Source organism: Brachypodium distachyon, chromosome 3, assembly GCF_000005505.3.
Source record: "Brachypodium distachyon strain Bd21 chromosome 3, Brachypodium_distachyon_v3.0, whole genome shotgun sequence".
Taxonomy (NCBI): Eukaryota; Viridiplantae; Streptophyta; class Magnoliopsida; order Poales; family Poaceae; genus Brachypodium; species Brachypodium distachyon.
The window spans coordinates 56593653-56730490 of NC_016133.3; the positions used below are offsets into that span (position 1 = coordinate 56593653).

Here is a 136838-nt window from a genome sequence, read left to right on the forward strand (position 1 = left end):
GGTTGGTAAAATAGTCAGTCGCCACATCCTTCTTCTCCTCTTCCTTTTCTGCCCATCCCCCGCCTTGGCGCTGCAGCTTCCCAATGTTATTGATCTTGCGCCTTTCCTTCACCTTTGCATGGAAATATGAAGTGTTTCGGTCCCCCAATTTCAGCCAGTCGTGTGTGAGCGTTGCCTCCAAAAAGTATCGAGCTCATCATCAAGTTTCTCCACTTTGAATCTCAGAGCCTCTTCCCGGATCACAGCTGAGGTGTTCAAGCTGCCCCTTCTACACTTTTCAAGCTCCTTCTTTGCTTTTTTCATTCGTTTTTCAAGATCACCCAAAACATCCCTATCCCACACCTTCAAGTCCCTAGCCACCTTGCTTAGGGCAGTCAAAACAGGGGGCCCATCTGTCCTAGCTTCCTCCCAAGCTTTCTCTACAATCCCTCTGCAATCATTTTCAGCTAGCCACCTAGCTTCAAACTTAAAGCTTCCGGGCACACCTCTCCATCTATCTCTCTTCAGTTCCTCTTTCGTGTTAATTATCACTGGCCTATGATCATAGTGACGAGGATCACCATTCACAACTTTAGCAGTAGGGAACCGAGAAGACCACGTGTTGTTAGCCACAGCACGGTCCAGACGTTGCCGAATGTAATTCTCCTTTGTTTTGCTATTGTTACGGCATGTGAATCTGTCTCCCTCGAAACCCAAGTCGTGCAGCCCACATAACTCAAGAGCTTCTTTAAAGTTGTCCATCTTCTGTTGATTCTTCTGTCTTCCTCCCTCCTTCTCATGGGCAAACAAAATTTCATTAAAATCACCCGCACACAGCCAAGGCCGGTCGAGTTGTGCATTCAGCTCACACAAAAGTCTCCACGTCACATGCTTCTTGTCAGAGTTCGATTCGCCGTAGACACCGGTGAACCTCCATTTGAAACAGTCTAATTCCGAGATCTCGACATCAACGTGGTACCTAGAGAAATTGTGAAGTACCACGTCAAAGCCACTCCTCCAAAACAGAACCACACCTCTCCCTCCTGTCTCATCACAATCCCGGGCCACCATGTTTGGCAGCCCGAGCATCCAACGAAATCTCTCCAGCTTACTCTTCGTTAGTCTCGTCTCACACAGGAAAATCAGGTTAGGATTCTCAGACTTCTGGAGCTCCAGAAGCCCACGAACTGCCGGGCGGTTGCCTAACCCCCGATAGTTCCAGGAGACAAGCTTCATTGGTTTGTACAGGGCTGTGAATGCAGCCCCGTTTCAAGGTTGGTGATGGTTGTTATTGGTGTACTCTCCCCTTCCTGCTGAGTGACTCTAGCTTTTTTTTGTCTCGATCTCATCCACGTCCACATCCATCCTTTCTAGCTCCCTTTTTCCTCCTAGAACAGGGACAAAATCGCCCCTTGCTCCTCCACCTGTCGCTAGCTTCCTTCGAGTTCTCTTCCCCTCTGTCTTTAGTTGTCTCTTTATGTTTGACCTTTCTGCATTGTTCAATTCCTGTAGCCCTTCCACCTTCTTTTTCTTCTTATCTTCATATCCTACCAATTCGGCTCCTCTTGGTATTGTCACTCCATTCCTTGAATCGACCTGCATTTCGTTGGTGTTCTTCGGGCTTCGTGACAGCAGTTTTAGGGGGCTTGTAACTTCTTTCTCATCCCTTGTTTTCTCCTTCACCTCTTTTGCATCATCCTCGACCTGTTTTCTCCATGAGCCCGACCGACTTCCTGACAGGGATCCACCACTCTAGAAACTGGATTTTCTCCCCTCACCCGACCGCTACCTCGCCTGCTCTCCTCCCTTCTTCTTCAGTGCTTCCACCCTCAGCCAACGACCCCAACCGTGAGTTTCACCCGCCTTCAGCCTGGTGCTGCACTCACGTACACCATGGCCCAGGATGCCGCAGGTGTAGCAAAAATCCGGTAAGCGTTCATATTCAATTTTCAAAACAAGTCTTTCTTCCTCTTCTTTGTGCTCTTCGTCTCCAAGCTCCCTCCCGCAATATCGTCCAGCCGGGCATCCTCCACCTCCTTCTCTTCCATTTCCACCTCCAAGGTAACTCCTTTCATCAACGGCTCAGACCTCGTAATTTTAACTTTAGTTCTTAAGAAACCTCCTATTGATGATCCTGAATCATCTCTCCCCACCTCCTGAACCTCTCCAATCAAACCTCCAATCGCCTCCCCCGCCTCCTTATTCATCATCTCCGGTGGCACATTAAATATCCTCACCCAAATCGGAAAGATTTCAAAATCATACTCACCCACTGTCTTCGACGGGACGAAATCCTCCAATACCAGCAGATCATTGTTGAAATTCCATGGCCCTCCTTCTAGCACTTTCCTTTTACCTCCAGCCTGGGAGAAGGAGAATAGGAAAATATTGTCCCCGAGGCTCTTACAGCTTACTCCCTTGCCCGGGCACCAAATACATCCCACCGTTTGCATCAGTGCTTCTGCCAATGTCGGCCTCTCCGAGAACAGCTTCCCCACCACCTTCAGCTCCTCATCCGCCTTCACCAAGCTCCGTCCCACTCCAATCTTGACACTCCTCTTCTCCGCCTCTGACAACTTTAAAGACCTTAGCATCTCCTCCACTCCTTCCGCCGCCATGCCTCCGACCAATGCCGAACTCAAGGGGAAGTGTATTACGACCGCATGCCCCGAGCAGCACACGGAAGGCTGGAGAAGTGGTAACCTAGAAATGGAATCCGGATTTGTGCAGGGCCTCCTCGCGACCACAGGGCCGCAGGGGAGACGAAGGAGAAAGAACACCCGCTGGGAGAGCAGAGGGAGAGGACCTTGGGACGCTACAGCAAGAGGGACCTGGGCGCAGCGCACACACAGCTTAGAATAGTAAATCAGCGGTGAGCAAAGGGGATCTGAGAATCGCCTACGCGTCGCCCGGTCGCTTGTGTACGGACCGTCACCCTAGGGACGGACAGAATGGAGGTCTCAGGTTCGAGTGCCAAGGCCAACATGTTTTTATTCCTGCTGTTGTGATCTACGGTGATTTAAATTAAAAAAAAACTTGCTAATTGGGCCGGACCGGGCCAGCCCGGGTGGCCTGAGGATGAGGCTCGGGCGCGGCACAGGCCGGGCCGGCCCGGCCCGATTAACTCTGTGCCGGGCCAGGCACAACCGGGCCAAGCCGATTTTGGGCTATCCCGTCAGAATTGGGCCATCCCGATTTTGTACTACGCTCGATATCGAGAGCCAGAATACCACGAGCAAATACTTTGACCAGCCAAACAACCTGAATTGTGGTATTCGGGTCTTACACGGTGTCAATGTCCAATATCAGGCCTCAATGCATACATCCAAACATGCTATTAAGGATTTTGGCATAATAAATATCAAAGTACATGTATGCATTTTATATGCATCAACGGGCGACGAGGAGGAGAGGTGGCGAGCGAGATGCAGGAGAGGTCGAGCGGGATGGCGCACGGCCGTCGGCACGCCCGCTCTAGAGCACGGCGGCCGGCTTCGACGCCTCGTGCGCTGACTGCAGCTGGGAGAGCTCATCGCCGTGCCGCATCGACAGCGCCACCCGGACACATGGAGAGGTCCAATGAAAAAGATGTATGTGCCTTGAGGGGATCAAGGAAAAAAGAAAAAGGTAAGGGGTCCAATGAAAAAATATGTGGCTAACGGGTCGGGTCTAGGCTGACATGGTAGGACCTACTTGTAAGAAAAACTGTAAAAATCGCGTAAGTGTTCATTCCTGGTGAGGTGAGACAATAAAATGCAGAACCTGTGATTTTGCAGATAAATTAGCAAAAATTGTGGCTCCGTGAGAAGGAATCCTCAATAACTATTGTGTGAAATTTACTCTTTTACTAATGCAGATGAAACCTTGTACATTGGCGAATACTTTTTTTAGGGAAGTACAGTGGCGAATATTTCTAATACTATGAGTTAATTGTGAGTTTCTTCTTCTTGCTTTCTACTCGCTTTTCGGCACCGGTGCTCGAGTGGACAATTCTGAAACTTCTTAAAATACTGGAAATCTAGTGCTTTTGCAAAATAAACCTGAAAGTGAGCCCAGGCTTGCGCGAGTCCGAAAATGTCAACAACATAAGAAAATCACATTTCTAGTTTCGAAAAATTATGAAAAAAAGGTCAACAAGTATATATGGATGTCTACTATGTACATGCATATTTGCATTGAGAAATATATTCATTTGTGGGCTAGATGAAAAAAATGTGGATACTCATAGAAGGTATATTTTTAAAAAAAAATTGTGTAGCTCACATGTTAATAAATTTCTTCATGAAAATTTACGCCTATGTTTAATAAATTTGTGGACTTTTTTAAGAGCAACTGCCACACGATCTGTTGCCCTCCTCTATGCCGCTGACGAGTAGAGCAGGATTAGGGGAAAGTTTATTCTTATATGCATGGCGTCTCCATATCCATTGTAACGTTGTCGCTGAGAAACTAAACTCCAATTCTAAACAACCTAACCACCGCACCTAGTTGTGAGAATGACAAGCGAAGGAAGAGGGGGGCCGTGGCCTACTGGCTTGCGAAAAGCGAGGGTACATGATGTCTTGGGAGACAGAGGAGACCGCAAGTTATTCGGCATTTTATTTTTTCCTCAGCAAGTCGGCCACCTGCCATTCTAATCCTCACGCTGGCACGCTGCCGAGGTTGCAGCGACACTGTCATATTCATACCGCTACATCAATTATTAATTTATGAAGTCACAACTTTTGAAATTTAGATAAATATTCCTTTTGTCTCGTATTAAATGCCGTAACTACTCCGTATATCTAGATACCACATTTAGTGTGTACATACATGTGTATCTATAATATTCTTTTCCCTTTGCATTCTTCCTTATGGGCCTTTTCTTGTTTCCATTTAATGAGCCTAGAAATTTGCAACTGCTATTAATTACACTAGTAATTAAGGATAGCTAATTAGTAAGATTAGATTTTGGGGGCCTTCATTTTGGGAGGCTCTGAACAGGTGCTCACCTTGCACCGGCGATTGTACGGACTTAGTGTTGTTCTACCTCTCATGCTTGTTGTTGTGATTACCGATTGAAAATGTGACCAGTGTGTTGTACATTTCTTGCATGGATCGGTCGGTCCACAGCTGTGATTTTTGTTCCTCATGTTGAGAAGGTTATTTCACATTAAATCTAGTAATATAAAAGGACAACACTGTGCTACTTTAGATCAAAGAAAACAGAGCAGCATAACTGAAGCAGCACAAAGGCCACGGTGTGATGCAGGAGCTGAAGTAGCAGCTTGAAAAGAGATTATTTTCTTCTAAGAAATGCGGAGACCATCGCACGATGCAATCGACAATTGTTAACGGCGCGGCGAATGCGATAAAAAAAAATACGAGTACCATGCAAAACGGACGGTGCGTCACTTTTGGAAACGATGAGCAGCGGTTGCCTTACTGACAAGCGGAACAGATTTCATCATCATACGAGCATATAATTTTCACCCACAAAACATTAGTAATTCTGGGAAAGCGTGATCCTGTCATGTAGCATGTTGGTTTAGGTGTCAATACATAAGCATACTACAATAGCATTTTCAACGAACCACTGACAGGCTTGAACCTAAACACTGGACACTATATACAAACTGGTACTGGCAGTACTATTTTACATTCCTGACATTGCAATATCCTGGTACTGGCTTGTTCAACAAGAGAAAACCCACATCCTGGCATATATACAGATACTCTGCCGGCAACATGATTGAATTTGTGAACAAGAGCAGGATCCAGCATTTACAAGTCAAAACAGCAACCAATGCATGAAAGTCCACTGATTACTCGATTTCTCAGTTTCATTTGTATGTATTGAGCACTAGGTATAAGGAAAGTTTCCAGCCCTATAGACACGGGTCCATTCGACCTCACAAAAAAAGCATCGCAATCATGTGGGGCATTGCCGGCCACTGGATTTCGCAGTCTAAAATGGATGCAGTGCTTGGAGGGATGACAGAGCGCCCAGGTCCAGGTATTTGCTAGTTCTTCCTACGCTTGTCCCTGGGAGAGACCATGACCGTTGAGTCCGTCTCATCCTGCAGATCGCGCATCGACTGAGATCTCATGTGGGCAGGGAACAGCTTCGGTGGACGAGGTGCGGGCGGGGAGGCAAAGACGCCCGTGGCGTTGCCAGGCCTTCTGTGTGGGCGACGGGGAGGCAGCTTCTGAGCTTCATCATCACTGCCACTGTTGCTCCCAGAGCTGCTTGTGGCGGCCGGAGACAGTGTCATCCTCCTGCAAGTCGAGGGGCTGTCCACGACGTCATCTTCAGGGAATACTTCTTTGTTCTGTGCTTTGCCCCACTTGAAACTGAATGGAAGAAGACCTTTGCGCTTCCTAGGAGATGGAGTGTCTGCCTTTGGAAGGCCCTTTAGTGGAGGAGATGGGGTGCCTGGCTTTGGAAGGCCCTTTAGTGGAGGAGATGCAATCATAGCATCTGGAGGCTTTGGGAAAGATCCGGACTTGCCATTGTAGAACTTGGATACTTGTTTCCTGCCATAGAAAAGATCGAAATTGATCAGCAAAAGGGAAGGTCTGTAATATAATAAAGCATAATTTCTCCTGACTAAACTATATCTGCTCATAAGTACAAGACTTGAAACACAACAAATAAACAATCTCCCAGGGAACAAAAAGACAAAGTTAAGTTGCCAGATAATGATATAGTTTGATAATTAATTTGCTACAAAAAGCTAGCAAACAAAAGCATGTGAAAGAAGATCATGGTATCAGTTTAGTCATTTTTCATGTGCTAATCACATGTTAGCTGCATCGGAGTGTGTCCCGAGTCACATGACCTAATCTTTGATTGATCATATGGCAGTAATGCATCAATGCACCATCTTATGTTGCTGTGGGTGGTAAGAGCTAACAACTAGCATTAAGCCACTAACAAGTGTGCTAAATTCTTAGTACTGTAGAGAATTCAAATAAAAAAACATAATACTGAACCATAGGTAACATGCTAGAAATAGTCCTATTTCTTGTTCTCACATACTTTTGAGAGAACGTCCAACCAGAATTTGCACGTCATTTTATTAAGGGAAGCAGTTTGATAAGATAGATGATTGTATTCAGGTTATTTCATACAGAAACAAAGAAACTAATCATAACTCAGATGATTTAATTAAAACTAAATGAATTCCTGCTCAAGTAATATATTGATACACAAATTTCAAGACTGCTCTTTGTTAGCATCAACCAGTACTGCGGGTTTAAAAGGGAGCACAATTATATTGAACTTTCACCTTTCAATCTATTTTAATTATCACAATAGAAATGGATGGTCCGTCATTCAGAAACGCTGAATGCATTTGCAATTTACAGCAGCGGTTGCCTTACCGACTTACATAACAAATTTCATTACCGAAAATAGCATCTAATTGTCAGCGACTAAACATTAGTAATTCTGGGAAAGTATGTTTATGTGATACATAAACATACTACAGCAGTTTTTCAACAAACTACTAACGGGCTTGAACCTAAACACTAAGCAGGGCACAGAAACCATGTCACTATTTACATCTGGTATTGGTAACATGATTTTACATTCCATATTCTACTACCCTGATATGCTGTAGCGAAACAAACACAAGGGATGGCATGAATTTGAGATTCAATCTGTCTGCGGACTGTGGACAAACAAAAATGATTGTGCCGATCTAAGATTAGGAAGACATTAAGGACTTATTGCGATGAAACCAAGTGCCAGCATTCCTCGGTGTGAGGATGAAGTCACAGCTGCAGTAGGTAACTTGTCACTATTGAAGCCTATAGAAACTCCTTGGAGAAAACCTGACCAAAACTTCCAGTTCCAGGCCCTTTGTAACATTCAGAGTTATGGGCATCAAAGAGCATTTGAAAATTGGAATGGGCTAGACAAAACATACATGAAAGTATAATCGATTCCTAAACCAAGTATCACCGGAACATACACACAAATATCCGAACCAATTAGCACCAGAACATGAGTCTCCTCAGAAATCTTTCAAGCCCACTGTCCAAATTTCACAAGTCAATGAAGAAGCATTTTTCACAAAATAGTTCAATAAAAGCATTAATGCTTGCGACATTATAAAGTTCAAGGACAAAAGAGCACGGTACGGTGCCGTTGGCGTAATGAACACTACCTACAGTATCATAACCTAATATCCCCAACCGCATTGGACGTAAGGTCGTATGAGGCACCATCAAGAATCACCTAGAACCTTAAATGGCCTCAAACTATCACCTGTTCGCTCAAGAGTGAAGACCCACCCAAGAAATCCCCCAATTCCCTGACAGAAGGACCGACCCGGAGATCAGGAACTGAACTACCTTGCTCAAATTACTTCAAGATTACCCGAGGAGACACGAACTTCCACGGAGAACAAAGAATCTAACGCACATTCCTCAACTAAAACCGATCAAGAAACAATCTTCGCCGCAGCGTCAGTCCAAACGACACAAGTAACCTCCAACATTTCCCCACATGAACAGGGCCGCAGGGATCAAGAACAGCCGCTTCGACCACACATTACCCCGAATCGCCCAAGGGGAGCGCCCAAAAAATTACAGGACTGATCAAGAACCAAGATCCGCGCTTCGTGTCGAACTTGGGGGCGTGAAGGCGCTCACCTGTAGGGCAGGGCCTCCTGGAGCGCGTCCATGGTGTCGAATGGCCCCTTGTACGAGCTCTGCACCTCGCCGTCGCCGCCCTCGACCTCCTCCCCGTCCCACTCCCACTGCGCCGCCGCCGCCGGGCTGTCACTGTCCCGCGCCCCCAGCGACGACGAGCCGCCGCGCCCCGCCGACGACGGCGGCGAGGCCACGTAGGCGCCGCAGCGGCCGACACGGCCGAACCGGGCCCCGCCGCCGCCACCGCCTAGCCCGGGTCCGCTCTTCAGTGCGATCGACATGGCCCCCCTCCTCTCTCGCCTCACATGCAAAGGAAGCCCCCTCTTGTTTTCTCTCGCTTTCGCTCGCACGCGCACGCTGCTCGCACGCCGGAAGGAAAGAGTACTAGACTGCCCGATGATGATGAGCAGAGGCTTTTTTATATGTGTTCTTGTCAGGCAAAAGAGGGGCTTTTTCCCTTTTCCCTGCTTATTATTTTCTTATTCTTTTCGTGGGCTTGCAGATCCTCCACGCAGAAAAATAATGCACTAACACCAAATGGCCCCAAATTTTCATAAGTGTCCCCTAATTTCTCTCTCTCTCTCAAAGTTTCACACTCTATCGACACATTTACAAAATCATACGTAGCATAACATAAAAATAAATGCATATATGTAGCTGCAAAAGTTGGGCTAACCTGCACATTGGACATTGCAACGCCAAATAGAAATATGGGATGATATTTTGAAAAAGGGTAACGCCGCTTCCATTTATAGATAAAGAATGCAGTTTAAAGCTACGACGATAGTTTATCCCAAATGTTGATGTTCGGAGCTCTAAATACATGATTTTGATACACAACTAGTGACATCAGTACCCCCTGACCCCGTCATCATCAACATGTGCATTTGTTTCTGGATATCATCCACCGGATTCACCTATTGGCGGCATTGGTGTCACCTAAAAATCTTCACGGGGCAACAAGAAATCATGATGAGGTGTGTTTGGCAAAAAGGGGCAAGTGCAAAAATATATGAGCCACTTCTGTGTGTTCTCTAATATATGACAAATCTAAGGGTATTAAGTTTAAATCAAAGTTATCACAACATTCAGTTACACATAACACTCATTCCAAATTAAAATTTCAATCGGGTTCTCTGCGCAAACATCCTACCCACATAAGCACGACAGCTAACTAACTGTGACTGAACCGTGCAAGAAATTCATCTTTTGAGTGGTGTGTGAGAATAGCAAAAAGTTACTAGAAACAAATTGATACCCGAAACCACAAGGGGAAAAAAGCAACCTAATAAAAAAGGAAGATTGGGTTAGTCCAGGACAACTGGACATGGAGCCTTTTCCCCAATGCAGTTAGGATATATTTTTGGCAGAAAGGGAAACATGTGTGTGTTGCTTCACATTTATTAGCAGCACCCGTCACGCAAAGGAGACAGTGATGCAATACTGTCTTTTTTCTCTCTTTGTATACGTGTATACGCTAGATTTAGCTTGCTCCCTCTTGTACGTAGGCCGTATATTGATTTGGTAAGATACACTTTTTGATCAGTCTGAGGTGTCCGATAACACTTTTTGATCAATCCGAGGTGTCCGAAACTAAAAACCTCTGGATTAATTGTATGTATATACATACCTAGATAGGGTGTACTAGTACCGGGAAATGTGTAATCGTAGGTGCGGGTCGGCTTGATTTGGGAAATTAAGCTCGCACACTTGCGTGGTCCGCTGCATTGACACGGGTCCGGTCTGGCTCGACCGGAAAGCAGAGGATCCGGAGAAACCCAACCAAAGGCACCTAGCTAACAAGCAGCCGAGACCCACCCCGACATCTAGCCTAGCCGGAACCTTGATTAATCTCCCCTCGCAGCATGCCTTATTGCTATCACTCAATCGTGTCACCTGTGGGCTGTGCATGATGTGCATATATGCATACATGTTTTATTGTCGAAAATGGGGAATGCTTTTATTTCTCCATCGATCTATGCACAGTGATTCAAACCTAATAGGTAAAAAGAAACATCAAGTCTCCTCGCGAAAATATCGTTTGATCTAGAAAAGAAGAGGAGGAACATAGAAGATATGAAGGAAAGATGAGCGAGTGACTAACCGGAGTGTCTTAATTTGCCGCTTTGGTGGTGTCCACCGGTGACCCCCAACGGCGACGAACAATCATACCTAGTGCCAAGGCGACATATACAAGGAGTCCGTGAGGCGTCAAAGCAAGGAAACAACGGCGGGGGAGAAAGAGGCGGCAAATAAGAGAGGAGAGGGACATGAGGAAAGGTGTTGAGATGGAGGATAAGCAGACATTGAGAGGGAAGATTGAGGAAGAAGAGCAGAGGATCGCTCTATAAGCCTAAGGCGCAACCTAAATATATAGACGCACATCGTGTGAGTCATCACGCTCTTGGTCATTTGCCGAGCTTACGTGCACGTTTCCCCACCTTTCGGTTATTATTCACGATTAAAGCAAACTTTAACTTCTTCTTTTTTTCCGTCTTTGGTCGTAGCAAGGGCCTTGGATTTTCTTTTTCGTATAGGGGTATCGATGCACGATGGTTAAAGTGTAAAGGTGTATACGACGACCTTATAAGAGAAGGTTCTCGTATAGCTCTTCTCGTATACTTGACATGGTTGATACAATAATGTTTTTTGAATATGTTCAATCGACTTGATGGACTACGGCCTTTTCTTAAGAGAGGCGTTGAGGGGGTTGTCAGCCGCATGCTCAGACCGAACATTTCTTTTCGGGTCTCTTGGAGATAGATCTTTTGGGGCCCTCTTGGACTCGTAATGGGTCTTTCCAAGCAACGAGGTAAGTATATCCTCCAAACTCAATTCAATCCCTCGACCTCGAGTCTGGATCAAAAGGGTTTTTTATGGAGCTGGAGACTAGGGTTCCCTCAAAACTCCAGCCCTCTAGCTCTCCTCGTTTTATATTCCAAGCGAAAATGAATTGTTACATATATACCCATTGAGAGGTGTTATATAGGCCAGAGGCAAAAGAGATCATGGGCATCCTTGATGGGGAGAGAGAAATTGAGCGGAACTGTAAAATTTCGACCCATATATCTCATGCTGGACCAAATGGATGTGGAAAATGTATATCACGTCAGCCAATATATAAAACGTGGCTCAAAATCTGGAAATTATTTGGACACCGTATTGTATTGTGACGCGGCGGAAGAAATGCACTCACCTTTTGTTTTGGCAAATCGCAACAGCTATGAAAAATGATCTTTCCATTCGTGATATAACAAAACCGGCCAGCATACAGCACGTCCAGCACGAGGCGACCACGTGCAACGGTGCAAGCTAGAGACGCACATGCATGATATGCAGACGGGCAGCTCAGGTAGTACCACTCCGCATATGCCGTACGAAACATGATACGATACGCGCACCCCTCCCACCCCGATACCATCCCGGCCGTACGTCACGTTTAATCTTGACGATATAGCTAGATTTAAGTCATACTCCGTAGCAGATTACAATTAATCCCGTACGTATGTAGTACACCCTAATTAACCTGACCAGAAAAACAAAATCAAACCTGAGAAGAAGAAAAAAGAGAGAAAGGAACAATTAAACTTAACAACCAGATTCACCAACGCCCGTCCGTCGCAAGCCCAACCGATCGATCACTGGCTAGCAACGAGATCATTGCCGCGCACAGCGAGCGCCGCGAGCGGTCCAATCGAAAGCGAGTTAATATAAGTGCAAGGCTCCGTGCACGACGACGCATTCCGCTTATCCACAAACTCATCGTTCCCATCCGGCCCGCCCATGATGGCGCCCGTGAGCTCGTTCGGGTTAGGCCGGTCGGGCGCGAACCAGTCCCCGAAGCTCATCCCGCAGTTCACCACGGTCCCGGGCTTCAGAACCGGCGTGGACGCGCCTCTGTGGTGCGGCTGCGTGGGCGGGTTCACCCCGAAGCCCACGACATACGACCTTCCCCTGGGATTCGCCCCCAGAAGATAGTCAATCTGCTGCTTGGCGAACTCCTTGAGCCGGGCCGGCGGGATCGGCTGGCTGCCGCACATGACCTGCTGCCCGGACCGGAGGAGGATGTCGCTGTAGACGACGAAGAGGAAGGCCGTTCCGGTGACGTACTGGGTGTTGGCGCCGTCCCGGAGGTGGATCATGCCGCCCGGGGTGATGAAGACCTGGTGGAACGGGGTGTCCGGGAGCACGGCGCAGACAAAGTTGTCGGCTTGGGTTTTGAAGCTCTGGAGCCCGCCGTTGGCTGTCATGTTGAGGTCCGCGAGGAGGACTTGCGCGCCTGGGTATTTTAGGTCCCAGCTGAACTCGGCCACGCTGGAAGAGATGGCCTCGTGGCTGATGAAGTCCGCGTATGCTTGCCGCTTCGTCGCCATGTATAGCCACGTCGCCGCCCACAGCAGCTCGTCCTGCGTGCGCGCGTGCGTGTCCACGTGTCAGTACAGTCAGCATGCATGCGTGCACCGTCAGCAATTAGTATATGCATGTGGATTGTGGAGACGTACGTTGTAGCCGGAGTAGGAGCAGTAGAAGGGGCACTCGCCGTCGTAGGTCTTCATGTGGCTCCGCCCGAACTGGTACAGCTGCAATCAACAATGCCAAATTTTGTTTTTATTTTTTATTTAGAACAAGAGTTCAAAAATCTTATATATTCAGGAACGGAGGTAGTACGTACGAGCTTGGCCTTGTTGAGGAGGCGGCGGGAGTAGCCCTTGTCGGTGTCGCGGAAGACGAGGGAGGAGGCGGCGAGTGCGGCGGCGGTCTCGGCGGCGATCTCGGTGCCGGGGGTCTTGTCGTCGATCTCGTAGAGGGTGCGCGGGGTGTTCATGTTCTCGGGGCGGACCCAGCACTGGTGGTCGAGGTTGGGGTCGCCCACCTGGACGTACATGTGGTTCTTCTTGGCGGCGCACTTGAGGAAGTAGTCGGTGCCCCACCGGATGGCCGCGTGCACGTTGTTCAGCTCCCCCGCCGCCTGCAGCTCCGGCTTGAACGCCAGCGCCGTCCACGCCAGCGTCGTCACCGTGAACGCCAGCGGCAGCCCGTACTTCACGTTGTCACCGGCGTCGTAGTACCCGCCCGTCAGGTCCACCTGCCCGCATACATATGGTTTGCATAATTTGATTTGTGCTCTGGCCGTAACCACAAGAGGAAATGAAGCGTTATTTACTAGTGGATCAAATTAATTGGCCTTTCGTTTCATGTTTTAAACAGCAATTACTACTGCCCCAATTAATCAGATCTTATACCATAATGCACGCGTGAATCATGCATCTGATCGGCCCCTTTCATAACGTTCTTTCTAGCCAATGGACACTGAACGTTTTACATGCATGCATACACGAAGGGGACATGACACAACTAAACGAAGAAGGGACGAAGAATTGAAACAAGGAATGCTGGAATCAAAAGGGAGATAGGCCGGCCGGGAGACGTACATGGGCGAGCTTGCCGTCCTCCATGCCGGAGTCGCCGCGCCATTTGATTCGGTTGTTGGGCGGCAGCTTGCCGGAGCGCTGCGCCTCCAGGAACATGATGGACTTGCTCAGCGCGTCCTTGTAGTTGAACGACACGGCGGCGCCGGCGGCGGCCTGGACGGCGCCGGAGACCACCACCAGCAGCGCCGCCAGGATCGCCAGCGCCACGGTGCGGACGCCGCCGCTCGCCGGAGCGCGCTTGTTCTTCATGCTGCGGCTAAGCGCGCGTGGGAGAACGTCGAGGTGGGTTCGGGAGGAGGGTGGCCGAGGAGGGAAGGAGAGGGAGAGGGAAAGAAGCTAAAAGGGGGGGATCGGATGCGCTTGCGTTTAGGAGGCGGCAAAAAGGAAGGTTGCAAAGTGTTTGGCCCAGAATGGCTTCGGTTTCAGGCCGGTCAGGGAGAGGTCCTCCTCTGGTCGTTTCGTTTCTCCTGCCTGTCCCTGCATGTCCTGGATGGCGAAAGCAACAGAGTTTTGCTAACTTTTCCGTTTCCCAGGCACCTAAAATCGCATAGTTCTAGCCTATCTAGACGGAGATATGGTTTTTCTAGTAGTAACGTCATTGGGTTTTTAACTACTCAGCATGTAAAAACGCATCAGAAATTTGACGGAATGCAGCTTGGACCAGAAAGGAATTACCTCCAGCAGTGAACCAATTGATGGCTTATGTTTAAAAAACAATGGATGCTTGTACTTACACCTACAAGTTAATTGCACTCATGTTGAAGCACTAATGTTTTACTCTGTTGGTCGAATAGCATTAGAGGATCTGAAAAACAAATCCGTTCTACGAAGAGGTTTGAAACGTCTCTCTTTGATATGTCAGCGCAGGATGCTGCTCATAAATGGTATAAATGGCCGGTTGATCCACAGATAGACCTGAAAAAAAAAGGAAGTAGCCTGAAATGCTTCGCCAAAATTAGGTTTTCTTTTTGTGCACGGATTGCAAAATTAGGCTGGAGAAACTCACCATTTTTTTTCCGTCACTAGCATTGTACTATTCAGCATCTACTGTACAAAAAACTGCAAAGAGTGTCATTGATAAAAACTTGACCTTATCAAACGAAAATCCAGTGAACATCGCAGGTCGAAAATAGGTTCTCCAGAAGCTAATTAGCTGTTCTCATCATAGCCTTGTATAATGAAAATGGGAAGATCAATTTAAAAGCATTGCCAGCATCAATCTAAACGCTTTGATTTAGATGCGGGAGCGACACACATTCACTGTTAACACTTCTAACCGAATCATTGTACATGATACAATCGCCAGGTAATAGAGCTGAAGGCCAATCCATATGAAAAGCATGGAGGAATTTGCTCAGGAGAAAGATACCAAGCCTCCGTGTAAGTCGCAAATTTTGCCTGTTTAGTTTACAAGTTACAGATCTATTACTATACATACAACTGATCCTCTCCTGGTTCCTGTCCCTATATGCTCTTCCCCCTTTGTATAGAAAAATGAAATAATTCCGACGGCAGCCATATAATTATGCTTTATCCTAGCATCTCCTGATGAGTCCACCCACATTCTGAGCAATGTCTTGTTTGGTCTCCACTGAAACCGGCGGGTCACCAATATACATATCGAAGAAAGCCCCTGTTTGAGAAGACAGGGTTTAACAAACAAGGATAGCCCAGACTAACTGCAGAAGAATCCTAGCTTTAACTAAATGATCTATAGTTTTGCAGCAGAATATTTTCTGCAAATTGGAGCAAATAAGCACACTTACTGCAAAGATCTCTGCTCTGGACAGCACCAATTTGTTTGCCATCAACTGCACACAGATGTTCATTATCAATGTACATCGTAGTGGGAAAAACTCAAATTATACTGACAGGAACATTATATACTTATTATGTATAGTACTAACTTTCAGTTATAAGCTGGCCATCAGAGGTTTGACGGAAGTCGATCTTCGTACCCTGCAGTTACATTGGCTATAACATCTCGCGCATAAATGTTTTAAATGTACCAGGTGCACCTAGCTTACCACAGGTATTCGGATGTCTTCGCTGAAGTAAGAGCCAAATGTCTTCAAGCAATGATAATCAGTATGAGGATTCATCTGATCAAAAGGTAAACAGAAAGCTCTGTTAAACCTATGGTGATAGCAAAGAATATTAAATTAGTTGCTAAATTGAGACAAGCACCTTTTGCAGCCGGAAGCAAAGAGACTTCTCAAATGCACTGAAAAAGATGTTAATACAGATAAGATAAGTAACAAACTTCAATCTTGTTCTTGCATAGATCATATCTTCTGAACCATAGATAGAAATAGAAAAATCCTTACTCTCTCACTGCGCCAATGCTAAGGCCATTGTAGCTAACAACTAGCCTGACTGTCATGTGAATATTTTCCCTGCATAACAGGGCAAGCATAATGCAAATTTTATTAGCAACAGAGGCAAATGCATTGCAGATGGGATTTTTTTTAATGTTACTGGTGTTAGGTGTAAAATCAGGCAATAAGAAAAATCCTACGCCTACGCATCATCAAAAGTCAAAATCCCAAATGGCATCAACTGACAGCAGGTAAATAGAAAACCTAAAATATGATGTGAAAGAATAGCTAGTTTGGAACAGTTTCAGAAAGACTCTATAGACAAGTACACCTATTCTCTGGATGATTTCTGCAGTTTCTGTCAGATTACTCAAGGAGTACCTCAGCTTATACAAGTATCACTTGTATACAGGCTAGTTAAGTTCCAGAATTTGGGAAATCTTCATACGAGGGATTTGGTGAGCACATGTAAATGATCCATAGAGCATTCGTACCTCAGAAGATCTTCATAGAAATCAGGGTGATCCTTCAGCTCAGCAACCGGAACAGAAGCATACTTCGGACCCAGCTTATTGCAAATAGAATCTGGCTGTATATCTATGAGAACAGAACATCAGTTAGGCGGTAACTCTTGTCTGTTATCAGCTCATAAGTAATAGCAGCCCACATGAAAAATTCAGTTTACTCACATAGACCAAAGGCATAGAGATTAAGATTTTTGACCCTCATTATCTTCATGCTTCTAAAACCCATCCCTACAAGCACCTGAGAATTAATTGTTTGTTAGCTTGTGAAAGGGAATGCTTAAGGACTAAGCAATGTTACAGATTTGGTATACTGTGACATTTTGACATTGTCAACAGAACAAGATACAGACATAAGTGTCCAAATAACTGCCACAATAAGTGTTACCTGATGGAAACATTTGTTCTGGAATAAGGAGAAATGGTACACAATTATGAATTATCTTCAAAAAAGAGTTGGAAAAAGGACCTCTGCAGTTGGATTGGAATTGTCCTCAAGAAGAGTAGGGAACTTGATTCCAGTTTTTGGTTCTGTTGCATCTTCTGCCAATATTGTTCTTGGCACAGCAACACAAGCACAACCTGGGCGCCTTTCGTCCAAATAAAGCTGATCTACTTGTTCTCTGATTTGGCCACCATCTTTTCCCAAAGTCATTGAATCTATGAGCATCTTTGGCGATCTTGTCAATGCACAGAATGAACAATTAATAAAGCACAGACTGAATGAAACCAAACGGACAGGAACAAACCAAACAGAAAAAAGGAAGCGGTAGCAATCCATGAACCTTACATGTTTTCAAATGGTGGTATTACAGTAGCAGCAGCTAACATAAGAATGTTACAGGCATGGCGTTCCTCCGCCTCATTCCACAGTCGCCCAACCGTTGCATTTGCAAGCCTGGCTAAAAGCATCTGTATAGCATGCTCTTCTCTTCCTTGAGAACCAAACTGCAATCCAGCCAAATGCTGCATGCAAGAGGTCACTTGTTTTATCTGTGACCGACAGGCTCTTGAACCAGAGCCAGCAATAGCAGACAACCTATGGAAAATCTTGGGATTTGATGCTCTAGAAAGACAGAAATAGAGAGCTCCAGCAACTTTGTGGAAGCAGCTGAATGCTTCCTGAACTGCACCACTTCCTGTAGAACATAGATGTCTTGGATGCTGAAAGGAACTCTCAACTAATGTTCCCACTTGTGATATCAACCCTAACCCCATATCATGGGATATTGGAGAATCTATCTGGAACTTGGGCAGGTATCCTCCATTATGATCAAGCTTGGAGAAAATTGACCAATCAGGTTTCATAGTGAAACCACGTGTTAAAATGTTACTCCAGGAGTCTTCAAACCAAGCCGGGGAGTTTATCAACAGGAAATTTCCATCTGATCTGTTAATTGGAACAAGGAATTGAATCAGAACACACTGGCATTAAAAGTGAATTCAGTGCTAACTTGCAGACCGCAGTTTCCGCACCAGCATCTGCGACTGGGACTGAATACTTATGTAGTACTGCACGACATGCGACTCTTGCCAAATTAATTTACGTTTGTTACTATGCAAACAACAATACATCAAATTGAAGATTTGAACCCTTCAAGACATTCACAATGGTTCACTTAATAATTAACACGATAAATAATCACCCCAAAACAGTAATTGGAGACTGATGGATGCTGCTGTTTACGCCGGACATTGACAGAATAACCGCCCAAAAACTCATCGCCAGCGAAACTACGGAAAGCAGCTAGCAGCTACACAGAAAACAGTTGTAGCTAGATCGAAAATTCACCCCCACCTCAGCTAAGCACTTCGAATCCCACCTCCCCACAGAAAAAATTCACAAGCCCAACGCCCAAACGGCCCGGATCACGACCAAACATTACTCTGAACCACGCCGTTTCCGCCAGATTCACGCGCAGCACACCCAACCCATCACCGGCCGCCGCCAGTCCTAACGCCACCCAACCTCACCTCGAAACACCAGCCAGCCGAACTTCCCCCAGAAAACCCAAGGCATTGACCATTCGCCCCACCACCAACACCACAGCGGCAGCAGCAGCAACAACAACATCAAAGAGAAGGGAAGCAGACCTCGATGGATCACGGGACCTCAGTGGCTCGAAACCGAGCGGTGGCGGATCGGAGAGGAAGAGGCGGCCGCGGGAGCACGCAAGGGGAAGGGGGGCTGCGCGCCTTCCTTCCTTCCTTCCCCGGCTTGTGTTCCCTCGGCCCCGGATTCGGGGCGTGCCGCCAACCCAACCCTTGCCCAAGGGAAGGGAATGGAATGGGGGAGGTGGTGGGAAACCGGAAGCAAGAGGCTTCGTATTAGTGGCTACCTTCCCAACAACTCGGCGGCGGCTGGCTGGCTAGCTTTGCCGGCCCTCCTCCGCCCGCCCGTGCGAGGCGATCGGCACGTGCGCCGCTGCTTTGGAGTCGAGCCGGGGTCGTTTCAGGGTCAGACTCCGGTTGATTTTACGGGCTCTATAAAAAGGTGGCCGAACCGAAGAACCCTTTTGTCGTGTCAGGTAGGCAGGCAGCCCTCCTCTTGCTGTTTACTCCTACACCTGAACTCCTTTTCAGAACAGAACCTAACTTTGCCTTCACGAACACATGTGCAGATGCCAATCTTGAAATCGAGCTGATGAATGAAGACCCAAATGAGATTAGTACTCCAGTTAGCAAAACCATCAGCTTTCTAGGACGTATCGAAAGACATACAAAAGCTTGGTGATTTAAGTGCAAAAATTGTAGTGGTAATTTTGAAAACCGGGCCGGGGATCACGGTCCGTACATGCGGCTGCCTCGGCCGGAGACCGTCGAATAGATGGAAGGATGGATTCCGGGAATCGTCGAGATGCGCTCCGCGGCGCGCGCGGAAACAACGAGCTCTTGCACTTTGCACGCACGGCCACGGCACGGAACGGCCGGCCGGCAGCCAAAGGCTCACATTTCGTCCCTGTGTATTTCCCTTTACGGCCAACACAACACACTGCAAGGAGTAGCTGGTGCAGGTCGCGGTAGACGCTCACATGCTCTAACTATTTATTTAGTTTTGGTTGAAAGCAAAATGTAGTCATAGTCTCGTATATAGTCATGCATGCAATTTTCTTCTTTTTAGCGTGTAGCGTCCCTGGTGTGGCAGCTAGCTAGAATGCCCCTACGAACGACGAAATAAGCTTAGATTCGGCCTTCGACTAGCAACCAAACCACGGACAGCCGGTGCCACACAACCGTGTCCGGTTTAATTGTCCGGTGCATCTTATTGGACCCAAATTAGTAACTAGTACTACTCCAATAGTTACTGATTGAGTGATTGGCATGGATGGGCATGGCACGACAGCTCGTGTTGGTTCGTTGCTGCGCTCATATGCATGGATTGCTTTGCTTCGCCTGCTTGCCGTCCTTCTCAGCGCCCTACCACATGCCTAGCTACTACGGAGTACCAACTTTTGAAGGCCATCCATGAACCATGATCCATCCACTGTACTGATGATCAGGAGACAAAGGAAAAGCGGACGCAAATGACATTACGTTTCACCTTTCTTCGCCGGGGCCGAGAGGCGTGCTGCGTGAATCAACGGTTATCAACACAAATAGGCCCTGTAATCGTGAAATTAGAGCACTAATTGGCAGATAATAATTTCCATAACTAATGAGACGAGGCAGAGTTTCATAGGGTTCGTTCGACGTGCGCTGCGTGATTCAGGAGAGATCGCTGTAGAGGGTCCTCCCACTCCTGCTAGGCGACATGATGATATGAATAGTGCTGCTTTGTCATGCCTTGTTCATTGAACCTGGCCTGAAATCTCAAACAGCGGGAAGGTGAACCGAGCGTGCTCGCAAACAGCAAAAACATGTCATTATCCTCTATGAATTCCGCAAGTCGTTTGTTGGTACTGTAGCACTATCTGGTATGCATTGCCTTCACTATCGCGCAGGTATAAATGGTTGAGCAGCAAGAACAATAAATCTTCTGTAAACAACACTTCTAAATTCTGAATATAGTAAGGCTTTTAGCATTGATCGAGGTGGATTATGAAACGAAAGCAGCTGTTCGCAAATCACAAGTATATACTCACAAAATACCCATGCCAAAAGATATTCTTGTAACTCGACTTATCTTAAGGAATCAAGTTCCCTATCTGATGGACTCTGTTGTCCAAACATATTGAAAGCATCATCAGCTCATGTTATCAAGTCCTCACCAAAGCAGACACTTAGAAAATTTCAATCACGGATCCAGAAAAATTCAACGAATGATCTAGATGATTCTTTTTGCATAGATGCATCGATTCATATTTCATCTTGCAATTTGTCAGAAAATAATGCGCAACTCTTTACATGCTAACATGCCAAAATCTAAGCTAAATCTCACATACTCCATTAACCAAACCTTTCAGATTTATACATCAAACTAAGAATTCACAAGAGGTGCCGCTCACATTTTCCATTTTCCTCACTGATGTCGGGTAATGTGCTGAACTACTGACTGTCTGAGTTAGGGAATTCTAAGATTTCACATGAGATGACCCTTAGCAGTTGAAGATTCATTAAGCCAGCTAAAGCACGCCACTAGCTGAATATATTCCCAGAACAGGGTAATCAGGCACGTTGCTCCTTGTGCAATTGGCCCCGAAATTTTGCAATGTTCTTCCGCAGTTCGATGTTTGACATTCGCTCCGCCTCCAGTGCCCGTTCAAGCTGTTGAGCACACCCAAAACATAATGATGTGGAAGAATATGAGAATGCTACAAGTCAAATAATAGCACTTAAATTATCCAGAGTACCTTTGCTGCTCGAGCACTCCATTCTCCAAGAATAGCTCTGAGTCTATCATTTTCTTCAACATACTGCATTCATCATGTTCACAATCAAGCAAGAATATTTTGCGAGCAGATATGAGAAAAACTAACATGATCATCATGCTGGGAAGATTGCTATTCGGTAAAACTTACCTGATTGTTGCTCACACGAATACGTTGGATCTCTGAGTCCTTTTCATCGATCAGACCACGAGCAAGGTGAAGCTCTGAATGCACTTGATTCATCTGAACATTTAAGTAGTATGGAAGATTTACAACAACTTTGAGCTCTCAAGTTGTGGTGTTAAAGATGAACAACTCAAGTAAATCGCTCTCATATAAAGAATTCCACCTTTCTTATAATAATATTTCAAATATCTACAGGAGAATTATCAGAAATTGTCAATAAGCAAATGCTTTTGTGCCAGCAACTAGTTCGCTTAGTAGATTATTCTTCCAATATACTAGTTAATGTAAGGGTTCTGTATAAGTAGGCCTGAGAAAGATGACTTGACCTTGTGCACCTGCCTTGCAAGTTCATAAAAAAAGTGGTATATCTTTAGATATCACACAGATTATTACCTCGGCTGAGAGTGCTCGAAGTTCTTGGTCACGGGATGCCAAAAGATGGGCAAGATCAACCTGCAAATTTGAAAGGAATGGATTGATGGCAATCCACTACTTTATTTAACAGTGAAGGAGTTCCTTTTTCTGATTTTGAACCTATGGAGCTGCCAGTAAAACTAATGCAGCATAACTAATAAGTGTTGCACAAACCTGAGGAGTGTTCCCAACATCAGTTCTCTGGTATTTGCTTAAGCATTCTTGCAAGCGCAACACCTTCAAAGAAAACAAATCATTGTCAACAACCGAACTTATAAAAGGGCAACTAACATAATCCATGATTAATTTGACCACAAGGGTAGCTATCCAATCCTTCAGTACCAATTACTGATCTAACCAAGCAAGTCAGTAAAATTAAATACAACAGATTTAGCTCATTTCTCTTTACATGAAATCTCAAGACCTAAATACAACTTAAATTTTACTAATGCACATATACTGTGTGCGCTACAGGATACCTTCTCAAGACTATTACAAAGGATATATGTATGCAAAAGAGAAGTAGATTAATTGGGATGGGTCTTGACTATTGAACATCACAATTGCATTCATCTTCCACGTACCTCCTCACTCAGGTAATGTATATTCTCCCGTTGGTATTGAAGTAATGCCATCTGCTGATCAGAAAGACGTCCATCATAATATCTGGTGGAGAAAAATGCATCAGCATATTGAGTGCTACTGGCAGTATGATGTTGACGTTAAGTGATCTATACAACATATGATCGCACATGTAACTCTTTGGAGTCAAGTAACATGCTGCTACACATGAGTTCAATACACATGTTTTATTTATTTTTCTGATAGACATGAGTTGAATAATCCTGTTTGGCACTATCAGAAAATCGAACACCTAAGCCTGGAGCAGTGCAAACTGAGCGGAGAAGAAATATGACATATGGGGAGAGACAAGAGTAACCTACGGAGTATCAAATATTAAAATACAGGTACATATCAATTAACACAAAAAGTTCAGCTTATTTGCAGTGCCCCATTACTTTGGTACCTTCGATCTTCCAAAGTATTAGATGGTTGAAGCGCAGAATATAATGACCGCAAGATATCAGGCTGCCCATTCAAAGAGTTGTATTTGTGGATATACCCTGTAAATAGAACCAAGTGGACATTGCATCTTACAAGATACTCTAATGGGGCCAAACATGCATTTCTAAGAGAAAAGAACACAGGGCACATGTATCTCATTGAGCATAAGAGCTATAAAACATGAGAAACATGTGGAATACCATTCGCAGGGTATTGCTTGATCTATATAATTCTGAAGAAATAAACCTAATTGTGGATGCAAAACAAATTTGAAAAATTCTGCCACCGTAAACTATTTACAGAACAGATTACAAATTTACAAGTGCGCAAAAAATACCATGATCCCAACAATCTAAAAGGTAACATAAAAAGTAGCAACAGGTTAACTCACATATGTATAAGCCCATAAACAATCCAGCACATATTGCTTCAACCACAATAGCAATCCTGCATTATTGCAACTGAAATTGTGAGATGAGCACAAGACCAAGACACAGGGAGGGACTTTCATTAGCTTGTTATGAGGTTGTTCAGTTCATGTCTACAATCCAGCTTACTGATAGCAGGGTGAGGGTAGGAAAATACTAGTCTGAACATGATCCTGTTTTTTGAAACTGATTTATCACACCAAGAATTTGTGATTATTTTTTTGTAAAATAAATAAATTCTGATTCAAGCTATGCCATGATTACCAGCTATGCTAACCAAACATGCATACAGAAGTTCTAGCCTTGTTAGCATAGTTGGAAATTATAGGAAGCATGCAAAGTTGCAACCTGAAGTAACTGTAGGTCAATATGGTATAACATGAAAACCATTATCCAGCTAGACAATGGGCTCCCCAAGAATGTTTCACTTATGTTTTCTTGGATTAGATTTGCATACCATTGCTATAAATTTAGAAACAGGCTCCCCAAGCCATAAGCATGTTTGAATTTGACTGTTTACTTAGGTTTGTCACATTATTGATGGGTATAAACAGCTGAACTTATGCCAACAGAACAGCGCACTATACAATATGGGTTTACACACAACAAGTGACAAACATAATTAAATAATCAAACTTCACGCTGAAACAATGAAAAACTATGCTATACATGCCCATGTGTGGCCTTCATGCCATTTTCCTTTTCAACACACCAATATTATTATTTTTGTGATACAATGTATAAACCAGTTCAAAAGGCATTTCTCATTCAAGAATCAGGATTCAGATCTCCCAAATTTACTGACGCTAAATACAATGCCAAAGGTTTACCTTAGCAACAGTGAAACTGATAGTATCTGTACGAGAGGCTGCCAGACTATGATCAAGAGCATTAAACCAGTGCCTGCCAAAGCAATACACAATAACAGTGAATCATTTCGACTGAAATATTACCATCCATGATCAAACTGGAAATAAGTGATAGCATCACTATCCTAGAACTTTAATTACTTATCTTAACACCTTTTAAAATCAGAACTAACCAAGATAAAACTTAGAACCAAGCCCTATATAAACTCTCAAGATATGGAACCAAGAAAGTGAAATGTGTTCGCATTAAAGGAGCAGCAGTGCAATAAGAAATTATAAAGATTGCAAAACAATGATAAATGCTGGTATTAGAGCATCGTACAAGTCTGTTTGGTACTGCTCACCATATGCAATAGTGGCAAATGGGAGTCGAGCAATGCGCTTCAGTTTCTGGCTAAAATCGTAATAGCCCTGCATGTCAAAAGCATAAACACACCATTTAATATGCAAACAAAACTAAGAGAGACAGCCGGTTAAAGTGAAACGAAAGGAAGTTGTTGATCAATGGTAGGCAGCTTGAGTACTCAGTTTGGAAGTGCATTTATGTTAGAGAGAGTGACATACACTGATTCATTATATGGAGTACAATCAAAGAAAATATTTTACTCTAATCACGTGGCAATAGCAGAGAAGGTAACAGAATGATAATGGGACATAAAAACTGATTGTATTGAAATCCAAACATAACCGAGATCCCTATCGCTGAGAAGAACACAAATGACTTGTCACTCAAGAGTATATACTAATGAAAATTACAAAGGGTTGATTAAATTGATTACTGCGAATGACATATATGAAACAGAATAAATCAAACTATTTTTTGATTTGTCATACCTGCAACCTCACTTTCCTGACTTGGTGAACCCAATATTGCTCAAAAATGCCTGCATTAAATTTCAAGTGAACAGTAAATAAATAGCTCGCATAGAGAGAGGAATTTTTTTTAGTAAAGGAACAGAGTAGCCAAAAAATGCATGTATAGAAACAAGGAGCCAGCTTATCTGATAAAAAACCTGTAAGAAGCAGAAGGATAACATTGGAGCTGCACAGCAACGGAGGGACCATGTCTGGTACAAGAAGAAATATCCATGGAGCCGACACAGTAACAGCAGCATAACCTGCCTAGAGGAAGAGAAAACATAGCTATCATAAACTGGACAAAGTGAAATGGCGTCTTGCTGATTAATGACATTCCCATAGGATAAAGGAGGTGTAGTGGTAGAAAACACACAATGCTTTAGTTTTTTGTATAATACATAAAGGGCATACACTTATATCCAAGGTAATCCATGTTTATGTTAAGAAAGTTGATCTTACCAACACGATACAGTACAAAGTACCACTAACTATGCTTCTAGGCTCTCGATGACCAGATAGGGGGGCTTCATGTAGTAAATCAATAAACCTACATAAAAGAAGAAACAGATATCCTGAGGAAATATTAGATTGCCAAAAACTAAACAGTTATAGAACTGCAGAAGGGTCATGTAAATCATCAGTCAGCCCAACTTTTTTTTGAGTAATTCAGTCAGCCCAACTGACTGTCTCTGTTTCTGCATCACCCTTTATCTGATTGCTCACTTTCGTGGAGTTCATACCAAATTAAGATAACTGAGACTAAACCTACAATGCAGCTTAAGCTTATGCGAGCACCACAGCCGAACTACTCGACACTCGATCGAGTCACTAACTCCGAGGGGAGAAATACAACAAACTGAAATGTAACATGTGGGCGGAAATGCAGACTCATAAAACTAACAACAGTACCTTCCTTGCACGTTACTATAAACATTAAAAACTGCAACCGAAATCCATGACTACAGAGGTCGCAGGATACAAATACAAGGCAAAAAAAAATTGTTAGCCACGAAGCCCTCAGACCCTCACACAAACGAACAACGGTGAGCTCCTCCTTTCTCCGCTCAACACACCAAAACCTACGATTCCGTGGACCACATCACGAAAATTTGACACGAGACGGGTCACAAATTCCGCTGCAGCCTGCCATTGCGGCGGACTTCAGATCAGAGAACAACGCGAGCAGAAGCGAAACGTCTATTAGGGGTGCCTACTGGACGTAGGGATTAGGGTAGAGGACTCACAGCGCGTCCTCCTCGGAGGCGGGGACGGCGAAGGAGGACGCCGCGCCGCCCCGCTCGTGCGACATGGCCGCTTGCCGATGCAGGGGGAGTCGCCTCCCTCCGCGAGTCCGCGAGTGCCTCCCTCCGGCCTTCGGATCGGAAGGCTATCCCGCTGTTAATCTTAGGTTGTAGCTCTCGTGTGATGGAAACGCGCCGGGGAATCGGATGCGAGCTCTCTCCTCTCGGGGTTTGATCCGTGTGCGGGGCGGGGGTAACGTCAGCCTCCCGCGGAGGAAGAAGGTGCGAGTTGTGAGTACTCCGTACTTACTAGTACTGGGCACTGCGTGAGGCTGCAGGTGGGTCCACCCTGCAATTCTAAAATAATTTACCAAACCTACAAGTTTTTTACACAGTTTCGTAAAGGTTGATTACCCTTTGAATTCATCACTTACATGCACATGGCATAATGCCCTGTATTTCTAAAACTGGTTTCACCTTTATCTCTGTTTTGTAATATACTCCGTAGTTACTTACAGGAAGAAGGGATGGTCAAAATTTCACTAAATTATAACTAATGGTATAGCTGTTAGTAGTTGTACATGCAAAAAAATTTGGGGCTCAAACTAAAGTTTCAGATGATCTCCCTAAAATCTTCTGTTCTCTTTCGTTATAATAACAGGGTCAAAGCTTTCACCATGGAAGGAAAAAAAACAATCAATTCCACCTATCTTCACAATAAAGCTGAAGGTTCAATCCGGGTCAAGACTCTTCAGCAGCCTCAAACAACAGCAGCGGCAGCAGGAAATGATTGCGGATGCAAATCAATGACACCGTGGCACCGCAAGCATAGCGAGGGATGATCGAGGAATGATCCGACATCCTTGGTATAATTCCAACAGCGCTCACATTTTGCACCATCAGCACGAGTCACGCCGATCCATATCTCTCCAGTGCGTGTGTCCCTGAACGTTCCAGTATAGGATACACCTGATGTAGCCTCTTCATTCAGGGATGGGAGAATCTCCACCTGCAGGAAGAAAAAGAAAGGAGTTGAACGATACTGCATACAGAAAGAGGGCCTCTGATTTTTTTTAGAGGACGGCAGTTTCTACCTGAGATGTGATAAATAGGCGATGAAGAGCATCTGCATCATTGGTGGCAGAAGACAGCTCCTTTAGTCTGGATACGGTATCAGCATTTCCAGCGTGGAGATAAACCTTAGCATCTAAACTAGAGCCTATGAGCTTTCCTGTTCTAGCGCTCTCCAAAATTTTGTTCACCTCTGATCTCAACTGGTTAACAATCAAATGCAATTCTCTCAGTAAGAAATCAGTCGTGAAGATATGAACTCAGTGCATTGCCAAAATATGTCAACAGAATCAACATGAAATCAAGAAAGGACTGAAATGTCTTCCCTAGCAATTTATTAATTTAGCAAAAATGTTCATATTGCACATAAGAAGTGGTTTCTTATTTTAAAAGGTGGGTTTGCCTTTAGGAAGAAATTTTGTGAATTGATAACCTACAACCCATATACCATAGCAAAGCGCGACTTTTTTTGGCAATGCCTTAATGTAAGACGGGAATGTTGTGTACCTCCAGGACAATACTCAGAAAATCAACATCATCCTTTTGAACTGAGAGCCATTCTTCGTTCTTATTTGGCCATTTTAGATCAAAAGCAAACTTTGCAACAGATCCATCTTCCAAAGTGTGTTCAAAGGGTAGGTTCTGCCAGACATCCTCAGCCAAGTGTGGCATGATCGGGGCAATGGCCCTAACTAAGTAGAGTAGATGTGCTGCAAGGACTGTCTGGCAGCTTTTCCTTGTGTAGCTAACTCGACCACTGAAAAGATGACAAACTGTATTACATCATAGAAACTGTGAAGTTGCATTTACAAAGGACACTTCTAGCGAAATAAATTCAGATGGAAAATGAACATTAGATCCACGCCGTACCCAACATAAAGTCGATCTTTTGCAACATCAAAATAGAAATTGGACAAACCAACAATAGCAAATCTCTGGAGGGTCTGAAATAGAAAGAAACAGAAATCAGAGCAAAGAAAGGTAAATTCTGCAAAATTGGTGCGACTAAAGAAATGTTACCCACCTGGTATATTTTATAGAATTGGTAATTATCATAACTATCCTTCATAGAAGCCACAACATTTTCCAGTTGGAAAAGAGCATACTGGTCAATTTTCGGTAGATCACTGTAAGGCACTGAATTCTCCGGCTATAGAGAGGAATCACACAAAAAACATTAGATTAGAAAAGGTTTGCACTGAAATGAATGTTCTAACAGTAATAAAACGAGAAAAGAAAAAAAGATAGATAATTAAGAAATACAAATGTTACGTGTAGCAAAGGTATTCGACTATTGTGCCATTAGGGAAGCAAGCGGCAACCCCCGAACTCCACGTACAAGCATACTTAAAAGTAAAACTACTGCAGTTTCCCACTTGAACTTTGTATAGGGTTGACCTATGATATAATTTATATGAGAATTTCTCAGGTTGCCTGCTTGCATCCCTACATGCCACCCTTATTATTATCTACACAGGAATCTACTGAAACAATTCTCAACTTCAAGCATTATATTCACTTGGTAGTTCAGATTTTGCACTGAGGAAGAAAGAAAAGGTGTATGGGTTTAAATTACTAAATAAGGATAATTAAAATGAGTAAGAAATCTGTTGCTAGCTGGGGCATCTCTTATATAAGAAAATGAGATGAAACATATATTTGACCACCTGAACTTACTTTCCAGTCATGGAGATTTGATAACAGAAAACGCATAGTGCCTCGTAGTTTTCTGTACATGTCAGACATCTGGCGTAAGATTTGCGGACCAATCAACACATCTCCTGTGTAATCAACACTAGAAACCCATAGACGGAGCACATCTGCTCCATAACCAGGTTCTTCCTGCACAAGAACCGAGAAATATTTCACTCCTCAAAACTAGGAAGTAATACAAGTTTTTCTACGAACTTACCTTAGAATTTTTCCCACCAACAATCACTCTCTCGGGATCCACTACATTACCAATAGATTTGCTCATTTTGAGACCCTTTTCATCCAATACGAAACCATGGGTTATAACACTTGAATATGGAGCCTTTCCTGTTTTTTCCCCATAGAGAAATGGAGAATACAGAACCAATCATGATAGTCCGTGGAATTTCAGATGCCAAAAGTATTGAGAGAAAAGCACAAGTGTTTTCAGATAAAGGAGAGCTCATAAGAAAATAAAACAATCCAACATCATTGCATATTGATAACTTTCCATGCATATGAATTGTCAGAACGTAAACACAAAAACCCAAAGGTATCGTTATTGATGAATCATCATGTGGACTTTATGTAAATTGTGATTACCCTGGAACACATGATTGGGTAAAAGAGAAACAAGTATTTGGAGCACATGGAGTAAGTTTATATACTTTGTCAGCAAAATGTAAAAGAGCAACAGAAAGTCTCTACTGATATTACACCCGAAAGAACTGTAATGCATGTTATCCATAATTACCTGTAGTAGCAATGCTGGTTAACAAGGAACTCTGAAACCATCCACGATGTTGGTCTGAACCTTCAAGGTATACATCTGCTGGAAAATTAAGGCCATCTCTTTTTGCTGAAACAGCAGCCCATGAGGAGCCTGAATCAAGAGAAGATGCAGATGTCAAAAGTCGAAGTCACCAGAAGATGGGAAAATAAAAATATGTTCCTAACAAAGCTCAATCTTTGTTTGGATCATTATTACTATATGTGTGCTTTGAGGGGCCGGGAAAAAGATCACATGGACAACCACATACAAAGTATGATATCGACGCAAGAATGTAACACATGACTTCGGTGGTTTGTCTCAAGTTGAAGGTTCAGCAATCAAAGTGATGAACGGATGCCAAGATTCGTAGTGCATGCACACAGAGAGATATATATATCTATGCAGAACATTGATGTTATGAATTGTCACAACCATCACACATTGAGCTTCTGACAAAAAATATTATTAGCAGAACAATGAAGACTGAATCCTACCAGAGTCGAACCAAACATCCATTGTATCAGTTCCCTTGCGGTACTCAGATGCTTTGTCACGATATTTATCTGGAAGAAGTTCCTCAGTTGTCATATACCACCAGGCATCACTGCCTTTCTTTGACACTATAGCTGCATAACAGCAAACACAAATTTATTGGCAGACATTCATTTGACTCTAAATCCAAGTAGAAGTAAGCAGTAAATCATATTTTTTCCATAAGGAACTTGTTTTGAACTAAACACAAAAACTTTACCAAGAAATACTTCTCTCCCAAACAGGCCCTAAATGGGAAGAAATCGAGGTGGGATTAAATGAGAAAGACTGACGAGCATAAGGCCATTTTACAACAATTGAGAGAGTACAAGTACAAATGGTTCAAACCTTCATGTCATAAAAGATAACATATCCCTCCGTCCTACAAAGGATGTCGCAACTTTGACCAAATTTGAATGCATCTGTACACTAAGTCATGTCTAGATACATCCAAATTTTGACAAACTTGAGACATCTTTTGTTGGACAGAGGGAGTACTAAATTTTATACATCCGCTTGAAAATTTCTAAACTGGAATAGTGATGGTTACAGCAATTGTATTTAGATGAAACGACTGTATAGTGAATACATACGAGAGCATTATCTAAATAAAACTTGAGGAACACCTTCAATCAAGACATTTAGATCAGTAACTGCTTGGGCGTGATATTGTTTCAAACACAGTGGAAACCTAACAAGGAAATGCAAGAAATCATAGACATCGACGTACCCTTGATATGCTCAATTGTTTCTTCAGTTATAAGAGGTTCTTGTGTGTCTACGTGATAAAAAACAGGAATGGGAACCCCCCATGTCCTCTGCCGTGAAATACACCAGTCAGAACGGCCAGAGATCATGGCAACAATCCTCTTTTCACCCTGCGAATTTTGAAACACAGGCAAGAAACAAGGTTTACTAATCAGAAAACACAAACAGCATCTAAAGAAATATGATAAACAGTATGATTAGGTCATTCCATGCCAGCATGAAAAATATTGCTTGAAAGGAAATAGTATTGCATGATGAAACCGGACCTGCAAATACTTGACCATAATAGACAAGAAATCACTTGCCTGGGGGGAAAACAATCAAGACACGATAACAAATGTGCACAGAACTTCAACCAGCGAACTAGTGCAGATAAGAAATACGGAGTATGCACTGAACAAAGATGCAAAGTACCAAGTGCTGAGCTTAACAGTTCAAATGCGGTTCAGTGAGACAATAAACAGAGGAAAAAAGTCTCTGATTTCAAATATAAGTTCCAGAAAAAAAAATACCTGAGAAGGAACCCAAGTTACTCGTTTGATTGCGTCCAGTGCAGCATCCCGAAAACCATCCACAGAGGCAAACCACTGTTCAGTTGCTCGGAATATAGTTGGTTCTTTAGATCTCCAGTCATAGGGGTACTTGTGTTCTGACAACCAAAGACGACAATGAGCAAATAAATTGATAAATAAAGTCCTTTGTGTTCACAAGCGATACAAAAAACTTGGTAGGTTATTGGGAAGTTACTCACTGTAAGGCTCTTCTAAAATGAGTGAAACATGTTCATCCAGATACTTCACAACTGCAGCATTACCAGCTCCCAGGACAGATAAACCATTGAATTGTCCAGCTTCAGCAGTGAAGTTCCCTTCATCATCCACAGGGGAAACAATAGGAAGCCCATATTTCAAACCTGTTATGTAGTCTTCCTGGCCATGGCCGGGGGCAGTGTGAACAAGGCCAGTTCCAGATTCGGTTGTTATGTAATCTCCTCCAATAACAACTGAACATTCATCGCCATTCACAGGATGGATGTATCTGAAAACACCATCCAAGTATAACATGATTAAAAAAGTGCAAGCACAACCATAGTGAAATCAGATGAGCACAATAAATACCTGCAGTGCTCCAAGACTGACCCAGGAAATGACTTCCGGATTACGAGCTTCATGCCCCACTTGGACTCTAGAACTGACACAAGATCAGAAGCCACAATGACAAATGGTTTCTCGTTCCCAGAGCTCAAAATACTCCCAAGTTTTCGTTGCTTTCCTCCAGATGTTGACTCACTTTCCAGTACAGATTGGAGCTCAACTACTGCATAAGTAAGCTCAGGGTTCACAGCAACAGCTGATACAAGAGCAGGTTTTTAGACAAGTTAGTACGTTGCAAAAATTAACAAAAGTTTGAAGCAAACTCATACAACATTGCAAAAACTACACAAGAATAAGAGAAAATAATGCTATATGCTCCAATTCCAGAGTAGCAGCGGACATCAACTTTGCATATGTTGCCAATATCCATTGCGTCAGCATAGCAATGCATGAATGAAATATTTTCATGCCAAATATTTTTTTTTTTTATAGGAAGCAATCAGTGTGTTATGATGTGCTTTCAAACTATGTTACTTTACTAATAGCCTTAATATTCGTTTATCCTTATTACCAGGTATCAAGCGCTGCTCAGTGAGTCTATGGGCAGATCAGCATTTCATACAAGTTATATGGACTAGTGGACTACAAAACATATTACTGTAGAAACATATGGAGATTTAATATATACTTTTCATTTGTTGTTCTCCTCATAAAAATACAGCTTGAAATTTTGACGAATACACTGCTGTCATCCCACTATTTGAAAGTTCCGAAACATTTTAAGGTGGCTCTCATGACATCCTGTTTCAAGAGTGACTCTCACTGGATACTTCCATTATATTAAAGCAGACAAGGCATCACCTCACCAGCATTAGCAGGAATTGTCCATGGAGTAGTGGTCCATATGGCTAAGCAAACATTAGGGAGAAATTCATCTAGCAATCCAGATTTAGACGGACTGGTAATCTTGAATGCAGCATATATGCTTTTGGAAACGTGATTTTCCGAATACTGGAAAAGATAAAAGAAGCATACGTAAGGAAGAAAAATCAACGGATAAATTAAAAAAAAAACAGGAATATATAAGCACTTAGTATGCCCAAAAATTCAATACAGCTTTGAAAAAAACTAGGATTCTCAGATTATCCACGAATAGTTCTACCAAAGTGACAAATACAAAATTAACTTGCAGAATAGTTACCCGTAATGCATATGATACTATCACACATAGGTTTAGTGGAAGACTACTTGTTATGTAATAACCGTGCAAAACATACTATGGTTGGTCAGAAAACACGGTCATTAATTTCTAACATGAAAAGAGACAATAATTACAGGAGTTTGCACGCACGCAGCAGTGCAAAAACAATATTAACTGAATAGATAACTAGGGAACAACATCAAGCAACTTCCCAAAGAAAACATAACCTAAAGCCCAACGAAGCATTTAAGTTTACTGTAAAAAAATCAGAATAATGAATTGTTTATTTGTATATTCAACAATCAGCATTATCAAATATTATTTACATATTTTTCAATCACCTAGCAATCACTGTAGAACGAAGCATTTGATAGTAAATTAAGTAATTAATAGTATCAAGAAGAAAGGCTAAGCATACCTCCAACTCAGCTTCTGCTAAAGCAGTACGTGATGATGGACTCCAATGCACAGGCTTTCGTCCTCTATAGATATATCCTCTCATAACCATTTGACCAAACACTTCTAACTGTCATATTGAAACAAAAGAACAAAGTTGTTAGTACTACTTCTGTTGCATAAGGGTGCCTCATAATAAGGTTGAAAAGACTATTGATATTAATTATCGTAACATAAATTTATACTCCAGCACATATTGTCTTTATACTGGCATGGTAAAGAGGTAAAAACAACAGCAAAATTAACTGCTCTAATGCTATACGCAAGATAGAGATGTTGACACCCTCGATCAAGTCACCCAAACCTCCAACTCTCCATGCTCTTACTCATGTGAACAGATACATAGGTTGTGATGCAATATTTGCAATTATTTTTTACAGAAATAGTAGGAGAAGGTAACAAAGTGAAAACCTGAGCAGCTTCATATTCAGGCGACAGAGTCAGGTAAGGATTGTCCCAATCTGCCCATATACCAATCCGCTGCAAACAGAGTGTTATCAGTTAATACAAGAAACTACAAGCTAAAAGTTCGAAGGCTTTCAGTGACCAGACAAAATGAGCCAGGCAGTAAATGACTCCGTGCTGTCGTAGAAAAGGGCAAACACACCATGAAATACCGCAGAACTTAGGTAAGGGCGGCTGACTTGCTAATTAGACCATGTTGCCACTAAAATTTTAAAATGAAGAAAAGAATACCTTGAAAGAATTCATTTGTGCATTAACGGTCGCCTTGGCAAATTTTGCAGCCTTTTGCCTTAATTTAATAGGTGTTAGAGCATTCAATGTTTCCTTGTCCATCGACTTCAGAACTGCAGTAAAAGTCAACAGTTACTTGGTTAGTCTAATACATGCAGACAAGTGTGTTCCAAGAAAACCCGGTAACTAGATAAACTTTTGAAGATGGCAACATTTCCACTTTTCTCTCTTTGCTCCCCCCCCTCTTTCTCCTTGTAAATATTCTGGTTCAGTTTATTTATGCTGTCGGAATCTCTCTACAGTTTTCATTTAAAAAAACATTTCCACAGGTCATACAAAGATATATTACCTTTTAATTCTATTGGAAGGCCATGGCAATCCCACCCAGGAACAAACGAAACCTTGTGATTCTGAAGCAGCTGTGTAACAGAAGAGAGGATCAAGACACACAATAAATGGTAGATCATGGTAATTCTATTAGAATATCGATAAAAATTTATGTTGCACCACCACCCCTGGAAAAAAGAAAGGGTGGCCAAATTGATATGCATAGTATTGATTTATTGAACAAACTGAGTTCAGAACATTTCAACAGGAGAGAGTTGGTAGAACAGCATTATAAGATCTTATAAAAATCTAATGCCATAAACAATCAACTAAACTTAGGTGTCCATCTCAAAACAAAAGATAAGCCTTAACCTGCATACTGTAATATTTTTATACGAGAGAAATAATAATCTTCTGACATCTCATATCTCATACACAATCAGTTATTCTTGGGTAAACCTGAGACAACTTATATAGCAATTACATTTACAAAAGTTCATCCACTTGAGAAACATTGGCATATGGTGCATCAAAGATAGGTGGTGCCCCAGGAACAGCACTGAGACAAAACTTTAAATCATACCAATGCTTTCCCAAAAAACAAATACATGAACGGTTTGCAAAGAAACATGTGGTACAGTCATATCAAATTCAAGGGTGCTTATACCTTGTACCGATTTATAATATCTTTGAGAACTTTATTCAGCGCGTGTCCCATGTGAAGATCACCATTAGCATATGGTGGACCGTCATGAAGACTAAATGCAGCCTAATCAAACAACCAAGAAAACTAACAAAGTCAGACAAATAGTTTCATTTATATTTTTGGATTTAGTTCAAGAAATAAACTCACCCCAGTGTTCCTTTCGGACACCCTCTTCAGCACCTGGTTCTCCTCCCACAGCTTCTGGAGCTCCGGCTCCCGCATAACAGAGTTTGCTCTCAAGCCAAAAGTTGTCTTTGGAAGATCAACCGTGTGCTTGTATTTCCCATCTTCTTGTTTTGCACCTATCAAGATTCAACAACCTAAATAATTCAACCACCTCCATGTTCTAACATTGTGTCTGCTTCTTTTAATTTTGAAGCTCTCCAGATCAAATTACTTGGTACATTAAGAGCTTTTCATTTCGAAGTATGCCATACCAGACTACTTGTACCGTTAAGAGCATCAGTGGCTCAGTTAAACCACCTGCTAGTAAATGGGAGGTCTTTTTTACTTTGACAAAAAATACTTATATTCCCACAACTACATTCAGCTATATCAACATCAAGACTTATTATAAATTTTAACCATAAAATTCTAAGTATAGCAAGTTATTCTAAAATCAATCAAATATCCAAATTCTGATAACAGCCGAATAGGTGTACATAACTCATTAATCATACACCCTCCGATCCATATTACTTGTGGCATCTTTGTCTAGATACGCATTTCATTGTGTAGGTACATGCCTATCTAGAGAAAGCTGCGACAAGTGATATGAATCGGAGGGAGTAATAAGCTTGTCAGCTTGCATCATCACAAGCATAAGCTCCGCAGTTTGGGAATTGCTTGCGCCATCCAGCATCTAGTATAAGCCCACCACATTCAAGCTTTTACTGATGGACAGCGTACCTAATGACCTAATCACAATGAAATGACCCAGCATGTGTAATGACTACAAATAAGAAAATGTCGAAGTCACTGTAAGATCGTTCAAGCTAAAGCGGGCAGATTAAGGTTAAGTTACACGCATTCATCGGACACAGCTTCAGTTCCAACCAATATAACAGACAAAATTCGCTCAAAAACCTTAACAATTGATCCAAATCTCATGGAAGATAAAACTGCACCCAGTTCGCCAAATTATATAACCGTTGTGTCTCTAGCACTGGATGCAGCTGTGGAAGCAATCCACCAGTGCAATACCAAACAGACGGCCATCGATTCCCAACAACTCCCTGAACCCCCAATGGCACACCAACAGCAAGCGCGAGGAACCGCTCACCCTGCGCGGCCTTCTTAGCCGCCATGACGGGGCCCCGGGATCGCCGCTTCGATGCCGACGACGACGACGCGGCGAAGGGCTCGCTCGACTCGGTGCAGAACGGCCGTGGCGACGCCGCCGCCAGCCTGCGCAGCGGGAAGCGGCATCTCTGCGTCGAGAACACCTGCGGAAGCGGACGCTCGTGAAGGGGTGCCTCTACAAGGTTCGAGAAACCGAGGGGGAGGGAACAGCGCTTACGCGGCAGCAGGAGGCGGCGTCCATCTGACGCCCACTAGCGCGACGGAGCTCGCTCTGGTTTTATGGGCCTCGCGCCGTCCACGGCGGCGAGGTGGGGGGTTTATAGGCGCGGCGCCGGCGGCAATGGCATCGGGGGATAAGGGGATTAGCGAGCGAGGGAAGGGAGTGGAGCTGTGGAGACGAGGAAGAGGAGCGAAGCCTGAACCGGAGAAGAGAGGCTGGAGAGGCTGCGGAGTGGGGCCGTCATGGATGGGCCACGTTTTGGGCCTCCACGTATTGGGCTGGAGTGCTGGACTCACATTAGCCCGGTAGGAGTAACACACACGCGAAAAGGTGTCACAAGTCATTTTGTCTCCCCCTCAAAAAAAAAAAAAGTCATTTTGTCTCGGTTCAAGACGGAGTTGCCGTCGGCTCCCGAGAACACCACGAAGCCACAGTCCCACACAAATCGCCTGATCGCCCCACCGGTTCCCCGGCCCCCGGGGCGACGAGCCCAGGAGGATGGCTTCGCTGCTGCTCAGATCCGCTCGTCGCTCGGTTCCGCTGCTTCCGCACTCGTTCCCTCGGAACCCACCGCACTCGTTCCTCGCCAATGGTTTTCTGGAGCCAAAAAAGGTACGTACGGAGCAACTCCCCCCCCCCCCCCCCTTCCTAGGGTTTCTGTTGATGTGATTCGACTGGCATCGGAGCTGGTAATAAGGATTAAGGGGCTACGGCTTCTAGTTCATGAATACATATGCGTTGGGCCCAAGTTACAGGATGTAAATGTGGCAGTTTAAAACCATATAACTCTTGAAAGGACTGCCAAAATAGTCGAGCAAAAGTGCATTTAACCAGCACATGGAAAACTGTTTCCTCTTCACATTTACAGTCCATGCAAACATTCTGAGTGTCTATGTGTCGTCTTGCTAAATTTACCCCAACTGGCAAAAAATCATTTATAACTCTCCACCAGAAAGTTTTAATTTTTGGTGTGACTTTCAATTTCCACAGTTTTTGCCAGGTGGGATTATTATCACAAGAGGAAATATTTGCAATGTTATTTTTAACAATTTCATCCAATCTGGCCTGACCTGCAAGTAAATGGTAAGCAGATTTAACTGTATACATACCGCGCTTTTCTGCACTCCAGGCCCAAAGATCTTCTCGCAGCTTCCCTAGGGGAATTTTTCGCACCGCCTTTTCATCCATCGGTAACAGATTATCATGCAAAGCTTGGCTATTCCATGTTAGGCCATCTGAAGAAATAAGATCACACACCTTTTCTGCTTTTGCCTCTGGTTTTCTATAGATTGGCCTAAAACCTGGAGCTTCAGGAATCCACTTGTCATCCCATATACTAGTGGAAGTGCCATTACCAATTCTTCTAATTAACCCTGCACGTAATACTTCCCTTCCTCTTAAAATTGCTTGCCAAGTGTGAGAGCTACCTCTTTTCTTTTTTGCTGTCAACAAACTGCCTTCATGAAAATATTTGCCTTTAAGAGTTCTTGCGCATAAGGAATCTGGTCTGGTAATTAATCTCCATCCTTGCTTCCCGAGCATGCCCAAGTTAAACAAGTGGAGATCTTTGAATCCCATTCCTCCTCCCTTCTTAGCATGGGCAATTTCTGACCATTCCTCCAATGCATCTTTTTCTTATCTTCATCTCCTCCCCACCAAAATCTAGAAATGGACGAAGTCATCTTCTTGCAAGTTGTTTTCGACAACTTGAAACAGCTCATGGAATATGTGGGACTGATTGAGCAACAACTTTTATGAGTATTTCCCTTCCCGCTGCACTAAGCTTTCTCTCGCACCAGTCCCCCACCAGATTGTTTATTTGCGTGCTTAATTTTTCAAAAGCCTTGGTACTTGACTGCCCTAGAGCTGTCGGTAGTCCTAGGTACCTCTCCTCTAGGGCCTCTTTATCTATGTTCAGCACTTGAGTTACTTCCTTCTTGCTTTCTTGGCAATTTTTACTGAAGAAAATTGCTGTTTTGTACGGTTTACTAGTTGCCCGGATCCTCTATTATAGACATCTAGAATGTCATTCAATCTGGCTGCTCCTCTGCCTGAAGCCTGTGTAAAAATTATGCAATCGTCAGCAAATAGAAGATGGGAAATCCAAGGGGCATGGATTCCCACCCGGACTCCCTTAGCAAGGTACTGAGGACCAAAATACTTTAGGAGGCTTGAAAAACCTTCAGCGCATAATAAGAAAAGATACAGAGAAATTGGGTCACCCTGTCTAATGCCTCTGGAAGGGCAAAAAAATTCAGATAAGTTCCCATTCACCTTTACCGAGAAGCTCACCTACTCCACACAATTCATCACTAGGGAAACCCACTCTTCCGCGAAACCCAATTTCCTCATGATGCTTCTCAGATATGACCATTCCACCCGGTCATAAGCCTTTGCCATATCCAGCTTGACTGCACAGTCTGCTACCGTCCCCTTTTTCTTCTTCAAATAATGTATACATTCGTACGCCGTGAGGATGTTATCAGTTATCAACCGACCAGGAACAAAAGCACTTTGCTCCTCCGAATTTACCTCATCAAGCACCATTCTAAGTCTGTTAGCCAACACTTTAGAACACAATTTATATAGCACATTACAGAGTGCTATGGGCCTATATTGAGCCATCTCCGGGCATACTTGACCTCCTGGATGAGGACCAGGATGGTTTTGTTGATGTCCCTTGGCAGCTCGCCTCCTCAATATATTCTTCAATATATTCCAGTGTCTCTGAAAAAACCCAGCAGTAAAGCCGTCCGGCCCTGGGGCTTTATTTGGCTTCATCATGAAAAGCGCTTTTTCCACCTCCGTCGGGCTGAAAGGTCTACATAATATTTGATTCATATCATCCGTGACTTTAGAAGGTACAAAGCGAATCACCTCATCCGGATTTACATTATGTTTGGTTGAGAACAGCTTCACATAAAAATTAACCGCTTCGTTCTCAATGTCCCTTTGAGAGCTACAGATCCTCTTCTGTTTTGAGCATAGTTATCCTATTTTGGCATGCTCTTTCCTTACATCTCGCATGGAAGAAAGATGTATTTCTATCTCCTTCCATTAGCCACTGCACTCGCGAGAGTTGTCTCATCATTACTTCTTCGCGGGCCAACAATTCTGAGATCCGCTTTAACAGGACTTTTTCCTCTATAGTGGTCCCGCTCCGCCAGTTCATGCTTCGAACCTCCTCCAACCGTGCTCTGAGTTTTTTAAGTTGGCCCCTCACTGAACCAAATACTTCATGACTCCATTTTTGAAGAGAACCTTGTATTGCCTGAAGTGAGTTCACGGCATCTACAAGTCTTCTTCCACCGCCAAACCAATTTTCATTGATTAAGGTTTCATAAGAAGGATCCCTTGTCCACATATCCTCGTACCTAAATAGATGGTTGGAGATGTTTTCATTTTCTTTTTTATCTCCTCTGATTGATGGTTGGAGACCTCAATCAGTAATGCACAGTGGTCCGAGTCACATGTTTGTACATGATTTACATTTGTGAAAGCAAAAACAGTCTAGAAAATTCTCATCTGCTAGTCCCCTATCAAGTCGGACCTTGACATTCCTATCTCCTGTTTGCTTGTTATCCCAAGTATAAGGTAAACCATTGAAGCCCAGATCCACCAAGGGTTCGCCGTAATCGCCCCGAATCGATTCACCAAGGGCGAGCACACAACAGCAACCCACGCCGCCACCGGTGGTCTTCAGGTTCTCATCTAGGCAAGGGAAGACATTTTCAATTAGCTTGTCAAGATCAGCGTCTTACCCAGCACATGGGACATGGCACACAAATTTCTTGAGGCAGACATATGTTACTTTCCTCGTCTAATATTATTCATATATTATGTTTGCGATAGGATGGCTTGCGACTTAATTATAAATAAAATACATGATTAAGTTAATTATTTTCACTTGGTATGCAGCTCTTTAGCTCAAAAACCAATGTGGGACAAAGCAAGAGCATCGGGGACGGCAGAACTTGCCGATGCACCGACAGCCAGGAAATGCGTTCTCTGCAAGACAATGTTCGTCGCTTGGAACTTTCAATTGAAGAAACTGAGAAGTGGTAGGGAAACAATTCGTATTGTCGATATGGCCGCATGTTTAGCTTCCTATTAATCAGTGTGGTTTGTTTTAACCCTGCAGGATGAAGAAATGAGAGAAGATCATGATCTGTCTCACCGCTCCCCTGGCTGCCTCCCTCGTTTGGTTGATGGTTCCAGACCAGAAAGACCATGGCGACCAAGCTGAGGTGAAAACTTCTGCTTAGGAGTTTCCGAAAAGAGAATTGACGTAGCAGTACTCGTTCAGTTGCAGTAAAACAGTCCTAAGGCTAAGGCGACGAAGAAGAGTTGTCCTAAAATATAACCACTGCTTGGTCCGGAATTATGTACATGTCGTTTTCTTGATATGGGACATGCTCCACTAGGATTATTACGTGGCCGTCTCATCATCACTTGATTTGGTTGAGACAACATGGCTCTCTCGACATCGTTATCGTCTAGATCCAAACATCACTAGGACTTCCAATTAGCTAACGACGTCTCATCATCACTGATCAGCGACGTCGCTCATGTCATGCTAACATCCAAACATGATCGGCGTTTTTCCTCCATGCGAATATGCTGTACGTGAGCGCGTGCGTGACTGAACTTCCCTGCTGATCGCGATCGGCAACACGTACAGTAATTCCCCTTGAGGAAATTAACGGCAGATCGAGCAACGCAGTTGGCATTCAACAGTGCTCCTACACGTAGGCACGCGCCTTCCACGCGTGGTTCGTCGGGTGCGTTAATTTCGATTCGCTTTCACGTGCGTCAAAATTACTCGTGTGGAACGGTCAGATCACTGACCTAGCTAGCTATAGCTCGCTGCTCGTGGCTGGCTCATGTAAAACAAAGAGTACTCCGCTAGTGTTAATTAAGTTGTTTTTAAAAAAATTAAGTTGTTTTAAAAAAGTGTTAATTAAGTTAGATTTGGACTAGATAGGGAGTGCTTAAATTTTGGAGACGTTAACTTTCCGGCGCCAGCGCCAAAAGACGTGTATGAATCGCTCCACGTTAGGAATGTCCTGACTTGTTTCGACGAAAGTAGTAGTAGTAAAAAAAATAGACAAAATGATCCCTTCGGGGACATTCGATAAGAAACAGGAAAAATGTACTCCCTACGTTCTTAAATACTTGTCGTGGTTTAGTGTAATCCTTCCGTTCCTATACCTGTCGTGGTTTAGTGCAATCCCTCCGTTCCTAAATACTTGTCGTGCAAATTTGCATTGCACTAAAATCATGACAAGTATTTAGGAACGGATGGAATAAAAAAGTATTAAGTCAAACCTATTTGAATTTTGACCAAGTGTATGTATACTATGAATACATCATGATGAAAACTAATATAAAGTCGTACTAGATGTTGGTATATTTTTCCATAGGATGTGACTAATTTCAATTGTCTGATTTTTAAGCAAAGGGTTTTAAATCTAAGTTGACGAATCAGATTCGTTGGATTAAGATCTGAGGGTCATCCCCGCTCTCTCCTCTCCCACGTGATATCGATCGCTGGATTAAGTGAAAAATGGTCGAGCACGTCAACTGGTCTCGAACTAAAAATCAGTCAACTTCTCAATAGCAAAACCGTTTTTTTATAAATTTGGCGAAAGTTTTAAAACATACTTATGACAAAGCTAAAACATATATGTGCGGAAGAACAGTAGACAAAATGGTATTCCTCCGTTCCATAATTCTTGTCTCAAATTTGCCCAAAAATGGATGTATCTATTCCTAAAAAATGTCTAGATACATGTAATATTTCGACAAGAATTATGGACGGGGAGTATATTTTTCTACTCCGTATTAATTTTTAACGACGTTGCGTGCATGCATATGCGCCGAAGAACAGCAGTCATCGTCGTACCATATATGTGTTGAACTTGGCAGCCAAAAGACGTGTGTGAATCGCTCTTAGAATGTCCTGATCGACTTAAGCGTACGTTTCGACGAAAGTAGCGAATAGAGAAATTATGTTCTCAGCTCATTTGTATCTGTGATAAAATTAGGACGCTTTTTTTTTTTTGACCGCTTAGTATAGACGGACGGAGGAAGTAGACAAAGTGTTAATACATACAGCGTGTCAGCTTAAGTTCTTCGAGACCCCGTCGCGAGGTATAAGGGCCGGTTTTGCACGTCATTCCGGAGAGATCCAGTTCTTGGTCAATCGCCGAAAATGTTTCCAGTTTGGCAAAGCTAGCACAGCTGTTGACGATTCTGCCAGATATATACGGAAATATACGGCGAGCAACGCCCATGATCAGAAAAAACCAAAAGGAATAAAAATATACGAAGCTGTAGCTAGGGGGAACGAACGTCAATGCTTCTCGATCCTAGGGAAAAGAACACGTGTATGTTAAACAACCTCGTAGGTACCGGCGGCAGTTAAACAAGACAAATGAAACATATATAGCTTTCTGGTCAATGATTAGTTCTCTCTATCAGAATGAAAAAAACCAAGCTAGGCACGTTCAAAACGTCGAAAAGACTGCAAAAATTCTAGGAAGTTCTGTGCATGCATGCATGAGAATATGAGAATACCTACGGACGAAGCAGAGGTGAATTTTGATTTGACAAAGACGGGCAGCAAGCAGTTTGCGGTTGTTGCATTGCATCGGGAGTCAAATAGTCAATACGTACGTGGTCGCCCACAGGATTTGAGTCATTTGAGAAGTCGCATCTACGTAGGCGCGTAAATCTCCCTCGTTGGCTTGGCTGCTTGAGAAAGGGTCCAATTAAGGGCACGTGCGTGCGTAAGCGTCGTCCTCTGTAGCAAAGAACTCCATCATCTGATTTAGGACAAAGCTAAAGCTAGCACGCAAGAACGTTCTTTCTCTCCGACAGCACGCATGCCAGGCAGAGGAAGTTTCTGCTAGCTCTTCTTTGGCTGCCAAGCAGAGACAAGAGCAGCTAGCTAGTGTTCTCTTTCTGCTTCTGCAGCGTTCGTCCTTTTGGCATGTGGTCAGGGAAACACGCGCGACTTGGTCAAGGCCCTGGTCAATTAATTAACCATCGTGTCATCTGCAACCCGAGATTATGGATTAACAAGGGTCGCTGCAGGAAGTTAGTTGACTGTTGTTCGGTTGTTCCCGTGCACGCGCCGCTGCCTCCGTGATGGAAAAATATATAATACGAAAGCTTGCTCTCGTTTCAGGATCCAATTATGTGCATCTCAAAAGCATAACCTTAATTAGTGTCTTTGTAATCTTCTGGTTCGATTCAAACTGATCAACCATCTTTTAGTTCGCAATAATTGACACGACCTATTGACCTGCATGTTCTTATTAATTAAACATCTGTGAAGACACTAGTGCTCCAACGATAAGATTATAACGAACAAAATCGTCAGTTTCTGGTGGTGCAAAGTCACTTTCGCCTCCTCCTTTTTAAAAAAATTAAAAATGGAAGGAAAAAAAAAGATCCCCATAAAAGTACGAACTGGTCTTGTCAAGGAAACTTGGTAGGATGGACAGTGGGGCGTCGCCGTCTACTTCCTGTGACCATGAATCCAGACGCTGATGCAAAAGCCAGCGTAACAAAACACCCGGCCGCCTTCCAAAAGCGAGATACCCCCGAGAGAGTTCCCACCTCAAATCAAACGCTAACAGTGGTGGCCATAGAAAGTTAAAAAAAAAACTTTCGCGCCCCTCGTTTCAGAAAAAAGAAGGAGGAAATTTGGTACGGGAGGGATAAACAAGTCCCACTCACCTTTAACCAAACCGCCCAAATTAAACAGCACCAACTCACAAAGAAAAAGAAAAAGCCATCGTCGTCATGCACTAGCTCGCTCCATCAGCGTATCGTCGTCACCCGCGCAATCCACACAGCTCTCTAGTCTCTACCCGCCGCGTTGCTCCAGTCCGGGTCAAATCACCAAAAAACCGTCCATTTCATACGCGCGCGCCTCCGTTATATAACCCCCCCTGCCCACGCCCCACAACCCTTCGTGTCAACCCTTACCCACCCCCCATCCTCTTCCTCCTCTGATTCCTTCCAAACTCCAAAGAAACAACAAGAACTCAAAGTAATCCTCTCAAAGAAGCAGAGCCATGAGAGCGCTCCTGTTCAGCTGCTTCGCGCCCCGTGCCGACGACTCCCCGGAGCAAGACTCGAAAACACCAACAACTCCGGCAGCAGCAACGACGACGAAGAAGAAGTCGGTGCGGCGCCTGCGGAGCGCGACGGGGCGGCTGCGTTCGCTATCCCTGGACGACCTGTCCCGGACGCTGGCCTCATCGGGGCTCCACGCGTTCACGGTCTCCGAGCTCCGGGCGGCCACGCGGGGGTTCTCCGGGTCGAGCGTGATCGGGGAAGGCGGGTTCGGGCCGGTGTACAAGGGCTTCATCGACGACCGGATCCTGCCCGGGTCCGGGCTCGAGCCGCAGCAGGTGGCCGTCAAGTGCCTCGACGCCGAGGGGCCGCAGGGCCACCGCGAGTGGCTCGCCGAGGTCGTCTACCTCGGCATGCAGCTCCGCCACCCGCACCTCGTGAAGCTCGTGGGTTACTGCTGCCAGGACCATCACCGGATCCTGGTCTACGAGTACATGGCCCGCGGCAGCCTCGAGCACCACCTCTTCAAGAGTAAGCACATATCATCTTTAGTTTTTCGTTTCTTGATGAGCGATTCTGACTGACTGGCATGGGGATTATGTGTGTTTTGTGTGCAGATCTGCTGTCGAGTTTGCCGTGGGCGACGAGGCTGAAGATCGCGGTGGGGGCGGCAAAGGGGCTGGCGTTCCTGCACGAGGCGGAGACGCCCGTCATCTACCGGGACTTCAAGGCCTCCAACATCCTGCTCGAGTCGGTCAGTACCTTATTTACCCTCCTATGAACTGAACCCAAATCGTAAATCGTAATCGTATTTCTTGATCTCTTCGTATGCACGACTAGTTCCACGCCCATGTGACCCCGTATCGTATCGTTAGTCCACGCCAGGAAGGCGGGGACTAGTTGGTACAGGCCAGCACGTTTTAAACGAAACTAGCTAGCTAATACTAGTTGGCAAATCTCCGTCGGTTTGTCATACAATATTTGTGTTGGAGACTACTTGGCAGGTCCCGGACCAAATCTTTGCAGTGGTAGTACGTAATGGCGACCAACTAACCACTGGTAGAAATTAACAAGTCCGGGATATAGTTAACCAAACGAAGAAGAATCAGCAGCACCAGCATTAAAATATCTGAGTTTGTTTATGCCTCTCCTACCGAATCAGACAAGGATATGTCGCTGTTATTCGTAAGCAGATGAGACACGCACACCACCAGCTGCCACAACGTAGATGATAATAACTTCGGAGAGAGCTGGCCAACATAGTCGCCGCCTGTCCAAATCACTGGCGCAATCAACCAAAGCACCTTGCTTGAGACTCCAGATAACCACGCAGAAATGGAAACTCAAATCAAACAGTTCGGCACACACACATTAAAAAAAAAAACTTGTGCACGCACGTCACGATGAACACGCGGGACACGAAATCATCACCTTGCTAAATGCTAACGGGTATTTGATAATAATGCAGGACTACACGGCGAAGCTGTCGGACTTCGGGCTGGCGAAGGAGGGGCCCCAAGGGGACGACACGCACGTGAGCACACGGGTGATGGGCACGCACGGGTACGCGGCGCCGGAGTACATCCTGACGGGCCACCTGACGTCGAGGAGCGACGTGTACAGCTACGGGGTGGTGCTGCTGGAGCTGCTGACGGGGCGGCAGAGCGTGGACAGGCGGCGCCGGGGCCGGGAGCAGAACCTGGTGGACTGGGCCAGGCCTTACCTTCGCAGGCCGGACAAGCTGCACCGCGTCATGGACCCGGGCCTGGAAGGGAGCTACTCCGACAGTGCCGCCGCCAAGGCTGCCATGGTCGCTTACACTTGCCTTCACAGCGTGCCCAAGTCAAGGCCCAGGATGAGGGAGGTTGTTGAGCTGCTCGAGCCGTTGTTGGAGATGCGTGGTGATGTGCCGGCCGGGACTTTCGTTTACACCGCGCAGCCGTCGGTGAAGAAGGTCCAGGCGCCGGCCGTTGTTGTCGTTGTTGGCGATGACAAGGCTGATGGTGGCGGTGATAGGTGCGTGCTGCCCAGGGGCGCCGGCGGTGAACCGCCGAGGCAGAGCAGGGACAGAGGGGCGTGATCTATCCGCGGTGCGTGCTTGTGATTATTTTTTGTGTGTGCAAAGACAAGTTGGTGGAAGTGTATATAGTGGCGAAGGAGGGAGTGTAAATCTGTTATTTGGTTCTTTTTCTTGGTGGTGATGGTATGCCTGATCCCAAGATCGAAATGTGCTCCGAGTTTTTCCCAAGGAGAAAATTAAACGGCGTTGATTTGCCGTCGAGAATTGGTACGCCAATCTAGTAACTTCAACTTCGATAAATAGTGCGGACCTTTATTTTGGCACGTACCCCTCGTCTCAAGGTTTTGATCCAACAGTGACTACAAACTGTTCGGCGAAAAGTAAATATCATTAGTAATACGGCAAGGGAGCTCTTTTGCGTTTACCAATTACCATCAACCCATCTGGTCACGAGTGCAGAACATGTTTTGCACCAAATAGAGTTTTGCCACATAAGTAATCAATTTTGGGCAACTGCCTTGCACTTTCTACAGTATTCTTTGTACATCACTGCGTAGCCAGGTCAGGTGGATACCCACGGCTGTAGCAACAATTGTTGCTCTGGAACACAGGCTACCCTATCACTTTCCCCCTTCAATCCGGAATCAATTCTGTTCTATAAACCTAACAAACAATAAAAGATCGCTGAAGGGTGGGTGTGACCCCGTAAAATCTGGGGATCAACGAATCTTCATAGAAACGCTAATTGCACCTTTCTAGTATTAGACAGGATGTGGATCATGATGCCTCCAGTAGAAACTGTGCTGATGGATATTGATGAAGAGATTCAGGAAGCTCCACACCTGCATACTCTATTGCAGGGATGGCCATGGATAAATCCTCGGTTGAAAATGGTATACTGCACCAAGCAAGTATCATGTATAAGTACACAATTGACAGTCTGTTAAGTATGCCCTGCACTAAGCAAACATGATGCACAACACCCAGTACTTTGAAAGCACTCTACCTACTGTGTTAAATACTAACTAGCAAAAAATTACGGGTACCTTAAGTCATCATCCAACAAAAAGGAATTTGATACGAGGTTCTGAGAATCTTTGTTGACCATCTCTCTCATTGCACCAACAACCTGTCAAATCATAACATCTTCAGAACAAAAGAACAAAATAGAAAAGAAAAAAAATGAAAGCTTATGATCTAAAAGTGCATACCTCGTTTGATATTCCCTGGGTATTGTATTTGTCATCCCAGTACATTGAGCATATCCTGTAGATTTGCCTAACACTCAAGGACTACATGCCAAAATGGGCTTGTTATAGTCTGTTGTAAATGATGGGTAACTGCAAAAATGTACAAGTCGTACAGTCTTACCGGGCAGAGATCTTGGCTGATCTCCTCAAGTGTCTTCTTCCGTTTTTGGTGTATAACCTACATTATGTAATTATTAGTGAGATATGTGCTGAGGCATAAAAGAAGTAACATAAACGAAAAAGGGAGAAGTCAGCTTCAACAAGCAATTACCAAAAATCCAACAGCTTGTCTGATATAATTAAGCTCATGCCAAGATGTTCCTGCAAACTAAAAGTAAAATGGATAATAAACTTGTGAAGCTGCAAACTGAAGAGAACAAACAAACAGATGTGAAGCATCATCCCAAGAATATTGTTTGTTTCTAAAACACTGAACATGAAACATGCAAGCATACATTGGACATGAAACAAGCTAAACCACATTATCATGGTTTCTCATAGCACTTACCAACCTAACAACCAGAATGCAGAATTGGCACTTACCTCCTCTGTGACATCAGTAATCCATTTCTCCAGCAATGATAGCCCAGCTTTCACATATTCCCCATTGGTGAATGTGCAACATTCACGCCGAAGAAGAAGACTGATGGAACAACAAAACTATTAGTATCATTCAGGAAGTGAAGTAGTATTTCATATATCTGAAGTTCTGAACCATACAAAGAAGTCCCTTTGGAATGTGCCAGTGTCCCATCGCCTACATTTTTTTAACAGGGATACCCTACAATTTTTAATCAAAAGAGTCCAATTTTCTAGTGACAGATAGGTCCTTTAGCAAACTCAGAATTGCCGCTACAGTGATCTATTTGCATAATGGGCATATCATCATTTATCGTCCATTGAAGATCAATGCTGTATGTTAAATTATATATTATATAAAGATATTTCCAGTAATTTATTCCAAAACATGCTTGCATTTTTCTTATACAGATACCAAGTATTTCCATTTCCAAGGAAGAGGAAGTACCTGTTGAAAAGTTGTATATTGATGAAAGAGAATAGCTGAGTGATAAGTTTACGTATAAAGAAGGATGGTACCTGCAACAGACACAGATAAGGTTACTAGAATCATTTGAACAAGGCCATCAAATCCTCTCTAATGAAGCTAGCAAAAGATTGTAGTTGCAGCAAATAAGGAGAACCAAATGAAAAGCTTACATAATTTTCACGTAAAGTATCCATAAGCAAGTTTAGAAATTTGACAATGTTGTCCCAATGGGAGTTTGGGGGCGGTTGAGCGCCAACCCCTGGCGATTTGGAAGCTTTTCCAGTTTGTGCACGTGTTGCTTTTGGAGCCTGCATGTAATTTTTCCGGAGGATACTAAATGATCCATTATCCAACGCATTTGTCTATAACCAAGTTTCAAAGGAGATGAAGGCATACCTGAATGCACACGCTAAGAAGAGGTGATATTTCCTTTTTGAGATTATCTCTGAGCTGCCCAAAGATCTTTTCAACACATGCAGTTAGCTGCTGTTTGAATAGTATGGCTGGGTACCGAGCATCCACTTGTGCCAGAGTATCACCGCGCCCTACAAGCTATGAAGGCAATCTCAGCGTCAGGGAGAAAGATACATAAAAAAATCAATTTTGCAGAGATTTGCGTAAAAATCACAAAGATTGACTAGGTTAGGAGTACCAAAATTCTCTATGTTTTTGGCTTTGTGTTTATACAGCGCTTATGTTTCCACGTATAATTTTAATAAAGCATACTGTTTGCTAATTATGTGTCCTATCTATGTTTAAGCATAATCCAAAATTGCTTCTACAGTACTGCAAAACTACAAACATGTCTATGAAATTTCTTTTCTTTTTTCCTTGGTTGATTTTTTTTATGTGAATATAGCATTCAGTACTAACAGGATTCTTCGGCATATACTGAATAGCATTCAGTACTAACAGGATAAATAGCTGACAAGCTCAGTTCCTTACTTGGGCCATCTTCCCACCAAGCCCTAAAGGTCCAGCAGAGCGGCGAGATGGTGTACCAAAAAATCCGTTTGACCTTAGATTCTTCTGTAGAAGGCATAGCAGTGCAGAGGTATTGGACAACCAATAAGGCAATCTACCATCAGATTCCTTTGCCTGGAATAGAAACAAAAATTAAAATCCAAATATTTGACTTCTACAAATGAAATGTGTGGTGCAAACAGCAAAACAAAAAAGGCTTCAAATGATCTCTACCTTGAGAACATCATTTATGGCTTCAATTACATGATCAAAAACAGCAGTCCTTTCGGATTCAAAAGCACGCCAGTGTAGAAGGCATTTATAGATGATGCATGCTGCAACTGGTTTGCCATCCTTGAACCCTAAATTTTCCTTTATGCATCTTAATAAGATTTCATGGTTTCCCTGAATAAAAAAATTACCATCATGCCAAAGAATCCTGAACAAACTATAAGCAATCTTATCTCCGAAGAAATGAACTGAACTCTAATATGAAGAGAAAAAAAATGACAGGTTAAGAAAAATGTTGAATTCACCTCATGCCTTTCAACAGGCAACCTTGTTCTCCTCGATCCAGTACTCTGTGGAATAGGAGACAGATATTTTGCTGGCGTTGGGCTTTCCTACAATTTCAATGTTGACACTTTCAAGCAGTTATACAAAATATATAGATCATTCCAGGTATCCAACTTGAATCAAAAGAACAAGCTTACAAATATACGCTTTTGCTCGCTGTTGCCGAGACCAATTGACGCAGAAAATTTCTGTATTCAGGCAAGAAGTCAGATCAAAGTGGTGGGAAGAAAATAGTTGTGCAGCGGTGAAAAAAAAATGAAAACTAGGAATGGGCAGAAAGGAAAGAACCTCAGATAATGTCTTGGGAGAAATGTTAAATGCCTTCTGCCTTAAAACATGGTTTTCATTTTCTAAGTTCGTAAGTTTCTCCTGTAGTCTGAATTAAGGAAGCCAGTAACAGTTAGATAGTAACAAATAGCAATAGAAATTAGAAAGAACAGGCAAAAACCATAGACCCGTGTATCATTCCAGCATCCTGCAGTTTCATATAATACTCTCCCCGTTCCTAAATATAAGATGTTCTAGCTTTGTTCTAAGTCGAACTTCTAAGAGTTTGACCAAGTTTATAGAAGAATCTACCAAAATCTACAGCTCTAAATTAGTTTTCATTAAATCCATCGAGATATATATTTTCATAGCATACTTATTTGATATTGTACATATTAATATATTTTTCTATAAACATGGTCAAACTTAAAGAAGTTTGAATTAGGACAAAGCTAGAACATCTTATATTTAGGAACTGAGGGAGTAGAAGGGAAAACATACTTGTCCAAATTTTGCTGGAGGTGGGTACATTTTCCCTCCACATCTTTCAGTTTCTCCATTGTATCATCACTACTTCTACGAGCTGTGCTTAGTTCATTTTCCAGTAACGTATTCTTCTTTGATAGTGATTCGACAATGTTCTGTGGAAGTAAAAGGTAAAGGTTTCAGTGAAAGTACTGATGAAGGGAAACACCAATAGTTCGGACGATGAATACATAGGCGATCAAACGGAAAAATTACAGCAGGCAGCATAAAAACCAGAGTAATTACATGAATAAGCCTTAAAAGAAACCATGATATGGCAAAAAGATTACGAGTCATGATCATGCACGTTGACTCCAAGGAGAACTACATCAGTTAGTAAAAGAAATCTGACATCAGAAAATTATATGTTCCATCCCAAAACATGAAGGGAAAGAAAAGGATACCAAAGAAGAAAAATGGATATGGGCCAAAACAAAATATATTCATCATAAAAATTTATCAGGAGAGAAAACTTCACCTTTAGATTAGAATTCTCCTTTTCTGTTTCTGCTTTCAGAATCTTGTTACTGCGCAACATAGCTATCTCTCTCAAAGAATCATCTAGCTGCCTCTGGAGCAGCAGATTTTTGTCATGTTCACTTCGGGCAGATGATTTAGCCTCGGCACATTCCGCACTTAATGTTTCTATTATTTTTTCACGCTTTGATATTTCCACCAACTTTGTTTCCTCACCAGTAGCCTACATTAGAAAGTCCACGCATCAAAGAGCAAAAAGCACTGTCATCAGATATAGAATAAAGGAAAATTTGGAATCCAGTATGCTGCCACACCTGATTGTTCTATTATCTTCATAGAACATAAGGTGCAGGATAAAATTGTAGGAATATTCAAAACAGAACCAAGTGTGAGGGGTGAGAAAATCACACAAAATTGAAATGGAATGTAAAAGTATTTTATAATGCTAATAGCCCTGCATTTCAGTAACTACATGTCTAACTTAACTATTTCGCAGACAACCTGGAATTGTTTAAATTTCAAGTTATGTTATAAATAACTTCTGGAGAAAAGTAGCAAATACCAAATTACTGGCTAAAATTCAATGTGCTACTGACAGGTACGAGCACAAGTGCATAAAGGAATCACAACAGAAAATAGAAGCAAAAATAGTAGAAGGAAAAACCTACCCGCATTCTCCTTTCCAGCGTAAGTCTTAAAGTAAGATCATCCAACTGTTTCTCAAGTTTATTCTTTGCATCCCGTAGTGCACCAGCCTCATTTGCAGCCTACAAAATCAATCATGCCATAAGAAATACTCCCGCTACACACCAATAAAACAAGAAGTAATACAGGTCAGAAAGCATGAACAATGATATTGACAGAAGAGATCAGAGATAATATTATACTCCCTCGTCTCAATACATCACATATTAGGTTTTGTTAAGACAAGGCTTTGACCAAGAATTACTTTGTTAATATGTTGTTTTTATGACATGAAATTTTTATCACTAGATTCGTCTTCAAAAGTACTACTAATAACTATGGTTTCGTATCATATAAACAACATATTAGTGAAGTATTCTTGGTAAAAGCCTTGTCTTGACGTAACCTGATTCCGCATGTATTGAGAAAAGGAGGTAGTATAAGGATGCTTTCCTTTCAACTAGATATGATTGCTAGGGTCGACACTATATAAAGGAGACCAGGCACATCCTTTATTATTAAGTATTGGATTAATCGAAGAAGCTCTAGCATCTCCCCTCCCTTCTCTCCCTCTCATTCCCAGTGACACAGCCAAATGACCCTCGCTTCTTAAACTCTCACTGAGTGTAGAAGTTCACAAAGAAACATGGATGGAGGAAGAACGAAGTGTTGTTGGATTGGGTGTTCAGATGACCCTGTTTGGAATTTACTTGGCCACCAAGATCTTAGTCGTGCCTAATTTAGACTCAACCTTACTGCTGCATGCCACATCACTGATGGGTGGCTTATCCTAAAGTGGACAACAAGAACAAAGGAAATGAAGCAATGTTTCTTCAAGGGAACCAGTGTTCTAAGTAAAAACAAATATAGCTAATTCAGGTACTAGCCAATCATTGTCAGATTTCAGCACAGTTAGAAGCATGCTGATTGATTTACTACATAAAGAAATTGCAAAATTGCAATAAAACAAATTACCATTCTGAGTTTCCTTAGCTCCCTTCTTGCAAGTTTTTGTCTCCAAGCACACTGAATTGCTATACTGGCTTGCCTGTAATGCTGGAAAAGCATGACGGCCTTCCGTTTTCGCCATAAGGACTACAATGTGCCAAAAAACTAATTTAGACCTTCAACAATATAACCTCCAGCATCTTCCTAATACCCGAATCAATCTAGAGCTACATGGCCAAAAAGTGTCATGCTTATGACATGCACAAGACTTTACAAGTTAAAATTTAAACTAACTGCTTGCTATCATGGACAATTTGTTTGCATATAACCTAAAGTATCATGCACTGAAATGATGTACTTGGTTTAAGTTGGCTCGATTTCTGTAAAACTGAGAGAGAGAGAGAGAGAGAGAGAGACGACAAAGGTGTACCTGTATCACTAAAGCAGCCTTCTGCTCTCTCATGGCTGAGAAATAGAGGCGAGCAATAAACCCTCGAATACAAGATTGAATAAGCAGAGATGCTGAACATGCTTGCTGGTAATTTCGTCGTAACAACAACCTTCTTACATACTTCTGAATTGTTATAGCAGCCGCTGTTTCTCTTCTGATCATATACATCTTTCTTGCTAAACAGCCTGCAGATCATTCCGAATTAGCAACCAGCATGTGCAAGCAATTAACAAGATTATACAGTTAATGGAGAATGGTTAGAAAACTACTGGACAAGATCTGTAATTTGTAGGGCATGAACATATCAGGAACAAGAGTATGGAGTATACAACAACAGAAAGAAAGTTACCAAGTACCAGCAAACAATACTACGTCCAGTCAATGATCACAACGCACAAAGATTTAACACTGGCAACTACCAAGCATGCATTCAAGGTTTGATATTTCAGGGCATATTTCTTCACAAAGCGTCCATTCACATGAAATTGTATACGTCTAATCAGTAATCAGGGCCATTTTGCATAGGAATCAATATATCTTTTAGTTGTTCTAGACTCAAAAGTCTGACTGCGCACAACATACTCCCTCCATTCAGAATAAATAGTAATTTAGGCATCTATTTTGCTCAAAAATACATGTTCTACACTTCCAAGAAGAACATTTCACACGATTTCCTGCTGTATCCCTGCCCTTCTAAGTAATTAAGTATCATTGGCATTGCACAATTATCAACTCAAGTTATTAATTCCCTAGGCAAACCAACTGCCCTGTATTGGCTGCTTTTGCGGTGCATGCTCATCCATGTAGTATGGCAGCAAGCCAGAGAGAAATAGCATATAGCATGGTTCATCCCAAGAATTAAAGAGAGTTAGGGTAGTCATTATGCTTGTGCATAAACCAAAACGGCATGTAAATATTAACAGGGGAGTAATAAATAAACAAACGTGATTGAGGAAACTTGTTTACCTCTACAAAATGCTTGTATTGAAATTGAAGCCTTCTTCGTTTTCACAAACTCTTTGCGAGCAACAAATGTTCTGAAACGACCTTGAATATGACGTGCGGCATTGTCCAAAACCTCAGCACGACGCACATCTAATATCGCAATTTGACCAGCTCTAAGAAAAACCTTAGCTCTACCAAGCTATCAGGTAAACAGCGGTGTCAAACAAATATTCTCACTTCTCTCAACTAAAGCCGGTTGAGTGGTAAACTATCAATTGATACTTCAAAAAAGAATGGAATGCTACTGTGTTGAAAAATTGGAAGTGCATGCACAAAGAACTGCTGTTTTTTCAAGAATTAGAAGTGCAGGTAAACTAGCAGCCAAGAAGATTACTTGAAAATTGTCAAGCTTCATCTTTTCAAGAATTGCCTCTGTCAATGCCCTTTCATCGTAACTGCATAAGTAATCACAATATTAAATAGGGTACACATAAAAAAATGACTAATGTTTGAAAAAAAGAACTGATGAACTCTCAACTTTTTTCACACGGCTTCGCATAAACTACTGAAATTTGTGAATGAAGCCATTTTACAGGATGAGGCAGTTTGGACAGCAAAGTTGGCAATTTAGAATGAACAAGCAAATGAGCATCGTGCCAACCATTTGAGATGGCATGGAGTGTTAAGTCAATACAGACGTATCGGTACATACTACATACCCATTCATAGTATATCAAGACAGCAATAACTTACTCCACAATCAGCTGTAGCAGATAAGGGCATATTGTAATCACCGTAGCACCACGAATGGTTCAGATGCCACACACAAACCAGTTGTCACTACAAATTACTACCACCGATTCAAAATAAGTGTCACAGTTTTGACCCAGGCTTATTTTGGATCGGAGGGAGTACTTCATATGGAACATGGGAATCTATACAAATAGCCCAACAGCTCGATATTCCTCAAAGTAAAATTACATCAAACTCAACACAGGGCACCAAGAGTCTGTCCGAACTAAAGAATTGGTTATAAGACGTATAATGTTTCCTAAAATGGCCCATCAGATGTTTTGTATTCCCTCCATTCCTAAAAATAAGGCATATAATGTTTCCTTTGACCGACCCTTTGACCGAGAATTAGTCTATTAATATATATTTTTTGTGAAATGAAATTGATATCATTGCGCTTGTATTCAAAAGTACTCCCTCCGATCCATAAAAAGTGTCGCCAATTTTGTACTAAGTTAGTACAAATTTTATACTAAGTGGGCGACAGTTTTTATGGATCGGAGGGAGTACTTGTTTATGATCATGATTTGTATCACATAAGTCACACGTTGACGGGGTAATCCTTGGTCAAAGGAAACAAAATACGCCTTACTTTTTAGGAACAGAGGGAGTACTTGTGATTAAGATCACCAGCCCCGTGCACACAAAATACAGAAGTTGTATAGTTTATAAAGCAGTGCAGCCAAATGACATATTGTGAACCGAAAAAAATTGAAACCAAAACAAGTTGCATAGTGCATAAATTCTGTACCTTCCCAGTATCAACTCAGGAACCAGGACACCAAACCGATCGACAAATTCAGCATATGACCTCCTGGTAGGATAGCCAGCAAGACTAATGCGAACGGCCTCTAAAACACCCTGCGCCACCACGAAATTACAATTGTAAGGAAAAAAATCAGGAGTAAATCATGCAGGTGTCAACATATGGAAGTAAAAAGGCATCATGTAAGTAATTGTATGATATATTGCTTGAGATTGTGTTGCAAGCATAACCAATGAAGGACAAATAATATAGCCCATCTTTTAAGTGATCGCATGAATGCGGTCCCAGTTAATTCTCGAACTTGCTTCAGATAGTAGGCCTACTCAAGTCACGTGCAGGTTTCTAAAGAACAATATGTTACCAGCCCAACCAACGAATTGGTCAAAAGTCGGCATAGCATGCCATAAGCTTGATACATCTATTGCAAAAAGGTTTGATTTCAAGCAGAATCAATCAGCATTAAGTCAGGCGACAGGCTGCAATTGAATTTTTATATTTTTTTGGATTGAAAACAACATTTCTATATGAGAAGGGAATATGTGCTGACGACAAAAGAGATCAGAAAGTAACACACTGTTGCATAAGAAGAAAGTTCTTACTCCACAACGCAGTTGGTGCAAGACGCTTTGATTTTCAAAAAGCTGAGGTCGATTAACAGAGTTAGGCTTCACACAGCGTACATAGTGAGGTTCTGTCGAGCTCAAGGTCTCCATCAGGGCTTGAAGTTGTTGCTATATAAGAAAAGAAATACATGGGCAGTCAGAAGAGTCAGGATATTGTAGCTTTAAATATATCCAAACCATGCATAAGAAATGACAAGATACTAAATTAGCTTCTCAGTGGTAGGCATGATCTAGTAGTAAAATGAATTAAAAAATAGCTAAGCTAGCATAATCATGACTCAACTGCATTTGGTGCAACTGCAGAGGAACTTCAAAGAAAAATAAGATCTCCAAAAATGATCAAAACACTGAAGTGCCAGATATAAGCATGGGCAGACAAGTTCTTTTAATCTAACTAGCTAGTAACAATATATGCAGAAAACTCATGTTATGACTGTCAGTAGGGAATAAAATATCTTATCTTACACCACTATCTGCTTTAACCATAAAGGTTATTGCATATCTCCAGAACTCTGGAAGTAACATGCCAGATGGTTAAGAATTACAGCGTCAGATATCTTCTGCAGTTTTTTACCTCTTCTTTTTGCGAAAGTGCAAAAGATTTGTGTCTCAATGTATTGGATACAGAGAATGTAAGAAAAGAGAAGGCGAAGTAAAGCACAAGGTGCACTAAGTGCACATCCCGGCCTCCAGGGAGACAAATCCCCAGGCCTGAAGCCCCAGCCTTAACCCAAGGGCGTGCCTCATCCCTGATGAGTTCTTTTACTTTGGCCACGTTATAAATAAAGTAGTGAGCGCGGCCTTTCCGCAGCATGTGAATTGAAAAGGCACAGCAACCAAATGAAAAAACTCATGGCAGATGTGCATATTACAAAGACCAGAAGTAAATAGAATCAATGAACTTTGTATTGATACCTTAAATCGAGAAGCCACTGATGAGAATTTGTATGATGATCTTAATGACTCTTCCGGCAAAGAAGTAAAAAGTCCAGAAACAAATGGACATCTTGAAGACGATAAAAGATTGCAGTGCTCTGCAACAATATAATCCCGGTTCTTCTCCAGGAAAGAATCTGTTTGATACGTCACCTGCAAAAGGTAGATTCTATCATAGTCAATACATGAAAATTATTTAAATAACCTGTTTACTGACTGACCTTCCCAGCATAGTGAGAGATAGTAAAATCTGTTTCTGAGAACTTGGTCTTCTCGAGCCTTGGGTGGGAAGAGAAGTTTCTGAACATCTTTGTTGCGAAGGTTACATGAGTAGATTTTGGAAACATACTGCAAAATGAACACATGATAGCTCAGAAAAGGAACGTTTTTAAAGTAAAGAACAGTTATTTTCCAGGAGAAGTAAAACAAAGTGTTTACCAAGCCTCATCCAGCAGAGCGATAATGCCAATAGGTTTCTGTTTAGAGGATATGCAACAGAATTAGTCTTGCACTAACATGTAATCCAGCAAGGGGTAGAAAGATAGCAAAAGAGCATTTGATGCATCCCAAATATACATCGTTGATGGCCAGATGATGCAACAAGGAAATACCTAGCATAAGCATGCACAACTCCCGAGCAAAATGTGCGTAATCTTTAAACATTAGAAAACTTAGTATTTGCTACCTGCACCTAACATTATTGATAGCTATTAACATATTTAAACACCTCGTACGAAACAGCAGCATGCCAGTAACCCACAGTTAAATCATGAATTGCTGTGAACAAGTGTTGCGTGATAGATTGATGATTATTTGCAGCACTACAAGCGATGGCAGGTGGTGACGAGAACAGTTGATGTCAGATCAACGCTTGAGATCAGCAAACTATCAAGACTAAACATTAGGAGAGTGGGAGTGAGACCGACAAGGGAGTAGCCCCCGGTGGTTTTCAAGTTTTTCCGTTATATAAATTAGGGGCACCATGCAGAGGCTAGGCCTCGAAGACAGGTGGGCGACAAGCACGCTCATGCTGCTAGCGAACCTACCAATGCTCGGTTCTCCAACACCATGAGTGCAGTGATGCTCAAGGCATAAGAGCAGTAACAGATTCCAGCATTGATGGCACAAATAGACAATTATAACACCAGCTCAATACTTGACTTAGTAACTTGTAAAAGGGGCATTCAATCCAAGTGTAAACCACTAAACGCAAGATAACAATCTAACCACTTCAAAACGAGATACGGAAACAAAGTACAACAAAATAAGGAATCTCACATATTGACAGCACTAAATCAAAATACAAAGCGTAGATTGATAAACAAACCACTCGTTATTAAACTAAATAATAATAATAATAAAGACAATAAAACGACCTTTTCGATCAAATCCAACATATCTTGATTATCAATGAATTCAATGTAGCTCCAATTAATTTTCTCGCTTTTGTACTCCTCCTGTTCCATCTTGAATACATGCTGAGGGAACACATTTGTAGCACTCAATGTTAACAAAAGCAAGTGAATTAAGCATGCAACAGCAATGTGTTACCATCTATGAAAGAAACGTTGCACTACATCTGACAGGAGAACATACCTCGTTAAAATGTTGCTGAAGCTTTTCGTTGGCAAAGTTTATGCAAAATTGCTCAAAGCTTCAGAGATTAAAAAAAGAATACCATTAAGAACCAGAAATCAGGGCATAATAAAAAAATTGAATGTGATAGCTGGTAGCTAATTATTGCATGATCTTATCAACATTTTCCACAATAGATAGTAATAATATGTGCAAAACACAGAATAGCTTAGTACATACACAGATATGCAATACAAACCAATAAAATAGTTCCACAAAAAGATCAATAACTGCATGAGAACAGTTTTAAATACACATAAAATGACAAACTCTAAAAAATGCTTAAAATAAACAGTTAACATGGTCCTCTTGCTGCAAATAGCACAACGAGTTAGCAAAAAGAATTTAAAGATACTTTGATTTAAAGTCTATATCAGCTCCGAGAGAGAGAGAGAGAGAGAGAGAGAGAGTGTATTTAGAGACCTGTTGTTTTTGAAGCTTTCAAAGCCATAGATATCTAAAACACCAATTTGTGCTTTTGAATCAACATCTTGCCCAATTGACTTGTTAATGTTCTCAACAAGCCTGAAATGTTAAAAGGTGTTACCATGTACAAGCATACGAACCTTATAAAACAAGGCAAGAGAGAGTACCAGTCAAATAACTTCGCATATACAGTCTTTGCCAGAGTATCACGATTAGCTGCTGCTGCTGCACAGTCTAATGCTTTTATGATTATTCCTTCATTAGTATGTATAGACCGGCTACATAAAGATGCAACCAACACGTCTGGATCACACCTAATTCACATAGCAAAGTAAAACTATGAGCAACAATTTTGATTAAGAAAGGTAGTTTAATATTGTAAACTTCACTGATTACAGTTCAGTCTTAACCAAAGGTTATTTGTTATGCATGGTTTTATAATAAGATTCAATTGCTAATATCCATAGATACATACAACAAGTATTATGGCCTTGGAAATCGAAGTTCTGATTATTGTTGTAGCTTCTTCCATGCATATTTGGAAATTCACTAATGTAGGGAACAAAGTGTATCATTTACTCATCAGCAACAACAGCCGGGAAAATTAATCATACATTAGTAACCTCAACGACCAGGTTAAACAGTGAAAGAACTTATGACTCAATTACAGATGAGGATTGTGAAAACAATAAATGTGGCCGCAATCAAATTCATACATGAGTAGCTTAGCTGTCATTTGGAGGTGAAAATTTGATGTTGAATCCTTAATTATCGACGAATCAGGTTCCTTTCCCGGAGAAAACTCAATATTGCCAAGATGGAGAATGGCTGCCAATGTCCGAAATATAGCATCCTGAATAAAGCATAACGTGCACATTATTTCTTGCAGAAAAAAAGAGAGCTATGCACCACACCTACTGTATGGAAAGATTTTCTGTAAATGTTCTATTTCCTAATAACATCTGAGTATATACACATCCTGTTAGAAACCTGATCTTTTGTGCTGATACCAACAATATCCATCGCCCTTTTTGTCTTCCAGTACTCATCTTCGTTATTTATCCCTTCCAATTCATATGTCTTGCTTTGATTTAAGTAATGGAAAGTGCTTGCGTGCCCAAGCTTGTATAACTCGGCATCCTTCAGAAACAATGCACAATCAAAATTAACCTTCATGTTGCATGGCACCAACATATATATCGAACAGAAAAAAATGATCAGTTCATATTTAATATACACAAGATTTAGATTGCCATGCCTTCCATCCTTAAAATCAGGCATATTTTAGGAGAACGTATCAGGTGAAAATCTCTGTTCAGCTAAAACTTTCAATCCTAGCCATTAGATCGCAAATAAATGGATCAGGTGAAACCTCTAACCACTTAAATATATTTTATGAGAAAAAAACTAGATCTCTAATCACGAGTCCCTCCTTGTAGGGGGAAGGGGGGGGGGTTGATAAAATAAGTTTAAGTGATTAGAGGTTCAACTTTTCATCTGATCCGTTTATTTGAGATCTAATGGCTAGGATTGGAAGTTTTCACTAAATAGAGGTTTTCACCTGATATGTCACCTTGTTTTAGAATGCATACAATGGAACTTATTGAACAGTGGCCGATAATATACTATGAAAGGAACTTAGATCAGCACATGCAGTAACATTAGCAGATACGTCATTAGGCGTATTTACCATGAGAATTGATACCCACGATTCTGCATGAACTACTTTTTGAGAAAGAGGATTATGAGAATAGCATCTTGCATATCTCTAGCATTGATCCTTCTCTTCAGCTGATAAACTCCCTCCGACCGGTATTACTTGTCTTAAATTTGCCCAAATACGGATGTATCTATGTGTAAAAAGCGTCTATATACATGTAATATTTCGACAAGTAATTTCGGCCGGAGGGAGTAGTTCATGGTAAAGTTTTGGTATTTAGTTATTTACTTCACATTTGAAGGAAATGCTGAAGCTCACACAAAAAGAACATCCAATCCAAACAGGCCCGTAGGGACAACAGAAGTTAGGTCACACCAATAGCCCAAAAAGCAGAGTATTAATATCCCGACAATTACTGGTTCATCGGTTTAACCGCTGGTTCAAAACAGGTTTAAATATCATATTTAATTGATTGATACACCTTGGATACTTCTTAACCCACCAAAAGTCACAAAGCTTTGTTGCTGTGAATTTGGCTAGTGGTACCATAGTTTTAAAAATAGTCTGGTGAGTGAACTGGTGAAGTGGTATGTTTACTGGTTCGTCGGTCTACCCGCCGGTTCAATACGGGCGAAAACTATCGATAGTTCATTGATTTCCAAGGCAGTAAGGACTTTGGAGGAATTTCAGCTTCATATCCTCCAGAAAACACACGTAATAGCAGTTATACTTGGGGAGTTGGTCACAAATAGAATGCAGCCCAGTTGGTATTGGACCTCCTGCGCACTTACGGGAGGGTGGGGTAGGCCCCGAGTTCGATCCTTGCCTACAGCTACTTGCCTGCTCATATGTAGTTTTTCTTTTTGTAAAACGATTAATCGTTTTTTTTTGTCGAACCGCCGCTTTTGTTCGGTTTTTCAAAAAGTGGTATGTACTTTATACATATTAGGCAACATTTTACAATTCAATAGAGATACCAAATGGTTGCGAGAACACTCTTGTAATAGAAATGCATGTCACCGTAAGTACATACTAATTCATTAAACCAATAAATTGTGAAACAGGGAAATGTAGAGATGTCATTTGCAAAGGAGCATGATTGTATAAGTCAAACCATGCCCTTCAATAATTACTGTGGGCTTTAATAACTTCACAGAAAAATCCAAAACCATGCTGCACAGTTTTTTTTACAGGGAAAACAGCAGGAGACCATGCTACACGGTCAGAAGTGAACAATCATATAATGTACACAAGTCACAAAGATATAATTGAACAAACCGCAATAGTTGGTACAGAGTGCACACCTTCCCTGAAGCACATAGTTGATAAAAGCAATGAAAATTCCTTTCAGGGTCTGTAATTTGCACAACACGAGATCTTTCCAGAAGATAGGTCCTAATTGCAGCTCCAGATATTCTACCATTCCGATCAAACTGAATCTCGACAAATTTTCCAAACCGGCTGCAACCAAGAAAGAATGATAAGTTGAAATTAGATAAAGAAAGATCAAAATGGTTGAGTTCTACGAACTAGTAAAGCTATTGCATATTTTGAAGGGGAAAAAGGTATATATCTTATGGATTGCCATTTGCCAATCAGCGATATTATCTAAGTTAAGAACATGTCTGAACGGAATTGGTCCGACATTAAGCGTTGCAAAAGTGAAACCTCACCTTGAGTTGTCATTCCTAACTGTTTTCGCATTGCCAAATGCCTCCAATAGAGGGTTAGACTGGAGGGAAACAAATGAAAACATTATAAGATATGCCTTATATGGGTAGCACTGAGAAATCAAATATTTCACAAAAAAACAATAATGGTATGGATCAATGTGAAGACCATTAGTTTCCAGAAATTACACTGGACAAAATGTGTGGTAAAACTTACTTCGAGAACCTGTTGCTCAACTGATCGATCATCAAGAACAGCTCTGCCACCAACATATGTAAGATACTGCATGATAAGCTTTGTTGTTTCAGTCTTCCCAGCACCACTTTCACCACTAACTAAGATTGACTGGCTCCGAGAATCATTCACCATAGCCCTACATTAACTTTAAATGTCAACAAACAAGCAGTATATATACAAACAGGGAAACAGGGCCTCACAATTGAATCAAAATGTAGCACCTACCTGTATGATGCGTCAGCTACAGCAAAAACATGTGGACTCAACTCCCCTAATCGCACACCCTTATATTGCTCCATCATGTACTCATTGTACAGGTGAGGTAGCCTTGTGAAAGGATTAACGGCGATCAAGATGCTTCCAGTGTATGTCTGTCAAAAAGGACAGGTGGAAAAGCTGTCATACAAAGTAGCCCATAACCATTGGCGGAGCCAGACAATTAGTAGAGCCTGGGCAAAATATATGTCAGTTGTTCTAAACTAAAATTTGCCCATAAATTTTTCTAACTTTATTATCCTGCTTACGTTAATTAGAAGAACTTTAATTAGGGGAGCCTGGGCAACCACCCGGGGTGGCCGGGCGGTGCCTCTGCCCATGCCTATAACTCATTAAATGAGTAGGAAAACAAAAATGCACGCATTTGTGCCAACAGTTCCGTGCTTCACATATTTCCATATATAATTACATGGTAGTTATACATGAAAAGGTCTTAAACAGTAGCATGATTAGATAAAATTGAGTTGCACCTAACACACCATTGAAATGAGCTTCAGGATGTTGTTTTAAAAGTGACAAATTGTTTTGACAAACCTTATGTTTTTAATACTGCATAAATTTCAGTTTTAGTTTGGACGGAGTTAGCAGGCACCAAGTTACGTAAGCCTTCCATACAAGAACATTGCTGGTGAACCACTTACATATATCTCATTCAATGCATATCTTCTCTTCAAATTGTACAGAACACCTGGTTCATTAAGATAGGTCAGTTTGGTCATGTCATCGACATGCCCCCCACCGAGATCCTCATCTGTGTTCCTAGGTAGCAATTTTTCAGGCAAAACTGTAATCTAAGAACAAAGAGAAAGGACAAATTAAATTTCCATCAGTGAACAAAACAAGGTATTTGTAAAATTGCTAGACAAGAAGACAGATCTCCGAGTGCTTTTTGAATACCATTAGTTATGCTGGGCAGGAAATCCAGATATAAACCAAAATCGACAACATAATAAATTGCTTCATCATAATCTATGGGTGGAGTGGAATGGACTCAAATTCCAACCAAGTCTAAGTCCTAAACAGCTCAAAAGGCGTAAACAAAATGTACTTTTATTGAAGCTTGGAGCTATTTCTACAGTACTACAAGCCAGGCAAGTAATGCCTACAGAATTTAAGTCTAAACAGTCAATGATTCCAATTTTAGATCGAATTAACACCACGAGTACAAAGGACCAGTGCACTTTCAGAACCCAGTAGACAGATGTACCGAAAAAGTGACGGATTCAAATTAAATAGCAACTAGCACTACTTCCGCCATTTCGAATTGACTTATCCTAGCAAGAGCAATTTACACAGTAACAACTCGAGACAATTTCAAATTAATAATAATAAAGATAAATAAAAAAATGGACAACCTAGTAAACTAATAATAAAATGTGATCAAACCAACACCAGAGCAGAAATGACAAAACCACTCTCCCCAAACTCAAATCCAACACGAGGCAAGCCAACCCCAGATGACATGTCTTCACATCCCGTAAGCCACGCTCGCATCCGCGAAAAATACCAAACGGCACATACAACGCAAACTTAAACCGCACGGAACGGAATGGAGCGACAGCGACAGAGGAGGACGGATTGCACGCAGCACCTTCTTCCGCTGGCTCGTCAGCACGAGGACGGCGCGGTCCTTCACCTCCACCACCTCCGCCTCCACCCACCCCTCCCCCTTCTCCTCCACCCAGACCTTGGACCCCCTCCGGTAGCTCATCCCGCCGAAACCCTAACCCCTGGCGCCTCCCAACCCTAGAGCCTGGCCTCGCAATCCGGCGGCGGCGGTGGCGGCGAGCACGAGGGGCGCGGGCGGTGGGGCGGGCGGGTTCGGGCGGCGAGCGGGAGCGGTGTGCCTTATCGGAGCCCCGCGACAAACTAGAACGCCGCTGGGCAGAGTCGTGGACTCATGGCGAAATTTTGGCTCTGGCTTGGCGCTTCTTCTCTCGACCGCTTTCTTTTTAGTGGCCGGAATATAAACTCGCAGGACAGGAACTGAAATGCTGAGGAGTGCGGGGTGGTCGCTGCAAATGCTCCCCACGGAGGGGCCAACGGGATTTGAACGGTCCGAGGGGCGGGGGGGCGTCATTTCCGCGTGCGTGGCAGGTGCTGGGCCCACTCGCGTTCAAGGCGGTAGGCTGGTGGTGGGGCCTCGGCGTTCAAGGAATTGTCTGGGGCCCGTCGGGACGCATGATCTGTTATTCAAATCGTCCGATCTGGCCGATTTAAAACTTTACATTTTGAATGGGTGGCTTTTGTTAGATAGGCCCCTAAGTTTTTCTGTATGTGCTAAAGGGTAGATGCGGTAAGAATAATGGTTTTTACGAAGGAATTGTGTGTGTATCGTGCAAAATTGCTTGACTCGAGTTAGGATTTCAGTTTCATCACTGTGGATCCGGACAAAGACAGAGCGAGTAGCCGAGTAGGTTCCAACATTTATCTCTTTAATAATAAGTTAGGGAAAAATTAATAGGCAAAGTATTGTTCTTTATCTCTACTATTTATGAAGACACCAACATTTTCTTTTATAAAGCCACCTCACAAAACGTGCACGCACCATTTTTACCTCACACTTAGGGCCCACTAAAACTAATCAACTAACATCGGTTTGTTGTTTCGTCAATTGTGTTCGTTTAGCGATTAATTACAACGGAGGATTTCCTGCCTCTGACTCTCATCCCGTTCGAAACAAAATCAGGCTAGTTTAGTATTCACATTTCACAGTCATATCTTAATTCTGAGAATTGGGATGACTAGATTCAGTCAACGGTTGCAATTTATAAACAAAGTTGGAAATGCTGCATAGATATACTAATGGATATCAAATAATATTAGTGCTTCATCACATGCATTGTCTCGGCACATTTAACCAGTTGACATAGCGCTTTGACTCATTGACACGTCGGTTTGGGTGCACAGGTCAGGGGCGCGGCTTGCCTGTCGGGCGCCATGCTCCGATCTGTGCTCCCGGCCGCATCTTTACGGTTTACCATCCAACAACTCGCATATTCGTTTTCCTCCGCGTGTCTTTCTCTAAGAAAAAAGAAAGCAGGCAACATCCTCCTAGTTTCCTTTTTCTTTTTTTTAAAAGAGCAATCGATTAAGATTGAAACAGGTTACAATGATTTTCAACAACCTCCCGAACAGGTCTCCAGATTGTTCCGTCAGGACTCTAGAAGAGAGGGAAGTCCTAGCAAAATTTGCCAAACAGTGTGCTAACACGTTTGCATCACGGGGAGTCCAAGTGGCCTTATAGCGCACCTGAAATTGTTGAGATAGGAGTTTAGCTGTCTTAGTTGGTAACACAAGACAGATGCCCCTTATTGATTCCCGTGATTAGGGGTGCCTTTGTTTAGACTGAGGCTTGAGCTTATTTCACTTCTCGGACCAACAAGCCAAAACAAACAGCAAAACAAACTAGCTGCAAAGAACAAACTTCAGCCTTTTTTTTACTAGCGAGAAGAATCACCTCTCGTTCCGGCTGGAACTGGAGATAAAATCCCACGCCCGTTTGCCCTTCCCACTTAATCAGTATTTACAGGGAAACTGCCACTCGGACGAAATTAGAAACGAAACGTTTTTTTGTTTCTGTTCTCCTCCCCGACTCCTCTCTCTCACCCGACCCTGACTCTCCCTCACCCGACCCGACTCCTCCCGAACAGGAACGAAGACCAGGCAGCGGCCCGACCTAGATCTCGCGCCGCCCGGGCGCGCCGCCGGCCCGCCCCCGCCGGATCCGCCTTGTCCTCGACCGGATCCGCCTCTTCCACCGGTTCCGCCCCCCGTTCCCATCGTGGTCTGGCCCTGCTCCGCCGCCCGTCCCTCGACTCCCCGCCGGCTCCTGCTCCTTCCCGGCCGGCTCTCCCCCCACCGGCCACTGCTCCTTCCCCGCTGGCTCTCCCTCCTCCGACTAGCATCTCCTCCGCCGACGCCCCTGCTTCTCCAACCAGCAACAAACCTGCAAGGTGAGCACCATTCCATTTGATTTCCCCCGTCATATTGCTTACTTTCTCTGCAAATTTTTTGTGATTGTTGTATCTATGAACTGGGGGGGTTTGCATGTGATGAATGGTGTTGTTGTCTGTGGTGCTTTGATTATGTCCTTGTCTCAAATTCATGATCCATCCATGTCCAATACACATGCCTATTCTCTGAAAAAAATGCTGTTTGTGAATTTATTTTATGATCCATCCTTGTCCAGCACACATGCTTCTAGGTTGTATAATCCCATGACTAATTTTTATGTTTCTGTCGTAAGTGAAATAATGGATGATAAGCAAGTCCAAAAGGCTGTGTGGGATACCGATGCGGCAAGGATTTTTTGTGAGATTGCTTGCAAAGAGGCCAACGAGGGCAATAGGCCTACCAAGACTTTGGTTATAAAAATTTAAGTGAGGAGTTCCATAAGCAAACTGGAAGGCTATATACACGTAAGCAATTCAAAAACCGTTGGGACGAATTCAAATGCATCTGGACATCATGGGTGTATTACATGACAAAGGCTACTGGACTTGGATAGGATCCTGTTAAGAAGACTATAACAGCTAGTGAAGAACAGTGGGCTGACCTGATCAAGGTATGTGTGTTTCAAATAGTTTTTCATTTTAATCGTATGTTGTTTTTTATGTACTAACAAATCTGAATTGCATATGCAGGTCCATAAGGATATTAGACGTTTTCGAAAAAGGCCCCCGGACAACTTGGAATGGCTAGAGAAAATGTTCCAAAAAGCTAGTGTGACCGGCAATTCTTCGGTGATGCCCGAAGCTGAAGAAGATGACATTGCAGAATGCCAAGACGTCGTTGTATTGTTGATTTGGAGGCTGATGATGAAGGAACCCCTCAACCTAGAAGCGTGGGGGGGGGGGGGGGGGCAAGTGCCATACCTTGCAGTCCAAAGAGACCCAAGAAAGATCCTTATGGAAAGGATTTCAAAAGATTTGTTGATCATGTCATTAGTGAGAAAAAATCAGAGGCATCTAGCAATGTGTCAGTTGCAAATGATATTGATGCCATCATGGAGGAAGTTGTCAAGTGTGAGGCACCTGAAACAAGTGATGAGTACTATATTGCAACAAAGTTGTTTGGTAAACTTGAAAATAAGTGTTTCTTCTATGCTATGAAGACTAGTGAGGGGAGACTCCAGTGGTTGAAGAGGCAGTACGCGGACAGGAAGAGGCATTAGAAATTCATTCACTTGTGTGTTGTATCCTTCAATTTATTTCAGACTTGTGTGTGCTGCTACTGTTTCGTAATATTGTGTGTGACCTGAACAATGTATTTGTATTCTTCAATTTATTTCAGATTTGTTGTTGCTGCTGTATTGTTGTTGTTGTTGTCAAATAAATATGGTAGATGTTGCTGTATTGTTGCTGCTGTTGTATTCTTGCTGCTGCTGCTGTCAAATAAATATTGTTGTTGTTACTGTATTGCTACTGTCAAATAAATATTGTTGTTGTTGCTGTATTGTTGCTGTCAAATAAATATTGTTTCTGCTGCTGTTTTGTTGCTACTGCTCACATATTTTACTTGCTGCTGTTTTTGGATGAGTTCATCAACAGAGGCTGAGAGTGCCTCAAGTGACTCAAGTGATGGAGACATTAATATTGCTGCCGAGAAGAGGAAGTTAAGGAAAAAGAGACGCAATCGAAATGTGGCTGTTCTTTTTGGTTCTACCTGCATGCTAGAAAATATTTTAACAAAAGGAAGAGGAGGGAGTATAGGTGCACCGGTCAGCAGTGGACCTATGACTACAGAAGATTGTTATGAAATGTATAGGATGACCAGGCCTTGTTTTGATGCTTTGCATGACAGGCTGGTAGAACATTATGGTTTGAAAGGGACAAAGTTTATGTGTTTTGAAGAGGCTCTTGCAATGTTTCTATGGACTGTTGGTGGTCCCCCAATCTGTGAGCCAAGTGCACAATCGCTTCCATAGATCAACTGACACCATTCACAGGAAATTCAACCATGTGTTGGCATGCTTGAATAGAATGGCAGGAGACATCATAAGGCCCTTCGATCGCAAATTCAGAACCATGCATGACAGGATTCGTGACTCTAGGTTTTATCCACACTTCAATAATTGCATTGGTGCAATCGATGGTATGCATATACCAGTTGTTGTGCCGGCTGATGAGATGATTAACCATGTTGGTCGCCATGGTTATGCCACTCAGAATGTCATGGCAGTATGTGACTTCGACATGCGATTCACCTCTATAGTAGCTGGGTGGCTAGGTTCTGCACATGACACAAGGATATTCAGAGACACACTTGACAAGTACAAGAAGAGATTTCCACACCCTCCAGCAGGTACAATTACTTTGATGCATCACACGTATACCATTCTTATATGTATGCGTTATTTTCGTACTAACACATACATCATGGTGCAGGCAAATATTATCTTGTCGATTCTGGCTATCTCAATGACACCGGCTATCTTGCACCATACAGAGGACAAAAATATCATCTACCTGAGTTCCGCATGGGACGACCACCCAGTGGTAAAGAAGAAGAGTTGTTCAACTTTGCTCATTCCTCTCTCCGTAATGTAATTGAGTGCTCATTTGGTGTGTTGAAGCAAAAGTGACGCATCTTATTGGATATCCCGAGTTACCCAGTAAAGAAGCAAACCAAGATTATCATCGCTTGCATGTCACTTCATAACTTCATTAGAGAGAGTGAGATATTCGATGAGGATTTTGATAAGTGTGACCGTGATGAGGACTACATGCCACCGGGGCATGTGGTTGTCACAAATGGGTGGAACCATGAGGGACAAGGCAATGTGAACATGAATGCCACTCGTGAAGCTATTGCGAATGGACTGATGACCGATAGGGAATAATGAGGCTATGGAAAAATGTATTTAATATTAGTATTATCTGTTATGACATTGTATGGTTAACTTTTGGATTACGATTAATTATGACAATGGATCCATTAGTAGTATCTTTCTCATTGTTAAAGTTAAATAATACTATTTTACGCCAAAACTAACTCTTAAACTCGTCATTTGTGCTTACATCATAAAACTCGGCGTTTTATCAAAAATTGCAGCAAACAGGGGCATTATAGACATTCCACTTCCATAGAGGAGCAGCCACGGTTTCAGTGTCATGCTAAACAAAAAGCAAGTCAGGTTCAGCTCCAGCCTTCCAGCTCCAGTAGAAAATTAGCTTTTTCCAGCTCCAGCTAGCTTGAGTTCCGCTCCAGCCTAAACAAAGGCAGCCTAGATCCTTGTTGTCGCTCTCAACTTGGAGGTTGATATCTTTATCGGTACAAATGGAAGTGGTTCCCATTCTGCACGCCAGGGTTTCAGCTTCAGTTTCCTTTTTCTTTTCTTGTCCATCGTGTATTTCCTTCCGAGCCGTTTGCTCGTTCTTCTTTAGAAGCCGAGCATGCAACCGCCCCGATGCCCCTTTCTCCTCCACCCACTGACCATTGCCTTAATGCCTTTGCATGGTCCTCCTCGGCTCTTCCTACACTTGCCACGCCATATCTCACACTGCTCAAGTGTTGCTCCCACCTGATGTCACGGACAAGGACGATAAGCCCATGAGGAATCGGTTTGGCACCTAATTCTTTTGCGCGTGGAAAACCTTGGCGAGGCAAACATCTTGCTCGACCTCTACTGCATGAAGCATGGAGCGGGCCTGTGCCGACGGCCGTGCGCCATCCTTCTCGGCCTCTCCTGCATCTTGCTCGCCGCACTCTCCTCCTCGTCGCCCGCTAATGCATAAAAAATGTATACATTTATTTTGGTGTTTATTATGTCAAAATCCTTAATATTTTAGCAAATTGATTATATTTATTGGGACTAACTTTCTAATAGTTGCAAAAGTGCACATTTCTTGTTTACACTTTATTGTGTATAAATTGTATCAATATGGAAAGAAATCCCTCATTATGGTGAAATCCGGAGTTTCCCAAAATCTGTCCCTCTAGGACTGATTTTAAAGATTGTATCGGAGAGTCCTAAGATGGGGTCAAACGGAAAAACTCAAAAAATAAAAGTTGTGGGGAATTTCAAGAAGACTATGTTTTGTAATTGGCACGTCTCGAGTCCAACCGACGTATGCAGCCTGTGGACCCGGATTACTGAAGAGTACAGAATCCTCCACCTCATTAAAGCTCTTCCATTTATCTTATTTGTGTAGAGATGAATTCTCATGTGTGGATGATCTAATCCGCACCCTGATGGATCGCTTATCTTTTGCCAGTGGCAAGAAGTAGATTATTGCTTGTTTTTGTCATGAACAAGCTACCTAAGAAGGGGACAAATTTAAATGCATCTATACACTAAGTCACATATACATCCAAATTTTGACAAACTCGAGACATCTTTTATTGGACGGAGGGAGTATAACATGTCGTTGCTTTGCACTAATCTTTCCCAAAGATGTTTTTCTTAAGAGTATAAGGACTGAGGAGGCCCAACGCCTCCCGGTTCCATTTTATTAAAAATAAAACCAGGCAGCCAAAGATGTCAAGGCGCGATGGCGGTCCATCAGCTGGTTGCCATCACTTATTTAGTCTTATCTTAAATGGTTGTTTCATTTAGAATAAACAGTATTGGTTAGCTATTATTTTAAACATACAGCGTTACTTTTATTAATCCATGGCAACAGAGTATTGCGTGGAACTCCTGCAGATACCAATTCATGGCGGCGCTTTGTCCATTACATTTCCTCCCGAAATTCAGATATTACTACTCCCTCCGATCCTAAATTGTTGTCGAAGTATTACATGTATGTAGACGTATTTTAAGAATAGATACATCCATATTTGAACAAATTTGAGTCAAGAATTTGGAATCAGAGGGAGTACCTCGTAAATGTCACTAGGCTAATTTGGCTACATGCCAAAACAACTGCAAAATTAGGCTTCGGTAGATGTTTTATTGGCCAAGCTCGGTACTATTGTGACGTTTGAGCAGTCTAATTCGTTTCAAGTGTACAACCTTGTTGTGTGGACTAATTGGTTTTACAAGCAGCAATAGTGAGGGATAATAGGTTTGCTAACAATCAAAGCGCAGCGAATTGTATTATATTGTAAAAAAAAAAGTTAACAAAGATTTGCCATGAAATGATATGCTTTAAGGTCATGCCACGATTAGAAGTAAGTGCCTATAGTATGTTTTTAATAGTATGGCTTGCAACTTAAATAAAAATACATGAGAAGTTAAATAAATCACCTGATGTACAACGTTTTAGCTCAAAACCCAATACGAGAAATACTAATATCGGGGATGGACGGAGGATGTGCAAATGCGCCAACAACCAGATGCCCATGGAAAGCTTTGAAGTCTCGACAAAATCAGTCGATATACTTGAGAAATGGTAAGTCTACAAATTTATTATTTTTGATATGTATCCATATGCATACTGTTTATTATTAACACATATTTTTTTTAAACTTGCAGGACAGACAAACAAGAAAGAGTGTTAATATGTGTCACTATTCCTAATAATAAGAAAGATCCGACGGAACAAGTTGCGAATGAAAATTATGTTTAGATTCAAATATTCTAGAAAAAAAAGTGTATTCGGAAATGTATTTGTATAAACATGTGATCTTTCAAGTTTGAACTCGTACTCATTAAGCACGCATGGTAGAAACAGTTGGACACTATTCATTTCTGAATTATTTTTCGGAATATATCTACGTGGGGCACGTGCCCAGCGCGCTCCGCGTCGTCCGATTGATTGCAGCTGCTCTGCCTCTTGCGCCTTGCAGCAGCTCGTGCCGCTGCTTTGTCGCAGGTGGTTGGTGGGTTTGGGGACCATGGACGCGGGTAGAATCGATGGCACAGAAGGGATGAGTGGCCGGATTTGGGTTCTGTCAGCTGGCGGCACAGGTCGGAGCCAACTCCTGCTGCTCGTTGGGGCGGGGAAGCGCAGTAGCGACGGTGCAGGGAAGCGCAGTAGGTTACAAGCCACGGCGACCGGCTATTTCTTTTTCTTTTCGAATGTGGAATGGTGGTGTTCTGTTGCAACTGGCCTTGTAACTGCGTATCTTCTATATTTGGTGGAGACAAGAAGACCACATGGGGAGAAGCAAACCGCTAGTTTTTCCATGTGAATTTTTGGCATTTGCTCAAAACTTGAAGCGTCAGAATGTTGACCGGCGCAAATCATAACGATTTGTGTTTGTGTGTCGTTCCACTGATTGGACAGGCTGTTCATACGAAAGGATGTTAATTGCACAACTGTTCCAGTGAATGTCCCGGTCGGTTACACCGTAAAAGCAGCAGCGCCTGGCTGCAATCCTTCCATGTTGTCGGGGGATGATCCTGGGTAGGGTAATGACGACACGCTCTAGCCGAGATGACGAAGGCAAAGCCGGCATGGTCAAGTATGCCGGCATCGTAAAGCTAAGTTAACACTAAGCCGGCATACCGGGTGTATGTCGGCATGAGTATCTTGTCTTATGAATTTGCAGGATAAGGACGAGCCCCTTGATCTCGGCCCGTGCCGAGATCCTTCAACGGTCTTATCCTGACCACGCGGCGCAAAGAAAAGCAGCGTTATCATTATCGTGGGAAAAACAGTCGCCACTTATGCACACAAAAGAAACACCGAAAGAGAATCTCTGACGGGGGCTGGCAGAGGTGAACAGTACTTGTTGCAGGATGCCAGAGAAAGTAAAGTTGTCTTGTCCCCTGCGGTGCCACCCGGAGGGAACCAAGCCTCGTGCCCGGCGGGGCCAAAGGAAGGTGACGTTTGTACTTGGCCCATATGTCGGTGAGACATGGGCGGCTTATAAATAGAGCACTACCCCTCTGTGGAAAGGGAGTGCACTTAGTCGTCTAGGGTTCCCCTTCTTCTTCTTCTTCCTCAAGAATACAGCTCAAGGAACGCCATTGTAAGAGATGGTCTATCTCGGCTAATACAAAAAAGCAGGAGTAGGAGTCTTACCTCGGCAAAAGGGCTCCGAACCTGGATAAATCGTGGTGTGCTTGTGTGTTTGTGCATGTTTTCCTTTACGTCCTCCCTCCTCCGGTTCCTCCTTCGTCCATCGGTCCCAAGTTAAACCATCCTATGGCATCTGCCGTGACACCACCACGACACATGCTGTGTCCAACAAAACACTCACTGCCTTTCTGTCTTTTTTGCACACTTCTGTCATTTCCCAACCAACAAGAATAGCAAAGTGGAAAAGGAGAGGGAGAAATAGCTAGAAAGGCCAAAGAAACAAGGCAATAAAACAGAATATTTACAATAAACCGAAAAAATCTCCAAATTTAGCGTCCTTTGTGAAAGAGCATTTCGATCCCTAAGTGTTTTGGTGTTAATGACAACATGACTCGTGGACTAACCGTGTGCTCGAGTGTTTCAAGTTTGAGATCATATGGCACAAGACGGTTCGTTGCCCTCAAAAAGGAAAGAAGCGTAGCGGTGTTTAGCGGCTTTTTATTTATATTGAGTCGTAGGAACTCCGTACTATTAAGAGGGAGTCCACAAGGGAAGGTAACGGGTGAATCAATTTCACGTACACATCTACACCAAATTGCACCCACTAAAAGGCCTACCTAAAAAGGTGTGAGTTGAAAAACACATTTTAGGAAGTGTTCTGGCTGTTTTGGATTCCAGGCGGCGGAAGTTCTGGGTGAACTTCCGCCCGAACCTCCGAGAGCTCTCTGTTAGTCCCATAGGAATATGCGGAACTTCCGGTCAGCCGGAAGTTCCGGCTATTTAGCGGAAGTTCCGACCTATCCCAGCGCAGTGCATAACGGCTCGATTTTTGGGATCCCATATAAGTACCCATTCGTCCCCAACGAGCCAAGTGACCGTTTCCACAGCCAAGAACACCCCAACACCATTCAAGAACACCTCAAGCTTAAATCTTCAAGATCTCCCTCCCTAGCCACTCCCTACTCTTTATTCTTTGAGGATTGGAGGAGAAGATCTTGCCCTAGGGTTTCACCAAGTCAAAAAGTTAATTCCTCTTGTTTTCTTTGTGGATTTCGTTTCTCTTGGGTTGTTGGGAAACCTATACGGAAGCGGTCACCTCGAGCTCTCCCTTGGTGTGAGGAGCTTGAGGCTTGGATTGGGAGCTTCCTATTGAAGTGTGGAGTTTGCCCCGGTCAAGTTTGTAAGGGTTTGGCGTTCGCCCTCAAGGAAGCCACTAGTGGAACTCACCTCACATTTGTGGTGTTGTGAGAGCTCATTCCACCTTTGTGATGTAGTGAGTTGGAGAATAGGGTGAGATTTTGTGGCGTCTCTACCTTTGTGGTAGAGCACTCCTCCAAACGGAGACGTACACCGACCCCAATAGGTGGAACTCCGGTGAAATCTTCGTCTCCCCGTGTGGTATCATTCTTGCCCCTTTACTTATTTGCAAAGGTTAATTGTTTATCTTGTGCTTCGGCCATCAAGCAAGTTTTAATTGATTATCTATTACTTGTGCTCGTGCTTCGGCTATTGCATCATACTAGGGATGTTCATCATTTAGACGTTTTAGTGAACCCTTGTATTGATGCTTGTATCCCATAAAAGTGAAAAAAAAAAGAAAAATTTGTGAGTCGCCTATTCACCCCCCTCTAGTCGACCATACCGATCTTTCACTTTGCAGTTTTGAGGACATTTTTAGCCAAAACGATATGAGCTGCAGCCTGGATTTATGAACCATTAGAAGGTCAATCTATTATGTGTTTTGTGATATCACCTCGCCAAACTTCAGGAAGAGCTCTGCATCCGACATGCTCGATGAATTGGTGCAGGAGAGCGTGCTTCTGCCTCGTAGACTGACATACTCGTGGATATAGCTTGGAGCGATGGTCGACTGAGGCAGGGCTGGTGACTGCGCTGGTTTTGGGGATGCTTCTGGACAGACCAGGCGGTCCAAGACATGCACCACCTCATGCATCGTTGGCCGATCAGATGGTTGGCATTTGACACCGATGCTAAATTACATTGACATGGCAAATTTGGTTTTGGCACATTGGTGATGCCCTTAGAACCGGTCCCTTTCGAGGTCCCACATCTGCAACGTTGCCATACGGCGCTAAAGGACGGCGCGCGAGCGACCTATTTTTTTTTGGTAAAGAACGCCAACCGGTGGTGGGTTGATCCATACTCTGTCTGTCGGCCCCTAAGCACGGCTGGCCTGTGTATAAAAAGGCTATATTTCTGTAATTGGGCCGTCGGATAGAAGGAAAAGAAAAAGAAGGAGAAGTGGGCCAGCTCGGGTGGCACTGATGGGCTCTGGAGAAATTGGGCCACCCGGTACGAGTAAACTGTTCCGCGTTCGTCTGGACGTTAGCTGCAGCAACATATGCGCTCTTGTTTTTTTTCCCCACTGAATGTAGAAGCTTGAGCTTGATTCACGAAAGTGACGAAAAAATTGAATCGAATTTTGTGGTTTCAATTTTCTGTCGTACTCCAACCCACGGGTTAAGGATTAAGAGTTGATCAAAGTTCAGATTAGCATGCCAAATCGCACTTAATTTATAGGAATCAACAGAGAACCACTCTAGTAGACTGTTCTAGGTAAGGCAATCCTCTATTGGCGGCTTGGCGCTGATACATAAATTAACGAGCCAGGTGCACAGAGCGACCGTCAACTTGGCAACTCAACGGCTCACTCGCCAGCTCCGCGAGAAGTTAACGAGCGCTCTTCAATTTTCCGGGTCAACCGAGTGCTGATCGACATGGTACTTTGCGCTGGACGTTGAACGGGGCCGCCGGCCGGCACGAGAGAAGAAGCAGAAAGACGAAGTGGTCTTATACGAGCGGAACAAACACAGAACAAGGACGAACGGTCCGGCCACGCCACCCAGTCTGACAAATCACTCGATCACCTACCGCAAAAAGTCAAGAAGTAGCATTATTCACTAAATCGGGTCTCCTGGTGCGTCAGGACGCTGAGCCCGAACGTATAGGGCGGGCCGGCCGGCTTGAAGTAGCAGCAGGGAGAATAAGCAGCACAAGGAAAGGACGATCGAAGAGGTCTCGTGCAAGTTGAAACCGTCGGGGAAGTCGCAATGCATGCATAACGCCAGTGTTCAACCGGCGACTGATAATGGTAAAAGAATACGGCACACACTAACTGCTGAGATAATCAAGTTATTAACTTATTAGGAGGTTGGTACGGCATCAGCGTCCGACGTCGCAGTTCAGGTAATATCAGCATACATTCATGACTTGCCCCCTGGGCATCAGTGTGCGAATAGTGTTGCTTTGGCAAACAATTAAGTTGGCAGAAAGTTTCCCACGAGTAGTTTTCTAGGTCAGAGAAAGAGATGGAGTCGGTTCTTTAAGAAATACTCGTGCAGAAGGCCGTGCAGTGCAATCATCATAGCCTATTGGTCTCTCTCAACGGACGAACCACACATGAAATGGTCATATTCTGTTCTTCCAAGTTGGAAGTCACGCGCCCGATAGTCATAGTCCATGTATGATGCCTACAATGGAGTTCTGCGAAACCCAACAATCAAACGCATCAACATGTACGTAGTTTGTGTTTTGTAGGATCCAGACCGTGCTAGCTGTTTTGTTACGAGAGTACGCGGGACCAACAAGAATAGGAAATTCGCTGTCATGTTCTTGGATCACTACAGTAGGCATGCATGGTCTAACGATGATTATCTCAAACGGAGGATGGCACACGGCACCATAATCGATCAATCAACCGTGGGAACCTCTTGACAAGGCGTGGCATGCCGTCTGATTGTGGGGGTACACGCAATCGCTGGGCTAATCGGTCCACTGCTCCCTTGACAGCTGCTGTGCCAGGCCCTCAATAATCATGACGCTAACCATTCGTGATTTGTTTTTTTTTTGAAGGAATCGTGATTTTCTTTTCCGTGCGCGTGACCGCATGATGCTGATGGCTTGCGAGAATAAACAACAAAAATGGCCTTTTCACGAGAAAAAGGTCCCGATATTTTTTTTCTCTCGTTTGGATAACATTCGTAAGGACGTACGTGACGCTGAACACTATCCAATTCCGGTACGCTCGATTAGGTGTTGCGGGAGGAGGATTGCCATATCGCCACTCCTTTTCTTTCATCGCGAAATTTCAATTTTGGTCGGCTTGCCACGCATCGGACGGAGTAACACGTTTCTTACGTTCTCTGCCTTGTGATGCATGCTCTGTAGATTTTGCTGAAGCGGTGCACGTGTCATCAAGACTCTAAGAGGCTTGTGTTTCTCCAGTACGGTTCACGCCCGAGGAATGCACTGCTACCGTGCCACGAAGATAGTTGGCTTCACATACTACTCCGGATGTCGGAGCACAGGCCAGAGAGGCCCAGACAGAGTGCTGCGAAGCGCAACCGCGCGTCATTTTCGTGCACGCGTGCCCCCCACCGTTGAGGCATGGGCTGGTGCAACTGACACCCATGCAGCAGTACTGGTCACGTGCGCGTCTGTGAATCGAGCGCCATCATCGTTCACCAGATGGTCAGATCCAACACACCTCTGTGCCCAAGCACCACCAAGCTAAACAGAGAATCGAAAGCAATGCACTGCACGCAGGTTAAAATCACGCAAACAGCAGCCGCAAAAAAAAAAAAATCACGTAAACAGCATGCAGCTGTGTAAACAAGACCGATTTTTTTGAGATGCTCTTTGATCGTCTTTCGGGTAACAGGTTATTAGTGTGGGAAGGAGACACTGATTACGACTAGAGAGTACTGCTCCACTGCGTATCATGATGTGAAAAAAGCTGGCGAAGCGAATAGTGATGGCGGGCGTGCGGGCGTGCGCGCGTGCCTAGCAGTTCCAAGCTGGCGTGGTCAGGCTCGTAGACTCGTAGTGGGCCCTTCGGATCACAGCTGGGCCTCCCAAGCCGGTTTTCGCGCCACGCCGGCATGGCCCAACAAAAAAGATCGATATCCGGACGACGGAAGAGGCCAAGCCGCTGTCGCCGTCGTCCAGGCCGTTCAACGGAGCAAGTAACGTAGGAGCAGTATTGGAGTACCGCTGAACTGCCTTTGACGTCTCGCATGCATGAGTTGAGGTGCAACATTTTGTACCGGCTGCGTACTTTCCTTTCCGTGCAAAGAGCCGGCAGCCGTAAGATCCACGGTTCCGATTTATAATGCACACCCCCAGATCATAAATTCGCCGGAAAAATCAATGCCGACGCGCGGGTACTAGCACTAGTAGGTGCAGGTCAAAGTGGTCAGGGTTCGGTGGGTAGTTTTGTGTTTCCATCAGTCGTTTACTCGTTTATTCCCTAACAGAGTACCAGGTCTAGGTCAGAGCGACCGTGTCAGTCTTCGCCAGAATCAAGCTCGAAACGCACCAACTTCCCAGTAGGAAAAACGTTTCCCACGGTCCACGGAAGAAGAAATAACGGAAATGTACTCTCGGAAAAGAAAAGGCGAAGGCTTTGCGGACACGAAGATATCAAGGGAAGAAGTCAGGGTGCCCTCCTCAAGCATATCCATCCACACAACCTCAACGTAGCTGTCCAAGAAATCCAAAGCACGCGCACCCCACGCACACACAGCCAAGGCAGGTGCGAATGCGCTCAAGGTCGCAATGAAGCAGAAAACGACTCGCATCGCATCACCAAGCATTATCATAAGAAATCCCAACATGACAAGAAAGAAAAATTGCCAAGGCTGAACTGATCGGCCTCTTCCCAGCCATTAGCATACTTTATTTTATTCCCCAGCCAACTTGAGATAATCACAGGATTATATCGCGAATCTTGTGATAAAAAAACCCTCCTGGCCTGCCTGCTGCCGTGTACTACTACGTACTAGACTGTAGAACATTCATTTTCTCGCGAAAAGGAAGTACCAGTACACGTACAAAACGGAAGGGCCCCCTTTCCCTTCTGCGGTGCTGGCAACACGCCCGGAGACGTCCAAGCAGCAGTACAGCACAGCGCAGCGCAGAGAGACGTGGCGACGGCCACAAAGGCACAGACAGAGCTTTGCTTGGCCTGGGTCAACCCGCCGCGCCGCCCACCTGTCCCCCGGGCCCCGCGACGCAGAGTCCCAGTTTCTTCCGTTCCTTCCAGCCAGCCAGCAGCAGAGTCCCACTCGCCCACGACAAAGCAGAGTCGCTCCCAGTTCCTCGTCCCGCAAATCTCCTCGCCAAAACCCGAACCAAATCGCGCCGCTTTTAATCCCCGGGATTCAATAAACGAATCGCCTCTCGGCTAATCGAACGGATCCAGGCATTCATTAACCCGCACAGGAGAGAACGGAAGGGGGAAAAAAGGCGAGGAGTGGAGAGGGAGACCAGTAGACCACCACCCGTCCGCGTCCTTGTGCGGGTCCATTTGGGCGGCGGCGGCGGCGGCGCGGAGGGAGGGCGGAGAGCAGGAAGAAGGGAGGGATCAGAGCGGCGCGCGAAGCGTCCAAAACCCTACGCCCGCAGCGGCGGCGCCCAGGTGAGCCGATTCGACGGATTCACCCCTCCGTGTTTTTGTTTTCTCTGTGTTTTGTGTGGAAATTTTCGGTGTTCCGTCGAATCCTATGGGGACTGTGCGTAGCTTTTGATCAGGCTATGTGTCAATTTCTGAGAGCATCCCTCGGTCTGGATGTGTGCGATTTCTGAGGCCGTTTCTGCACTGCGATCGATTGATTTCTGTTCGCACGGCGGGATTTGGAGTAGTCAAACAGTAATTCTGGTCGAGTCTAAGGTCAAACTCCGAGATCGGGTGGCTGGTTTGTGCAATTTGTATTGGACGCTCATGTAGTTTTCTTACTTTCTAGGTAGAGGAATCGGCAGTAGTCTTTAAGAAAGAGAAATCAATAATACTACTCCTTATTTACTTTTCAGATTCCGCCATATGCTCTTGGTGATACTGCTTGAAAAGTGCGATGCTAACTCAGTGGGACGCTTTTTGTTCCGCAAAGTACATGCAATTAGTTAGTAGGTGGCTTTCTGGTTGGATATTAGAGTGAGATACAAGCTGATTTGTTGTTCTGTACCAGGTAGTTGTCACTTGTTTACGTGCTTTTAGAATTGAAAACGTATAGGATGTGTGGGTGATAGGGTTCAGTCCAACTGAATTCCAGTGATTCCAAGCTGAGAACATGGTTTACTTGTTGGGTAGATCCTACAACTGAATCAAGAAGATCTTGGAATGCTCACTTTTTGCTAGCCAAGGTTTAGTCTGCGGTTGATGTGCTGTGCTTATTTTCAAGACGCTGTGAAAAGAGGTTACACAAGTTTTACTTTCCTAGGTAAATCAAATTAAATGTAGACAAGTTATGTTTTCCAGTAGTTGTCTTCTCACCTTTCACTTGTGGTGTCCAATTGGATCATAAGTGCTTCTGTGGTATAATTGGATCATAAGTGCTTATGGGCATCCTCGATCACACTACTGAAATGATGATCTCCTTGCCTGCATGAGTAGCAGGCATTTAGGATGGTGGACAAGAATGATGGGTCCGAAGGGCTCAAATTCAACAAGTCGCACCTGATGCAAACAACTGAAGAGGTTGCGAGAGCATTTATTGCTGCTGCTTCAGCTGCCACCGTGCAGCCCACACGTCCATCTGTGGTATACTCATCTGGAGAAGAGAGTGGCAGCCCAATGCAGAAGCTGCAGCAACAATTTTCAAAAATCCTGAAAGGTTTTTCAAATTCTCCTGAAGTGTCTGGACCGTACAATCCAGAAGTTCTTACGACACACAAGCGACAGTGGTCAAGGTTCCAGCTGAAGTCATTGGTATGTATTTTTGTACAAATGCTGCATTTATCATTTCTACTATGCAAGAGTGCAACAAAGATTTATTCATTTATCAGTTGTTTGGTAGACTTCAAATGCCTTCTTTACTCTTATCATTCAAGCATAATACCTATGCAGTTATGCTTGCAGTTCTTCCTACGGATGCTATTGTCTTGATTCTCTTCCACTAGACTATATAGGACAAATCATAGTCACATGACAAGTAACATTTCTCCAAAATTGCTCTGGGTTTTGGTGTTCGAGTAGAGTAGTCATTTCCTTTCACCTTTCATATTTGATTAACACTGTATCATATACAGTATGTCGCTTGTGAGGCCCAATGAACGACCCCATAACTGATGTAAAAAAAACCTTCTTACGCTTGCTATATAATTTGTAATACATCATGATACTTCTGATCTAAGTGCAATAACGGGATTGCAGTATCCAACATTGGCACATCCTAATATTTGGGGTGACTGCTTCTTGTTGAAATTACCTAGCATTTTAAAACTGCTAGGACTTGCAATTGTGTCAAATGCTTGAGAAACATAGTACATCAAGGTCCTTTTTTTTTGGAACAGGGTAATAGGTGCATCAGAGAACCTTCACATCTTTTTGAGAGCATAGTGATTGTTGGGCTTCCTCCTCAGGCAGATATCCATGAGCTTGAAAACATTGCTCTAGGGAGGAATGATGACGATACAAAGAAATCAAGAAATCTATTTGGCAACAACCACCACCAAGTTCATGCCATATCAAATTTGGAACCTCAGGTTATCACTCATCTCATCTATTGTTGCATATTTGCATGTTCATTAGTCTGATGGTAGTATTCTGTGCCATATTTTTTTAATCAAAAGGAGGCTGTATTGATGCCTTCTTTCCAGCGCCTGAACTTCCATTTCTTCTTTCCTTGCTTGTTTTTTAGAATATATATACCTTTCACTGATTTTTTTAATCTCGTCCTTAGGTCCTTTTTGCATATCCTCCTGAGAAGTCTCTTCCACTCAAGTACAAGGATATTGTCTCATTCTGCCTTCCCGGAGGTGCACAGGTCTGGCATTTGGGCTTCATAGTGTTGGCATTTGTTGTAGTAATAGTTTGCAGCCATTACACACTAAAACTTGGTGTTCACCAAGTATCATGATGCTTCTTGTATAGGTTATATTTTGTTTTACTGAGCTGCAACAATGTTCTGTTGATTACTTGATTGGGTTCAGTTCATAATATTGTAATTTATCAGCCGGGTTACATTTCAAATCGTAACTACAAGAAAAGTTCACATCACCCCATATAAGGAACAGTCGGAGGAGACGTGGAGATAGAAAAGGATAAATGAGAGAAAATAAAATGGGGGAAGTTGGCACTAACATGTCGATCTCTGTTGAGTCACCAGCCAAGTTGTTGTCACATCCACCATGAATGCGACAACAACCCCAAAACAGCCTCCCAGGGTCAATCAGATGGATTTAATATTTTTGAGCCTCACTTGGATTCATCCTATTATTTATATTTCAATATTTATGCATTGTTTTAAGATGAGCATAGAAAGCATTTCTCACCAAATAATTTACCTATGTACATCTGTATTAGGTTAATGCTGTTGAACGGACTCCTTCATTCAGTGAGCTGAATGAAATTCTCCTGGGGCAGGTGACTATTTCTCAGATCTGTTTGTGCTATATTCTTCCTTCACTGAGTATATATCTGTTTAGTTGAAAAATCCCATTGTTAGTCCTAGAACCACATTGCAAGCTACGGGCAAGATTTACAGTTCATCACAGAATACCTTCTGTTCCTTTCTCAAGTTTTACTTGCACGCAAGCATAATCTAGTCTTTTCAGGATTTTTGTTGTGAATCTTATATTTTATGTTGCCCATTTCAGGAACAGCTTAAAGAAAGCAATCAGTCTTTCGTATTCCGTCTACAGGTATGTTTACATCTTTCTCCCCTTTATGGCTATCCCTTTCACTGTACTGGTGTGCTGATCAGTGGGACATTGCAGGTTGCTGATGACCCTACACTATATGGATGCTGTGTATTGGTTGAGGAGATTGTACAAAGGCCTTCAAAGCTTGTTTCCATGCTCACGAATGAAAAGCCTGTATTTCCTCGCCGGAGTCGTTATGTAGTAACCACACCCCGGTGTTATTGCATCCTGTCCAGGCTCCCATTCTTTGAACTGCATTTTGGGGTACTGCAGAGGTAGCGTATTGTTCTCACCATCATCTCCTGTTATCTTATTGTATTCTTAGTTTATATCTGCTACATATGCTGCATGGTACTTCCGAGACCTCTAGTTACAGTTATTTGTTATCTGTATGAATATTCTGATTTGCATTTATATGTATTGTATTATTTCGTTATTCTTCATCTAATTCTCAAACGGAAGTTCTTCCTGGTCATACTTTGGGCATGCACTGATGTGAAGTTTCTGTTTTAGTGTCGTGAAAATATTAGTGCTACGTCCACAAGGAGTTTTTATGATTGGTTTGATTTGTCCTAGGTCTTTGTCAAGCGTTCTTGTATGCATTTCTTTTGATGCTATCGCTATTGCACTCATTGTTGTTGTTGTACTTTATGCTACTTCCTTCCATAAGTGTCTACCGTGTTCCTTGTGCAGTATTCTTATGGAAGAACGGCTTGAATGGCTGACGGATGGTGTTAGCATGCTAACTTCGTTATCACCGGAGGAAACCTGCGAGGATGATGATATTCATGAAGACACTGAAATTGCAGGAGCAGAACAGTATTTGGATGGTACAACACTAGAAAAATCCTCTGAAACAAGTGTGGAAGCTTCTCCAAAGGAGCTATCTGACACGGACAGCAGTTCTGGGTGTGGGGATAACCAACTGGTCACCTCCCAAGAAGTACAACCAGAAAGTTGTTCTCCTGTCAAAGAGGAACAGAACAGTCCTGTAACAGGGATGATTACTCAATATGATAAAGCAGAAGAGTCTGATAATTGCGTTTCAGGAGAAACAGTGATAGACATGTCCAGTGTTAAGCTCCATGAACTGGATTCTGTGCCGTTTGTTTCGAATGAAAATTGTTGTAATTTCTCACATGAAAATGTGATTGATGGGGAACTTGATATCTTTGTTAATGATACTATTTTGCCGCTTATACGATCTCGTCTCAGCGAAGGTTCTGAATCGTCTCCAAGGTATGGTAATATATGGCATCCTACAAATCAATGAGCTCTTAGCAAGCCTGATATATGCCTCAACACATTTGAAGAAATCTTACTTGTGCTAGGACGAGTATATCACTTCCTTTTTGTTAATGTTACAATCAACCTAGTTTAACTCCAACTGTTGCTATGAACACTTTTAACATATAGCTGGATAGCAATAAATGCAGGCAGACAACTGTTGTGCACTTGTGCTCCCCTCAAGTTTGATAGTTTACTGTTGACACGTTGTGATTGCAAACTTCATTTTATGTGAGCATCAGCCCTTGATTAGAATCGTAAAACAGTAAATTGCCATTGTCTGCAGTTCCCAAGATTCTCCTTCTGAGGGCATAAATTTGAGAAGTGATACCAATGAATTGGATTTGGAGGAGCCATCTTCCATTGGTCACGGAGATGTAGTTGGGCACAGCAGTATATTGCAATGGGCTAAGGTTCTGTATGCATTTAATTATGTAACATTTTGCTTGGATCCTCTTTTTGTGGATTTGTTGTGTAACCTGATGTTTTCTCCAGGCAAAAAAATATGGATCTCTTCAAGTTGTTTGTCAGTACTACCAGTTGCAGTGTCCTGCCAGGGGTTCATCACTTAATTTTCATCCCTTGGAGCACTTGCATCCTTTGAGGTTTCACCGGCCTGGTGAAACCGCTCTTCATATTGCTGGGTCAACTATTGATCTTCGGTCACGTGATACAAGCTTAGAGGTGGCTGAGGTAATATTTCTGATGCATTGCCCCAGTATGTATTTAGTGTTGACCTACTTAGGTGAATAACCTTATGCATGTGACACATTTATTTCTATCTCAGATGCGTAATGCCCTCTTTGCTGAGGAAGAATCAACTGCTTTATCCACATGGGCTGTTGCATCCATATGTGGATGCCTCAGGTTGGAACATGTAAGTACCCCGACATATCCCTGAGGTGGTATATTTCCTTTGCAGCACCTAATTAAATCATATATCACTCTTAGTTGTTGGAGGACGGAATTATAACCTACATGTTTGATCTGCATGTCTGTAGACAGATTTATAAAACAACACGACCCACAACAAAATCAGTAGGATAAAGATTTTGCATTTCATCATCAGCTAGTTTTACTAAGTACATGATGCAACCTTGTTAGTGCAGTATCAGTTCTGTGCTCCATTTGGAAGAGAGAGCAATATCCCTTGGCATCACTTCCGTTATTAAATACATTGTAGGGCTATTCATCATGACTTGTTTGTTCACCAAATTATACCTTTTTGAATGCAGTAAATGATTGACCATTCTACATCCCTGTCCTTTAGTTATAGAGATAAGTGAAGTACTCCCTCTGACCCATAGTAAGTGTCTAGGATATAATACAAAGTTGTACTAACTTTGTACTAAATCTCTGACACTTATTAAGGATCGGAGGGAGTACACAGTATAGTTTAGTCAAACCTGGTTCTGACCTGCTGGATGGTGGTTCTATTGCCACGTCATCTCATGGTGAGTCGATTTCGTGGACCCCACTAAGATGCATCCCTCTATTTCTCTCTCTCTCTCATTCTCATGTGCTCCCACGAGCTAATGTGGGATCCATGGAATCGTCTCGCCGTCAGCTGACGTGGACACATGGCAATGAAACCACCATCTCGTTGGTCAAAATCAGGTTTGACCAAACTATACCAGGATCAGTACCAAATTTACCAGGTATTAGCAGTTGAGGGGTGAATTTCGCACCTAAAAGAAGTTTATCTACACTTTTAACAATAGTTGAGGACAAAAAATACACCTATATCTTAGTTCATCTGTATTGGCACAGAAACCTAACTTGCCATAATTGCTTGTGAGCACTTTCCGTTTACCTGTAATTACAAAGTTTGAATTGATTTTGGTTGGCAGGTTATGACACTTTTTGCTGCAGCACTCCTGGAGAAACAGATTGTTATTGTCTGTTCTAATTTGGTATTGATCAAGCCTTGTGTTCTGTCTTTTTTTTTACCTATATTCTGTATTGCTATGTTCCACACTAGTTAATCTTATATTCCCTCCGTCCAGAAACAAGTGACGTGGATTTGTACAGGTGGATTTGTACAAGAATCTATACAAATCCAAGTTACTTATTTCTGGACGGAGGGAGTACTTATCTTGATCTGTGAATTAGCCAAGTGTTTTCTGTTGTAATGATAGAACAATCATAGATGACTTCTTACTTAACAAAGAACTTTATTATCATTGTGGTGTGTTTTCTTTAATTGCGGGTGAGTTAGGCAGTTAGCTATAGCAAACACACCCTTATGTATTCATGGTGTTAACTGCAAGTAATATTCAGTAGAGTTTCTTTGTCTGCCTTCTGATGAAAAATAAGAATTCAGTATTGGTGAATGTTGTTCTAAGCTCTCGTAATCTTTCAATGACCAGGGAATGCTTTCCGCTTCAGTTTTGTCTGTCATACCTCTAATACGACCATACCACTGGCAGAGTCTACTCATACCGGTACTTCCATTTGCCCCTTTGCAGAACTCAGATCTGAACTACCTAGCTAGGGAATTTAGCTTACCTCTCGTGATCTCTGCATCTTCGATTTCCAGGTTTTGCCAAACGACATGCTGGATTTTCTGGATGCACCTGTCCCATACATTGTGAGTTTCCTGACTTTATTGGAATTCTTTTGTTTTGATTAACGTAGAGAGAACCACAGGAAAATGGTAGAGATCTTTGTTTAGCTTGCACACTAAGGCTTGTTTGATAGAAGGGAATTAGGCCCAGTCCCTTGAGACAAGCAGGGAAATAGAATTTAAATCCCCGCCTATCTGAAGGGACTGGATCTATTCGGTGCGTATCCAAGCAAACCCACAGGGGAGGGAGGAGAAGGCTGCATTTTGGTCTGTGTGTGTTGAGAGGGGGGTGGGTGAAAAATGAGATAAAGGGAATTACATTGAGTGAACTCTGAATATGTGGGTATTGTCATTTGGCACATCACCATCTGTTTCAAATAAGTTTAATGGAGTTAGTGTGAACTAGACTTAATGGAGTTAATTTGAACTGTCTATCCAAAACTAAGCCGGTGTTACCTTCAGGTTGGTGTGCACAACAAAACATCCGATCTGCAATCCAGGCTAGGAAATGCAGTAATTATTGATGCCAACAAGAATCAGGTACCTGAAAAGTATCTTACCTGCCATTTACCTGCGATATTCTGCTACTTTGTGAGATCAATTCTGTGTACTGCTGTAAATTGATGTTAGTTCTCTGTGGTTTCCATTTGATTTTAAGACTTGTACATCATCAGATTTACTCGCAGTATCAGTTTTTTAAGCATGTAATGCTGCAGTATAATGGGTTGATAAATGGTGCAAACAATGCAACAAACTATTACTGATACACGGATTCATGATGTTCGTAGATTAAGTCTACTTCGGTCCCACAATTTCCGCAACAAAGGGAGTTGCTTTCTGCCTTGCGGCCGTATCATTCAAGACTTGTGGGCGAAAGTTTTCTTGCAAGAAAACGTCCCGTTTATGAATGCACAGATGCCCAGGTTTGTTCTAGTTTTTTATTTCTTTGTTATATTTTTCTTTTTCTTATTTTGTATGTGTTTCAAATTTCTAAGAGTGCATTTTGCTGTTTTCAACTTTTTGCTGTTCCTCCCTGCAGATTTTGCTTTAAGTTCTCTTGGACATGCCATGAATTATTTGCCAGAACTATTTTTTGCCTACTCTTAAAGTATAACTCACACCCCACATTTCATAAAATATACTAGTCCTGACTTCAAAATTTTCGTTATTCATTGGGATCTCTGTTTTTTAATGCTGAAGCATGATTGTTTTCCCATTCTAAACCAAAGCAATCTGTCCTATGAACTTTCAGTTTAGTCAAGGCCCTAACGTGGTTCTAAACTTCTGAGCATACAGGTGGAAGCGGCCAAAGGTTTCTTGGCAGTGCTTAGATCCTATCTTGATTCTCTGTGTTCCAACCTGAGATCTCACACGATTACCAATGTGCAATCCAACAATGACAAGGTACATTATTATGAAACTGCTTGTTCTGGATATTCTTGTGTGCCTTGTTTTTTGTTGGACAAAATGTCTTGTGACCCAGTGTTACTAAGCTGCATTGTATCAGCATATCCATACTAGTGTAGAATATTCAATACCAACTTGAGTCTTTGTTTTTTACTATATAAAAAATATTACTAGTTGCTAACTTGAGAGCTCAGTCTATAATTTTTAACACAATATTACTAATTATTAACTGTCTTCTGCTGTGTTTGCACAGGTTTCCTTAATTTTAAAAGAGAGCTTCATTGGCTCTTTCCCTGCCAGAGATAGGCCCTTTATGAAGGTACACGGTGGTCTTTCTTTTCAAAAAAATTTGTTTTGGTTCTAGCGTACCTTTTTTCTTGTTTTGCTTCTAGCATACCTTAGTTTCTTGTTCTGTTTTGTTGCCTGTTATGTTTCGTGCCTTCTCAGCATGCTGCTTCTAATAGAAAATGAAACCTTCCGTTTTGCCTTGTCTTCTATGTAGTTTTAGTGTAATATTTGGATAGCACTCCAGAATCTTGAACCTCCAGTTAAGAAATCCTAGAGATATTCTTTTTGGCTGAGTTGGTATAATATCCTTATTTGGAATCCTTTTTTTCTTTTTGCTATCTCACATGGGAACTTTTTTGTTTGCAAAGGAGGTATGACCCTCGCATGTGATATTAATATTTCCCTTCTTGTTGACAGCTTTTTGTGGACACACAGTTGTTCTCGGTACATACAGACTTGGTTCTCTCCTATTATCAGAAGGACTGAGTCTCTCTTAAGTCTTAACGACTTGACTGTCATTAGTGGCATGATTTTTCCAAGGTGCAAAACTATACTTTACTTACTGTGTTATATATCTTGTGTGTGCAACGCTGTCTACATTCTTTGTATAATTTGTCTCTCTGCCACTGGTCTACTACTCTAATAATTACTTTATTTTTTTTGAGAAAACATAAAAGCTCTGTGTCTCTATGAGAAAGGTCAAGTACAAGGCCATAATAATTACTTTATTTCCGGAATACTTGCATAATATGTCACAAATATGTACAGCTAGAAACTAGGTTGCTACTTACAAGCAGTTGGGCGTTCGGCCTTGGGTACCAACCATTACTTTATTAGGCTTGTAGCTTTGATTTTAGACCTTTGGTCAAGCCCCAAAACACATACCAATCTTATCAATTAGGTGACAGAAAATTCCCTTCGGTAACATTGCCTATCAGCTTTAGTGCTTTTCTAAATCTTCACTGAACTATCTTTTACCAGCTTTTACCTTCTGATGTTTCTATGCTTTAAAGAAATGTGACTTGACAAAAGATCTCATATATCCGTTTGCATTGCAGCCTTATGTTGAGCTCAACTGTACATACCGTTGCAGTAAATATGAGCTGCCTTATCACTTGGGCAGCTCTGAGGTGGATCAAGAAGCTGCAATAGGCAGCTCATATACTGTTAGAGAAGTTGTAGATTATTGGGATCCAGGTTTGAACAAGAATGCTCTTCTAGCTGTTGTAAATTAGTTCTGCGCTTCTGTGCATGCTGCGCCTCTCCATAAAAAAGATTTTGTAGGCAGTATACAAGTAGTAGTTGCCCATAAGAAACCTTCTGGTTGTTCTTCCTACATTGACGTACTTAAATGGTCCATGTGTGCTGCAAAATCTCTGTACGTGAGATCCCAAAGCTCATATCGCAGCTAGTTCGTAATTAGGGAGAAAAGCAAAAACATATGCAATATAATTTAAGAACAGAGGCAAGCTGATGCAATGTCAAAGGAGCCGTACCTCAATTTGTTTACTTGTGACGTCTTGTGTAGATTTGAGTGTCATATACAGAGTGCAATCATCAAATCATCACCGTTTTCTTCAGATTCTTGTACCGGGAATGAATAGGAATTAGGATATCAGTCTCAACTTCTGTAAGATAATGTCCCGTCTGCCCTTATCTGTTCTACTTTTTTTCTTTTGCGAAGAACCTTGTCTGTTCTGCTGTCTAACGTGAACATCAAAAGAGTGCTTGAAGGCAGTAGGTGCTCTTGGGGTCTGCAGGGGAACATGAACATGATAGCATATCTTGTTTACGAAGTTAATTTGCTGACACAACAGTTCTGGGATGTAGGCTCTGCATATTGGACTATCGCTGCGACCATTACTGATCTGAGCTATAGCTGTAGGGCAGGTTTCTACCTCCTGTGTGCTGCTTTGATGGCTGATGAGCGTCAATTACTCTGCAGAGTTCAGGCAGACTCATTTACCCTGTTCCAGTCAAAGTTTCAAGGCCTGGAAAGAAGTGTCCAGTCTGGCATGGCAGTCTCTGTACTCAGATAGCTACAAGGTCCCTGCGTAACCTAAGCGTACCCTTCTGCCCTTTTGCTTCAAGATTGATTTGAACGACTTAAAGCCGAGCAGACGAATATCGTCGTCCCATATTCGACTTCTTTTTATACAAAGCCCAGCCTGATATGCTTGCTAGACTGCTTAGCTTGCCAGGCCTGTCTTTCTCTTCCTGAACAGTCGCTCGTGTTTTTCCATTGGAACCAGACCACCGTGTCTTCAGGCTGACGTCAAAGGAGGCAGTGGCAATGGCGTCGGACAGCATATCACTCCTACTCCTGCATTGGAGTATGGGGAATCCGCTAAAACGCAAAGGAGGCCGTGGAACGCTACAGGTGCGCGTGTGCAGGAAAAAAAAGGTCTTTGCCCGTGGGCGCGGCAGCAGAGGTCGGCCGGCCGTGAATGTGCCTGCCACCACCAGTCCACCACGGGGAGAAGACTAGCGAGGGAGCGCTTTCAACCGGCGGTCGTCTGTCACGCTGCCGCTGGCCTGCACTGCACTGCATGCCTGCGCCGCCCAGCCTTTCTGACCGCCCCTTGCTAGCTGCTGTTGCCGCTGCATGTGCGTCTCGCCAGTGCTGCACGCCCGCAGCGCACAGGCAGGAGCATCAGGAGACAACGCAGCCAGAGACGTCGCTGGCCCCGGATGCTGCTGCTCGCTTCCGTCCCAGCGTTTAGATGCATGCCTTGTGCTGGACTGCTGGCGATGATGGGGGAAGGAGAACAGAAGATTAGTACGATTACGTGCCCACCTTCACGTGTGCGTTAACCGGGCACACGTGTACGGTGTTACCGACGATCCTGACCATCCATGCGATTACGCAAGCGAAGCAGCAGCTGCTCGATCTTTTTGACCGTTGATGACGGTCCCAGCTGCTATGAGCTGCTCCACGGATTAACCGGCTGTAGCACAATGGTGGTGGATACACGGTCCCTGCTCCTGAGTCGCCGGCAAGAGCCAGCCGGTCCGATGCACTGCAACGGGGAAGGCCTTCAACTCTTCATCATGATTCATGACAGGGTCGCCTGGCCTCCTCCCCTCCAGCCAGGTCAGGCCGGCCGATCGATCTGAGCGTGGCAATTATTGTGAGGGGCACGCACTGTTCCGCCCCTGCACTCCGCACGCTGGCCGGTCTGTGTGCGCTCCTCTTCAAAGCTTCAACCCCACCGCCCAACTCTAGCTCGATCCGTAGCGGGTGTCTGTTAAATTTGCTAATCGATCGCCCGACCGATTCAGCCGTCGTACGTAGATAGCACAGGCACAGCGTCAGCGTGATCCCCCTTCGATATTTTTCCCTTTTAAAAATGGAGTTTTAGTGGCACACTGCATCGACGCAGAAATATCAGCTAGTACGTCTGATATGGCTGCAGTGGGCGTGACAAAGCGCTGCACGTACACACTTGCTCCCTGCACGGTGCATGCAGGGAAGGAGAAGGGATAGAGGGAGAGGAGCTGGAGGTAGCGCGACTGGGCAACCTGTACTGGACATATGCCGCGCATCTGTGACCCTGAATCTGACGGGGACCCTGTGCACAGGCTGTGCCCCTGCTTCGTTCTGTCCTGTTCTGACCCCGTCTTTGACTCGTCATGCAGAGGCACGAGAACGGGTACATGACTGGAGAATGGCGGGCGGGTCAGCGAAGCCAAACAAGCCACCTTCGCTCTCCAGCTGACCAGACTGACATAACGGAACCTGTTTGCTGCTTGCGTCGGGGACAGACACGACATGTGCGACCACTGATCGGTCATCAGTCCGTGCTCTGGCGCTGACGAGGATAATGGCACTTCGTTGAGGCTCTTGCTTGTGGGAGGAGATTGGGAAGAAGAGCAAACAGCAAAGTGTAGGGCTGGAGGCGAGCAGAGCTACCTTGGATTTGATCGTGTGGTTTGCGATCTTCTGACGGGGGGAAATGGCTTTCTTTTCTTCTTCCGGAAGAGCAGAGAGTAGTGGCTGCTTTTGGCGCCATCATGTATCGAGCCATGCATGCTCGAATCATGCACGCCGTTTTAAAAAACAACGGCAGACGCATATGCATACGCGTTCTCTCGTCAAGTCAATTTCTCATAGCGCGTTGCCGGTTTGTTCGCGTTGAGATTTCCTTTTTCAGATTTACCAGAGAGCTTTACTTATAAATAATGTTGCAAATGAATTTATGTTTATGTACATTCATTGAAGTAGAGGCTGACGATGGGCAATGTTGTCTGGCGGGTTGAACGGGGATTGCCATCTTGTTCTGGATCCAGATTGAGATTGGCTTAAACATGATTCTTGCAGTCCGCTCCACACATTTTAACGTCTTCATCATCCATAATGGTGAAAAAAAGAAGGCTCTTTCCAGTCTCCCAGTAAAGATTAGTGCGTGGGCTTCTAGCGGGCGTGACACATGGTCAAAGGTGCAGAGAAGACTGGGAGAAACCTTGTACTTACGATTACAGACCTGCCGGGGATCCTCGGGGGCCTCCGAAAGAGTGCTTTGCAAGTCTCAATCCATGCATGCATGCGTACCCCTCTGCCCCTGCCCTGCCTTGTCACAGCCAAAAGACAGGACTCATCCCTCCTCAGTCATCACCTCCCTTCCCAGCACTGCACTGCAGCCCCCACCTCTGTGCTGCTCCCCTCGCTCCTGCAGAAAAGAGACAAGAACAGTCAAGTGCAACACGTACTTGAAAGAAAAGCACTGGAAAAAAGATAAAAGAAACGGCTGAAAGGAAAGAAAGAAAAGAAAAGAAAAGACAGTGAATATATAACTCAGCTCAAGTTTCATCAGCCCAACCACATCAACAAGCAAAGAAAAGATGTCCCGACGCCCAAAACAAGCTATTCTTTTCTGCTTTCTTGAGTTCTTTCTCATGGGTCAACAAAACATCATCATCATCACAAGGAGAGATTTCACCAGTGTGTTGTCCGATAGCCATTGAGCAGTGAGTCAGTGGTGAGTTGGCTTATCTGAGAAGGGTGGGCGGCCCATGCTGCGGGTGGGCCCAGGTCCGCGGGACCCTAGTGTTGGTGTCAGTGGGCACAAGGCCAGCCCTGCTTTGACCGATCAAGTACCGCCCGGGGCGCAACCGCGCTCGATCGCTAATTATTGGCCCTTGCATTTTTAACCTCTCAGCTCTGCAGCAGCAGTAGCTATCTGCCCCCTTTTGGTGCCTAATAATGATGTTGCTTAAGCCTAAGATGGCCGGTCTTTTTTATAATATGGCCCATCGTGGCGATCGTGTGGCCCACGTAGGCAAAGACTAATCCACGAGGCCTGGAATGTCTACAGCGTTCCCTGATGAGAAAGAAAGAAAATTGTGCTCCTGGGCTCCTGGCCGGACAAGACCGTCTCCTCAGAGTTCAGAAGAACGGCACTCATTGTGTTTGGCCCAAGACAAAAACAAAAATTAAACACCTGTCTAGTCACAAATGCACACGGGCTCCTAAAAATGTGTAGTAATAAGTAGGCGTACACGCAGGTACGCATGCTGCTAATTTTTCAGTGGATCAAGAACATGCGAAACAGAAACAGAAACGGAAGAAGAAGAAGAAGAAACCAAGCACACGCAAGGTAGATACAGATGGGAACACATGGAGAGAAATGGCAGGCTCTAGGCATGCGTACCCTGCAAGTTGCGCTAGCTCCGGCTCTCTCCTCATCTTTACGTCTCGCTCACCATACACCCGGTGGGGGGTTAGCCTGTACTGTACTGTGCACTCCTCTGCCGTGTCACTGGCCCGTCAGTGAGAAGGGGCGCACGCATACACATGATCTTCTGGCTGTCTTCTTCTTTTACCATCTGCTTTTCGCTGCTCATCAGGGCAGGGCAGGGCATGCGGCATGGGCACAGCTTTGCCTTTGAATCGAAATTGTACGGGACACACATATGTGTGCACAGTCCCACGGGAGTGTGCAGTGCAATTGCCTTTGTTTATGAGTTTCCGTAAAGCTGGCCGGTCAGAGAGACGGAGCAACAAAAGGCAGAAGAGCACAGCAGGCTGCCATGCTGCAGGCTTCAGACATGGGCGCTGTCCCCCACCCTCCTCCACACTACTAGAGCTAGCTACTCTACGACCAACCTGGCTTACCTAGAGAGAGAGCAACCACCTCTCGAGATGTTTGTTTCCTTCTCGCTCGCAGCATGTGTATCATTGCAAGCTGGTCAGTTCATTTCAGTCCAGGTACCCATCGTTTTCGTTATACTTTGTGAGTGAGTGTATGCAAAGGACCGAACTGTATGGACGCACTGCTCAGTAGTACGTCCTTGGCATTTCATTTTCATCTGCTGAATGGAGCCTGATTTTCATTTTGTATGTATGTACACATCTCAGGACGGTTGAGCAACAGTACAAGTATCTGCTGGTGTACCAAGAGGAGGGGGAGTACTATTATTTATCAACTCCACGTACTCTCCTACGGCATTTTCTCTCTCGGCGCTGAGAGAGAAGGGGAGTGGCTGGGGTAGGTAGTTGCAGGCTATCTGCGTGGGGGTGTCAGAATCTGCCTGTCTCCATCTCTCTCTTGCATGCTCTGCTGCCACCTGCAGCCTGCACCGGTTGCAGTCAATAATAACATTAACAAGTGTATATGCATGGTGTTAATATTCAGAAGGGCAGGGGCTCCCTCCCTCTCACACCTGCAATGCACCTGGTGGCGCCATGGCAGCGCAGGGCACTCTCTGACACCACCCCAGCATTGCCACATTAAACTTGGAGCCTACAGGGCCACTCCCCCTCTGCTACCTGCACCAACTACCGTTTCGCAAAGTTGGTGTCACTGCACTGTTGCCATGCCACCATGCATGCTCGTAACAGATCATCGATTTCTGCAAGAAACATCCATGTGTTTTTTCTCCTCATGAAAAGAAAAGGTTTTCACGCGGTATCTCAGTACAGTATTTTTGCAACCAAACGCTGATAGTGATAGAGAGGCCTGCCGACAGCTGAAAAATAAAACCGAGTAGCAATGGTCAGCAAGCATACCACGTGAGGGTTGGCAAACCTCAGCAAAGCGTTCTTCTTTCCGGTGACTTCAAAGAGTGGCAAAGGTCAGCTTAGCCGGTGCGCATCGGACGTACGTACGTGGGCGTGGGTACTACTGTATACCGCACTAGTACTACACTACACCCGAGCGCCCACTGCTTGTAGTCATCGGTGACACGAAGACCCCGGCCCCGAGCTGGAACGCGGCAGCCTGCAGAAAAACGGAAGGAAACGGCGGCAGCGTGCAGCGGGGACAGAGTGCAGGCAGTGATCAGTGGGGAGGAGACTGAGAACTGGGCTGGGCGCACAGCAGATTCTGCAGCGCGCACGCGGCATCTCTCGTGTTCCTTGACTGAATGGCCTATTCTCTGTGCTGTGCCACCACCTTAAATTATGGAGTAGCTAGGCGTGTCCAAGATAAACAAGCCGACTAATTTGCTTCGCTCACACGCACGTACGGCGGTAGTACGGGTACATGCATCTGCACGCACGGATTGGTCGAGGACATGTTGTGACTCAGCAGCGCCTAGCTAAGCTCATGGACTGATATACGACCCTCTTCGCCTCTGCTTTTTAACCAAGGTAGTCACGTGTGTCTCGGTATGCAACGGTTCAACGACCCGGCGGTTAATTTCAACCAAAACAAAATTTCTTCAATTTACACCAGGCTTTCTGATTTTTCGGGTAGGTCTGTATATCTCGGACGTCGGATTCTCAAGATTCTCAAGTACTCCGTCCAACAATAGTAACGTATTAACTTTACTTTACTTTGACCAATGCTTTGATCATGAATTATTCTATTAATATATAATTACATGACATAGACTCATATCCATTATGTTCCTACTCAGGATACTTGCTTGTGGTTATGATTTTGATCACATTAGTCACATATTCATAAAGTAATTTGTGCTCAAAGCGTTGGTCAACCAAACACTAATATGCCTAATATTGTTGCACGGAGGTAGTAAAAGGCTTAAATTTAAGTAGATGAATCAGAGAATGTGGTTCCACCTTTTTCTTTATGTCGCTCGATCCAAATCTTAAGGAACCAACCATATCGAATGATTGAGAAATCAACTTATCTCTAATTAAAAATCGGGTGACTTAGATATATTAAAAACGATATAAAAATAGGGTGGCTGAAAACCTGTTCGGGTTAATTAGATCTAGCTATTTTTGTGTGACCTATATACATACTAAAAGCGCTCACAATAAAAGGACCTCGAAGAAAGACACATGTTAATCTAAAGGGAGCGTCAATTTCTTAGTCAGCTTAGAAACTCCGTAGTTATTTCTCAATCAACGAACATAGCCATCAGATTAAGATTTTCTCATCCTTTGTACTTGTATGGATCCTGCACGAATCTCAGTGATTGGATGAAACGGTTGTTAGCATTGACTTTTTGAATATTTTACAACACGCCATGTTAACCCAAATTATTTGAATAATTTACAATACGCCACATTAATATGAATCATTCAAATAGTTTAGAACGCTAAAGGGTCAAGGGTTTAATGAGATATATTTGATAGGTTACCGATGGAAGGCCAAGACGCTTTTAGACCCAAATTGTCTGAATGCGACTACTCGGTTGATTAAGCAATCAATGCGTTATGACCTCTCAGTTTTATTTGTTTCTTTTTTCTCCACGAGTCACGAGAACATTATGAAGTACAAAAGAACATACTACCAACATTTGAACATTAATTTTGGAAGTACAAGAAAACATCCTACCAACATTTGAACATTAATTTTGAAAGTACAAAAGAACGTACTACCACCATGTTTTTAGAACAAACTCTTGGCCTTTTGTGAGATGATGATTTGTTTTGAACTTTGAAGCTGCGGATGGACTCATGCAGAGAGACCAGGGGAGATCCTCCCTGTGTCGTGGCGAAGCCCACACTGACCAGCCAATGTTGGCCCTCTGACTAATCTAGTTAAATTCGCATCATCTTGTATGCCGCATATAAGTTGTTTGGAATAAAGTTGAAGACGTGCACTGGGATTATTCGAGATCACTGTGTGTTTTTTTCCTGCAAGTTTTTTCATATTCCTCCGTTCCTAAATACTTCAGTGGTTGCACTGAAACCACCGCTAAAACCGGCTTTTGTCCGTGCGGCGGTGCGGAGGGAGTGCAATCTAACCTCCCGTACGTGTTGAGCAGGCACTAGTATGTATGGCTTTTGCCCGTGCGGCGGTGCGGCTCGGCTCGTACAGTTACGAGCACCCATAAAACATCTTCCGATCGGGCCTCGGGCACACAACCTCGTCAGTGCCACAGGACAGCACCAACCGGGTGATAGGCTTGGGAGCGGGACGCTGGAGCCGCTGCACAGCGAAACCCCACGACGACCCTCGCAGCTTCGCACTTTCGCTTGGCTCCGTGAACAGTCTCCGCCACGTAGCAGTACTGCAGTAGGTGCTCTCCTCAAATGGACGCGCGCGTCATCAAGCCTCCATGACTCCTTCCATGCACTACAAAACCCCCAGGAGCGCCTCCGAACCTCACAGTCACAGAGTGCTCGTCACCTCCACACGCAAAGCCACGCCACGCCCCAATCGATCGGCACTTGCGTTGAGCCGAGCTGCCGCGTTTACGGCGTATAGGCCGGTCTGCTGCTAAGTTCGTTGGGCGGAGGTCGATCGCTACGTAACGCATACGTAGCTAGTAGCAGCCGGAGTGCCTGCAGGAAGCAGGAAGCGAGATGATGATGCTGGGCGGTCGCGCGGCGGGGGCCGGCGGAGGCGGAGGCGGGCGGTGCCCGTTCACGGCGACGCAGTGGCAGGAGCTGGAGCACCAGGCGCTGATCTACAAGTACATGGCGTCCGGCGTGCCCATCCCCTCCGACCTCCTCCTCCCTCTCCGCCGCAGCTTCCTCTTCGACCCCGCCCTCGCCACTTCCCCTTCCCTCGCCTTCTCCCCTCAGTCCTCACGTACGCACACACATACGAACTCTTTCTTTGCATTTCACTTGCTTTCTTGATGATATATACTGACTACTGACTCGATGGATCGATCGATTGTTTTTGTTTGGTGCAGTGGGGTGGGGGTGCTTCGGGATGGGGTTCGGGAGGAAGGCGGAGGACCCGGAGCCCGGGAGGTGCCGGCGCACGGACGGCAAGAAGTGGCGCTGCTCCAAGGAGGCCTACCCGGACTCCAAGTACTGCGAGAAGCACATGCACCGGGGCAAGAACCGTTCAAGAAAGCCTGTGGAAATGTCCTTGGCCACTCCCCCCCCTTCCTCTTCCTCCTCCCTCTCCGCTTCTTCCTCCTCCACCAACGCCTCCTCCGCCATTAACGCCGCCACCACAACAACCACCTCCTCCTCCCCCGCTCCCTCCTACCACCACCACCACCGCCATGAGTCCTCCTCGCCGTATACCCACCACGCCCTCTACGGCGCAGGCGCCGGCGGGCCCTACGGCGGCCGGCAGCAGGGGTACCAGGTCAGCGGCAGCCCGTACCATCTCCACCTCGACACCACCCACCCGCACCCGCCGCCGTCCTACTACTCCTCCGCCATGGATCACCACAAGGAGCACTACGCCTACGGCCACACCGTCCTCAAGGAGCCGCCGCCTACCCACGGCGAGCACGCCTTCTTCTCCAGCTCCGATCACCACGCCGCCGACAGACCCGGCTCAGACCACGGCCAGTGGCAGTTCAAGCAGCTGGGCATGGAGCCGCCCCACAAGCACAACAACAACAACAACACTCCCATCCTCTTCTACGGCAACAACGGGAACAACAACGGCAACGGCGCGGCGTACGCCATCGATCTCTGCAAGGAGGACGACGAGGAGAAGGAGCGGCGGCAGCAGCAGCAGCACTGCTTCCTGCTGGGCGCCGACCTCAGGCTCGACAAGCCGTCGTCGCAGCACGCCGCCCAGGCGAAGCCTCTGAGGCCCTTCTTCGACGAGTGGCCGCACGAGAACAAGGGCGGCGGCGGCAAGCCGGGCTCCTGGATGGGGCTCGACGGCGAGACGCAGCTCTCCATCTCCATCCCCATGGCGTCCGCCAACGATCTCCCCATCACCACCACTTCCCGCTACCACCACGGTAAGTTATCTCGTTATTAATCGTACGAATGCTACATCTAGGCTATACCTTCTTCCATTTGCTTTCGTGCTGATTTCTTTCTATTTTACAATCTGCAGGTGAATGAACGATCCCAAGTTCCCAGCGTCAGTACCGTCCTACGAGGACCAGACAGCATCATCAACACGGAGCAAAGTCATTAACCCGGTCGGTTCTTTCTTGGCTTTGCTGCATGCATTCCTGAGCCACCAATCGAGACTTGCCTGGATCATTCATCTCGAGGCATGTCATGCATGCCGAAAACCTCCTGTTCGAGCGATAGTTGATCAAGATTTCCGTTTTCCGTTCCATTTTCTCCCCGTCTCTTTTTTGCAATGTTAATCAGGCTGAGGCTGCCCGAATCTTCTAGCTAGGGGAATAGATTTGTTTTTGCCTTCATGCAGTACTACCTGTCTGTCAGTCTATCCCTGTAATATCATTCATCAGATGCTCGTGACTTGTGAGTGAGCCGAGCGTGTTCGCTTTCTTTATATCTTTTCTTTTTCTCTCTTTCTGATTCCTCTGCCTGCGATGGTTTGTCACATCTGTGGATTCTGATGCGCAAAGCTCAGTAGCCAGATTACTTTACCGGTCCCTGAGACGTTCGTACAGTACGTCCTTAGGATAATATACAGAGCCCCCATGCCGCTGAGAGTCTGAGCAGTAAACATAATGATAACGTAACGCTTTTGGTCTTCCCTTTGCTTAAGCTGAGAGTGCTACCAGCACTATTGCCGTTTAGGATGTTTACTGCAGTTAAGTCCGGAGTTCCACAGCGAAAAGTCCAGTCCTGCAATTTGCAAAGCTCTTTCCTTCCAGTCGAGTCGTTTCCCACTTAACCCAGATACTACTGACTTGTGAGTCTTGGCCAGGTCTGGCCCTGTGCTTTCCCATGGACGGGTTCGATTCAAGTCTGCATTTGCTGCTGACCAGCCGGCTCCTGAGACCTTGTCAGGGTGTGTCAGGCGTTGCGCCCATGCGAGATTGACCGATCTAGGCTCAGGTTTGCTGACCGCTGACTGCTGGCCCAGCCAGACCCAGGCCAGCGCCGCTGCGTGCTTGCCTCGGCTCCTCCCTGCTCTGCTTGCATGCGTTCCACCGTGGCTCTGCAGGGTACGTGGCAGCGTCGAAGAGTCATGGTTGTCACTGCCGCTGGGTCCCACCAGTCAGTCCCGACCCTTCGAGTTGGTTAACGGAGAAAATAATAGTCCCACAAATTACGTACTCCGTACGTGTCTCCTGCTCGCGTGTCGCAGCCTTCGTCCTATCGATCAAACCAAAGTGAGGCGCGGCGCAGCGCGGAATCTCGCTGGCTGGTTCACGTGAAACGCACACACGTACGAGTAGAAACGGCTCTTCGCTTCGCAGCTTGCAAATCGCAGGTAAAAAGGGAGGGCAGTGCGTTGCGTTATTATTGTACTCCTGCACTACTGACACACGCGGCCGGCTGCCAGGTCCTCACCATTTCCGTGTAAACTTCACCGTTTCCGGACCCTGACCGGACTGTCTGTTCCCGTGTAAAAAAGCTTTGCATGTGGTAGCACTAGCATCCCATCTGATCAGTTTTATCCTTGCCACTGACCACGTACTGTGACCGCCGGTTTAATCTGAGCGGGAGGTTCAATCTTCAATGGTTCGAGTATGGGCAGCGTCTGGGAGAAAGCAAGGGATCGACCGAGCATGCATCCATGTCTGGCTCTTGTTAAACTCGCTCAGCCAAGAAAGCTGCTGCTCCAGGGGATCGATGCTCGCTCGACGTGGTGCTGTCACAGTAATTTTTAAGCAAGAAGTTACTACTGCAAGCAAGTAGGAGTAAGATGAAGAACAAGCAGCCAACCAGGTCGGTCACGCTCATGGGCAACCTAGAAGCTAGAGATTTTTGCCGGACAGAATCCCGTAATAAACAAATGGCCATGCGTGGTGATATAATACTGACTGTACTCTGTACCACTGCTGGCTAGACATGTTGATTAGTGCTATAGTACCCGATTAGTGTTATTTTTCTGTCGTCTGACATGACACCTCGGGATAACGAACGTAAGCCCTGCAGCACGGTCGTCGCAGGCGCACGCCGCCGGAGCTGGACTGCTGGAACTAACTGCTTCCTCCTTTGAATAATCGTGTCAGGATGTCGGTGTAGAGATCCTCGCGGCGTTCGGTTTAGCCCGTTTCTTTGGTTCGTTTTGCACACAGCCCAGGGGGATCCAATGCAGGCTCAGTGGCAGGAATATGTAGCCTGGTATTCCGTGCTCGCAAGTGTCGTGGCTCGAGCCTGCAAACACGGCATTTGGATTTTGGACGTCAGTCTGGTGCTGCTGCTTAAACAAACGTCGCAATCTCTAAGCGAGCAGCTATCGGTCAGGCCTGGGTTCAGTGCAGGAGCGGAGTATCAAATCAGTCGCCGCGGCCAGGCGCTGAATCTGGTAAACTCTGTATTGTCAGGCCTGCTCAGTGGCGCAGTGCTAAACCGTTTAGTGCTAAATCGTTTAGGAATCTCTGAAATTTCTGTAAAAAAATCCTTCGAATCAAAGAGCCGGAAGCTTTTGTTTGCAGGTGAAAAATAGCGGCAAGCCTGTTTGCAATGCCAGTAAAGGAAAGCCTCTTTGCAATGAGTCTAGGAGTCCAACCCAGGCCTTATAGGGCCCAAGAGGCCAGCTGTACACATACCAGTCGGCCCATGGCCTAGAGGAGGATACCGGTGCCTTCTCCTCCAGTTCTCCTGATACCTGTGTTGTTTACGGTCTGCCAATTCCGAAGCAAAAAAAAAGGAGGGTTCTTCTTGTTCATCGCAGAGGTATCCCTCGGTTTCGTGTCACTTCGGGATCGCATCGCCAAGCACGCCTTCCTGAATCCTCATCTTCGCCCCCCGTCTTCCCAGCTCCGATGGCCTCCGCCGCCGCTGAGGCAGCCGATCAGAAAGGTTTGCGACTCTCGACCCTCGTTGCAGATCTTCTGCCTTCCTCCCTTTTCCTCCTTCGCGGGCGCCTAAGTAGTTCTCTGTTTGCTGTTCGAATCTCCAGTCGTGGTCCACGTGCGCAACACCGGCGATGCGCCGGTGCTGAAGCAAACCAAGTTCAAGGTGCGGCGCTCCTCTAGTTGCCCTTGTTTTCCTTCTGCTGCTTAGCGAGATCGAGGTGTCGTTTCTAGTTGGATATTGGATTTGCTCTTGTAAATTTAGACTCTGAACTAAGTTTAACATCTATTCTGGTAGTAGCAACATTGTAATTCTTAGATTTCATTACTGAACTCGGGAGCTAGGCTGCTTTAATAGAAAATAAATTAATCTAGTAGTAACCAGGTGTTTAGTTACTACCTGCCCGTAACAGTTTGTCAATATGAAACTCGCCGGATTTGCTAATAAGGAACAAGAATTGAGGCTGAATTTTCATCCCATGATGTTTGCTCGTGGCAATTTTGTCTGCTTACTGTGATATGGGAGCAGAAGGTAGTATTCAGCAGGTTTTTTTCACCCTGGACCACAAGTGTGTTTGCTTAACTGAATATCTCAAATTGGAAACCTCGCTGTGATAACAGTGAATTGGTCCTGCTAGTAACCGACTAGACTAGCAAAAATTAGTAGTTATAGAACTTGCTTTATTCCTATCACTCCTAGATAGACGGACATTGCAGTGAATATAAGGTTAACCTAGTCTGAGGTACAGTAGTCCTGTGCATACAATTTGTAGCGGTATATTGGCTAGTTCAATTGAATTTGTTTAAATCCTGCTGTTATTTGTGTTTATCATTGAATTGGATTAGGCAGTGTTTGCCTTGTGTTGCCCACAAACCTCATTAAAACTGTTGCACTGCATCCCCTGCCAGATTTCAGGAAGAGAGAAGTTTTTAAAGGTCATTGAATTTCTTCGCCGACAACTTCATCAGGATACACTGGTATGAATGTAGTCTTGAGTTCAATGGAAGTTTAATCTATGACACTGAAGTTTCACTGACAGTTTTTCTGTATTGTGCACAGTTTGTCTATATCAACAGTGCATTTTCACCAAACCCAGATGAGCTGGTAATTGACTTGTATAATGTAAGATTTTATTACATTGTCTCTACTTAATACTATGTTCTCTTGAATCTCCCAACCTTAGAAATGTGTATCGTCACATATGATGTGTGTTTGCAGCACCATTGATTTTACCTCTCTGAAGATAGACCTTTAGGATTTCCCCCCTATGTGTCAATGACATGTGGAACTGGTGCCTCATTTTTTTTGACGAAATGCAGGCTTTCGATAATTAAAGTATGCTAGCATCAGGATACAGGGTAGCATGATCACCTAGGGTGATCCTAGAATACCTATCATTAGGGTGTTAAACTGGCAACTGAGTTTTTTTTCCTTATCTCTTCAGTTAGCAAATGTAAAATTTGGGACTTGAGACATGCCGACTAGATTTATATCTGTTCCAGAATATATTTATGGTTTAATAATTTAGTCTGTACTCCTTAGTTACTAAGCATCGTATGTCATTCCCATCAATCTTTCATTTACTTCTGGGACATATCACCAAAGAAGGCTGACCATCTTCTTATGTTAAACACTGCAGAACTTCGCGATTGACGGAAAGCTTGTGGTCAATTATGCTTTGTCAGCAGCATGGGGTTAAGAAAGGTTGGACAGCATTAGGAAAATCAGCCGTGCCTACTGAAATTGTATAGTTTTGGTGAATCACTGTAAAGCTCCGTCATTTCTGTCTTTAGATGTCGGATCCTCTTTGTTTTGTTCCATGATATTGGTCAGTGAAGTGTTCGTAGTACATTAGTAAACTCAGCTACCAGCGAGAGATGGTGTTGTTGCTCCAACTTCCAAACTTGTATTCCCCTTAATTTTTCCGGTTTTATGGAACAAAAGGGATCCAAACTTAATCTTTGAATGGTAGAAAAAGATGAAGCATTAAAATGGACATTTCGCAGGCCTGATTACTTCCGTTCCAACGATTTTTTCTGAGAAGAACGTAGAGCGGTAGAGGTGAGATCAGGATTCATTCAGGGCATGTCTTGACTTTTCTGGCCACCTGAGCTTTGCTACGGTGCGAAGGACGGCCCATGTTGTTTTTTTCGGGTGATGTGGCCCATGTTTGTTTCAGGAGTACGAAGGACGGCCCAGCTGCCCCAAACGTCTCGCAGCTCTCTTCCTTCCCCCACGCTCGCAGTCGCAGGCAGGACCTGAAGAAATTGGGGTTCGGGCGGTTGGCGAGGCGATGGCGGCGGTGAGGCTGACCCCGAACGCCGTGGAGGCGGTGCTGGCGGGGGACGTTAACCTCAGGCCAATCGTGCAAGTCCTCGACGTGCGCTGCGTCAACGTCAGCGCCGATAGATGGCGCGGCAATGTCTCCGACGGCGTCAACACCGTCCCCGCGCTGTTCGCCGGGCAGCTCAGCGCCCTCGCGCGCTCCGGTGCTGTCCGGGGCGGCACCATACTGCAGCTCGATGAGTACGTCATCAACAACGTTGGGGGCGGGCCCCGAAGGTTTGCTTACGCCTTCCCTAACCCCACCACTGTCTGCCTGGATCGATGTTTGACTGCTTGCTGTTGCGATTAGTGTGCTTGCGGTTGCCGTTAGGGCTGTTTCGGTTAGGGTTCGTGCCTGCGCCGGTTTGGGCATGCCTGCTCGCGATTTGTGTTTGGATGCGGTATTTCTGTTTGCCAGTGTCGAATAGCTGGCACTTGCGAGTTGCGTCCCGTTGAACTGGTCGGGGTCTCGCTTTAGGTTGATACTTTCTAGTAGTTGGAAAAATTAGTTCGCTCATACTCATATGATATGTGTATATACTCTCATAGGTACTAGTTGTGAACTAGTTCTTCTTTCTGATATAGAATACTCGGAAGATATGAGTCAATAGTTTCACTGTTTCAGAGTGGGAACAAACCCATAAATAGAACTAATACTGTGCTCATTTTGATGATTAGACAAGTCTGTTTCTGGTTTGTTCCTAGTCTGGAGTGCATCTGTTAGGTTCCTTGTTATTGATAGTGTGTATTTGATCATTGTAGTCTACGTCGTACTCTGGAGTCATGCCCACAGATTCAGGCGTCCTTATTTGATTGAATCATTTAGCGCTTGTGTCTTTCAGCTGTACCCACTTGGTTCAGCAGCATCCTTGATATTGCAAGTTGGCATTTACCAATTTTTATTGTTCCACATGGCATTTACCAATTTTTTTTTATTGTTCCATATGTGATCTGTGTCTCAGTAAAAGCTGTTGAAGTACAGTTTTGTCAGTCAGCATGGCACATTCAAGTTTGGTTGTCATATGCCAAAGTAACTAATGGAATTATAATGTTGTCCTTTTGCTTAGAGGGTATATGGAGTTGTTTCTTGCTGTTGAGCTGATTGGTTGAATATCTGTAGGATCATTGTCGTTCTGAATATGACAGTTCTTCGTGCTGAGTGTGACATCATTGGGAATCCGACGATTACTCCAGAAACTAGACTTCCTAACCAAAACCACTCGGGAGCGGAGCAATTTAATGGAATACGCCAACCTTCTGTGGCAGCAAACTCCTTGAACACACCAACCATGCTCGGTCACCAAGCTCCGGTCTTCCAACCAACTGCGCAACCATCCTATCGCCCTGCACCCAGTTACAAAAACCACGGACCAATTGCCAAAAATGAAGCCCCTGCTAGGATAATCCCCATATCTTCTTTAAATCCTTATCAGGGCCGTTGGGCTATCAAGGGTAGAGTTACTGCCAAGGGAGACATCCGTCGGTACCACAATGCAAAAGGTGAAGGTAAAGTGTTCAACTTTGACCTGCTTGATTCTGATGGGGGTGAGATACGGGTGACATGCTTCAATGATCTCGTTGATCGTTTCTATGAGGTTGTGGAAGTTGGTAAGGTCTATGTGGTATCAAGGGGAAACTTGAAACCTGCACAGAAGAACTTTAACCATCTGAACAATGAGTGGGAGATTGTATTGGACAATGGATCATCAGTGGATCTTTGTCCTGATGAGAACAGCTCCATTCCCTCCCAGCGGTTTAACTTCAGACCGATCAGTGAAGTTGAGGATACTCCGAATGCTACTATCCTTGATATGATAGGTGTTGTTATCTCTGTCAGCCCTTGCACCACAATACAGAAGAAAAATGGCATGGAAACTCAGAAAAGAATTATTAACCTGAAGGATATGTCTGGTCGAAGTGTTGATGTAACCATGTGGGGTGAATTTTGCAACAGAGAAGGCTCACAGCTGCAAGAAACTGTTGAACGCGGGGTCTTCCCTGTTTTGGCTGTCAAAACAGGAAGAGTAAATGATTTTGGTGGCAAGTCTGTTGGCACAATTTCTTCCTCTCAACTTCTCATAGACCCTGATATTGTCGAAGCTCATAGTCTCAGGCAATGGTTTGATGGTGGAGGAAGGGATGCTTCCACTCAGTCCATATCCAGGGATGCCACTCCTGCAGCATCAAGGAACGCTATCCGAAAGACAGTAGCTCAAATCAAGGAGGAAGGTCTTGGGATGGAGGACAAACCTGATTGGGTTACAGTTAAAGCCTCTGTTATATTCTTCAAGAACGAGAACTTCTGCTACACATCTTGCCCTAACAAGGAAGGTGACAGGCAATGTAATAAGAAAGTGACAAAGGGGACCTCTGGCTTGTGGTACTGTGACAAATGCAATAGAGAATTTACAGAGTGCGACTATAGATATCTTCTGCAGCTACAGATTCAAGATCACTCGGGAACAGCTTGGGTGACGGCATTTCAAGAGGCTGGGCAAGAGTTACTTGGTGTCTCGGCGTCAGATCTCAGCAGGTTCAAAGAGGAGGAAGATCCTCGTTTTGCAGAGACCATGCTCCGATGTTTGTTCCAGGATTATCTGCTGAGGCTGAAAGTCAAAGAAGAAACATACGGGGATGAGCGGAGAGTGAAGAACACCTTGGCCAAAGTGGAGAGGTTTGATCCCGCGGGAGAAAGTAAATATCTGCTCGATACAATTTCAAGGTTGGTGGCGTCTTAGTAGTGAGTTTCACCCCCTCAAGATGCTGGCTGTGTCTATAACCGTTCTCTTGCTTGCAAGGCCGAAGGTTTACTTACAATATCAAGGGATTTGTTCAGTTTAAGAGGCTGATATGCTTTTGATGTGTTAGCTACTCTTAGAGCATGTCGATGCCTCGGCCTATTTAGACTCTGTGTCCTCTTCATGGAGCAATTCAGAAGTACGTAGGAATAGCTATTAAAACATATTAATATCTCGGCTTAGGACTCCGTCCTTTTTAACTGAGCATTGCAGTTATTATTTACCATGAATCTGAAAGAACAGTATAATGGTTTATTTTTGCATCACCTCTAATCTTACCTAAAAGCACCATATTTGTGGTATACATGTAGCAAATTATCAGTTGTCTGAAAATGATTCATCTGTCAGCTTCTGCTACTCTGCAGCCTCTCAGTCCGGACATGCTTAATCTAGCTTGAGGGATATAGATTTGGTGTAATCAGGAGAGATAGCAACTTGTGGTGAGATTGGTTCTAGGAAATCGACCCTTTTTGCAAGCGGCTCTTGAAAATGTCACGGGGACAGGAAGGAAGGCATGTATATGCCCCGTTTGTTGTTTGCAAATATGCAGCAAATAATAGTACTCTCTCCATCCAACAAATGATGTCTTGACTTTGACTAAATTTGAATGCATCTATACACTAGTCATGTCTAGATACATCCAAATTTTGACAAACTTAACACATCTTTTGTTGGACAGAGGAAGTATGAAAAACGAGTAAGTTGTGTGAAGAACAAAAAGACTTCTCCTTAGTTTTTTATATCCACCTTACGATTAAACGTGCTGTGTATTTGATATGGTCTGACGATTTTTTTTTCTTGTTCGTTGTAAGTTTAATAAACCTCCAAGATAACAAGTTTGATACACGGTCATTTAGCGGCTGAATTCCAATTCAGGACAACGCAAACTCCTCTTTACCTGAACAAGTAAACGTGCATTTATTCATCCATGTACCTTCATGTCATCAAGTGATGAACCCACCTCCTACATTTGACAACTACTCTGTGACTCTGTGAGCATGAACTCCAGGCTGCAGCTGCCCAGATAAATACATCTAGAAGAGAAACCATGTGAAAAAGAACTGCACTGCATTGCAAGCCTGGAGATTATTTGCATTGCATGTGGAGAACGCGATCACAACTTTGTCGCAACAATATGTAGTGTTCATCGTCCACAAGCGTACATCTATCTAGCTCTCTCGGTAGTATCCATCTATTTTCCTGCAGTACATCACATGGATCACAAGAACCCCGATCCTTTCCCCTGTGCAGCCCTGCTGTTCAACTGCATTGGTGCTGCCAGGTCCCCCACTTGTGGTTGCATCTCAGCTAGTTCTTTTACTCGTAACAAAATGGACGGTGGTATTGGTATGGTCGAAGGGTTGCTTTTCCGCAGACAACTACCCTGCTCAGCAGAGTTGAAGAGTAAAGAAAATGAGTAATCTGGGAGCTAACAAATGGCAGGATGGGCATAAATGGGCTGATACAGAAAAGGTTGATCATGTGAAGTTGAAAAGGGAGAAGTGATTACATCTTTTTCCAGGTAAAGCTGTGTCTGGCTGGCTCTGATCAGATTCCGCCACTTATCCTGAATAAGCAGCAGCGTGATCCATTAAAATCCAAATCACAAGGAATGAGAGAGGAATTTTACAAGATATCACACCTTGAGATCCACCGATGTGCGGTAAGAATATGATGCGAAGGCTAGTCTTCTAATCTCAGACCATTTGCCAACTCCGAATCGAGCCACACCATCAACCAGTTTCAGAACCTCGGACAGTGTCCATGCTCGATGATGCTTCCGCTTCAAACTCCGTTTTGTTTTGGACTTGGCATCAGCTCTGCACAAAATGTTTGCTTCTACAGTCCGAACCTCCTTATTATCAGCTGTTTCTACATGCCCTCCGTTCTTCTCAGCATTGTTCTAGTAACAAGATGGACAGAAGAAAATATTTTATTGCATGCCAGACACAGGTCACAATTGCAACTCAGCAACAATGTTTGAGGTGATCCGTGTTTCATTGTTTCAATATATATATCTAGTTAGTTATCAGCTTCTCGAGTATAGATTTTCATTATGTGGTCTTACATGACCAGAGGCACACAGCATACCATTAGCGGAACCTCCATAGCTTGGTTCACATGGTTCCCCTGTTCACCATCCTTTTCCACCGTCATCTCAACTGCCATCTGAACCTCAGCACATTCCACTGAAGGCTTGTCATCCTGTTATTCAATGTATAACAAAGAGAGTACGCTTAGTGACATCTGGTGAGATAGCCAAATTTGTTTTGCAACATATGCTGCAAGTTACTATTGATCCAGCTGCACACTTGCAGGTTGCATCAATTGCTATGTCTAATTAGGTTACTGTGTTGTATTTTTCCCTGTTTAGGTTGACCAGTTGAATCATTGGTCTAAATTGTTCAAACAGAGCATTGGACATAAGGTGGCAAAGCGAGTCTTCGTTAACAGTTATATGACGAGATCTCTTATATGACACCTACATGTCAGGTACCAGACTCTCAGGCTGTCCACAAGGAAAGATTAAATTGAGACCAACATGTTAAGCTCTTTAAGAGACATCATGAGTGCATGACATAACTAAGGCTCAGAGATTTTTATTGTCTAAGAAAAATGCAGCAAAATGAAGAAAAATTATAATCAACAACAGTTACCTAATTGAAAATTAGGTACCGGTTAGAGTTGCTTGAAATGCACCTTCCTACAAGCTATTTTTCTTAGGTGAGAACCTGGAATGTGAGCAACTGAGCACATAGCCACATGGTAATTCTATCTTACTTGGGGCATAGTGAAAATTACATCCAAAATGTAACCATCTTAAATGTTAAGTTTCTTAGGTGAGAATCTGGGTTCTGTTTTGTTTAGGTCTTCACTGTTTTGAGAAACAAAGCTAGACACAGGGAATATATCCAAAATCATGCACTTAAAAAAAGAAGAGAATGACATGTACCAATGTACCATCAATGCCTAAATATAGTACTCCCTCCGGCCGGAATTACTTGTCGAAATATTACATGTATCTAGACGCTTTTTTAAACGTAGATACGTCCATATTTGGGCAAATTTGAGACAAGTAATATGGATCGGAGGGAGTACTGTAAATTAACATGTGCATCTGTTTTAAGTAATAAAAAAGGCAGACAGAATGTCCAAAACTGTGAAAATAAATGGTGCATACGTAGACTGTTACCAGAAATGAGCTGAAGTTTCTCCTAGGACGCCCTCTTCTCATCCTCGACACGTAGGGAACATGTACACTAAATCCTCCGAAAGTATCCTTTCGAGTAGGATAAGTTATAGTCAATGAGTCAACTTCTTGGAAAGTTGCCCGTGGTCTCAGTAACACCTCATCATGTGCAGGCCTTTTTCCTGGTGAAGAAAGCTTCCCAGTGGAGTCAAAAGTCTCAATATCTGAGAGCTCCTCAATGTATCTTTTTGTTGGCTTTCGAAGTCTCTTAGCGGTGCCTTGTTCATCCTGTAAAGTTCCTAGTGATTCATCGTTGTCTGTTGATATTCCTTTTAGCCTCTTGGAGGATCGCTGTTGGTCCTCACTCTGATAGTAAGAGCTAGATGGTGTATCTCTCTCGTTTGCATGATCCAGTACTTGGTCCCTAGCCAAAGAAGTAGCTTCAACCTCAACCTTAAGTATTCCTTCAATGGTTGGTAGCTCTTCTTTGGCATCCTTGCCAACAACAATATAATCTTTAATTACACAACCTGAACTTGGAACATCACAGGAATGGGTCAAACCCATTGTAATCCGTCGTTTGAGCCATAACTTGTCCTTGACAGTAGTTTGACGCCCAAATGTGGCTCTAAATGCTTCCTGAAGTTCTCTAATTGTAAGAGTATCCAAGAAGACTTCTCCTCTTAAAATGGAAAAGTCAGGAACTGAACTGGTAATTCCAGAAACAGATGGTTCTGTAGATGAGTCATTTACATGTCTTGAGCAGGCATCGGCCTTTTCTTTTTCAACACTGCAAGAGTCATTTAGCACTGTTGATTTTGTAGTCTCAGTTGAAGCATTATCCAGGTGAACAGTGTTGTGATACCCTTGTTCTGTGTTCAATTTTTCAGGTTGCTTGTCATGAACAACTGTACACTTTGAGGGAATATCCAGAGAATCATCCAATGGTTTTAACCTGTCTTCCTGTGCAAATGGTATGCATCTCCTTAAAGTTGCATTCACTTAAATAAGAAGACATAGACAACATGTGTACACTGTACAGGAAGGATTTGTAGATGATATAAGCATTAAGGTGAATGATCTAATAATGACAATTTGTCAAACTAATGAACAAATTTACCCACTGTTCATAACTTATTGGCCTAGAGAGTTGATTAAAACTGTGCTCTCACATATTAGCCAGATGAAAAGATTTATAACTACACTACAACAAAGAACCTTCACATGTCCCCCCTTCAACCATTCCCACAGCTTCCAATGACCCATGGTCAAGCCGAAATGCCAGTTATTGACAAATAGGCATGGAAGCTTGCTAATATTTCATTTCTACTAACTTAGTTCTGATCCATGCTACCTCATAATAGCAAATACATAAAGGAAAGCTTAAGCACGAATGAAGATGGCACTGCTGGAGTAGGAGACACAGATATGACTAGATGACAATGAATCTTGGTGCTAATTTCAAATGTAGGTCCAACTGAATTCAATACATAAAAAGTAATATTATTGAAGTCACAGGCAAGCCCTAACTGGAACGCAAGAATTTAATAAGAAATGGTTCAATTCCAATGGAATCGGAAATAGTTGTGCATGCCAGACGGGGCTGTACTCTGAATTGAGAATTTGTTAGGACCAGATAGCCCATGTGAAAACCATATCAGATGACTCAGATTTAGTTTGAAACATTGACCACAACGATTCTAGCATACACACAAAATCTATTTGCTAGTGGAATAAACCTCTGATGTGGCAGTAAATCTGAAGAGCTTAGAATCATGGCATATATTCATGATAATAAGTAGACAGACAACATACCTCTAGGTCAGCATCCAACTTTTGTGTCTGTAATTTACCGGTAGTCTCTAATTTGCAAGGCCCCTCTGCACAAGTTCAGTAAGAAGTGACAGTAAGCATTTTAGATAGTCAAAGAGGTTGAATAATATTTAATGAAGGAAAATGAAGTTTGTATGGCTAAACTATATTCCAACATTACAGCTTAAATCTTGTTCTAATGAAGTAAGTTCACCCAAAACGAGAATGGTATAGCACAGTGATAATGTAAACTGAATAATGCTACTGACAGCACCTTCCAAGTCAGGCTTCAGAAACATGCAATTGTTAGCAAAAAAATCCTCCACGCGCCCTACATCTTCAATAGAAGGCAGATCAACCTTCTCATCAACAAAATGTTCAAACTGCAAGACTTCATCCTCTGTAGCAGGAACAAGTGTTCCATCACCTTCAACCTTTTTTGTATGAGAAATAAGGGTTTATCAAAGGGCTATAAGCAACTAGAAACATCATGATGAGTTGTGTACCTCAAAAATATATCCAACAGGGTAGAACTAGGTAAGAATTTACCCGAACTAGCTGGTAAACCACTGGATCAGAACTGCCATTCTCTTCAAATTCATTCTCTTCATTCTTATTCTCCCGAGCATCTTGCGGAGCACCAACTTCCATAGATCAGTACAAACTTCATCCAATGTCAGTACTTATCAAAGCCTGCCAGGATGAAACTATACAATCAGATGGAATCAATTTCAAATTACAGCTTATAGGACAAACAAGTCAACCAACAATTCAGCGATCCAGGATCAAATGAAGGTAAATAGTTAATAGTGACATAGCTCAGTGAATGACTATTCTGATTAGGGAAATTCAGTCGTAACGAATAAACTGAGACAAACAAGAGGATTCAGGTGATAATATACAATGTAAAACAAAACGAAAGAGATATCATACAGAAAAGCACGGTATAAACCATCTATTCTAGTTGGATGTAGATTCTAGAGCCACAATCTTGCAACCAAATTGGAAAGCAATCATTTGACACAACAAGATTTTAGAAAAGAAAGTTTAGCTAGCTCAACTGGTTTGGACACATCTCAGGCTGCAATCTAGCACGACAAGGTATGTAAAGCAGAATTAAATAATGGCATTAACATTTTCTCCAGCTCCGATCGATTTCAGCAATGCTTCTAAGATTAAGAAAATTAACTAGTTTGTAACGTTAAACCCAAACCACATTAAACAGTTCCTGAAACAATAACTCCAGGATTAAGTCAAAACCCGCTGCCTTTAGGCAACACTCAATACCCTAAGTAAATGAAAATCATCCCTTCATGACAGTGGTGAACGAAAGCTCTGCCCCGAAATAGCTCTTCCTGCTGTTCAATCCACACTTTTACCATCGACTCCATCTCAATCAACATAAGAATACAACGACTTAGCAAATATCCCCCACTGCATTTACTACGTATGGAGAATATAGAGCCCAGAGCAATGGTCCAACTAAAGCTATCTAAATATGCGCTGATACTGTGATACAGATGATTCAACAATCATACCAAGCCAGGATTAAGCTAGCACTACAAAACTGATGAACTAAAGCTGTCAGGATACAAATTCCAGGCGGTGATTAAGCGGGAACCAACCGAACTCTCTTTCACCCTCACGCACAAGCCCGCATCACGGGAATGTCTCAACTCAAAGCTAGACGAAACGAACTAAACAATACAGCAGGAAAGCCCACCTACAAAACTACGCCTCTCCGCAAGCTCCGCTGACGTCACGTCCCACTAAATCAGGCGCGAAATACATGCGTGGCCAAGCGAAATCCCACGCGCCTGATCACGCAGAGCTCAAATTGCCGCACGCACCGTCAAATCTACCGAAAAACAATCGGGAAACCAGCGCGGGAACTCAACGATCGAGCGGATCCGAGCGAGCGAGCGAGCGGGCCTCCACTCACCAGCGATCAGCAGCAGGAGGAGGAGGAGGTGGAGCCGCACGGCATTTGCTCCGATCGCCAGGACGGAACCGCCGGCGGATGGATCAGATCGCGGTGGAGGGAGACGGGCAGGGCGATCCTCCTGCTTCCTCGGTTGCTTCGTCTCGGTGTATGGAAGAGGGAGGGGGGAGCGCTCTGTCTGCTTTGGTGCGATCTGGATAGGAAAGGGAGGACGGCAAGAGAGAAAAGAAGTGGTGGTTTCGGAAACGGGGAGGGGAATTCGAGGGGTGGGAGTGGGAGGGGCCGTGCGGCTGGGATCAAGTCCGGATGTGGATCCGACGGCTGGGATGCGAGTGACCGGTAGGGAGTGGCGCAGCGTGGGTGATGAGAAGCGAGGCTTCTCGAGCACGCAAAGATTGGCGCTTCCGCGGAAAAGCAGACCCGAGTGAGCAACGCGTGTTGAGGAAAGATGTTTACGACATGACTTGTGTTTTTTTTTACCACTGAAATGTCCGTGTGTTGCAACGGAACAAAAAAATAAAATGATACATTCAAAACATGCATCAAAACTTCTCATTGCTTTTCTTTAACGATCTCCAGATATCCTTTTAAAAAAGGTTTCTTCCGAAGATTGTGTCTCTATACTCTAGTCTCTCAAAATAAAACAATACACTTTCTTCTGAAAATTATATAACATCGTCCGGTCAAAGAAGTTTTCAGACGGAATCACTTAATTTTTTTAGTTCTCTCCACTATCTCACTTCAGCCGTTAAAACAAAGAGTTACAAGCGGCAACAAATTTATGTTTTGGCAGCTCGATGTTCGTTTATGAGTATAGACATTTGATTATTTTGTTGAGTATGCTAATTCTGATTTTCCTTGTTTTCTGAAGGAGCTTATCAATATTAGATTAAATCAAGCCTAATTAATAAACTGGCAGCGCACGTGTAATTTTTTTCCAATTATTTGATTGAGTTGTTCGGCGGATCTAGTTTGTGGTCAGTTCAGACGACTTGACGTCGTGGGCCTCTCGGCTATCTGACTGCTCGTAGTCCTGTCTCTACGTGGCGGCTGGAGTCCGTCTTATATGGTCGGCAAGTATTAAATGTGGCAACTCGCCCGCGGATATCCGACCCAAGTGGGTAGAATAAGGGTCGACGTTTACGCCCATGGGTATACCCGATGGCTCGTGCGATTAGTCATGGGTAGGGTATGAGTATAAGTTTATACTCATGGATACCCGATGGGTCGCCCAGTTAATATTTTAATTAAATAAATATTTTTTATTATACAATATGTGGACTCTTTGATGCAATAAGAAATAACGGATGAAACCTGTTGTAAATAAATAAATAAATAAAGTGCAAAATTGGCCCAGCACTAACTCGATGACCCATCAACTTGGCATGTTTGCCCATCTCTCTCGCTCAGTTTGGCTCACAGAAGAAAGGCATCGAGGCGCCTTCTCCCATCTCCCATTCCTGAAAGGGCATTTCGATCCCTAAGTGTTTTGGTGTTAATGACAACATGACTCGTGGACTAACCGTGTGCTCGAGTGTTTCAGATTTGAGATCATATGGCACAAGACGGTTCGTTGCCCTCAAAAAGGAAAGAAGCGTAGCGGTGTTTAGCGACTTTTTATTTATATTGAGTCGTAGGAACTCCGTACTATTAAGAGGGAGTCCACGTGGGAAGGTAATGTGTGAATCAACTTCACGTACACAAACTACCATATTTGCACCCACATAAAGCCTACCCGTGCGAGAGAGAGCCACCGACCTGTTCCAGTCCCGAAACTTCTGGCCTACCTCCGGTAGGGTGGAACTTCCACCCAACGTCCGGCCTACCTCCGTGATGCTACTGGAATTCATTTGTGTTTGGCGGAGGTTAGACCGGAACAAGGGCGGAAGTTCCGGGGTATGACCGGAACTTCTTCCCCTGGCAGACTAAGTGCATAACGGTTAGATTTCGGGACCCCCATAAATAGTAATCCCCTACCTCGGGATGAACTTATCCGAAGCCCAACTCTCTCCACACCATTTCTAAAGCTTCAAAGTGCTATATCTCCCTCCATAGAGCTCCCCCCTTGTTGATTCTTTGAGGATTGGAGGAGGAGATCTAGATCTAAGGTTTCACCAAAACAAAAAGTTGATTCCCCTTGTTTCCTTTGTGGATTTTGTTACTCTTGGGATTTTGGGATCTCTAGCCGGAAGGTGTCTCTTCAAGGCCTCCAATCTTGTAAGGAGGTGCTTGAGGATTCGGGAAGGAATCTCCAATTAAGTTGTGGAGTTGTGCCCTTCTCCTTGTTTGCAAGGGTTCGGCGTTTGTCCTCAAGAAAGCCACTAGTGGAACTCACTTCACCTTTGTGGTGTTGTGAGAGCTCATTCCACCTTTGTGGTGTGGTGGGTTGGAGAATAGAATGAGCCTTTGTGGCGCCTCTACCTTTGTGGTAGAGCACTTCTCCAAATGGAGACGTACACCGACCCCAATAGGTGGAACTCCGGTGAAATCTTTGTCTCCTCGTGTGGTATCATTCTTGCCCCTTTACTTACTTGCAAAGCTTAATTGTTTATCTTGTGCTTCGGCTATCAAGCAAGTTTCAATTGATTATCTATTGCTTGTGCTCGTGCTTCGGCTTTTGCATCATTCTAGGAGTGTTCATCATTTAGACATTTTAGTGAACCCATGTATTGATGCTTGTATCCTTAAAAGTGAAAGAAAAGTAAAATTGTTAGTCGCCTATTCACCCCCCCTCTAGTCGACCATACCGATCTTTCAATTCCACACTCGGCCATCATCTCTCGTTCTCTCTACTATGCCCTAGGTGCTGCCATCATTCTCTCTCGCAGTTTGTCTCATCAGCTTCTTCTAACAATTTGCCATCTCCTCGTGTAATTTAGCCCTAGGAGGAGATGGCCGTGGCTAGGAAACGGAAGAGGGGACCAACCGTGTGGCCACGCCTGGGACACAGAGGGGACAACCGTGGCTTCGATTCCTTGCCTGATGGGTGCCCGATCAGGTCTCATCTTCCGCCTCCCCTAGTGTTCCGGTGGAGCGATCTTTTTCTCATCAGATTCGGAGTTGTTGCCTCGTAATGATCCCGCTGGCGATGGATTCCCTCTCGGAGTTCCAGTCCAATTCGGTGCAAGTAATGGCCCAGCCGGCTTAGTAGACCTAATATATATGCAATCTTGGGAGACCCACATTTTTTTGGGAAGTTTGACAGCCGAAGGTGAAGGGAACAATCCGTATTTTTTAGATAGGTATAGAAAATAAACTTCATTAATCAGTAAAACGGCTACAGTCCAAGATCACAACATGTAAGATCTCATCCGGGCCATGCCGGATCCAACTACCAGTACGATTATTACTCCTGGCTAGGTTCGCCAAGATGTGGCTGACACCGTTTTGATTCCTGCTAATCTTGCCAACACTGATTGGGTGCGCATCGAGAAGTCTTCGGATCTCCCGCACACACATGGCATACGGCGATCTATCTAGTATCTTGGCACTAATCAGAGAGAGGGCCTTGGCACAGTCAGACTCAAGGATAATGATCTTGTCTGACCACCCAATAGCCGCACGGAGGCCTTCCTCGCATGCCAGTAGTTCAGCCTCAAGGGCATCATTGCACCATTGGATGCTTCGACAAGCCGAGATAATGATTTCTCCTCCGTGGTTCCGTAGCACCAGACCAACACCAGCAGAGCCATTAGCCGGCGAGAAAGATCCATCAACGCTCAGTTTGACAAAATCCACGTCCGGTGGAATCCATCTGTCATCCGTCGCAGCTTTCTGACCAGTTCGATTTTTATGTTTCATCGATCTGGCAGAATAAGAGGCCACCTGCTTGCCCTTGACCACCTCAACCTCAGAATGTTGCTTGATAACCAACAGGGAATCCATGTAGCTGCAGAGGAAACGCTTGGAGGCCTCAACTGGGGCAGGGACTTTGTCATGTTTGATGTCATTATGTACGTGCCAAATGCACCATAACAGCACGAATAACATCGCAGCCTTTACCTTGTCCATGTCCGAGATAGCCTCCAAGAACTAGCCAGGACCTGAATTCCGCAAATCCTTCACGTCCGGCAAATCCCAACACTCCTTGATGGCCTGCCACAAGCCACGGGCATTGGGGCATCGTGCTAAGGCATGAAAGGAATCCTCCTCATCTGCACCACAAATCTTACGGGTAGCAAACTTCCTCATTTTACGCTTGCAAAAATTAACTTGAGTGGGGAGAGCATCTCTTGCAAGCTTCCAAGTAAAGATATTAACCTTCCTCGGCACAATCTCATTCCAGATGGCTTTCCATTTGGTGCTGGATCCATCCGGCCTGCTACTCGTAACTCCGAAACTTTGTGTAACGCCTAATCTGCTCCGGAACTTTGTGTAACACCTAATCTGCGTCCTGATGATCATCATCATCTCAGGGCCTGTTAACTCTTGTACGTTCACGTGTGCATCGCATGACCATTGAAGTGCGGGCATTCTTTTCTTTTGTGTGTTGCTTTGTTTGTTTCTAGTTTGCAATATTTGTACATTAACGAAGCTAATCATGTGTTCCAAATTACAATTCCGCGGTTGCTATCCACGTTTTGTGTGAAGATCGAGCGTTGTTCGATTTCATCGCGTTGATTCCATCTGATTGATTTTTTTTCTTCGTTCATAATATCTCCTACCTTCCTTTTTACAGACAAGTATCTTCCATGCGCTCTTTTTTTTTAGTACATTATCTTCCATGCGCTCGATAGGCGCCACGGACTAGCCGGCGTCACGGGCCTGCAACGGGAACATTCCTTTGGGCGCCTCTGGGAAACTGGATTGGATTTCGCGACGGTGCTTACGGCCCATCTCGGTTTTTGCCGGTGGCATTGGCATGTGAGGGAGCGTATAGGCCGGGCCAGCTTCCACATGCCCTTAAAGGCCCTGACATACCGTTCGGTCCACTCCGCCTGGGTCGGGCTTTGCCCCCTGCGGCCTGCCTACTCTACGTGGGTCTCGTTCCAACTTCCAAGCACGTAGGCCCCCTGGGCTGGCCGATTAGCAGCCTGTGCAAAGTGACACTGTGGCCGACACGGAGCCCCTCGTGACGTCGTGATTCGACCAAAAGGCAAGGATAGATTACAAACTCGCGCCGGCGGCGTTCTGTAGTAGCACGTACGTGGTGATGATCGCGAACTCGATCTTTTGTGTAGCCGAGGCTTCTTATTTTACATCCCAGCGTCGGGGCTACTGGCCAACACAATGATGAGCCGCAGCCCGAGAAAGGGCGGGGGGGGGGGGGGGGGGGGGTTGCGTATCTTGCAAGGAAAGCGAAACATCGAACAGAAAGCGGGCCCGTCGTGCTCCTTTTCGTCGGCCTGGGAGCGCTGCCTGACGGAATCAAGGCATTGCTTACTCTACTGGAGCATCGATCACACGCTCGGCTAATTTCTCAAGACCGTGGTTTCTCCTGGCCTATGCTTTACGCGGCGGCCCGTACCGTACGTACGCTGCCGCCAACAAACTCCGTCGAATCGAGAAAGAAAAAGAGAAAGAAATGGAGAAGGAGCTCGGCCGAGTGCGGGCAGTGTCGTTACCCTTACCCACCCACCACGCCACGTACCTCCCTTTCCCCCTGTGCGCGGCATCTTCTTCTTCCTTTTCAAATAAAAAACAAAACAGGCCTACCAGACAGACGGACATACACCTCCCCCACGAACGCGCACGTATCATCAATTAAGCTCGCCATTCATTCATTCATTCATTCATTCCCTGATTCTCTCCCGCGACCGATCGAGCTCTCCACTTCTTCCTCAATTTCGAATTGCATCCAATCCGATCGACGGGGGAGTAATGTCCGGGCGCCTGACCCCGCCGCCGCCGCGCCGCGACCGGGAGCACCACCCGTCCTTCTCCGCCGCGCTGCTCGACGCCATCTACCACTCCCTCGACGCCGACGCCCACGCCGCCGCCCCGCGCACGCCCACGGATCACCACCGCCGGGCGGGCGTCGCGTCGCCCTCATCTCCAAGGGCGTCGTCGTCGCAGCGGCCTCATCCCGGTTGCCCAGCAACGACTCGCCGCCGTTATTCCAGTTCGACCGCCTCATCATCCTCGCCGTCCGCCCGGTCCCCGCGGCGGCCCTGCCGCGTCCGGCCTGACCCGCTGCCCCCGTCGCTTCTCCTCTCGCCAATCCCTCCGCCGCCAGAGGAGAAGCAGAGGAACTGCAGGAAGAAGAAGAAGAAGAAGAAGAAGAAGACGAAGAAGAAATCGAAATCGTCGGCGCGGTTCCTGTCGTGCCTCAACGCTCTGCTTTGCAACAGGAAGCCGCCGGTCGCCGAGCACCCGACGGCGGCGGCAGCTCGGGCTGAGAAGCCGGATCCGGCGGCAGAGCCCATGGCGGAAATACCGGCTTCCGCGAGGTCGATCCTGTCCTCGCGCGCTTCATGGCGGGAGTCCGCCGCCGTGGGAGGGCAGATGACTCCGGCGAGGCGGGCGGTGAGGTTCTCGCCGGTTGTCGTGGCGGACGAGGAGCGCCGCCGTGAGCGTGAAGCCTGCAGGACGGGGAGGACGGCGACGGCGGAGGCGGAGAGGAGGGTGGAGGAGCTGCTGCGCGCGCTCGGCGCCGGCGCGGCGGAGGAGATGAGGGAGAGGGAGAGGGCCAAGGAGAGCAGCGAGTCCAGCTCCGACCTGTTCGAGCTCGAGAGCTTCGCGGCTGCGGCGTTCGGCTTCGACGACGACGACGACTCGGAGATGGCGCCGCGGACGAGAGCGAGAGCCGCTTCTGCTGCCGGATTGGCGCCGCCGAGGCCGCGCGTTTTGCTGGACGAGATGGTTGTATAGATTGTCTTACACTCCGATTTCAGCTCAGATTGGATCGTCCCGTTGTAGCAAAATGTATTGGTTGCTAATATTACTCTTCCTTTAAGAACACAATCTTCGTCCCAACATACAAGGGAAAACAGAATACAGTGGCACTTTCATCAAAAGTGTGTGGGCTATATCAGAGTAGACATGCAGCCAAGGCCCAAGTGTACTGGTTGGGCTAGTTGGCAATCCTAAATCCTAGAACTGGACGTCTCTGGCCCAATAAGCCTCGGGTATATTCAACAGCGTCCACCCGAGCCATTCATCATCCCCTGCAGGCTTCCCTCTCCACAAAGGCCTGGGAACGTGAAGCCTCAGTACGTTCAACAGCGTCCACCCGGCCCGCTTCCCTCTCCGGGCTCTCCCTGTACAGGCTGTCTGCCATTTCGCCACAAAGCCCACAGGCCACAACTGCGCTTCTTGCTGCTGCGGCTGTTGCCATTTCGCCACACAGGCCACAACTGTGTTTCTGGCTGTCTGCGTTTCTGGCTGCGTTCGCCTCCCACAGTCCTACCCCCATTAGCTATCTTTAGATCCCCACCGTAAGTTGCTGTCAGTTTTGTACTATCTGTGAACCCAACTTTTTCAATACGCCATGTAAGAACCCATCGGTTTTACCCTTGCTGTGATTTAATTTACTAGGACGCACAACCGGTGGCTTTTACCGCTTTGGTTCTACTGTCAATGCATGTCTACATCTCCATATCCAGTAATCCAGAGGTGGAAGCCTGAAAAGGAGCTACAAATAGCTTGGACACATGTAGAGGAAACTTGAACTGCAAATACGGCCACTACGAGTTAATCATTTTTTTCTTTGTCCGCATGTTAATCAATGTCGCTGCTACAGCGCGCCGCTGCCGACCTGCCGTACCGTTTGCTCAGACGTTGTTTGCCCGGGACCCCTATAGCTACAGAAGCAGGGAACAGCACCGGCCTTGATGAGGATCCAGGTAATTTGTCTTGTCGAATTAATACCCGGAATTCCCCGGGGAACATGTCAGTTCCGTGCAAATTGCACTTCACCAGAAGCTGAAAATTCAGGCAAGGACTGCCGAGCTTGGGGTTTTCACGGGTAAAGAATGTGTTTTCTTACCTCTGCCGCGTCTCATTTCGTGGCTACTGCTTTTTTCCATAAAGAAAAAAAGGGCTACCTGTGCATGCCAGCCTAACCGGACTTTTATCATGATTCTCCTACATGGAAGCTTTGCCAGAAAGGGCATCACACCTTTGATAAAAATAGCAAGTGCCGGGGGGAGAAGTAATGCTACTTTGGGAATCCTGGCACGTCTGGTCTGCTGGGGCTGTCTGGATGGGGTATGATCCGATCGATCCACCACCATGTGCAAGCATTCTCCAATACAGTGCAAATGGCCTAGTCGGCCAGTCCTTTTGGCCTCTCAGGTGGTCCAGGAAAGGAAGAAAGAAGAATAGCCAATTCGGCGTTGTATAGTGCACAACTGCACACGGGGGGCTCCTTTTCTCCGACGAGCAGCATAGCAACTCGTACTATTGATTGTATCGAGTGGCATCTGGCATGCACACCACGGCACGGATGGGGGCTTGGACACTGTGTATCTTGTAATTTAAGCTGCAGGCATGTACACCAGCTGCGCGCCACCGGCTTTGGAGGGAGATTGACATTGCCCTTTATGTTCCAGACCGGCTTTGGAGGGAGATTGAGATCGTCGTCGACCCCTTTCCGGGCTAGTTCGGCTATGTCCATCTCCACCGGGATTGCTGCCATTTTAGTGCATTTTTCCTCTAATCCCCCTCGATCCCGACAGGGAATGGTGCAACCGAATTACCTCTTATGTTTTCGTTTTGTATGATGGAGTGTTGGTTCGTGATGCCCAGCTATTGTGGCTTTTACTTTTCTGTTGAACCTCTAGTACCTGAACACACACATTTACGGTTTCGCTAATGAAATCGGGAGCTGAGCTTCTTAATTCGAGAAAAAAAACATTGCCCACGTTTTCAGAAAATGCTGAGCATAGGTGGGTATTTTGAGTCCATCGTCATTATCCTTTGTAAGCGCATATATATAGCTCCTGGTCCACTGGCTCTTCTTGTACTGCAACCCTAGATTGCTCACTTAGCTACACAACCGGAGTACTGGTATAGAGTTTTGGCTGAGCGTTTTTCTTTTCTGATTTTTGCGAGGCTGAGCATTCTTCTGTCATTTCGGTACTCCTCCAAGATCAAATTAAATCACCAGCATTAAACATTTTCGTCATCTGAGATCTGCAGCACCAGCAGAGGTACGTAACTGAGTTGAGAGTAAACCAGTCCATTTTAGCTGAAGAAAAGTCGCTGAATCTGTGAAACTCCCCCACACACGCGTGGCGTGGGCACGACGTCTTAATCATCGTTACTATAGACACCAAACCTGGTATAAATTATGGGGACCCTACCGCATCCATTGAAGGACGACGACCTTCTCAGGCCCTAGCTGCATTGGATGCTTAACCCCAAACAAAATTAACCAAATGGTGACCTCAGGGGCTGCCAAGTAGGCCATGTGTTGACATGACATCACCAGCAAGAATTTTTTTTTGGGGATAAGAAACCAGCAAGAATTATAGACAAACCATATGGTGTTTAGTTGCATATTTTCCTTCGTTTTCTAACCATGAGTTGAGTGCAAACATAATGCTTCTTGCTATGGGTACATGGATTTGGACCGCTACTCTCCCAGGTTTTCCTGTAGACAAAGGGTTTTTAGGTGGTTAAGCGTTTCTTTTGGTATAGTTGAAGAATGATTATGTCGACTAGCACGACATGATTCGGACAACCGTGTAAGTGAAGCTTCATAATAAAGAAGACGATGAGTTTGATGTTTTGCAGAAAGCCTCGCATGGTTTGTCTCTATTACGAATGTTTCATTCACATTCATGTGTCTGTGTGGCGTAGGTTAGACCGCTAAAAAGCTCTCACGCCGCTATCGGCTCACTTGCATCAAGTTGTGCAGTTTCCAACTTACATGTTGCTTTCCGTCAAAGGAAACAACCGTTTGTTTCGGCAATCGACCGAATCACGCGCGGTGATGATAATGTTAGCATATCTGCCACCAGGTAGTCCGTCCTTTGCGAATAACAATGATCATTTAAATATGCCGTAAAAAGAAACAACAACAATGATTTAACAGAGTAGTCTAGAAACAACTAGATACAAATTGGTCCCCCTCTTGGACTAAACTATGAAACCATAGCCCTCTCCTCCATAAAAACAACCCACATATATATAACCGCAACTGCAAATTTGGAATTTTACTCTGGGGAAGCGAAGCCATTTGCAGTTTTAAATTCGCCAATGTTCTTCCTCTTCTTCCTGCCCCCACACTTGGGCATAGTAGTAGGCCCATAATGCAATGGCGCACCAGATGCAGACACACGAAGCAGCAATAAAATAGGAGGCGGGGGAGCTGCGGGTGTTCCTTGGAACAGAACAACAAGGGGATAAAACGGAGAGCCCCAAGCGGGTGAGGGTGCCAGGGCCAGAGGAGGAGGAGGAGGAGGAGGAGGAAGGGGCGGCGGTGAGCAGCGCGGCTTTCCGGGGCGGACGCACCGAGGGAGAGGGCAGCGAGGCGCGTGGGAGCCGCCATGCTTCTCCCCGCTTCTTCGTCTTCCTTGTACGCTTCCAAAGGTTCCCCCTTGGCCCCTCGGCACTCTAGTCCACTCGTTTTGTCCGCCGCCATGTGTAGGTCCTTGGGGATGCGCTAGTAACCTTCTCTGCGCGTGTGTTCTTGGTCTCCTACATCGTCTTGCTTGATCCTTGTTTTAAGATTGTACTGGCTGTTTTATCTGGGACGATCTTTCATGATGTGGAGGCGTCTGTGTAAGCTGTGGATTTGGTTTGCGTCTACCGTTCTCACATATTGCTCTTTTAATTAACTCGACTATTGCTGTGGATTATGGAATGGTAGTTCTTGGCTTCGTTCTCGTTGCAGCTGTGGGAGCTGTTCTTGACTTTTCTTTTGCCTTGATCAGCTCATCCTATAGCCTGTATGCATGTTCTTGGGAACCGGGATGGCATCATCACTATTAAATCCCCTATTAAATATCGCTTGGCCGGCAAATAATTGATACCCCCTCCTATTTTACTAGAGGCCGCAGAAACAATTAACAAGCTTCCCTACCGTGCTTCATCCACTCCATCTGTTTGTTTAATTTTCTCTTGTTATTTCAGTAACCATGCATGTGTGTAATACTAGTACTCGTAGTAAACTTTCGAGAAGCAGATGCATGTTAGCTGTTCCTTACACTAGGGTGAAACGGACATGAGGGTAACAGCATTGTGAGGTCATCTTGGACATTCCAATTGCTTGGCATGAGGAATATGCAAGGAAACTAGTACTCTGCAGTGCAGTCTTGTTGATGGCATGCTAATTCCTTTTGCAGTTTAACTGGTTTTGGATAGGATTATCACTGTGTTGAGACCATGATTTATTTGGGTATTAACATCCTACAATAATACAACTTCCCTTTTTTCATCAGGTGACTCCTTTGGGAAAACAGGTGATGATGATATGGGGTCAACTTTGAATTTTAATAATAAGCCTCCTGTATTTGCAAGTCAAAACATTGACTATGGCCACCCAATAGTAAGCTCTCAGGACGAACTGATACTTTATTTGGGAACACCCAAAGATATTCAGCCCTATTCTTTGATTCCGGGGCTGTGCGACTGAATTTTTTTTTCTACATATTATTCAGACTCGCATTTCATACCCATACAGTGATTCTAATCCAGGACTTTGGGCGGCCTACGGATCACGTGCTATGGTATGTCCTTTGAACAAGTCATTGTACTATCTCAAGTTGTTAACTCTCAAGTTCTTCGAAGGGAGTTTATGAACTTATAACATTTTAATCAGCATATATAGTTGATGGCTTGTTCAGTTCATGCCGAATGGACTACTCTATTTTAATCTTTGAACAGTCCATCTTTGCCGCAGTATAGTGTGTAGAAGCTTAAAATAGGTTAGTAGCCTGCCATTTTGCATTTCAAGTAGAGACTCTGCCTGGTTTGATCTTTACATAAGCATGCATGAGTTTCAGTCATCAGCTTGAATTCTAATGGCAGGTTTTTTATGAAGCAAAATAATAATGGGAAATGGAATGCTATCCATTTACATTGACTTCTTCCTTTCCCCAATAAAACAGCTGCTCGACGGCTATTAGTCATTAGATGTTGGAAAAAAAGGTGTGGGTACTGGTAGTCAGTGGTGCATCTGATTCCTAAATTCTCCAGTGATCACTATCCCCCAAAACGAGAAACGGACAACTATTGTTTTTTTATGTAAGACAGCATACACTTGCTAGCTTGTCTATTGACAAAAGTAATTTTAGAGTGATGGTTGAAAACCTTAATGGACTAAATATTAAACCCAATTGCGTTTGTTGTACTTGTACGGTTGTACCAGCAATCCGACATGTAGGTAATTACTATGCCCAGTAGTAGCGCTGGTGGTACCAATCTCTGACTTCTTAACATATCTAAGGCTTAACAGTATACCTTTAATTATTGCATGTGTTGTTCTGTTAGCCACTAGTTATACTTGCAGAAATTGACTTGTCCTGTAGTGTGATGATCAATTTCGTTGCTAGGATTTTGTTATGTGTTACAATCATGCACAGTTTGAAACTTTGAATATACTCTGTTGTTGCTTTGGGGATATCTGGTCAATTAGGTTTCTCAATAATTTTTAGAATACAATTCGTTGTTGCAAGGAAAAGACCGACTAATGTGGCTGTGTGCATCAATCGATGCAGGGGCTGGGGGAGCAATAGAATTCTTTTTTTTTGTTCTTTCTTTTCTATAGAAAAAGAAGGTTGACTGAAACATTATAGGCTCATGTAGGTAGTACTTCTGCAGCTTTACCTCTTCATATGGTAAATAGAGATACTTTTTAAGCATTTTGCTAGGTTTTAAAGTTGATCACACAGGTAGCAGACTGATATATCACCAGTTAGACTAGCAAAGAGGATATGATGTCTATTTGACTGTTGCAGTCGCATGTAGTTCACAATTCTCAGCACTACTTGGTATAATATATGCAAGTATGCACACGATATCGATATTATGTTGCATGTCATGTATAAGGCATTTGCATCCCCATCACTTGATGAATCCATGCATCAAACGTTTTATTTCCTTTGTACTTTCATGTTTTTTTTTGAATTGCGAGCAATAATTCCATGGATCTTGACTAACCAGTTGTACTTAAAATAGTTCCATACCCAAATCGCTGGAGGTGGGACATCCACAAACACAAGAGTTCCCTTACCTCTCGAATTAGCAGAGGATGAGCCCATATTTGTCAATCCCAAACAATATCATGGGATTCTTCGCAGAAGACAGCTGCGTGCTAAGTTAGAGGCCCAGAATAAACTCATCAAAAACAAAAAGGTTCTCGTCACTGAACCTTTGTTTTACTTATGCTCCGTTTTTTTTAATATAATGACTTTTGCTCCAGTTAATTAATCTTTTTGATTTCTCTCTGCAAAATGAACATATTTTCTGCCTGTTGCAAATGAAGAAGCTCATATAATGTTCATGTTGTGTGAAATGGACTTTTGTATTGGTGATCTCTTCTGCTTGGCCTAATATTTGAATGCAATCTCCATCTGCAGCCCTACCTTCACGAATCTCGTCATCGTCATGCAATGAAGAGGGCAAGAGGTTCTGGTGGACGTTTTCTCAATTCCAAAGAGCTTCAGCAGCAGCAGCAACAGCAGTCTTGCACCGTCTCCACCAATGCCACCGCAGATGGAGCGAATTCCTCGGGTTCAACCCATCTACGGCTAGGTAGCGGCTCAGCTGGAGATCGAACCACATTGTCCTCCAAAACAGTAGCCTCACAAGAGAACAGCAAGAGAGTCGCTGCCCCTGCCCCCGCCTTCACCATGACACCCATGCTGCGCAAGGACGATGCCTTCTTCCAGCAGCACGGCCACCATCTCAGCTTCTCTGGCCACTTTGGCCAGGCAAGCGGGCGGTATACATAATAATGGGTACTTGGCTTAGTTTGATAACCAGCGTGATCTGGTGATCAGGCAATTCATCCTTGGCTTAGTTTCTGGCGTGTTAGGATTTAAGAGTTTCTGCCGTGTTTTAGGACTTCAGAGATATTGGTATCTCGTAGTTTCAATAGAGAAAGAAGAGTACTTTTGTGCTTTGCAGCCCACAACTCGATCGGGGCTTGATGTGATGTACTGTTGTCTGTTGTAACAAACACTTCTCAGTGTATCTATGCATTCTGGACTCCAATGTGCTTCCCTTGTGAAAGTAGCAAGTAAAGAAATTAAGAAATGCTTTCTAAATCATATAATTCCATGTCACAGGAACAGGAACTTATCCTTCGACGGGAGATGTAGTGGCATGGTGTCTGATGCAATCGTACATCATCAGTGCACGGTGGAGGAAACAAAAGCAGCTGATGAAACATGTAGTCTGCAATGTGGATGAAGAAGGAAGGCACCGACGAACTTAAAGTTAAGAGTTCTAAAGTTAAACCAAGCAATGGAGAAATCACACGACGCGTACGACGATTGCCCCTGCGCAGTGATCGTGGGTGCCAAACCATTGAAGAAAATTCTACGGTGAATTTAGTGAAATTGGAACGACAGTTAGTGAAACCTTAGTTAGTTTTAATGAGCTTTTGACATTTTCGAATTTAATTTATGTTTCATTTCGGTTTCACTAAGATTTTTTTAATCTTATTAATGTTTCATTTCGGTTATGAACATTGGTGGAACTAGGATAAAACATCATTAAAATTTAGAATATCTAAATTTACTTAGATTTCATCCTGAATTTACTGAATTTTCACACCGGTTTCATTAAAAATTAGTAATTCGGGGAGGGGCCGCGCCGCCGCTGCAGTAGAATAGTACGGAGTAGATTAATTTTCCCCGTCCTCTCTCTCCCTATCGCAGAGACGCAGACGGCGCACATCAGGCGACAGCGACGGCGGTGGAAGGAGGCGACGGGAGACCGTCGCGGGAGGGGGAAGCAGCCGGCTGGTGTCGGCCACATCTGGGCGGCGGCCGCCGCACCTGAAGTTTGCGGCGGCGGCGGCAACTGCTGGACAGGAGGAGCGCAGTAGCAGCGAGCAGGGAACAGGAGGTCGTGGGCTACAGCAGAAGAGTGAAGAGAGTGGCCGAAGGGAAGTGAGGAGAGCGACGGGAAGAGCTGGGCGACGGCAAGAGTAATTTTCCGGTTGTCTTCCTCCCCCAACTCAAGCCTCAAGGTATATGCGTCCTTGATCTGTGTGCTTTATGTACTGATGATAGATTTTTGGCAAAATATAGTGTATTTTGGTAGTTCCTATTTTGAACTTGTCGTGAATGTTAAACTGGCCGCTGATTCTATGTTGACGATTGATGAGCAATCTCATATATGATTTACATGTGTTTGCTTGAATGTTTCTTACAAAACAGTGAAAATTACTCCCTCCGTTCCATAATTCTTGTCTCAAATTTGCCCAAAAATGGATGTATCTATTCATAAAAAGTGTCTAGATACATGTAATATTTCGACAAGAATTATGGAATGGAGGGAGTATTTCATATGTGCATTTTAGTTTTTTTATAGCATGCATGCATTATACATGGTCAAGAGGATGGATAGAAGGAAAAAGATCTTAAGAGGAGCTGGAGTATTTGTGGCTCTTTAAATTTTGTAGCACAAGTTGAAAGTAATGCTATATGCACTATGCAGTTCTTGTGTTGTAAAATACCTCCAAGTTACTGGTATTAAGAGTTCAAGTGGCAAAGACTTGCACCATGGAAAAGATAAGGAGCAAGATAGTCTCTAGTGTATCATGATAATCAACAATGTCCTCTAATTTCACCAATTTAACATTAACAAGTTGGTGTCTAGTCGTACTGATTTTAGCAGCAGTTGTTCCACTGATTGCTGTGAATTTGCCAAGAAGGAAACCAGTGGTTCCAGAGTCCCACTGCAGAGATGGCTGCAACTTACATAAGTTCTTTGCAAGCATTATTGGCCAGCTGCACCTGGTGGTTTGTCTCATACGAAAATACGTGCTGTTGCTTCCAATTGAGGAGGCTCCAGGAGCTATAAATTCTTGACATGAGAAACTAATGTCCGGCAGGTGTATTAAAGGTATTATAATCAGGGCCGTACCAAGGAATCTGAGGCTCTTGTACTAATTCTAAAATGAGGCCCTAAAGTTTGAAGATCGTCGGGCACTGTTTTTACCGTGTGGAACTATAGATTCAAAGCGTGAAAGAAATCAAAGAACCGATTGGCTATTCGGCTGGGAGACAAACCGATCAGATATTCCTATTCGGCTGAGAGCCTAGGAGACAAGTGGGCAGCGATTGGGCAGGCAGAAGCGTAACCTTGCTAGGTGGACTGACCTGTGTGGGCTCTTTTCTCTGTTCTCTCCCTGCTATCATGGGCCTTGTGTTTACGGTAATTAAGTGTACAATTATACTAGTTAAGTAAAATTTTGGGGCCTTGTGCCGTTGCCCACTCTGCCCCTATCACTGTACGGCCCTGACTATAATCCATGGTTTCCATTCCAAGGAAGTTCAATAGCGAACAAGAAATCACTGTCTGCATAATGTTTGAGCCGTCCTTTTGTGCAAATCTCAACTGTGCTCTGAGCTGACTCATGACGATCTACAATACCAGAGCATAAGGAAACAGAGCTGTTGGCTGTCGCAGAAATGGTTTTGCCGCGTTGGTGCTCTGAAAGTTCAACCCTTATAGGTTAGTCCATTTTGAATTTGGCATGCTGTCGTCTTCCTTTATCCATTCAAATCCATGCAAGGTCGAATTCAGCTGCTGTATTCCCATGCCCCATATCAAGCCTTGCCCTGCATATCATGAGGATACTCTGTTATTGACCTGTATCCTTGTGAGCCATTTGACTGATGTGCTCTGTTGTTGACATGTATACTACCTACAATTTTAGCAGTGAAATCGGAGACACTAAAGCTAATACCTATAGCCTTTTAGACCATTTAGCAAATTTTCCTTCTCTTGGCTGCCTTATTTCCTGTTGATCATTATCTGACAAGCTCCAATCAGTATATAATGTTCTCATGGCTCGTACGTTGCATCTCCTGTTGTATATCAGGTGAAAAATGAAGGTCAAGGTTCTTCAGTGGCATGCAGTGGCTTCGTGGACATGGGACGCACAAGATGAGACATGCGGCATATGCAGGATGGCATTTGATGGCTGCTGCCCTGATTGTAAGTTCCCTGGTGACGATTGCACGCTCATCTGGGGCGCCTGCAACCATGCCTTCCATCTTCACTGCATACTCAAGTGGGTCAATTCTCAAACATCAATCCCCCTTTGCCCAATGTGTCGTCGAGAGTGGCAGTTCAAGGGCTAAGGGTCCCCAAGATATGTCTGCACCAAGTGTTTTTTCATCCCCTTGTAAAAAAACTAGAGCGAATGTTTTACTGGGATGTAGTTGTTTTATCCTGAAAGTACGCTGTAATACTTTCTGGAAACTAGGATGGTCTGCATCCGCGAAGTTAGACTCTGAGCAGTGGGCTCAGCACATTGGTTGATAGGAGAGGCTCCGTGATCTCTGAGTGGAGGCGTTGAGGGAGATACTGAGCTCGGGTGGTCGGTAATGTTCTGCGTGAGACGGCGTCAGGAATGTAAACATGCAATTTAGGCCCAGTGTTGTTCGTCTGTTCATGTTTTTTTTTCTTGGTTACAACCAGCTCGATTTTGATGTGACCTGTTGTTCAAATCGGTGATGTAGTTTTCCATTAAAAAATCGAATGTACTTTCACTCGTTGTGGTAACTCACGAGCTCCCAGTCTCAGGCCTTTTTGATTCAAAGGAATTTCGGGCTTATTCGGTTTGTAAGATTTTGGAATCATAGGAAAATGAAAAGTAGAGGATTGAGAAGTCATGGAAACTTCAATCCTTAGAATTTTAAATGAGGTATCAATTAATGTGTAGAATTCTTACAAGTTAGGTCAATTTGGGACCAATCCTTAGGAATCTGGCACATCAATTCGTATTAAACGAATGTTACACATAGGAAAAAAAAATCCTAAGGTCTCTTTGATTCAAATAATTTCATAAGAAATCTGGAGGGTTCTATTCCTAAGAAATCTTTCCTTTATAGCTCTTTTGATTTGTAGGATTTGAAATCATAGAAATATTTTCTATGGACTAGTTTGCATGCTGTTTCAGAGGAAAATTTTCATGAGGTACAATCTAATGGAAATTTTTCTCCGTCTCTATGACAACTATGAGTAGCACATCCTTGCATTTTTTCTATGGTGCATCAAACAACTTCTACTATACATTCTTGTATTTTGAGTTTTCATGGGATTCAACGTGCCATTACATTCAAATCATATGTTTTTTCTATTCCTATGTTTTTTAAATCATGCAAATCAAAGAGACCCTAATGCTTGAAATCCTATAAAAAATGCTCAAAGATTCCTACAAACCGAATGAGCCCTTCATAGGAAACATGGAGAATTCTATTTTTAAGGAAATTTTCATTTATGCCTCTTTTGATTTGCAGAATTTGAAACCGTAGGGATATTTCCTATGACTTGCATGCTATTCCAAAGAAAAATTCCCATGAGGTCCAACCTCATGGAAAATTCCCTTTTGTCTCTATGAGAAGTATGAGTAGCACATAATTCTAGCAAGTCATGTATTTTTCTTGTGGTGCAATCAAACAACTTGTAATACACATTCCTATTTTTTGAATTCCTGTAGGATTCAACATGCCATGACATTCAAATCTTACGAGAAACACCTCTTGGTGTGGTGGTGGAGTTGTGGGTGCATGACTCCACCCACCAAGGTCACAATTATATTCTATGGGTCTCCCTTACAGTCTTTCTATAAAAAAAACATTCAATTCCTACATTTATCTTATCCCTATGTTTTTAAAATCCTATAAAAATCAAAAAAGCCCTAAAAGTACTGCAAATATAGATGGAAGTTAGCTTTGTCATAACCACCTACACAATTGTTTATTTGGCATTTTCTACTTCTACTAGTAGCTGCAAACCAGATATTGACTAACCAGTTATATGATGTGTATTCACTAGTATGGAAATGACGACGACATTAATTAGTATTACTATCAATTGCTTACTTGTTTATTACTCATTCCTTAATGTCAATATTATTTACTTCCAAGTTTAGAAAAGCTCAATATAGAAGCATGAGCATTTGGGTCAGGATTAGTACTATAAACACCACCCCCCCCCCCCCCCAGCCCCACCCAAACCCATGAACATTTGGATCTGTATCCATACAATAGAAAAAAGAAAACAACTCAAAAAGAGTATTCCAACAGTTATCCATGAGGGCTAGCCAGGCGCTATTATCTCTCGTCGTCCTCGTCCTACTATCATCAGGTAGAACTTCCTCATCCAGGCGGTTCATTTTGGATCAATAGGAGGGAAAAATGCACATATAAGATTCTTCTTTCCTATTCTTAAGCAAGTCCTCGAGAGGGCTTAGTTGATCATGATTTTTTGTTCTCTTTGCATCGTTTAACTTGTTGTTTGTTTGTGTTGGTGATGTCTTGCAGAGATGTGTAATGTTGGGACCATGGCAAGTGTCGAGGAGGGCCTCTACAGCAGTACTGATGATTACTCGCAATACACATGCACGAGGTTCTTTCCCAGTGGCAACTGCTATCACAAACCGTGTAATGAATTTTGCGGCCACAGGCTCAGTGGTTACGGCAAATGTCTCGCTACGGGGTGCCAGTGCTCTTACTATTGCCAGCCCCCTCCTTCTAAATAATATAGAAGGACCTTGTTCATTTTTTTTATCTCAGCAATAATCTCCAAAGGTAGATTCATTTCAGTGCAAGGCAACTATTAATCATGCATGTAATGCCAAAAAAATTATATACATGTAATACCATATTGCTAGTTGAGATGAAAGGAAGCCTCCTTATAAGAGGTACCC

General features: G+C 44.1%; 16 protein-coding genes and 2 long non-coding RNA genes across 26 annotated transcripts; 11 read left to right on the plus strand and 7 right to left on the minus strand.

The window, feature by feature from the left end:
- Nucleotides 1-5461: 5461 nt before the first annotated feature.
- LOC100842346 lies at nt 5462-8998 on the minus strand. The gene is made up of 2 exons (XM_003570464.4): nt 8620-8998; nt 5462-6495 (listed from the first exon to the last, which is right to left on the minus strand). Exons 1-2 carry the CDS (start codon nt 8898-8900, stop codon nt 5982-5984), a joined length of 795 nt encoding a protein of 264 aa, XP_003570512.1. The 5' UTR covers nt 8901-8998; the 3' UTR covers nt 5462-5981.
- A 3079-nt stretch (nt 8999-12077) lies between these two features.
- Nucleotides 12078-15168, minus strand: LOC100838698 (endoglucanase 8). The gene is made up of 5 exons (XM_003570452.3): nt 15142-15168; nt 14052-14204; nt 13292-13705; nt 13122-13199; nt 12078-13025 (listed from the first exon to the last, which is right to left on the minus strand). Exons 1-5 carry the CDS (start codon nt 15166-15168, stop codon nt 12258-12260), a joined length of 1440 nt encoding a protein of 479 aa, XP_003570500.2. The 3' UTR covers nt 12078-12257.
- A 100-nt stretch (nt 15169-15268) lies between these two features.
- Nucleotides 15269-19359, minus strand: LOC100843359 (fatty-acid-binding protein 2). Of its 2 annotated transcripts, none has more exons than XM_003570466.4 (11): nt 18988-19359; nt 17684-18283; nt 17363-17573; nt 17059-17134; nt 16864-16966; nt 16379-16447; nt 16239-16275; nt 16079-16153; nt 15959-16010; nt 15818-15862; nt 15269-15684 (listed from the first exon to the last, which is right to left on the minus strand). In XM_003570466.4, exons 2-11 carry the CDS (start codon nt 18199-18201, stop codon nt 15587-15589), a joined length of 1284 nt encoding a protein of 427 aa, XP_003570514.1. In that variant the 5' UTR covers nt 18202-18283; nt 18988-19359; the 3' UTR covers nt 15269-15586. The 2 variants fall into 2 exon arrangements, with proteins under 2 accessions (XP_003570514.1, XP_024318093.1); XM_024462325.1 differs by lacking the exon at nt 18988-19359 and adding an exon at nt 18868-18935.
- A 1785-nt stretch (nt 19360-21144) lies between these two features.
- Nucleotides 21145-27056, minus strand: LOC100843973. The gene is made up of 14 exons (XM_003570468.4): nt 26766-27056; nt 25981-26068; nt 25677-25785; nt 25498-25547; nt 25008-25074; nt 24625-24697; nt 23758-23813; nt 23329-23425; nt 22886-22967; nt 22476-22538; nt 22281-22340; nt 21852-21944; nt 21684-21746; nt 21145-21597 (listed from the first exon to the last, which is right to left on the minus strand). The coding sequence occupies exons 1-14, from the start codon at nt 26828-26830 to the stop codon at nt 21499-21501; spliced, it is 1065 nt and encodes a 354-aa protein (XP_003570516.1). The 5' UTR covers nt 26831-27056; the 3' UTR covers nt 21145-21498.
- Nucleotides 27057-27220: 164 nt separating this feature from the next.
- On the minus strand, nt 27221-37775 carry LOC100843664 (isoleucine--tRNA ligase, chloroplastic/mitochondrial). Its single transcript, XM_003570467.4, has 22 exons — nt 37596-37775; nt 37359-37521; nt 36224-36378; nt 36038-36139; nt 35393-35462; nt 35044-35156; nt 34759-34827; nt 34310-34417; nt 33557-33701; nt 32715-32946; nt 32348-32634; nt 32109-32245; nt 31559-31706; nt 30792-30923; nt 30280-30408; nt 29746-29873; nt 29511-29675; nt 28858-28983; nt 28704-28777; nt 28341-28590; nt 27857-28036; nt 27221-27771 (listed from the first exon to the last, which is right to left on the minus strand). The coding sequence occupies exons 1-22, from the start codon at nt 37617-37619 to the stop codon at nt 27523-27525; spliced, it is 3186 nt and encodes a 1061-aa protein (XP_003570515.2). The 5' UTR covers nt 37620-37775; the 3' UTR covers nt 27221-27522.
- Nucleotides 37776-37961: 186 nt separating this feature from the next.
- On the plus strand, nt 37962-42068 carry LOC106866512. Its single transcript, XR_001406884.2, has 3 exons — nt 37962-38210; nt 41517-41659; nt 41740-42068. It is a non-coding gene; the product is annotated as an uncharacterized LOC106866512 (long non-coding RNA).
- Nucleotides 42069-45566: 3498 nt separating this feature from the next.
- LOC100844578 (serine/threonine-protein kinase RIPK) lies at nt 45567-48029 on the plus strand. Its single transcript, XM_003570470.4, has 3 exons — nt 45567-46217; nt 46304-46440; nt 47155-48029. Exons 1-3 carry the CDS (start codon nt 45686-45688, stop codon nt 47764-47766), a joined length of 1281 nt encoding a protein of 426 aa, XP_003570518.1. The 5' UTR covers nt 45567-45685; the 3' UTR covers nt 47767-48029.
- Nucleotides 48030-48119: 90 nt separating this feature from the next.
- LOC100845088 (protein OPAQUE1) lies at nt 48120-66775 on the minus strand. The gene is made up of 38 exons (XM_010237739.3): nt 66454-66775; nt 65504-65653; nt 64812-64957; nt 64566-64722; nt 64352-64410; nt 63983-64139; nt 62009-62158; nt 61735-61871; nt 61186-61332; nt 61016-61117; nt 60554-60611; nt 60334-60435; nt 59396-59433; nt 59179-59305; nt 58937-59110; nt 57998-58129; nt 57384-57493; nt 56235-56295; nt 55862-56039; nt 54875-55080; nt 54472-54591; nt 53481-53579; nt 52814-53035; nt 52312-52451; nt 51832-51919; nt 51681-51731; nt 51504-51590; nt 51202-51372; nt 50950-51102; nt 50401-50556; nt 50175-50312; nt 49984-50054; nt 49500-49599; nt 49228-49284; nt 49078-49134; nt 48918-48998; nt 48753-48835; nt 48120-48604 (listed from the first exon to the last, which is right to left on the minus strand). Exons 1-38 carry the CDS (start codon nt 66571-66573, stop codon nt 48484-48486), a joined length of 4506 nt encoding a protein of 1501 aa, XP_010236041.1. The 5' UTR covers nt 66574-66775; the 3' UTR covers nt 48120-48483.
- A 1673-nt stretch (nt 66776-68448) lies between these two features.
- LOC104583868 (protein ALP1-like) lies at nt 68449-71743 on the plus strand. 2 transcript variants are annotated; one of them, XR_731929.3, is made up of 4 exons: nt 68449-68818; nt 69112-69429; nt 69509-71168; nt 71252-71266. XR_731929.3 is itself a non-coding variant. In XM_024462467.1 (2 exons), the coding sequence occupies exons 1-2, from the start codon at nt 70847-70849 to the stop codon at nt 71446-71448; spliced, it is 519 nt and encodes a 172-aa protein (XP_024318235.1). In that variant the 5' UTR covers nt 70710-70846; the 3' UTR covers nt 71449-71743. The 2 variants fall into 2 exon arrangements, 1 of the variants encoding a protein (XP_024318235.1); XM_024462467.1 differs by lacking the exons at nt 68449-68818; nt 69112-69429 and having other exon boundaries at nt 70710-71168; nt 71252-71743.
- Nucleotides 71744-81745: 10002 nt separating this feature from the next.
- LOC100845395 lies at nt 81746-92510 on the plus strand. 2 transcript variants are annotated; one of them, XM_010237740.3, is made up of 20 exons: nt 81746-82214; nt 83187-83501; nt 84086-84277; nt 84475-84558; nt 85098-85157; nt 85391-85435; nt 85511-85710; nt 86129-86674; nt 87009-87135; nt 87218-87415; nt 87510-87599; nt 88573-88635; nt 89092-89166; nt 89262-89312; nt 89751-89828; nt 90077-90211; nt 90585-90692; nt 90949-91014; nt 91401-91523; nt 92042-92510. In XM_010237740.3, the coding sequence occupies exons 2-19, from the start codon at nt 83199-83201 to the stop codon at nt 91467-91469; spliced, it is 2490 nt and encodes an 829-aa protein (XP_010236042.1). In that variant the 5' UTR covers nt 81746-82214; nt 83187-83198; the 3' UTR covers nt 91470-91523; nt 92042-92510. The 2 variants fall into 2 exon arrangements, with proteins under 2 accessions (XP_010236042.1, XP_003570520.1); XM_003570472.4 differs by having other exon boundaries at nt 81747-82214; nt 83190-83501.
- Nucleotides 92511-93377: 867 nt separating this feature from the next.
- On the plus strand, nt 93378-95290 carry LOC112271610. Its single transcript, XR_002964895.1, has 2 exons — nt 93378-94487; nt 94623-95290. It is a non-coding gene; the product is annotated as an uncharacterized LOC112271610 (long non-coding RNA).
- A 4959-nt stretch (nt 95291-100249) lies between these two features.
- On the plus strand, nt 100250-102570 carry LOC100845697 (growth-regulating factor 1). Its single transcript, XM_003570473.4, has 3 exons — nt 100250-100933; nt 101040-102059; nt 102158-102570. Exons 1-3 carry the CDS (start codon nt 100705-100707, stop codon nt 102163-102165), a joined length of 1257 nt encoding a protein of 418 aa, XP_003570521.1. The 5' UTR covers nt 100250-100704; the 3' UTR covers nt 102166-102570.
- A 2209-nt stretch (nt 102571-104779) lies between these two features.
- Nucleotides 104780-106987, plus strand: LOC100846002 (ubiquitin-like protein ATG12). Of its 2 annotated transcripts, none has more exons than XM_010237741.3 (5): nt 104780-104997; nt 105098-105156; nt 105900-105968; nt 106051-106095; nt 106631-106987. In XM_010237741.3, the coding sequence occupies exons 1-5, from the start codon at nt 104961-104963 to the stop codon at nt 106688-106690; spliced, it is 270 nt and encodes an 89-aa protein (XP_010236043.1). In that variant the 5' UTR covers nt 104780-104960; the 3' UTR covers nt 106691-106987. The 2 variants fall into 2 exon arrangements, with proteins under 2 accessions (XP_010236043.1, XP_003570522.1); XM_003570474.4 differs by having other exon boundaries at nt 104795-104997; nt 106051-106113.
- A 223-nt stretch (nt 106988-107210) lies between these two features.
- Nucleotides 107211-110416, plus strand: LOC100846308 (replication protein A 70 kDa DNA-binding subunit A). Its single transcript, XM_003570475.4, has 2 exons — nt 107211-107553; nt 108437-110416. The coding sequence occupies exons 1-2, from the start codon at nt 107285-107287 to the stop codon at nt 110052-110054; spliced, it is 1887 nt and encodes a 628-aa protein (XP_003570523.1). The 5' UTR covers nt 107211-107284; the 3' UTR covers nt 110055-110416.
- Nucleotides 110417-111007: 591 nt separating this feature from the next.
- On the minus strand, nt 111008-117278 carry LOC100846611. Of its 3 annotated transcripts, none has more exons than XM_014901516.2 (9): nt 117059-117278; nt 115666-115809; nt 115391-115550; nt 115120-115184; nt 113296-114267; nt 112206-112319; nt 111757-112017; nt 111625-111681; nt 111008-111498 (listed from the first exon to the last, which is right to left on the minus strand). In XM_014901516.2, exons 2-9 carry the CDS (start codon nt 115765-115767, stop codon nt 111334-111336), a joined length of 1896 nt encoding a protein of 631 aa, XP_014757002.1. In that variant the 5' UTR covers nt 115768-115809; nt 117059-117278; the 3' UTR covers nt 111008-111333. The 3 variants fall into 3 exon arrangements, with proteins under 3 accessions (XP_014757002.1, XP_003570524.1, XP_024317883.1); XM_003570476.4 differs by having other exon boundaries at nt 113308-114267; nt 117059-117276; XM_024462115.1 differs by lacking the exon at nt 117059-117278 and having other exon boundaries at nt 115623-115756.
- Nucleotides 117279-122532: 5254 nt separating this feature from the next.
- LOC100845406 (protein BIG GRAIN 1) lies at nt 122533-124093 on the plus strand. The gene has a single exon (XM_003572972.4). It carries the CDS (start codon nt 122879-122881, stop codon nt 123866-123868), a length of 990 nt encoding a protein of 329 aa, XP_003573020.1. The 5' UTR covers nt 122533-122878; the 3' UTR covers nt 123869-124093.
- Nucleotides 124094-127190: 3097 nt separating this feature from the next.
- Nucleotides 127191-131214, plus strand: LOC100846922 (nuclear transcription factor Y subunit A-4). Of its 2 annotated transcripts, none has more exons than XM_003570477.4 (5): nt 127191-127534; nt 128386-128492; nt 128605-128673; nt 130124-130300; nt 130525-131214. In XM_003570477.4, exons 1-5 carry the CDS (start codon nt 127492-127494, stop codon nt 130897-130899), a joined length of 771 nt encoding a protein of 256 aa, XP_003570525.1. In that variant the 5' UTR covers nt 127191-127491; the 3' UTR covers nt 130900-131214. The 2 variants fall into 2 exon arrangements, with proteins under 2 accessions (XP_003570525.1, XP_014756906.1); XM_014901420.2 differs by having other exon boundaries at nt 127191-127520; nt 130525-131179.
- Nucleotides 131215-131749: 535 nt separating this feature from the next.
- LOC100845705 (anaphase-promoting complex subunit 11) lies at nt 131750-134689 on the plus strand. Of its 2 annotated transcripts, XM_014901421.2 has the most exons (3): nt 131750-132143; nt 133556-133633; nt 134004-134689. In XM_014901421.2, exon 3 carries the CDS (start codon nt 134011-134013, stop codon nt 134263-134265), a length of 255 nt encoding a protein of 84 aa, XP_014756907.1. In that variant the 5' UTR covers nt 131750-132143; nt 133556-133633; nt 134004-134010; the 3' UTR covers nt 134266-134689. The 2 variants fall into 2 exon arrangements, with proteins under 2 accessions (XP_014756907.1, XP_010236044.1); XM_010237742.3 differs by lacking the exon at nt 133556-133633 and having other exon boundaries at nt 131756-132143.
- Nucleotides 134690-136838: the final 2149 nt, after the last annotated feature.

Bases quoted from the DNA above. Each gene is read 5' to 3' on its own strand.
- LOC100842346 (XM_003570464.4), bottom strand. From the start codon at position 8,900: ATGTCGATCGCACTGAAGAGCGGACCCGGGCTAGGCGGTGGCGGCGGC. The intron at 6,496-8,619 runs GTGAGCGCCTTC...TTTCTATGGCAG, and splicing joins CAGGAGGCCCTGCCCTACAG to GAAACAAGTATCCAAGTTCT.
- LOC100838698 (XM_003570452.3), bottom strand. From the start codon at position 15,168: ATGTTCACTGGATTTTCGTTTGATAAG. The intron at 13,706-14,051 runs GTACGTCTCCCG...GTATGCGGGCAG, and splicing joins AGGACGGCAAGCTCGCCCAT to GTGGACCTGACGGGCGGGTA. The intron at 13,026-13,121 runs GTACGTCTCCAC...GCGCGCACGCAG, and splicing joins GCTCCTACTCCGGCTACAAC to GACGAGCTGCTGTGGGCGGC.
- LOC100843359 (XM_024462325.1), bottom strand. From the start codon at position 18,920: ATGGTCAATGCCTTGGGTTTTCTGGGGGAAGTTCGGCTGGCTGGTGTT. The intron at 16,967-17,058 runs GTGAGTAAACTG...CTGTTCTCATAG, and splicing joins TCTCTATGCCTTTGGTCTAT to ATATACAGCCAGATTCTATT. The intron at 16,276-16,378 runs GTAAGGATTTTT...CATCTTTTTCAG, and splicing joins AGCATTGGCGCAGTGAGAGA to TGCATTTGAGAAGTCTCTTT.
- LOC100843973 (XM_003570468.4), bottom strand. From the start codon at position 26,830: ATGTCGCACGAGCGGGGCGGCGCGGCGTCCTCCTTCGCCGTCCCCGCC. The intron at 23,814-24,624 runs GTAAACCTTTGG...GCAATAATGCAG, and splicing joins TCAGTTTCACTGTTGCTAAG to GATTGCTATTGTGGTTGAAG. The intron at 22,341-22,475 runs GTTTGTGCAACA...TCAAATTTGCAG, and splicing joins ATGTTGGGAACACTCCTCAG to GTTGATCTTGCCCATCTTTT.
- LOC100843664 (XM_003570467.4), bottom strand. From the start codon at position 37,619: ATGGACGCCGCCTCCTGCTGCCGC. The intron at 34,828-35,043 runs GTATTCTTTTCT...CTCTGTTTGCAG, and splicing joins CACAAATGAATTCTTTCAAG to CGGATTGGTATATGGGCAGA. The intron at 32,246-32,347 runs GTGAGTAACTTC...TTTGGTTGTCAG, and splicing joins CATTTTAGAAGAGCCTTACA to AACACAAGTACCCCTATGAC.
- LOC100844578 (XM_003570470.4), top strand. From the start codon at position 45,686: ATGAGAGCGCTCCTGTTCAGCTGCTTCGCGCCCCGTGCCGACGACTCC. The intron at 46,218-46,303 runs GTAAGCACATAT...TTTTGTGTGCAG, and splicing joins CGAGCACCACCTCTTCAAGA to ATCTGCTGTCGAGTTTGCCG. The intron at 46,441-47,154 runs GTCAGTACCTTA...ATAATAATGCAG, and splicing joins CCAACATCCTGCTCGAGTCG to GACTACACGGCGAAGCTGTC.
- LOC100845088 (XM_010237739.3), bottom strand. From the start codon at position 66,573: ATGAGCTACCGGAGGGGGTCCAAGGTCTGGGTGGAGGAGAAGGGGGAG. The intron at 61,118-61,185 runs GTACTCTCTCTT...TTAACATTTCAG, and splicing joins TATGCGAAGTTATTTGACTG to GCTTGTTGAGAACATTAACA. The intron at 50,313-50,400 runs GTATGCCTTCAT...AATTACATGCAG, and splicing joins TTCTTAGCGTGTGCATTCAG to GCTCCAAAAGCAACACGTGC.
- LOC104583868 (XM_024462467.1), top strand. From the start codon at position 70,847: ATGGCAGGAGACATCATAAGGCCCTTCGATCGCAAATTCAGAACCATG. The intron at 71,169-71,251 runs GTACAATTACTT...ATCATGGTGCAG, and splicing joins ATTTCCACACCCTCCAGCAG to GCAAATATTATCTTGTCGAT.
- LOC100845395 (XM_010237740.3), top strand. From the start codon at position 83,199: ATGGTGGACAAGAATGATGGGTCCGAAGGGCTCAAATTCAACAAGTCG. The intron at 89,313-89,750 runs GTGAGTTTCCTG...TGTTACCTTCAG, and splicing joins ATGCACCTGTCCCATACATT to GTTGGTGTGCACAACAAAAC. The intron at 90,212-90,584 runs GTTTGTTCTAGT...CTGAGCATACAG, and splicing joins ATGAATGCACAGATGCCCAG to GTGGAAGCGGCCAAAGGTTT.
- LOC100845697 (XM_003570473.4), top strand. From the start codon at position 100,705: ATGATGATGCTGGGCGGTCGCGCGGCGGGGGCCGGCGGAGGCGGAGGC. The intron at 100,934-101,039 runs GTACGCACACAC...TGTTTGGTGCAG, and splicing joins CTTCTCCCCTCAGTCCTCAC to TGGGGTGGGGGTGCTTCGGG.
- LOC100846002 (XM_003570474.4), top strand. From the start codon at position 104,961: ATGGCCTCCGCCGCCGCTGAGGCAGCCGATCAGAAAG. The intron at 105,969-106,050 runs GTATGAATGTAG...TATTGTGCACAG, and splicing joins AACTTCATCAGGATACACTG to TTTGTCTATATCAACAGTGC. The intron at 106,114-106,630 runs GTAAGATTTTAT...TAAACACTGCAG, and splicing joins TGGTAATTGACTTGTATAAT to AACTTCGCGATTGACGGAAA.
- LOC100846308 (XM_003570475.4), top strand. From the start codon at position 107,285: ATGGCGGCGGTGAGGCTGACCCCGAACGCCGTGGAGGCGGTGCTGGCG. The intron at 107,554-108,436 runs GTTTGCTTACGC...GAATATCTGTAG, and splicing joins GTTGGGGGCGGGCCCCGAAG to GATCATTGTCGTTCTGAATA.
- LOC100846611 (XM_014901516.2), bottom strand. From the start codon at position 115,767: ATGGAAGTTGGTGCTCCGCAAGATGCTCGGGAGAATAAGAATGAAGAG. The intron at 115,185-115,390 runs GTGCTGTCAGTA...GAACTTGTGCAG, and splicing joins TCTGAAGCCTGACTTGGAAG to AGGGGCCTTGCAAATTAGAG. The intron at 111,499-111,624 runs GTAATCACTTCT...TCTGCTGAGCAG, and splicing joins AGCTTTACCTGGAAAAAGAT to GGTAGTTGTCTGCGGAAAAG.
- LOC100845406 (XM_003572972.4), top strand. From the start codon at position 122,879: ATGTCCGGGCGCCTGACCCCGCCGCCGCCGCGCCGCGACCGGGAGCAC.
- LOC100846922 (XM_003570477.4), top strand. From the start codon at position 127,492: ATGCTTCTCCCCGCTTCTTCGTCTTCCTTGTACGCTTCCAAAG. The intron at 127,535-128,385 runs GTTCCCCCTTGG...TTTTTTCATCAG, and splicing joins TTCCTTGTACGCTTCCAAAG to GTGACTCCTTTGGGAAAACA. The intron at 128,493-128,604 runs GTAAGCTCTCAG...CATATTATTCAG, and splicing joins TTGACTATGGCCACCCAATA to ACTCGCATTTCATACCCATA.
- LOC100845705 (XM_014901421.2), top strand. From the start codon at position 134,011: ATGAAGGTCAAGGTTCTTCAGTGGCATGCAGTGGCTTCGTGGACATGG.